We start from the raw sequence: 123,249 nt of genomic DNA, 5'->3' as shown, positions 1-123,249 counted from the left end.
AGTCTCAGGACAGACTGTACTGTCTGCTGTTAGGGAAGTCAGTGTCAGGACGGACTGTACTGTCTGCTGTTAGGGAAGTCAGTCTCAGGACGGACTGTACTGTCTGCTGGTTATTCCTGTCTGGGTGATACCAGCTCTTCTACTCCCCTCCAGTGTCCACTGCCTGGGACATCCCAGTTCATTTGAACTTTACTTCCCCCAACCATTTTGTTACTGTGTATTTTTTCTGAGATATGTCTTGTGGGGGACCAGTCCCCACCATTATTTACCCCAAGCACTCTTGAGGAATGAGGGATAAGAGACTTAGTTAGAAATAGAGGGAAGAGAAACAAGAGAGAAATGCAGGATAAAATCAAGTGAGCCTGGATTCTTATCCAAACAGGCCCAGAACTTTATTCCGATGGTCTATTTATAACAATGCCAAGGGGTGGAGCAAAAGACCTCCGCCTTGCTAGTTACAGTCACGTGTAGACCCTTAAAAACACCTGCACTCAGGCCCATGGTCCAGTCAACCTCTCTATGCAGACCCGCTGGGTAAAGCCACTAGGAAACCTGAAAATGGGCTCCCACAAGGTATGTGTGTTACCGTGCCTGTGGAGGACGAGGACAACTCTAGGGAGTCCATCTCAAGTGACTCGAGTTTGCCAAGCAACTGCTTTTACCCGCTGTGACACCTTGCTGGCTTTCCAACTTTAAAATGGTACTTTCTCCTAAATGTCTTCAACATAAACATTCTGAAAAGCTTATCACTTGGCTTCATCGCCATTACGTGTTGAAGTCTTCTTAGTAAACCAGTTCAGAGTTCCAAAAGAACCTCTAGAAAATTCACAATGAACTTGGGTCACCCATAATTGGGTTGAAAAGTACTTCTCCAACTTTTTCACTATGCAGCTGTGCCTGCATCAGCCAGTTGTTCATGGAACTGATTCGGCAGTGAGGGTTGGGGAAAGGAATGCTCCTGTCTGAGGAGGAAAAGAGGGGAGAGAGCACTGGTTAGAGTGAGGTGCCAGTGGCAGCAGTAACAACACCCCACAGGAACTTGGTAGAAGACTCTTGGGCCCTGTCTAGATAGACCAACATCAAGCTATCAGATCCTAACGCACGTGAAAACTCAAAGGGCTTGAATTAGCTGGAGTGTCTACTGAATTACAGACCACAGTCTGTACTTAGAAATCCAGTCAAGATTTTAGAAATAACTGGTTGAAAATACCTTCTCTAATGATCTCCCCTCACCCCAGGGGAACATCCCTACTTACTTGGACGTTTCTCCTCATGTATCATTTATGGGAATGTGTTATCACTTTATGAAGCTGGTGTTTAGTATTAGACTTGCTAATGAGCGATATCAGCACACTCCTGCTGCCTGTCAGTCCACACAGTTACAGTTTTGTGCAGCACAAAAGCTCAGCAGCTAACCTTCCATTGTCAGCAAACAAGCAAGGGGAGGGTCCAGAGGTGTCGTCAGTGTGGACGACAGAGGGCATTTTTTTTTTTCTTATGCAAAAGAGCAAAGAGAAAGATCAACCCAAACCAGAAGCTAACCTCTGCAGGGAGGAGCTACATGGGAAAGGCAACGCTGACAGCTGTCTTTGCTGACTCCAATTCCAGCATCATGAATGTGTCGTCTGCTCACCTCCACTTTGCAGGAGGGTACCTGCCATCTGACTCCAAGGACTGGAGGACCATCATTCCGGCTCTCTTGGTGGCTATGTGCCTGGTAGGCTCCGTGGGGAACCTATGTGTGATTGGCATCCTCCTTCACGGTGTTTGGAAAAGGAAGCCATCCATGATCCACTCCCTGATTCTGAATCTCAGCCTGGCTGACATCTCTCTCCTGCTCTTTTCTGCACCTGTCCGAGCCGCAGCATACTCCAGAGGTGTTTGGGATCTAGGCTGGTTTGTCTGCAAGTCCTCTGACTGGTTCATCCACATGTGCATGGCAGCCAAGAGTCTGACAACTGCTGTAGTTGCCAAAGTGTGCTTCCTGTATGCAAGTGACCCAGCCAAGCAAGTGAGTATCCACAACTGCACCATCTGGTCAGTGCTGGTGGCCATCTGGGTTATAGCCAGCCTGCTTCCCCTGCCAGAATGGTTCTTTAGCACCACCAGACATCATGGAGGCGTGGAAATGTGCCTCCTGGATGTGCCAGCTGTGGCCGAAGAATTCATGTCAGTGTTTGGTAAGCTCTACCCTCTCCTGGTGTTTTGCCTTCCTTTACTTCTAGCCAGCTTTTATTTCTGGCGAGCTTATGGCCAATGTAAAAAACGAGGTACGAAAACACAAAACCTTAGAAACCAGATCCGTTCCAAGCAACTCACAGTGATGCTGCTAAGCACTGCTATCACCTCTGCTCTTCTGTGGCTCCCCGAATGGGTAGCCTGGCTGTGGGTATGGCATCTGAAGGATGGAGGTCCACTGCCACCACAGGGTTTTATAGCCCTAGCTCAAGTCCTGATGTTTTCCATCTCTACAGCAAACCCTCTCATTTTTCTAGTGATGTCTGAAGAGTTCAAGGCAGGCTTGAAAGGTGTATGGAAATGGATGGTAACCAGAAAGCCTCTAAGTGCCTCAGAGGTTCAGGGGGCATCAGCTGGGAACACAGAGGCCCTTCCTGACAAGATTCCGTCTGCAGAGTCCCAAACATCCATTCAAGAGACAGACAGACACGGCTTTCCCAACTCGAGCAAAGAGAACACTGACAAGGCAGTGGCTCCCACCCTCCCTGACGTCCAGCAGTTCTGGCACGAGAGGGATGCTGTCCCTTCAGCACCAGACAATGACCCTACACCCTGGGAACATGAAGGCCAAGAGACAGAGAGCTATGATTAGTGGACTTAATTTTCAAAGAAAAAAATGTGACTATTGTATTTACTTGTACCGTTGCCTAGCCATATTGCTGATTTATAAATTACCATTAGAAACTGCAAAGATTTCTTTCTGCATTCTCCAACTATACAATCCGGTAAGCAGAATGGCATGAGGTGATTATGCTTCAGAATTCTCTTGTCTAAAGAACTCATTAGAAGTGTTATGTAATTATTGTGCTCACGGTAACATTTCCCCAGGGTAACCCCTAGACACACCCTGAACAGCACTGGCTGGAGTGGTTAGTTTATCACTGTTTCTTACTGCTGAACTGCTGGCCTCACGTCAGCAAGCTGTATTTCACCTAAGCATAGCTCAAAATCTATGTCTACTTTGGCTTTTGTAAAGTGTAAATCTGACTTGTAAATTCTCGTTTGCTAAGTACACGTTAATATACTTGATGAAAAATCCATATAATTTTCCTGAGCAAAATTTAAAAAATAATGAATACATCTTCTATTCTGGACTAATTTCAAACCATGGCTCTTTGGGGCCAAATTTAAATAAATTCAAGTCTTGCCTTACAGTATAAAAGCTGTTTCAATCCTTAAAAATCTACCTGAATTAAGTTTTGGATTGAAAGTCTGAGAATATTCGTAGCCTAACATGATATTCTATATCATAATGCAGAAAGTTTTCAAACAAATGTCCCTTCTCTTCCAAAACAGAGTATTCTACAAGCTTAAATCGATTCTCCTTGCTCTCTGTTCTCTAAGGCAGACTGTAAGTTGAAGCTGATACAGGTATTAACTACTGATTAACAGTTACAGGCACGCACAAAGGAGAGGGATGGGACTTTTCCTGTACCATCAAACTTGGAACACCCTGAACTTTCAAGATATCACAGGGCTGCTAGGATATAAAAACAATCAAGTGGAACAAAGTGTGGAATAGCACACATTGGGGGGGGGGAGAGGGAGAGGGAGAGGGAGAGAGAGAGAGAGAGAGAGAGGGAGAGGGAGAGGGAGAGGGAGAGGGAGAGGGAGAGGGAGAGGGAGAGAGAGAGAGGGAGAGAGAGAGAGAGAGCGCGCAAGCGAGCGCGAGCACAAGAGAGCGAGCACCCAGCAGACACTAACAGGAAATTTAGAAAAGAATAGAATGGTCACAAGGACAATGCAAAGCAATGGACAATATAAGAAGCTTCCGAGTTCCTAGATGTGGAAAATTTAGGTATAGCAGAATGCAGTACTGCCAATAATTGTACATTCCTCCCCTTTAAATATAAAAAGCATTATACACTCATGATTTTTAATTGCTTTGTTAATGGAACTTTGGGGTATTCTCCTGTTGGGGTACCTCTGAGAAGAAAAATGCCTCTAAAACAAGGAATGGAGGAGTTTGGAGACTAATCTGTACAGTACAAAGAACTGTTTTACTATAAAAGGTTGTTCAACACAGCAAGACAAAGCTGCCTTCCTTTTCACTTGTTTCAGTACAAACTGTATTTGAAATTCTCATATTCAAATAAATATTAGTTTAGCTGAAGAATCCAAACTGCTTTGTGAATCCAGTTACACGAGGGGTTGCCACTGACAGTGGAAAGCAGGAAGCAAGCTTGTTTTATAGACACAATATGTAGAGTGTAAGCTTCAAGTATATGACATCTCAACCGGTAAAGAAAGAAAAGCAATGTTTTACTTCTGACAGGTGTTAGAGACTTAAAGCCGTCTGTGTCTTGAATTAGCATTTCAAAACCACTCAGAACAAGAGAGCTTTATGAGGCAGCCTGAGGATGACAATGTCCCAGGTTTCTGAGTCAACTGCAGATAAAGTAACACCTTAAGCTATAGATAAAACAACATATAATTATAATGAATCATTCATTGAGAACATGAGTCCTGCTCTGATCTAAAACTCTGCAAGGGAAAAATTGACTTGTTCCTTCTAAGAACAGTCCACACAAAGCATTTATGCCCTAAGTAGGACACAGGAATGCCCGTCAAGACTTCTTTACTCTTTTCTACTGTGACAGATGGACGAATGTGCAGACACTACCACATGGAGCTCAGAATGAAGGCCTCAGGGAAGGCAGACATCTGTAATAGTTTTCCTTTTGGCAAGCATTTCAATTGCACTCCTAACAAAACTTAAAAAGCACATAGTAAGTTTGTAAATGTAAATTTCAAAAGAGGGGATACAAATCCTATCTGTTTACCAACTTCAGACCTTAGTCTTCAACAGGTTCCATAATTTCTATGACACTTAATGTACGGACATGAATGTTCTACAGAACACACGCACAGGTCAGTCACTCTTTCTAAGTGTTATTGCCAGCATGGCAGGTGGGACGATAAGCGTATCTTCTCATACATCTTATTTATGTGGCACTCTGGTACCGGCAACCTCTGAGAACAACATAGGATTTACAGAGAGAGAGCAAGAGAACGAGAGAGACAGAAAAGGAAAAGCCAGGAAAACTTAACTGAGCATCAAAGGTAAGTTCATGGTACATACATGACAGGTTGAAAGGAAACCCAAAAGGCACAACCCTTTGATATGTTAATGAGAAAGAAACAAGAAAACAAAAATGACAATATTCTCGCTATTAAGCAACAAGTAACATTAAAAGACTGAAAACATAGGCACACAAAGGAAAAAGGAAGAACAGGCTTTCTACAGAATTTCTTGTCTTTTATATTGGAAATACAATATTATAGTCAAGCCTTTAAAAACCATATACTATCCAAGATTCAGTTGTCTTAAATCGCATATGCTGCTTTCTTAAAAAACAAAAACAAAAAACAAACAAAAAAAAAACAGATTTAAGAGTTTTTATAAAATATATTGTGTAACAATAACCATTTACAATCCACATATATAAAAGGGTTGGTTTATTGTAGTTCAAATACATAAACTGAACATTCAAACATCTTAAAATTAAACTTTAGAAACAAAAGTTCAACATTCAAACAGGAGTAGTTTACAGGGAACATCCAGAAAGGTAATTTTGTTGTCTAATTCAGAATTTCGGTAAAGATCACTCAGTGGAGAGTAAAGTATGTTTAACCAGGACTCAATTCTGGCCACCATGTTAGTTATGAATGTGTTCAGACCTGAGAAGAAATTACTGAAGCAATCTTCTCCTGGGCTCCACACGACGTGGCCTCTACTCAGAGGGGGATCAAAGCACGGGAGCAAACACACAGCTAAGCTGCTCCTCAGAGACAAAGGATGGCCACTAGAATAGTCATCGTCTCCGCAAGAATTCAGTTCAGTGTTTTCTCTTTTACCCGCTTCAAAACGAAATGAAAACAAACCCCACCTTCAGTTTTCTTGGAGTCTGTGGTGTTTGCAAGCTCCACCCACACGCTCCTGTCTTGCTGAGTAACACTGCTAGTAAGAACACCACCAAGTACTGACTTCCACATCTCAGGAAAGGATGCTTTTTAGCTTCGAGATTTTAAATTTACTAGACAGCCTATATTTGAGTATGTACGTCAGTCATGCCACACAAAGAAAAGCATTAAATATTTTCAAAGTGTTCTGTTCAGAGACTGCTCACAATTGCTTCTCCTTCTGTTCATCAGGTGGTTTTGCAATAGGTTGACTAATGCACATATATGTAAAAACCTGAACTTTTGGCTCATGCAAGCGTTTTCAATTAACAGAGAGCCCGTGGAAGGGTATTTAGAATTATTTTGTTGATCGTCGAGTGGGCTCTGATGCTGTGGGAGGTGGTGGTGGACCCCGGCGATCCAGGTCATCAACATACGCCACGATCAGTTTCCTCCTCTCCTCTGGTACACAGTCCAGTACTAGATACCGTTTGTCATTCTGCAAAATCTTTTCTACATCTTTCAGGTGCTGATCAGATTCTTGGATTAGCTTTTTGGATCTGAAATAAGAAAAAAAGCACAAGAATTACTGACTGCTGTTCCCTGGTCTTTCAGAAATGAGCTGGAAATGTCCATCTAGTTCCTAATTGTGTTTCCACTTTTTAAAGAAAAATTTCACTGCAGCAGTCACCTTTGTAAATCGCCTCAGCAAAGACTCCAAGGAGTGAAAGGGCCTCAGAAGCTGAATTACCCGCCCACCCCTACTGGTGGTCCCTCCAGATCAGGGCTGAGGGTGGGTAGGTAAATCTTGCCCGTGCTGTACCTGTTCTGTGGATGAACAGAGGACTTCAGTCTGCGGGGCTGCCAATCCCAGCATCTTTCACAAGCTTTCACTTTCACATCTTTCACTAAATTAACTATAAAAATGTAGAAAGAAGTCTTACTTCACATCTAATTTAAAAGCCCAAGCTGATGCAAAACATTAAGGATCCTGCCGAAAAAATCCAAACGACAAAACACCTGAGAACCACACCCTCAGCACTAGCTATCCTCCCGTGCACACCCTTCATCAAGGTTGTCTTTAAAGAAGAAATGCTGGAGCGGGAAGGCACTGGCTCCCTGCACAGCACACGGACTGTAGGCAATACCACACTGTCTTCCTGATGGAAGGTTACTAGTGGTGATGGGCTGGGTGTGCTACACCAAAAACTTCTAAGGGTTCTGATTTTTCTTTTTTTTTTTTTTTTTAAAAAAAAAGTGTATCCAGCAAACAGCTTTCCTAAGGGGGAAAAATAATTTTTCTGCCTTAACAAGATGATTTCAGGCATCGACAATCTAATCACACTCAATAGTCCTCAGAGGAGGCAAAGATAGTTCATAGTGAAGGATTCATTTAAAGTCTCTTTGCGAATTACAATTCTTAAGAGTTGAGGGTCCTCAAAAAAAAAAAAAAAAAAAAAGCAGTGAAGTAAAAACAAAAGTATATTTAAAAAACTGGATGTAGACAACACAAAATACAAATTGACATCTGGGCCCTTTCTTTAAAAAAAATTAAAAAATAAAAAAATAAAACCAAAAAGGTACTGTGGTACAGCCTGTATCTGCCCTCGAGGAACGCTGGCGTCTTCTGACTCCTAAAATTCACAATGTCAACATGTGTGTGAGTGAAAAGTATGCTCTGGCCGTTAGAGTACAGGCTAGTGGACACGGCTGCCGGTGGGACACCCGACGGCACTCACCTGTAGGTTATAAATTTGGTCTCTTTCAACAGTGTCCTGAAGTCGGCTTTGGCAGTGATGTATTTGTCTCTGATGTACTCTTCAAACTCCCTTTGTTTTTTCTGCAGGGATGGGATAAAGTAAGATTAAAGGGAGAACCAGACAGACTCTAAAACAAACAACTTCTTTATTAAAGCAGTAACCTGTGAGTCCTGTAATAAGATTCAGAATTAAAAAAGCAAGGCAGGGTAGGGTTTTCTTTCTATACAACTTACTGTAGTATATAACCTGCAAAGTACATTTTTTTAAGGAGAAAAAAGTCACAAGAATGTGAAGCACATTCAGCTAAAATGAAATCTGTCTTCCTACATGTCCTTAGGAGGTAAGCACAAGAGAACCACGAGACTAAGGATCAAACAATCTTTTCCTATAGAGTATATTATCTTCACGCTCAAAGACAGTAATGCCACATAATGTATGGATATACAAAGCAAGGGAACACTCAGAACATACTGTGCATTTGGTTTTCTAATGAGGAAATTGTAATGAAAGTTCTATATTATCTATACAGACTCTGCTATCAATTCCTTCTAAGTAGTTAGGTAAATTGGGAACTGACAGTGGGTCTCCTCGCTATCAGTCTATCACTCTCACAGCCCTACATATTTTGTGGTTCACATCAAAAATGCAACTTACTAGAGTTTGAGAAATTTAGTCTTTGGGCTTCTCAATGTCAGACCAAGAGATCCCAAACAGTGGCAAGACAAGGACAGCCAAAGGACAGAATGGTGTTTTCCAGGAAACTATTTTTTGTATTATTCCCTGTATCAGACATTAGATGGGCTTGTTTCCTATACAGAGGCCAGTGTGCAAGAACTGGGCTCTGCTGTTAAAATCTCATGCATTGGGACACTCTGCTTCTGTAGAGGCTCCTCTACAAGAACTTAGGACCTCACACTGTTTGCCAGTGTGACTTAATAGGAAGGTCCTTCCATACCTTAGCACCAACTGCCAGCCCGATGTCCACCTAGCAGAAACTGGCTGTAGTTTCATTCAATTGGTAAGACCTTAAACACAAACTTAAGCTTTAGATTACCGCTTTCTTGTTAATGTATGGAACACAATTTTTAAAGACATGCACTTAAAAGCCAGTTGTGGTGGTGCACACTTTTAATCCCACAACTAGGAAGGCAGAGGCAGGTGGATTTCTATGAGTTTGAAGCCAGCCTGGTCTAAAAAGTGAATTACAAAGGAACTCTGTCTCAAAAAACAAATAAATAAATAAAATGTACTTAAAGTCCTGGTTTATATTTCATAATGTAATTCACCTAAAATCATGTTTGGTAACAATCAGTTTCGTATTTGGTCAAGCTACTAATGCCATGATTAGGCACCCATCAGCAATTATCAACTTCAGGGTGTGATAGTGCACATGTGCAGCCTTAGCACTCTATAGGCTAAGGCATGAGGTTTATCCAGAGGCCAATCTGAGCCATATCATTAGTCCCACGCAAACCCATGTGTCATAAGGGGATATCCCAAATCCTCTTACCCTGTCACTGGAGGAAAACTTAATGCACCGAGGATCTTCCTTGATTATTTTTTTCACTTCTTTCCATGTGGATGTTAAGGTAATCTTTGAAAAAAACAAGTGAAAAGAAAACATAACTACAATTCCCTTTTATTCCGAGAGTCAAACTCAGTCCATATGGTACATAATATACACACTGACCTGCAATCTCGGGTAATGCCCAAGCGTAACTGGACTAGATAGGGACAGGGAGCAGCTTTAATGCAATCTCTTTTTGCTGGCTTGCCACAGAGTTATTTTCATGGCCACACTTTCAAGGTGGCCTAAGACAATCACCTGCAAACCCTGTATTTACATGGGCAAACATCATAACTTCTGTAGAAACCATCACCAAAAAGAGCAGATAAATAGGAACAGAACCTAGATAACAAAGCGTACAAACTGCCAGATGAGGGGCTACAGCACCACACTGCAAATGGAGGGAAGGAAGAGAGCCCACTGGTAAGGTACAGCTAAGGGCATTCTAGTCACCAGAGAAGCAGCTACATATTTGGAAGCTGCAAAAAGAACTAATTCCTGACAAGTGAGAGCACAGTAACATGTTTAAGGGGGGGAAATCAGAAGAGAATGTTATAAAATCTAAGGATTCAAATAATGGGTCTGACCAAGACACTAAAAATTATGTCAGAATTTTCCATCATCAAATTATAAATGGAGATTCCAGAAAAGAAAGACAGGCCTCTCACCGCGGACGTTTCATCCAGAAGCTGCCTGAAGTGCTCCCTTTTCTTCTTGGTAAGTGCTTCGATGTGTTCATTGAAAAGCTTCTCTTTCTCCTCTCTTTCCAATAAGGACCCAGATTCCCAGCGGTGATCTTTCCGGAGGGTCCTCCTAGTATCAGACCACGATACATCGGAAGAGCGGACCTAAAAACAATGTGTATGTGTATTTGATGCGCCCACACACCCACATCCCACCAAGTAGACTTTGCAATATTTACACAGTAAGAAGTTCAAGCTGTAGTCAGGAATGATTAACTTCACCCAGGCTTTACAAAGGTAGTCACATTCAAAAACTAAAAACATTTCCTGAGGTAGTCGACCAGACTACCTCATAAATGAATCCTGTGTTAAAAGACCACTGTAAGTACAATGTTCAGTAAGTGAATTTCATCGGGAGATTAGCTTTCTATCAAGTTAACCAACAAATAAGCAATGTACATTGCCAATAGTTTAAGCAAGAAGCTTATGGTAATACCATTTTAGTTAAGAAGTCTCCTAAAACCTACTTTAGAACAGAAATCTTAATCCTGGTGATGAATTACATAATGAAATACTCAGGCTGAGGGGCAGGGGTGAGGAGCAGATCATCTTCCAGTCATGACCACTAAGAAGTTTATAAATAGTACTTTATGTTGCTAAATGTTATGTCAATTAAAAGAAAGAAATGTTAATTTTGCCTTCTTCTATCACTAAATATCTCCTCTCCAAAAAGTGGTACAATAAAGCTTGAGCTCGAATCTGGACTTATTAACCAATCTACTAGAAGCAACACTTCTAACCCACAGCAAAAGGTCAAAGTAATATATGGAAATTAGTGAGCATGAAAATGCACATTCACAAAATAGTAAGGGTATTTTTGCGTTATGATTATTAATAGATATAGAAAAAAACAACGAAATAAATTCCCTTTCATAACAAAAACTCTGAGCAGAGGCCAACAAGATGGTTCAATAGGTGAAGGCACTTGTTGCCAAGTTCAATGACCTGAGTCTAATCCCAGGACCCCACGTGGTAGAAGAAGAGAACAGACTCCTGGAAGTTGTCCTGAGGTCCACACGTACAGCATGACCGAAGGGCACACACATACATTTACAAAAATAAACGTAATAGACTGGATATAGGGGAATGTAATTCAATGCAATGAAGACTGTCCATAATGAGTCACAGCTAATCATCTCCAAGAGTGAGAAGTTGAACATTTTCCCTCTAAGACATGAGGTGTTAGGAATGTCCTCTCTTAGCCTTCATTCTCAAAACAGTATCTTTAGAAGGCAAGAGAAAAAAAGACATCACAACAGGAAGCAAGAGTTTAAAATGTCAAGAGTTGCTGATGACATGATCCTACATATAGAAAAATCTGAAGACTCCACCAAAACACTGTTAGAAACAATAAATTTAGTAAAGTTAAAAGGATACAAAAACCACCATACAAATGTCAGTAAGATTTCAAAGCAATTAAAATGTCAAGTGTGAGAAAAATCTCACATGGAACAGCATTAACAACACCCTCCCAAAAAAGAGTAGCATCAATTTAAGCAAAGAGCAAATTACTTGTATGCTAAAAACTATTAAACACTGACAAAAAAGAAAAACTGAAAGAAGTAGAAACGAGCTGGACGATACTCGGTGCCCACTGATTAGAGAAACAGTTCTTACATTCCTATGGAGCCAAGCTAATCTTGAGCACAAAACAAAGACAGAAGCACCACACACTCTGATTTCAAAATGTAATTATGATACTACAACTTTGGAAAAAAAAAAAAAACAGACAATAACAGAAATTGTCCCAGATCCAGGTGGTTCACCAACACCATCAATGGCACAGTACTAGTCAGAAATGACAGGAACCAGGAAGAACGAAAAGACAGAAAGAGAAGAAGGAAAGTATACAAATACAGAATGTCTTTAACATTTACCAAATGTCTAAATGTGTGTTGGCACTGGAACTACAACTAAGATGACAACTGTCACTTTTCAGAATGTGTATTTTCTATAGGACAAATGTAGTAAGTGTGACAGTGGTGTATGCTGAACACAAGGTGCTGTGGGTGGGGAGCGGCTTCTAGGAGAGGTCAGTGTGCACTCTTGGTTTTGAGACAGTGTTTCTCTGTGTGGCCCTAGCTGTCCTTGAACTCACAGAGATCTGCCTGCCTTTGTCCCCCAAGTACGGGGATTAAAGGCATGCGCTCTTCCACAGTGAGAAAGTGTGTCACAGCGGTGGGAAGGTGAAGGGCTGCCACAGACAGAACCGGTGGTCTGTCTGTCTACTTTAATCAAGGAGCAGAACTAGGTATGGTGCTGCCCCCCTGTCAAGGTAAGAGGATCAGTGCCTTAGACGAGCCTGGGCAACAAAGGAAAACCCTGTCTCGGAGCAAACAAACAAAGGAATTCAATTCTAAAACAAAATAAAAAACAACAAGAGTTGAATTTGACTGGCAGGCAACCACTGGGAGTATGGAGAGCCTTAACCTCCTTCAAGTAACCAGGAGAGACAAAATGAGGTTTGCTCTTCACAAAAATCACTGCCATTGCAACTAAAGCAAAAGACTCAGAGGAATGTCAGGAAGGAAAGAGACCTCAACCTACTAAGATGTCCAGATGCACAGCACAAAAATGCAGCAACAGAAGCAAGGAAGAGGAGAAGTGACGACAGCGGCAGCAGCAGAGTCCAGCTCATAGAGGAGACAGTGACTAAGAGGGATGACACAGCAGAGCAGCCCCAACATCCCTTGTTTCCCTACACACCTCAACAACTCTAGGGCTAAGGCAGAGGCCTTTCAACCAAGTCTCAGAGCTGTCTCTTGGGTCAGTACCCTTCACCATCTACGGTATACCTGATCATCACAATGATCCTGAACCAGTGGTTCTCAACCTGTGGGTTGTGACCCCTTTGGGAGTCACATATCAGATCAGAAATTTACATTATGATTTGTAACAGCAGCAAAATTACAGTTATGAAGTAGTAATGAAAATAATTGTATGGTTGGGAGTCACCACCACAAGAGAAACTGTATTAAAGGGTTGCAGCATTAGGAAGGTTGAGAACCATTGGCCCTAAACATCAAGAAAAAAATCCAATTATGCTCAGCACACTTTATTTCAATGGCAAGTATGTAAGAATTTAAAGATGGCTTTCACCAAAAACTATCTTAAAAATTAAATTTTGGAGTTAAGAATTTTCATTTTTAAAAACATCTAACTTGGAATTTCTTGTGTTTTCCTATGTCAGTAGTACTAATACCAAGAATTCAATTTTTAAGTGCTTCACAAGTAACAAACTATCTCATAATCAATTTACAGAACACTGGTAATAAAATGAACTTCCACGTCCAGTATTCAGAGAAAGGAAAGTACCATGTCAGACAGAAGAGCCTTGAAATTCTGGATTGCTTCTTCTCGTTTGTGCTGTTCTCTCTCTCGGTCAATTTCTTTAGTTTGCTCAGAACGTGCTTTCTGAACTTCTCTTTCCCGTTCTCGAAGGCTTGCCTCAATGCGGGCTTGCCTTTCCAGCTCCTTTTCCTTTTCAGAGTCTAAATTCTGTAAAAATAAAATAAAATAAAATTACATTATCCTCCTTACTAACCTCATTAAGATCTTTTCAGAAGTCGGGCAGTGGCAGCACACGCCTTTAATCCCAGCACTCTGGAGACAAAGGTAGGCGGATCTCTGAGTTCAAGGCCAGCTTGGTCTACAAAGCATGTCCCAAGACAGCCAGGGATACACAGAGAAACTCTGTGCCGGGGGGAGTGGGGGGGTGTACGGGCGGGATTTCTTTCCCATAAAATACCTTGCCAACAAAAGTGTTCAAAATGTAATTTTCCCTCAGAACATTTATAAACATGTCTTCCCAATCAACTGAGATTCGTAATTTCACCTTCCCTATCAACTATGAGAAAAATTCCACCCCAACATTGAAGCAACATCCACCCTTAAACAACATTAAGTAATACAATATTCAAAGGTTAACACCAGTGAGTCTAACAGTTAGTTACCTTAGCTATTTTTTCTATGTACTGTTTGAAAAGGTCTTCTCTCATTGAAGAACTATCCACCGCTTTGTACCGTGGGTCACTTTCTACTTTATCTTTTACTTTACTCCATCGAGACTGACTGTCCAAGTGATGATTGGATAACAGCTCAAAAAAATCCGATTTAATCTACATTTTAAAACAAGTGAAGGCAGAATGATACACTGTGAGAAACTCTCCATGTCGAAATAATTAACAACCCAACAATCTGTTTCTTACCTTAAACATGATCATAGTAATTTTTAAAAGTCACTTACTTGGAGGCCAATGAATCTTAGTGAAAGAGAAATTCCCCCATTATTAAAAAAGATAAAACTCAAGAAACATACAGACTATTTAAAATCTGCCAAATCCCCACCATCATATTTAAAACTACACTGACAACAAACAGTATTTAGGTTGCTTACAGCCTTTGAATTCAGGGCTGCTGTGTTTTCATATGGAACATCAACTTGAAATGAGCTGCACATAGTTTTAGCAAGATCCAGGATTATGAAGTGACAGCAAAATAATTTAATATGAAGATGGTAAGAATGATTCATTTTAAAAACTAGATGAATAATTTTCATTCATTAAAATTAAGAGAAAATCCAGAAATCACTGAACACAAATACCAAGTTTTTATGGCCTGCTTGCTATCAAATGCCTAAAATAAAAGGATTTTTAAAACTTCTATTTTAATATTTATTTATAATACATTATATAAACTGCATAAAGTAGTTACAGTTTTTAACGTGTGTGATACATGAACAAATATTATAAATAAACTCTTAAAATCTTTTCATTGTGGGCATTCCCACGACGAGCTTGCTAAAGCTGCTAAGCATGAAAAGTAGTTAATAAACGCCAAAAAATGAAATTTACCAGCAGCTTAACTCACAGCCCTTCTGTTTTCCATCCTTACCACAGCAAAAATGATTAAGCACTATACAGTACAAAAGTTAGAAAGCCAATTTTCTAACAGGGTTAACTCCATCGCCTGCACCTTCAAATGTGTACTTCTAAAGGATGAAGTCGTTCCAGTAAGCAGCAGTAAACAGAAGCTTGAGTACTGTTTTTTGCAAACAAAATGCATACACGTCAAGTAAAAGCAAACCAACTCTAAGGGCATGTTTTTTACAAAATGAAAAGCTGCACTGAAGCAAACCCTTATTATTCCTACCCTGCTACTGCTGCCAGTCTTACAAGGTTACAATTTTTTTAAGTCTAAGATTAACAAAAACATAACAGAGGAAAAGTGATAAAATTTTCATTAACCAAGTATTTCACAAAATGTGAACATACAATCTATTACATTAACCCTTATAAATTCTGATGGTCTGGTAATCTGTTTTGTATCTTTTAAATTAGCTCAATCTGTCTTTATTGTCTAGAGGATAAGGATTTTATAGAAGTCTTTATTTGGATTTATTTGATATCCTGTCTATTCAATGTTCTTCTGAGGACTCTAGGGGGAAACTAAAAATAATACATGTAAGGACCAGAACTGCAGGACGCTAAAACAATAACAGCACAACTAGGAAATCTGCTGATACCATGTGTACCAGTGATGTCAGCTGTTAAAACTAAATTGACTGACAGGCCACACAGAATCAAACTGCAATCTACCCATTTATTATAAAATAAAATTCTTAAGTTATCCCAAACATGTTTAGAAAATTAAGTTATTAAAAAAAACAATTTACATTCAGTGCACTCATGTACTATCAAATGATCAAATACATTATTCTAAAAGTCAAAAGTAGGGACTGGAGAAATGGCTCAGAAGTTAAGAGCACGGGCTGCTCTTCCAGAGGACCCGGGTTCAACTCCCAGCACTCACATGGCAGCTCACACCTTTCTGTAACCCTAGTTCCAGGGCTTCTGACACCCTCACACAGACATACATGCAGGCAAAACACCAATGGACATAAAATGAAAATTAAGAAGAAAAATTATATATTGAAAAACAAAAGTCCAGAGCAGCAATTCACTGATGTGATTCTAACAGATATAAGAAATATTCCTAATTTTTGTTTAGATGATTTTTTTTCTGCACATTTAAGAAGCATAATCATTTTAAGTCATCTGTAAAGTAATTCTATAAAATTTACTTTGAAGCCCAACATATCAAATAATCAGAGTTCTCCTAGTACTATCAAAAGCTGTTTCATCTAATAGTATTTTAACTAAAAGAGACTTCTTAACAATGAAACTTAGGATTACTTCCTAAATATTGTTAGCCTTTCTTAACAGCAGTAAGTAACCATAAGCAGTAATTCTGAAGGTCAGGAAGGAGGCTCCAGAGGCTCTTTCCCCCCATTACAGAGAACACTGAACACTCCGAGAGTGACTGTTTGGATGGCTCACACACCACTGGTGCCATCTCCCTACTGTTCTGTCTCCACAGTGGTGAGCTCTCTATTCCTGACACTGCGATCAAATGACATTTCAGACGCATTAATCTTTAATAGCTGACCTTTAATTCTGATAAGCAATAATTTATATGTAAGGTACATTTACTGAAAGATTAGAAACTTACTAAAATAATATTTTTATAGAATACAAAGATTAAGAAGTTCTTTGAAATTCAAATGTTAGCATCTATAAAGACTTCTGAAATCTTAACACGCTTTAGTTACCATGGAACTAAACCCAGTTCCAGGCTTACCAGATATCTTATTTAATAGAATTTAAAGCAATTCTAAATAGTTTACTGAGGTTTCTAAAATTAGGATTATGAAAATATATATGCATAATCTAGGTAAACCAACAATTGTGCAAATGAAAGGAAAACACGGATCCAACTGCTTATACCTACAAACAAGGTTGGGAAACAGTACACTTATTAGTCCTCACCCACCAAACAGGCCACTACAACTAGACCATCTTACCTTCTCCCCTCTGGTCTTCGAATCTTCTTTCTCTTTCTTCCTTGCCGCTGCCACAAATTCATTAAACAATGCTTCTCTATCTTTCATCTTTTCAATTGCTTTGAATCTTGAATCTTTAGCATGTTTGGCAGCAAATTCACTAAAAGTAGCTCTGTAAGAAAATGGTCAGCATGCTAACTTTAGTTGACTATTTGTTTCTAAAACAAGCATAAAAGGAATATACCGTTTTCTTAGCAGGAATGTGTGCCACAGACTTGTAGGTCCCGAATCTGAACAGTGACACACAGGAAGAAAAGGAAAGCAGTACTGACTGAAAAGGTGGTTAGTGGTTATATGCCAACCAACTAAGATTAGGGGATACAGTAAATAACTCATCCACTACCCAAGTGTGTAGCCATGGCTTGCTTCAAACACAATGGGATAGCTTATCTGACCGACTCTCCCTAAACTGAATGAAGTAGATAGGGCACCTGATTTAAAGCAGATGACAACAGGCAGAGTACCAGCAAGGTACCTGAAAGGAGAGAATTCAGGAGGTACACCCGACTGTAACTCATCTTCACACAACCTCCCAAGGTGCAGAGCTAGGTCACATGTAACATAGTGGCTACAAAAGTTTGGGCACTAAAAGAACACAGGAAGAACTCCTAGAGACAGGGGAATCCTGACTCCCCAGAAGACTCACTGTGGGGTAATTCCCAAAGGGGCCTCAAACACAACCCAACTGTGGAAAAGCGTAGCACAGCCTCCTCTATGCTATGTCATCACAGTAAGAGTGAAAAAGCATCCCACCACTTGTGAGGCAGAGGCAGGTGGAGCTTTGAGTTCAAGGCCAGTCTGGTCTACACAGCAAGTTCTAGGACAGGCAGGGCTGAAGAGATGGCTCAGCAGTTCAGAGCATATACTGCTCTTACGGAGGACCTGAGTTTGCTCACAACCACCTGTAATTCTACTTCCAGGGGATCCAACGCCCTTTATGATCTCTGCAGGTCACTGCACTCATTCATACCCTCACATAGACACATACACATAATTAAAAATAAAATCTAAAAAATAAAAAGCACAGAGTTAATAGAGATTCAAATATGCCAAAAGAATAGTATCAAGCAAGTCCATAAAAGATTTACAAGGGCGATAGCTCCATTTGCAAAGACCCACTCTAATAAGTCATAAAGTCAAGCCTCCAGGCAACACCCAGTCACTACACCGTTCACTTAGCAAATGGAAGATATAAGAGTCTAGAGTTTGTAAATATTCAAAATGCTAAATATTTAAAATATCACAGTATATACAAAGAATTACATATGTTACTTTGGGGGAAACAAACCCTAGATAGACATCCAGACATTGTTCTAAGAAGCAATGTTTTCAAGCTCTTATATTTACACTAGAAAATTAAATGAAAATAAATTCAAACAACTGAAAATTATCTTAATGAACAAATAAGAAATTTCAACAGAGTTGGCTTCAAACTCACACAGATTCACCTGCTTCTGACTCCAGAATACTGGGATTAAACATGCACACCCAGACCAGAAAAAAATATTTACAAAAAATTAAAACCATTAAGAAAGATTAACTGAGTATGTTTAACACTATAATGGACACACTAGAAAGATCATTTATGTGAAAGCTAGATCAGTCACTATTACCTAATCAAAGGATGACCCAGAGAACTGATTGGAGGTGGGAGCCAGGAACAGAATGCTAACACATGAACAGGGAGAAGAATCCAAAAGAGCAAAGAGTACATTGAGGGCACAAGATAACTAGCCAAAATTCCCCAAATTTGATTAAAAATACCAATTTGTAATTCTAAAAGTCTCAGTCAATCCTAGAAGGTCAACAAATACAAAGACAATAACTCTAGGCTAATGATGCAAGGTGTTTAAAAGAGATAAAGAGGCAGTTCCTATAAGCCAAGCAATGATGAAGTTCAGTTGGGGCTACCCACGTTTCTCGGGCTTAACAGAAGGGTGCTACTTTTCCGTGTTCTAGTTCTTTTTTTTTTTGGACGCTGGCCAGAATTGAAGTGGGCTTTGACTGGTCCTTCAGGCTTCCTTACTAGTCCTCTATAGTGTCTCCCTGTCATGCGCTACCTGTCTACTGAGCCTGCTCACATGGCATGGATCTTTTCATTCTCTTCTCCATTCTCCTCCTCCAGGCAGCTGCTGAGATTTACAGCTTTCCTGGCCTGGGATGTTTAAAGGGGAAAAAAAAAAAACTCCAATGAAACTATCCTCAAACGTCAAAAATAGGAAAAAGGTAGTTTTTCCATGAATACAAAGCATTATTTATAAAGCTTATACAATGCGATTCACCCCTACAATAAGACACTTTCGTATTTAAAGGAAAAATAAGGTTTATTTATCACTTTAACAATCATGTCAACACAAAACTAAAATATACTACCCTCTGTGTTAAGTAAGACAGCAAGTAGTCACAGTTAGCCATGAGCCATCCCTCTTGTTTATACTATTCTCAACAATGGCTGACTGAGTAAACCTCTGTCACCACCACCTAAGCTGCTTACGTTACTGTCCTTATCTAAAAAACAGTGATAACTTGATCACCTAAATCACTGTTGCACAGACACACTCGATTTCAGGGGAAAATGCATACTCAGATGTGACTGGAGTCAAACACATACCTGGGATTAAACTTTGCTTCTTCCATCATTTTTTTGAAATCTTCCTTGGCTTGCATTATTTTGTTTTTCTTTTCCCTGCGTTCTTCCTCTGCTCTGGTCTTGACATACTGATCAAACACCTATCACAAAAAAATATACCAATTTGATAACATAGTCTTTTTAATAGAAAATTACAAAACAATGTCTCCAAACTGTAATAGGAACCATATACTAAGTATAGCTAATTAACAGTAGATTATCTCCAGCAAGTCTCACTTTATCAAAATAGTGCACAAGTATATGACACTCCACTTAGCATTCCGGGACTAAACAGAAAAAGAGAAACAAAGAAAAGCCCTGTATTTCATAATTTTCTCCCAATGGTATAGTATGTATTTCAAACAGACATGCAAGCTACACCACAGTCCTCTGGAACTCGTTCTAGAAAAGTCAGCAACAAGAGTCCATAATTTAATTCTCCTTCAATACCTAAATCTACTCTATACTACTTCCCCTCCTTAGTACTATACAACCAAGAGAAGTTAACCGAAACTCCAATGTCTGGGTCTAAAGCTTTGTCTGAACAGTCATTCTCATTGCTTTACATATTGTCTGTGATGCTTCTACACTAAAATAACAGTTCAGAGTTGCAACTGGACCACAAAAGCTCACATATTATCCAACCCTTAAAAGCCTGCAGATCCCTGTTCTAAAAGGCTAGCTAAACAAGTGTCTCCCACCTTGAGGCAACATCATTTCTGAATGCAGCTACCAGAATAAGAACCACAGTCTCAGAACTGAGGCACAGTTCTCTCAGAAGTATGTGGTCTGACTCCCATCTCAATTAGCCTAATCTAAAGAATCCCTCACAGCATGCATGCCCTGGGGCTTGTCTTCCTGGAGGATTCTAGAGTCTGTCAATTGACCATCAGTGTTAACCCTAACCAGTGCATCTTTGCAGAAGTCCCAAACCATGGCAGCCCACCCGAATGTCAGACTGGTCTGCTGCTTCTCTCTTCACCGTGAGGCAAGAGTTCAAAGGCATCTGATTTAGGACTCTGTCAAGAAACAAAGTTCAAAAGGAAAGGAAAAAACACACAAAACTCAAGCAACTTATGAAACTAACTCTAGAAGAAAAACCTAAACAAAATCTTAGAAAAATTGATAAGGGAAAAAGCAAAATAGAACCGAACAGGTTAGCTGACAATGATGAGGGGGCAAAAAAATTCAAGAGAAAAGACCAGGAATTTAAGAATGAGGGCTGGGGATTAGAGGCCAGGGTTCAATATCCAATACAACAGAAGAAAAGGGAAGAAAAGGGAAAAAGTGCAAGGGAGAGACTGGGGATGAACGATGAACCCAGAACCCAGAGCCCAGAAAAATAAATTCTCTGCTCCAAAACAAAACCAAACCAATTTGGAGAACCTGCGGCTCAGAAGCTCCTGCCCCATACAGAGACCCTAGTACTGCTGTTTTGTTAAACTGCCTTCTAAATACTTATCTCTATACCCACAATTCACTCAAGCTTTCCAGCCCTCATCACAGAACCTTCTTTTTGCAGCCAATGGCTATTTATTAATAAATAATAATTTAACAGCTGGTCAAAGTGTAGAGAATGAGTAGGTCTAGAGTGCTCAATCCTAAATGAGACATCTGTATCACACTCCTCCCCACATGGCACAGAAAACACTGTGTAAGAGTGGAAGCAGAGGCTAGGACTGCCTGAAAAGACCTGTGTAGGATCAACCCAGTGCAAAGTCCAGCACAGAAGAGGAAGGACTACAGTAGTTCCATAAAGATGAAGATTGCTTAGCAATTAAGGACTGCCAAGTAGAAAGGCCCATCGTGTTGCCTGTGATCCAGTGAGTGGCATGCACCCATGCATATAGGCTGGCACTGAACTGGACTTGGTAGGTAGGCTATGGAAAGAGGACACAAGCTAGGAGGGCGCTGTGGCAGGGGAGGGTCTAGGGAGCTAGGGGTTGATATGGTCATAATACATTGCATACGTGTATGAAAATCTCAAAAAATAATAATAACAGCAACAACAAAAGTAATGGAAGAGAATTTCCCAGAACTCAAAGACATCAATTTCCATATTGCACAATGTAATATTCTACTCAAACATATCTCACTGGAACATCAGATCACAAAGGATTAAGAGAGGATCCTAGGGGAAAATCAAAAACATAATAGGTAACAATACAGCTTCAAAACTATCTCTGAGTGAGTGTTAAAAGCAAAGTAAAACCTTTAAGAAACAATACAAAGAAGGGCCCCAACAAGGCTTCCTCAAATATGTAAAACTCAGTAAGTTATCACCACCACCACCACCCCACTACTTTTTTAAGTTATAAAAGGGATGAAAGCAGCAAAACTAAGTACAACAAAAACCACCTGTGACTGGGCACAATGGAGGTGGAGGGAGCACAATTCTGAGAGCAGCCCAGACTACATGGAAAGATCCTATCTTAAAATGTAAGCACCATGGATGAGCTCTGTAGCAGAGCACTTGCTCAGCACATAGAACACCTTGGGCTTCATCCACAGTACTACACCAAACAAAATCACACAAAAATCTCATGATGGAGTCAACAGTTGACATCTCCCCAGCCCTAAAAGGATGAAGGAAACCTTCCAGATGATGGTGAGTTGTCGTCACTGAAGGTGACAGTTGTAGAACAGGTGAATTTAGAAAGCTGGGGATGTCTCACTTCAGCATCAGAGTGTCTATAAATGCACACCAGCATGTCTACATATGATGTTTCCTAAAATGCCTCTATCCAGGCCAGTCTACATAGCACCATCAACAAAACTGTACTGAAACTTCTAGATTACCTTACCCTGCCAGAGACAGACAACACCCCTTGTCACAGGAGAGCCTCCTTTCTCCTGCTATCTTCCTAATCACACAAGTATTATATGCTATATTAAAGGTAACTTCTTTCCTTAAAGCAGCAACATCAACTTAAACCTCTGTATCTCTGTCTGAGTGTCAGGATCACCACCATGACAGCCTCTATCAACTTTTTTTCCCTAAGGTACTAGAAAGAATTGTATATCCCCATAAATCCCCTCCTTTAAGACAGACCAGATCAATGTTATAAATGACTGAGATGGACATCATAGAAAATAAGGGTTCTCTTATGCTTACAAATCTTTCCTTATTCCTATCATGCTTTCTAATCCTTTTCTTTTAGTTTCAACTCAGAAATGCAACAGTTACAATGAGAGTAAGGTTTTAAAGCAAATCCTAGCTAAGTTCCTTTGATAAACATCAGCAAACATACAATAAAGGACTACACCACCTAGGTCTTTAAGGAAGTTTCTGGGATGCTGGTAATATTTCTTGATCTTAGTAATTTACATGCATACACGTTCATCTTGTAAATATTCACTCCTCATTTTTGCTTTACTGTGTGTATCTTTTTCTTGAGAAAATAAGTTTATGGGGCTGAAGGGTTGGCTCTATCAATAAAGTGCAAGCATGAGTACCCAAGTTCAGGTTCCCAGCACCTACAGAAAAGCCAGAAACAACGGTGTACATCTGTATCTCAGTACTGGTGGGAGGGAGGAGGCAGAGACAAAACGATCCATAAAATCTGCTGGCCAGCCAGTATAGTCAAACCAGTAAGCTTGAGGTTCAATAAGAGACTGCCAAAACTAAGGTGGACAGTGAGGAAGACACCCAACCATAACCTCTCATCTCCACTTGCACACACATGCACTCACACATGCACATCACACCTACAAAAACATGTACAAGTTTACTAAAACATGAGACTATCTAATTATCCTATCAATATGGCCTAGATGCACAATCCTAAATAATCATGCTGGTAATGTGATCATAACAGTCAGTCTTCTAAAACTCTAAATTACATACCTTAAAATAACAACTCATCCAAATGTTAGTAATTATCTATACCAGAGACTAAAATCCTGCACAGAAAGTCTATTCTGTGAAAAAATACTATTTTATAATTTGTCACAACATACAATAAAAACTTCTAACCCTTTAGGATACCTCTCATCTAAAACAAGATTAAAGAAGACAAATCATAAGTTAAAACATGTGGTTAGAACTGAAGGATGCAATTTTAGATTAAGACATTAACTGAAATTATATTTTTTAAGTGAAAGCACAAACTCAGATAGGAAATTATGATGTGAAGCAAATCAACTATTTGCTTTATCCTTTATTTTTTATTCACATGTAAATAAAACCAAGTACTTAAGATATATATTTATACTTGAATGCCAAATATGAATTTCTCTTTCCTCTCAGTTTTAAGAAGCTAATTTCTTTAGAAAGCATCGTCTCCACACATAGGCTCTGAAACAGTATTCTCACTGTTGCAGTACAACCCTAGGAAGGCCCTCAATCTCTACCAACATGGTAATGCTCCCAAAGTTGAAGAACAGTACTAACAGTTCTAAAACAGTACTTGGGTTTCGCTCAGACTGAAATTTTAACACTCAGTAACATAAAAATGTGCCATAAAATGTTAAGTCTTCTAGAGTTTTTATAACAGACATTGATCAAGACACCATACAGAGCAATGAACAAAACTGCTGCCCTTACAGAGGTTACATCCTGTAGGAGAGGGAACATAATAAACAATGTAATTTTATTTTATTTCCATTTATCTATTTGTATGGATATATGTGCATCTATCTGTCGAGTATGTGCGTGGGCATCTATACCACAGCCCATGTATGAAGTCAGAGAATAACCTGCAGGGACTTGTTTTCCTCTTTCATCATGTGGTTTTGCAGACCAGACTCCGGTCAGATGTGTCAGAGGTTCCTTTATATGCTGAGCCACCCTGCTAGATCAAATCCATTAATGTCAGATAATTAGCGCTACCAGTGCTATTCAAAAACTATACCAAAAAACACAAACGGTAAAGAGGGAATATTAACAGACTGACCAGGCAAAGGAAAAAACAAGCACCAAGCGTGCTGCCTTATTCAAGGACTGTTGATGTGGCTATAATACACAGAACTTAAAGACATACACAGGAGACCACATATAAAACATTCCACATCAAGAGTCTGTTTTATCTTAAATGAAATGGGATGCACTAGACAATTTTAAGACTAGCAACTTATATCTGATTTCTCTTAAACCTTAAATTACTCTGGCTACTGTGTAGAAAAACTTGACTACAAAAGAAATAGAATAAAAAGAATAAAAAAGAAAGGAAGAAAGGAGGCTACAAGATTAAGAGTTGCTCTTAGTGGCTTAGGTTAGGGCATTAGTGGGGAAAATGGGGCATGAGAGGATAGTTACAGAATGTTTTGGAGATAGATTCACTGAATAGAAACAGTGAAAGTAAAAATCCAAATTTATGGCTATAATCTTAGCACTTGGAAAGTAGGAACAGGAGCACCCAGTTCATGTTTTAGACTCTGGCTAAAAAAAAAAAAAAATCAAAAAGCCAAGATTGATTCACAGACTCTGATGGAGCTATTGTCTGAGATGAGGATGATGTGATCACATGTGAACAGTTTAAAAATAGTTTAAAGCAAATACTTCAAAACAAAGTAAAATAGCTACAAAGCTTAAAATACAGATGCAAATACACTTAGAAAACTATGTGTTTTATTCTAAGTATCAGAGCATGGACACTACAAATAATTCTTTCTTCATTAATGTTCACAAGTAGGTCTGCATACAAAATAACATAACTACGGAGAATTATTCCAACCATTACACTACAAATACTCAAAATAAATAGCACTGTTACCAAAAGAAACTTCACAACTCAAGTGTACTATGAAGATGTAATTCAAATACCATTTACAGAGACCACTGTCTGGATGGTTCAGATAATTTAATATTTATATATTAGAGCAAGAAGCAATTACCATGAGGTGTTACTGTCCCTGAATCATCATGAGAATGACAGTTAGCATTGACTACTTCCTTGAAGAGACCACCATTTCTCTACACTTAGGAGATAAGCACTTTAACACCTACATAAATGTTGACATGCGGGATGCACGAGATACAAACATGCCAACTACTACACCTCCCAGTATTTACACACTTACATAGACAAGTTGGCACCCTGGCTAAGAAGGCAATGAACATTGGTCATATCTACTGGGAATTAGAGATGGGTGTTTTTCTTTTTTTAAAATGTATTTTGCTATTTTCTACTCTAAATTTGCATCATTTGCACAAATTGATAAATGCATTAGAAAAACTTTTACAACCACTGTAGATATAACTTCATTAAGTATGAAGCACAAGGACATGTTCATATGAAGTAGCAAAAATTATCTTGTTTCTGAAGTGGAAGAGCCTCCACACTGACCCATAACTGACTAAGCACTAAGATGCAAAAGTATGTTGTGGAGTACTATTAAGAAAAAAACATACAGATGGTAGCTTCAACACTATGCTGTTGCCAAGTGTGCTGGTATGTGCACAAGAGAGCAGGGGCAGAAGGGCTGCAAGGCCAGTCAGTCTAGGAGCTTCTGTCTGAAAACTTAAACATTCAATTCAATTTAAGTAAGTAAGTTTTCACTGTTATATTTCCCTTTACCTGTTTTCTTTCTTTAGGATTGAGAAGCAAGTACCGAGGGTCAAATACTATCTTGTGCAACTCCTTCTCCCACGTTGAAAAAGCAGACACCTTTAAAATAAAAAGAAAGCATTGCTTCATAATTAAGATACTCTAATAGTAGAAAGGTCATAATTTTGCTTGAAATCTACAGGACATCTGTTTATAAAAGACATTAAAGCCATAGTGAAGTTTCCATCACTAATAAATGATAAGCAGTGGGAGGCTAGCAACAGCAAATTTCCACATTAATTGGCTCTGACCATTTCTTTGTTATAAAAGAAATAACACACACTTCATTGCTCATTAAAATAACCACTACTGTGTGACATTTTAAACTTAGTACATCAGAAAAGGCCTTGAAGATTTACATTTTGATTTCACACACTTAACTGCAATCTTATAAGCAATACTATGATTTAAAAATAGTTTACTTATTCAAACACATCTGTGAATACAACCAAAGTTTCTTTCTTATTTAGGCTTTCAATATCATAAAGTATCAGTTTCTTCACCAAAAGCCATTCTGAAGATATTAGAAGAATCATATATACCTTACCTATCCGAAGTACTCCGCAATTCTGTAATGTTAATACTCATACACGTTACCGAAATTATATGACCCCACAAAATGTTAAATGCTATTTCGTTAAGGACAGTAAAATGCCACTTAGTTTAACATGATATAAACCAAGGCAAAAGCCACTTCAAAAAATGTACAGTAATTTAACAGGTTCCCTTATCCTTCCCACCCCCATTTAATGAGCACTAACCTTAGATTTGACCTTTTAGCAAGACATATTTATATTACTTATATAAAACAGAAATATCTCCCCCAAAGATTGTTTTCTGACCCCTCTCTCTAGCAGCATGTCCTTGAACTGCTTCATTCGAGCCTCCAGAGGGACAATGGCCCTTTCTCGGGCAGCTTTAATTTCAGCTTCCATGGCAGCTTCTTTCTCTGAATCAATGTCTTTATTATCATCTCTCCTAGAAAAAAAATAAATAAGGTGATATTAATACAAATCTTACAAAGTTCTTAAAATCAGGGGAATGTTCAAGGCACTACTAAGCAGCATATTTTTGACAAAACAAATCATCCTGAGGATCTCAAATAAATTATATGGCATAACTTTCATTCTAATAATAATAAAATTACAATGCATTTCTATAACGTTATAATGGCTATACTGGTCAAAAAAAAATTAATGTTCTGTCTCTCTCTTACTCCAGTTGATTTATAAGATGAACTAAAAAGAAAAAAAGCCTTTCAGGCACTGCTTGCAAAACTATGTTAGAATTAAATAGAACAGAATATATTTTTAGTTCTTGATATGAAAAAGAAAAAATTAGCATTTCCCCAAATATTTTACTATTAAAATACATTAAAAATTTTTACTAAAGTCTTTGTAATTTCAAATATTTGTTTTAAGAATAAAATTAAAGTATGTTCTAACTTGGCCAAGTGCACAATATCTGACGTTTTTTATTACTCACTTTCTGGGTGTCAAGCTGAAACTTAAGGTGAAGGGCAGGTTGCAGAGAGCAACAAGGGCACAGGAGCAGTTAAGTGGTGGTGGGGGAGCAGTAGGAAGAAAAGAGAGGTTCACCAATGGCTTAACTTACTTGTTTATCCAAAAATGCACTTCGGGCTAAGGTCGGGCCTATTACTTGTGTGTACACAAGAAGACTGTAAACATGAAATCAGTTCACCTCTCAAAACATATGCACTATGAAAAAGGCCTATATTTGTATAACTAATCCAAAAAATAAAACCAATGTACTCAAACGTAATTGAACATATCTTCCTTCTTAAATATGATCCGCTAAGTATATAAAGCTAATAAAATTCATTTATATTCCCTACACAAGTTACTGCCAATTCAAAAGCATGCTATAGGTAGCCCAAGAGCTACAAAGACTAATGATGACAGGTAATTAGCAATTTGAGGATTAAGGAATGCCTCAGAAGAAATAGAAAATGCAATCCATGACCTACAGGAACTTAGCAAGATAGTCTGTGACCTAAAATATGCACAAAATAAACAGGTAAAGCAATTTGCCAAGCAATATACCTTCTTACTTTACTGAAGAACTATTTAAATAGTTAAAGAAGTTCAAAGACAGCAAAGAAATAAAATAAAAACCTTTACAGAATTATACTAAATGTCACAATACAAACTATCGCTATCTATCTCAATCAAGTAAATAAAAGGAAAACTAAGCCAGGAAAAACAGGCTTTTAGCTTTGTACCTAAATAGAGAAGCTCGGGCAATCCACATAAGGGACTTCTTTGACATTCTCCTGATAAAAGCAGTTAAAAACCTTACAGAGATGTCTATAAGAACAAACAATTAAAAACAACCTAAAAGTTTAACATCACAGAAATATCTAAAATTATGGTACATAAACAGAATGAATACAATCATTTACAATAATTAAGAAAACAAATGTTTTATTCTACAATTTTTAAAAAGAACATAAAATTAGATAACCACAACTAGTAAAAATACATTTGATTAAGGAATGAAAAGGTCAATCATGAAAATGAGAATAGCTGCCTCAGTTGCACATGATGGGAATTCTCTTTAACAAGACCTTAATGTAATGCTGTTGGCAATTAACAAACGTGATTTGAAAGGAACCACTCTTTATAGGAGTTGTTCTACTCATCTCCTTGCCACAATCAGGCTGTAGTCAATCTGTCTTTAAATCAGGACTATTATCAACCAGTCCCTAGTAATGACCTCAAAACTTCCTTATTTGCTGCAAAATAATAATCCCGTTTACATACACCCTCTACTCCAACTTTACTGCCCCCCAATAAAAGTAACATCACATTTTGCCCAGTTCTAAGAGGACTACCCACACCAATGAATGCTACAACCCTCTACCAATGTTTCTCATAGTATTTTCTAACTAATGACATTCCCCACCAGGGAATAATGACCAGTCTCTAGGAACAGGTAAATAAGCTAAGCACATATAAAGAGATGTCCACTTTTATGACATCCCTTGAATGGCATTTGTGTAGGCTGATATAAGAGAGAAATTTTATTTTTTAATAACATTTAGACCTACTAAAGCTTGTAGAAAATTAATCAATGAATTCCAAAATGTCAGCTAGTAATATCTATTTGTATAACCAAGTATTCTGAACTTTAACAACAGAAAGGATACCATCTCTACATTACAAAACAAAGCTAATTAATATCAGGCCCAAGAAGGCAATTATGACCACTGTTTCCTAATCACACAATACTACACATTACCTTCCAATCACAAACTGACCACCTCATCAACTCTATACTGTAAATGTACCTGGATATGCATAACTATGTATTACTTACTTCCGCTTTTTTGCTTTAATAGGCTCATCTTCATTCATTTCTTCCATTAATTCTTGTTCTTCTTTAACTGTAAGATAAAAATTAATTAAAAGACTGAAGAAACCTAAGCAGGCAACTACTGAACTTTCAGTCCCTGATTCTTCTGCTAATGACTATGAAAACATTCACATTAACGTATGGAAAAGCTGCCATTTACAGTTATTTCACTCACTTGCACTCATTGAGAACTGCCACTTTTGGATGGACAGCATTGTTGGAGCCGGGTGTCCTAGCAAAGACATTTCAAACACTGTTATTAACAGTTACACACACACATATATTCACAATGGGTAAAATATCTACCACTAAGCCAAGTAAGACAATTCTACACTTTATTTATCCTCCCTTCACAGTGAAGAATTCTTTTGATGTTTCCTGCCTGGCCCTTAACTTAAAAAATGTGCAAGTAAAACTTCCCAATTTTAACTTTACAAATAAATAAAACTCCTGATTCATAATTCATAGAACCTTTTTTGGATGCATACTATGAAACAAATGTGACTCAAATATAAAGAAAATGTTCCCACCCACCCCCCCAAAAAAATCACATATTTTCTTGGCATCATTCATTACTATAATTATAAATATCATCATCATGCCTATAAAGTAAATATTATTGAAGGTGAAAAAAACTGGCACCAGAGCACCAGCTAGGCAGTTACACCAATCTGCATAGAATTTCAAAGCACAAAATGCCAGGAAAAAAAATATATAATATATATATTATATATATATTACATTATAGTATGTTATATACATATATATATTCCATGTAAAGTTTTGACCACTTTAAAGACCTTATCAGGATTTATTACATTAGAAGCATTAAATGATTTATTTACCATGTTCCTACATTATTCATGAATAGGAGTTCCATAAAAACAAACTGAATAAAACACTCTGAATAAACATAAGGGCAATTAAGAAATATATAACAAAGAGTTATACATAAATGTCTGTACCCAATAGTCTGAAGTACTATTAGAACAGGAAATAAATTTCAAAAAATCTCTTAAGAGATAAGAATTTTGTTATTCAAGAAGTTATTATCTAGTTCAAATGATTGGGGGGGGGGAATATAACAGGGTCTTACTATGTATGTAGGGTTGACTAGTCTAGAACTAACTCTGCAGACCAGACTGGCCTGGATCTCAGAGATTCACCTGTCTCTGCCTCCCACATGCTGGAATTAAATGTGTGTGCCACCAAATCCCACAGGATTTTTTTCTTATATTTCTATAAAATAAAAATATTCTGCATACTTAGATTATTGCAAAATATATCCCTAGTAACAAAGGAGATGAAAAGTTCAATCTAAGCAGTGTTTCCATGGCATTACTAAACACTAAGCCAACAGCAACAACTCCAACATCTCAGACTAACTGAAAACGTAACAAAATTAAAAATGTTTTACAAAATAAAATCTTATCCAAATTCTTTACATTTTTCACATTTCTTATTGTATCAAACCAGAATAGCAGTCTACTTTAAAAAAATTATTCTAAATGGCCTTTAATACTTTCCACCAAAGAGTAAAAAGGGGTTAAATTCAGAGGATGAATTCCTAATTTAAAACCTACTTAGCTTCTTCATGTCTTCCAATCCTTTCTTATGAGGGGGCTCTTGAATAATTTTGTCAACATCTGCCCTTCCAATCAAATCATCAGGTCGGTCCCACATAGAAAGACGAGTGGTAGGATTGTAAAAGAAGACCCGCTCATCACCAGTCCAAACAACACACCTAAAAATGAATATAAAATATCATTTTCCTGTGGTATAAAAATGCACTGTGATGCACTTTTAATGTTAACTCTCGGGAGGCAAAAGGTCAGGCAAGTAGTAAGAAGAGGAAAGGTCCTAATTAATAATGGTTTTCATATGGTTTTCAGAATAAAAGAGCTGAATAGCTACAGAAATGCAAATCAATTTGTGGTCAGAGTTTAAAATGCTTAGGAACTAAATTCAGCACACCCAATCTGACAGCCCTAAATTTTAAACTATTTGGAAGTTCAAAGGCAAACTCTCTAGCTTACAAAGCAAACCATAGTACTCAATACCTTTTCTTAATAAACCAAAATTACATATCAAATATAAACATGATCTAATTATAGGTGATGTAAAATACAAGGGAAGGACTATACTAGAACCCCATAAACCACTGCAGTCCATTAATCCTGCTTTTACAATTAGAAAATTCAAGCCATAACAAAAAACAAGTGTATGAAAGGATTTATAAGTTTAACATTAAATATATAAAAGCACAGTGAGTCAAGACTGACAGAGACAACTATAAGGAAGTAGGTGACCATTTCTGCCCCTTTACAAGTTTTAGTCTGAGGATGGTTCCTATTGCAGCAGACAGCTAAAAGTCCAAACCAAAGTCTGGAAACCAGATCTTTCTGGCTAGACAATCAAAAACTGAAAGTTGTCAAGCTCAAAATAACCCAGACATTGAAATGAGAAAAAGATCCTATGTTGAAATAATCAAAGATTCCAAAGTAGCAACCAAGTTTCATATTTGGAATTAATGAAAAGATAGTTTTTCAGAGTAGGAATAGAAACAATTTAAAAGATAAACAGGAAATTTATTAACTGATACTGGGATTGGAGAGATGGGTCAGCAATTAAGAGCTCTTCAGAGTTACCTGGTTCAATTACCAGCACCGCATGGTAGTTCCCATTGTAACCCCTTTTCCATTGGATCCAATGCCCTCTTCTGGCCTCCCTGGGTACTACACACACGGTACATAGATATACATGAAGGCAAAACATCCACACACATAAAATACTTCTAAAGACTTATATAATGGACAGACATTTCTCAATTTACTCTATGAGGTATAAGCTCAGTAAACCCTATACAAAATAACTTCAAGAAAACCTAACCTAGACACAAAAGGACAGCTATAAATAAAATAATAAAATATAAAGGACAAAAAATCATGATAGCAACTAGGGATGGGGAAGAAGGATGACAAAACTTGTATGAGGCAACTTTTTTTCCTTAACCAAAGAGAGGCTAAGAGGTTTCAACCCAGAAGACCAGTCTGACAGAAATGTTCTCCAGGTCGAGAACTCAACAAAGCCTGCCTCTTTATCAATAAAGAAAATGGCAGGAAGGGTCAATATAAAAGACCATTTTCTTCTTATGTTCTTTGAAATTCTACCTGCCTGCTGGAATTTTAATGCACACAGCAGTTATGTCTAAGATAACTAAGACATAAGTCAGTGTGTACAAGTTTAAAGGGACTACCCAGCAGCAGGGTTCATATACACAATAGTACATTTATTTTAAACAGAATGTGGAAGTTACGTATGGGTATTATAATTCCTGAAGTAACAACTGATGACAAAAGAGATGTCCTCAAAAAGCCAATAAATTAAGCAGAATGCTAAAGAAATTTAAAAAATGGAAATTAAGAGAATAGAGGAAAAGGTCAGAAAAGACAAACAGTAAATAATCATATCCTAAATCCAACACTATTAAAACTTATATTAAAGTTGAAATATAAAAACATAAAACCAGCTGGGTGGTGGTAGCACACGCCTTTAATCCTAGTACAGAGGCAGGAGGACCTCTGAGTTTGAGACCAGCATGTGTTCCAGGATGGCCAGGGCTACACAAAGAAACCCTGTCTTGAAAAACCTAAGCAATAAACAAATAAAGTCGGTAGCTATATACACACACCCCATAATAAACAGAAAAATAGAGCTGATGTGGTGCTTTAAGCAGCACTCAGGCTGTTAAGTCTCAAACCCTGGGACAAATGGCTGAAGTGCCTATTTAACTTATCAAAGCAGACCTGCTGCCAGGTTCTCCCTGCGTACCTCAGTACCTACCTGTCAGAGTATAGCTGGCATACCCTTCCCTATATAATCCAACCATTCTGGTTACCTGGCTTTTCCGTCTACCCTTTACCCTCAGGGTTTCAAACTAACCACCTCCTCAGATCTACATCAGCTTTGGGCACCACTCAGATGCCAGCACAGCAAACAGATGCAGGGTATCTTTCTGGGCTGGGCAGTAAAGTGGAGAAATGTTGATCTCATAGGAAGGCAACACTGACTATTTCTGGGAGTGTCAGATGTTCCTGCCTGTAAAATACTATTTGATACATAAAAGCTTTAAACAGGTACTCTGGCAGCAAACTAGAGCCTGCTCCAGTCTAGGCCTACAGAACCAGAAGAGTGCACCAGAGAGCCAAGTGGGTATTTAACAGTCTATCTAGGCTGAAAGGAATCAGTATCCAGTACAACAACTGAAAGAAATACCAAATTTAGAAGAAATGTTACAAGTTGACTGAGGCATCATGAATAAATTAAATAATAAAAGCCCTTTAAGGATCAAAGTGCATGAAACCTCACACAGCTCAAGCTTCAGAATAAGACTTTCTAAGTTGATATTCTGGGTGGAATTAAGATGGTCTTTACTGTTCTTTAGCAATAGGAAGGCCAGAAAGGTGATATGTATGCACTGAGTAGCCCAAAGGGTTGGGGCTGGGAGTAGGACAGATGGCTGTTGGTGCTTATGGTGACAATAAGCAGTGGTTCTCAACCTCCCTAATGCTTTGACCCTTTAATCAATACCTCATGTTGTAGTGTCCCCCAACCATAAAATCATTTTTGTTGCTACTTTATAACTGTAATTTTGCTACTGTTATGAACTGTAATGTAAATATCTTGTGTTTTCTGATGGTCTTAGATAACTCCTGTGAAACGGTCATTCGATCATTAAACAGGGTCAAAACACATGTTAAAAACCTCTACCTTCAAGGATGCATTAGACTCCTAAGGAGTCTGGGCAGACTGTGGTCGTGGGGAGACCATAGGCCCAGAATGCTTAAATCCCTCACCCACTGTCTTGCTTTTAGATCTGCCCTTCTGAGGATATGATACTGAGAGGACCTCTTCAGATCCTCCCCATCCTCAAGACATACCCCCCTAAAAAAAAGTCACTACATAACTTGAAGGTCAATGAGAGGAGGGAAAAAACAACCCCACAGATATAAATCATAAGAAAAACACTTAAGGGCTTGGAGGGAGACTAGATCCAAACGTCTAGACATATAAATTACAGCTGTTCCAGAACAGGAAAAAGAAAGAAGCAATAATTACACAAAGTCTAAAAGAATGTAAAGTTATTCCAAGGACATGTCCACATGTAAACACGAAGCCCTGCTGTGGGATGATCCTGCTGTACACTGTGAATATATATTTCTCTCACTGGTTGGTAATAAAGCTGTTTTGGCCTATGGCAAGGCAAGATCCTTAAGGTTAGGCAGTACAACCAAACTGAGGACTAGGATGAAGAAGGGCAGAGTTGAAGCAGATGAGGGCCAGCCTCCTCCCAAGGAACAAGGTGGCAGAGCACCAGTTAAGCCATGAACCACATGGCAATAAATAGAATAAAAACGAGTTAATTTAAATGTAAGAGCTAGTTAGCAATAAGCCTGAGCCATCAGCCAAGCATTTATAATTAATATAAGCCTCAATGTGGTAATTTGGGAAGTGGCTGCTGGGTATTTGGGACCAGGAGGAAGAGACAAAAGGTTCCGTGCCTCTGTTTACAAAGCCCCAAACAGAGAATGAAGTGTGAGGTTGGTTACTAGTTTTATTATGAACACAGAGAAGTCAAACTTAGGAGCATGTGTATTAAATAGACTATTTTAGTAACTCTGATTTTATATCAGAAACATTTTGCATAATTATTGTTAAACAAGTTTATTTATTAAGTCAGTGAAATATATACATAGAAAAACCATACCTAGTGTCTTTAAAACACATTTTTACTACAAGCCTTACTGATAATCCCTACACATAAAAGTAACTAGAACCGTTTAAACTGCCTTAGCAATGACATTAGAGGTCGTGTTGGTATTAATAGTGTGACCTGTGTGAGAAAGGCAAATAGCAATTATGCTGCCATCATTGAGAAACAGCCATTTTCACAGCAAAAACAGAGGAACTCAGCAGTATGTGAGACAGATGATGCATTCAGAAAAATGGTGCTATAAATCTCAATGGCACAAAATGATATAAAGTCATATTGTACCTTTAAATGTGTATCTTCCACCTAAATCTACCACAGTATTTTTAAAATAAGAAGAATTCAAAAGCAGCACTATCCCTAGATTTAACATTTTGATCTATAAATGCCACTTCTCATAAAAATGAACTCCATCTCCTTGGGAAAATACCCAAGTCCCAAACCAGAAATATACAAAGACAAGCTTCAACATCTTGTCACAATAGAAAGAAACAGTAATATGAAAGAATCAAAACAAGATCAGGAGTTGAGTCTTATAAGAGCCAGAGATGAGACATCAGTAAAGATAATACCTCTACCAGACAGAAACATAAAGACATTTAAATCAACTATTCTGGGACTGTAAGTTCTTTCTAAAACACTCTGTCCCTTTAAGATACCAATGCTGATGAGGGTCTCTCTCCACAGATATTTCCATTAATAAAGTAAAAAGAGTTAATACAAGGACATATCACTGTCAACTCGTAATAATTTATAGGATCTGGTCTAGAGATTTGCCATCTCGCACTAAGGACATTGCCGGGCCACATAACTTCTGCAGGGAGATGTGCATTGAAGAGCATACCCACCACTCACCAATTACAATCTCCAAGGTGTAATGACCAAATTTGTCTCTAACATTGCAGTCATGCCTACTAGAGAGTAAAATTACTGCTGACTGAAAATCACTATCTAGACAAGAGTAACTGACCTGATCATCAGTAACAGCTACTCACATCACTCACAAACGAACGACTAGACGCATTAAGGAAACTATCTTACTCGAAAGAACTTCCATCTCATCACTCTCAAGATCTGTTTGCTATTTTGTGGGAAATGCAGAAAGTAAAGAATCTATTCAACATTACCTCACAGACATGGTTTTTAAACACAGATGCTGGGCAACTACTGGAAAAAAGGGGAGAGGGGAAAACAGCAAAGAGGAACAGGGACAAAGGCAACAAAAGTTAAGTTGGAAAGGACTCTGTGTATTCATACACAGCCTCAAGAACAAGTCCCTGTATGTAGTACACAGTGGGAATGGGTTAAATAAGCAACTAACAGGGGAAGGAAGAGACATTGATATGGCAGGGAAGAAAGGGAAAAACCAAGCCCAAGAAGAAAGAGTAGGGAGATTATTCCATAATTGGGTTAAAAGGCATAATTTTCCAGAGTTCTGTAATAATCCCATAGTGGGAGCCTATATATGCATATTTATATGTACATATAAATGAACTTAAAACATTAAATAATAAAAAGCAAGTTCAAGATTTCACAGTGGTTCAAATACACAACTACTTGATACCAGGGGATACCAATACCAGGGCAGGATCATGAAGGGAAGAAGGTATTTGTCTGGTAATTACGGAAAACTCTCATGGCAACAGAATTTTAGGTTTGCACACCCCAACTATAACAAACAAGAATCAAAATATTGAATAGTTCAAAAAACATATCTGACCTATACTTTTAAAAATCCTTTTTCTTCCTACAGAAGTCATTTAAATAATCAAGTATAATAAAAAAATACATAAAATTCATCAGTTAAGTACATACCACGGAGTGCCAGGAATCGGAGTAGTAGCTACTGGCTTTGCCTTCTGGGCAGCTTTTTCTTCTTCAGTCATCTCCTCTTCTTTGGGCTCCTAAGGGAAATAGTATTATATTTAACAAATAGGACAATACAAATGAAAAATAAACTGTCATTACAAATACCTCAAATGGAATTTCTGAGTAAAAATTTCTAAAAAGTTCAACATCCTTGCCCTAAATTAAGAGCTGAATCACACAAGAGCAGAAATCAGCAGCACCAACTGGCCCTATATCACAGACATGCTAGCCATGTGCTACAACAGAAATAACTAGAGAGAAAATAAGGAGACCTCTTCTTTTAACATGGTTTCTTACTTCTACTAACTTCTGTAGTACTGAAACATGGCTCTCATTGTCATCTTAAGAGAATAAAAGAAGCTCCCCAAACCATAACTCAGTGTTAAGTAAGGGACCACTCCACATTAAGTGGACAGTGGGGGGGGGGGATATGAAACGCATTCAACACTCCCCAATTAGTAAGTTGTACTTTTTTTTTTTTTTTTGGTTTTTCGAGACGGGGTTTCTTTGTGTAGCTTTGCGTCTTTCCTGGAACTCACTTGCTAGACCAGGCTGGCCTCAAACTCACAGAGATCCGCCTGCCTCTGCCTCCCGAGTGCTGGGATTAAAGGCGTGCGCCACCACCGCCCGGCTAAGTTGTACTTTTTTAACTTTAACATCAATCAGTCTGTAAGTCAAAATGCTGTAGCTTAGGTTCAACCTCTGGCTTAAGATCTTTCCTTTAATGGACCTCAGTTAAGTATAAAAAGGAAGTGGCTAGAGAGATAGCTCAGCTGTTAGGAATGTGTACTGCTCTTCTCCAGGACCTGAGTTCAGTTCCCAGATCAAGCAATTCATAACTGCCTGTAACTACAGCTCTGGGGATCTGATACCCTCTTCTGACCTCCAAGGGTACCCACATGTATATGCAATGAAAACAAACACATAGACACACACACACACTTTAAAATAAAACCTTAAAACAAAAATTACATTTAAAAAAATTAATGAAACTTTGAAAGGAAAAAACTCAGGTTGACCCTCAGTTTAGCATGCCTTGGCCCTTTTACCTCCTTGATCTCCTTTATAGGTTCTTCCTTAGGATCTTCCTCTTCTGTCTCCATTGGCAGTGGTTCCTCAGATGCCTCCTTAATTGGCTCTTTAATCTTCTCATCTAATTTTTCTGTTAAACAACTAAGACGATGTTATTCAACAGTTTTCTGTACTTTTGAAAAGAACTTGCACAGAGTAAGCAACTGAGATGCTCTATTTCTACATGTTATCCATAAACATAAAATGCCTTTCTTGGTCCTGTCTCTACCATAATCAGAAGTCTTCTAACCTTCTAACTTCCAAGGGAACATAGTCTCAGGTCATATCTATGGCCTGCAGCAACCATTCATAAAATACTGAACTATGCTGAGGAGAAGCAGGGACTCACACAACAGAGCATTATAAACCTGCCGCATACTCGATGCCAAGGACCTAAATTTTGTTGATCAGTGTTATCAGTCTCCATAAGGACAATATAATTACACGCCTTATAACAAAATGTGTAATATACACCAACATTTCAAAATTATTTTTTTAACTTAAAAAGTATGAGTTCCAAATAGTATTCTACTTACTACAGTTTATACTATGTCCTCAGTCACAAAACAACTATACCTTTTTCCTTCAGTTCTTGGGGCTTTTCCCATGTTGATTCTAGTGTTCTATTATTATAATAGTATGTCTTCCCATCTGCCGTTTTATATTCAGTCCACTCAGAAACTGCTGTTGCTCCAGCTAAGGTAGCAGGTGAAGCTGCAATAGCAACCTGGGGATGTATCATGGGTACTATAGGAGGGGCCATTCCTGGTAATACACCTAAAAAAAGAATAATAAAAAGTTAGACCCAAATATTAAATTATGATAGAAAATAAAAGCACGAGCTAAATCCTCCTAGTAAATACTAATAAATACTTAGAACAAGAATAGTATCTAAAAAGTGATATAAATATTGACTCCATTTCCTTGCTCTTTGACTCTAATGCCTAAATTCAACTGGATGTGGAAAATGGATCCAAGGTTTACCTTCACAGTCAAAAGTTTAGGTGTCCACTTACGACAATGTCTAAATACCATGATATACTAAGAACAGAAATACACTTTTTTAAGTTCTCAAATTCTAAAGAAATAACAATTCACTGAGTATAATTCCCAACACAAATTTCCTACTTCTAAAATTCTTAAAAGGGTCAGAATAAAAATTCTTAGTTTTAAAGTAAAATGAATTATCAACTCCAAATGATAAACCATATAAACTATCAGATTATCCTTTTCCTTAAAAAGGCAGACATCTATTTTTAAAAGACAAGCCACAATTTTTGTTTTTTTTATACTGCTAAATAAGCTGGTATTGTTTGAAATACTATTAAAATAAGGATACAAGAATCCGAATGGAAAACAAAGTCCTAGAGTCTAGGTAGTCTTACTTTAGTAACCTTAAAATGCAAATGTATGCTATATACAAATATCACACGCACATAGTCACTTGCATGCAAGCATAATCACATCATTTTACACATGGAAATGACATTTTATATTTAACTTAAAAACACATCAAAAATAAAATTAAATGTTATGAATATGAGAATGAAGTTGTTTACACTTATTACATAAATTAAGATATATAAAGTGATCTGACCTCATTTGCTTTTGTGAACCAAAGACGCTAATACTACAGGCAATTGGGAAATTAAGTGTTGGCCAAATATGATAACTGCATTTAAACTGCTCATTAAAAAGGAAAATATGTTTTAAGCTCCACTCACTAGGGCAAAAAATAAATAAAAGGATAAACAACAACATTCACTACCATGCCAACTTACAGACAAAACAAACTAAGATGGTTTTAAAATTACCGGTCTTGGTGGTAGCGACTGTCTTTACATACGGGCAGCTGACTATTTGCATCATTGCTACACCTGTAAAATGGATAAGCAAGCATTGGTTGGAAAGCTGCCATTGTATGTCGGCTACCACTGGGATTCAGGGAAAATAATTTACCACTACAATTTAGAATCTATTTCCAATGAGAAAGACCAAGAATGGAATAAAATAGTAGTTGACATTTTGTGGGAAGTGGTGCCAAATCCAATGATTCTACTTCTAAACTATAACACCAATTACCTACCAGCTCTCATATTTGAAGGAGTCTCAAAGTTTAAATTCGACAAAAGAAAACCCCTTTGTTACACATATGTAATAATTCTCATGTGGGATCTTCTCCCAGCAGACACCAGACCCAGCTGCGGTTGCTTACATGCCAGTAAAAGGCAGTGCACGCAGCACTGTGCTGACAAGGTACTTCTGCTATGCTGATACTCATCTGAAACTATAGGCTGGGGCTGAAGAATAGGGCACAACTATGCAAAAATAGAAAGGAAAAGACAAGGCAGAGGGGCAGGGAGAATAAGAAAAGAAGGCATAAAATGGATTCAAATATCCCACTGCAAATAATAGTGAAAACAAAAAAGCATAGATGGAGAGAGTAGCATTCAAACAGTGTCAAAACATCTGCTCAGCGGCCACTCCATGGAATGGCATGAATATGGAACACTGTGGAGGCAGGCCAAAACTACACTTCATCCCTTCAATGTTCTCAGTCACTGGCTGCTGGTAGCTGCAGACACCTCTATCCCTCAAGCTGACTAAAGGAGCACTTGTATTAAGGAACAGATATTACGTACAGTTTTGAGAGGAATGAAGACTCATCATGATGCATTAGAATGATGGTAAAAGAATGAAAAGAAAAGCTGGAAAACTGAGGAAATTCAAAAGTGAATGTGAATTTTAAAGTGCTTTAAAAGTAAAAGTCTGAAGAATATAGGGGAAATAATTTTTACTTTTTTGTACCCAGAAAAAAAAAACTCAGCTTAGTTTGGTATTGCAAATCTAAAAAATTGAAAATACTGTATTAAAAATAAACTTTCGCACTGAAGGGTGGGAAAAGAAGTCTCTCCTAATCCAGAAAGTAAAATCAAAACTCTGTTTTCAAATAATTTAAACCACACACACACACACACACACACACACACGCTCGCACGCACGCATACATACACGCACGTACATCCAGGCACACACACATCCATGTACCAAATTTTGAAGTGTCTTTAATTTCTTTACCATTTCACATAAAGAATATTAACACTAAACTTTCCACCAACTTTAAACCAAAATAAAAACCCTGAATTATCAAAGCATGCTGAGTGAAGAAAGCTGTATGTATAGCTTTTTTTCCCTAATGTTGAAACGAAGCAAAGAAAAATTCACTTCATTAAAGAAGTTACAGACTGTAAATTTAAGTTAATATAAATACTGCCATCTACAGGACAACCAAACATATTAAACCACCACTTCCCTTAGAATATATATACTTTATTCCAGTGTCTCTTCTTCTAAACTATCCTCCAGAATTTTTTTCACTATGTAACTGAAAACAAATCAAGTATCTTCATATTCAGACATAACTGCCAATGATCATCAACAGGGCCAGCTCTGGTTTTTCCACCTGTATTAGGAAGTTTCTTCTCAAGCTAAACAGATAAATCTAAAGCTTTCCCTGAAGATATCACAAGCATATTATGAATATTCACAAAATAGCCATGTATCTGAAATACTAACCTTCTTTAAAGGGGGGAGCTTTTGTCCAATTTTCCTACAAATTATGCTGTCCTCAAAATATGCTCTATTAGGAAATTAGAAAATTCCACTTAGCATTTTGGATAATTCTGATGTCAGCGACAGTAAATTTCTTAAAATTACAGGTAAGATTTCAGTTTTAGAAACATGCCTCTAATCCTCATCTGGTACCACCCTCAAATTCTACCTCTTATTCTTTTACTTCATCTAATTCTTCCACTATTTCCTTCATCTTGTTCATCTCACTTTTACTTAATCATCTTCATCACAACCAGACAATGTTATTTCAAAGAATTTCAAGCTGCAAAATAAATAATATACAAATAAATCCTTCCAATTCAGCCAGGCAGCAGTGGTGCACGCCTTTAATCCTAGTACTCAGGAAGCAGAGGCATGTGGATTTCTCTGAGTTCACAGCCAGGCTGTAAACAAAGTGAGTTTCAGGACAGCCTGGGCTATACAGAGAAACCCTGTCTCAAGGAAAAAAAAAAATCCTTCCAATTTACCTTAACTCAGAGTTGACATAAAGAAGGGGGGAAGATGGGATCTAATTGCACATAATGAAAAATCCAGGGAGGAGAAACTAAGCGCTTTGGTCATTTTCACTAAGACAACTTGTAGAACTTAAGAAAAGGGTAATGAGAAAAATAAATGAATACTGAATCAGAAATACCTTAGTACCAACAATATTACTATTACTTTCTATAAGACATCCTCCCAAGAGTCTTGGTATCTTGGACAACCCAACTGCAAGCCAGCTGGAGTTTTCTTGGGCTGGAAGTAGAACTCACGAGTATAGCTACAGCACTTGCCTAGCATGCACAAGTCCCTGAGTTCAATCCCCAGAAGTGTGCTCCCGCATATACACATACACACAACACACAGAGACAGAGAGATAGAGGTCAAGTTTTCTTCCAGTTAACCTACGAAATGTCATTAGCGGCTGCCATTTATTGTCTTTTATTGCCAAATTTCACAAGTACCATCTTGATTTTACTATCCTAAACATTTAGAAAATGAAATATGAAAATGAAGAATCTGACAGACTTCAACTTCCCACAAAAATTTTACTAGTATGTACCCTCTTGCCTTTTCTCTGCTCCAAGTAAGAACATTAGAACAAAGAGAACATCCTTTCAGAAGACAATGGTCTTTCAAAATATTTTTATAGCACCATCATACTTCTTCTCAGTCTGTTCTCTACAAATTAACAGCTCAGCATTTTCACATTCAAAACCTAGAACTGGCCTTGACACTGTCCTTAACCATAAAGGAGACCGCCATTTCAAGGTTTAAGACTAGGCAAGTGAACTCTAGGCTAGGACGGGCTACACAGCAAGACACTATCTCTCAATAATACTGTTTCTAAAAACAAAAAGAGGTTTTGACAAGTGTCAAACTATTCCCCATTTGTTACTTTCCTACAAAAATAAGATGCTGCTGGATGCTGTCACACATCTTTAATCCCAGCACTTGGGAGGCAGAGGCAGGCAGATCTCTGTGATTTTGAGGCCAGCCTGGTTTACATAGTGAGATCCAGGACAGCTGGGTCTACACAGAGAAACCCTGTCTCAAAAACAAAAATAAATAAATAATTATAATAATAATAAGCAGCAGAGGAAAGTACTCAGCTTATCTTAAACTTAACTCAAGAAAAAAGCAGTCCTTAGTAGTAAACAACTTCTGTTTTTCTTATTTTTAAGTGACTAGAGGTGTCACTGTCACATATAGGGCATTTACTTATTTAACACTACATTAATAATGTAGAAAAGGTTTTTTAATAGAATAAAAAAAACGATGAATTCCTAAACTTCTGGTACTTGTAAATGTTTCCTGTTGAAATGTAGTTGTAGCACACCTCTATTTTTACACAGAACCCTACAGAGTAAAATGGCAGTAGCTTCAGCAAAAGTATGAAAGTTAGAGACAGAAGCCAGGGTTCTCTTCATCCTCACCAAACTAGCCTTGTAAACTTGTCTACGCTATCAATATTTTCAGCTACAACAGATAAAGAATGGGTCAAGGATTAAATACATGCATTTGACAACAGCAAACGCACTCAAATTAGAATGCCCAACACTATTATGTAATCCCTAATGGAAGACTTATCCACGAGTTTTTTAACTCCTTCTCTAGTCTTCATAATTTCCTGTATAATAACACACACGAATTTGCCATAACAGACTCAAATAATGCATGTTCTACTTTACTTGACAAATGTTGCAAAGAAACCTTCTGATTTGTCTTACATCAACCAGTCTGTTCACACTTAAGAGTGACTCACATTTTCTTCCCAATACAACATAATTATTAAGAGCTTGGTACCTGGATCTGGAGGGTACCAGATCAATACCTAACCCTATCACTTAGCTAGGTGACAATGGACAAGTAATTTAACCTGACTGTGTACCTACCTCCTAAGATGGTTGCAAAACTTAGGACTGAATGCATACGATGTGTTAGAACAACACATGTGTACATTATTCAACCTGTGCTAGCTGTTACAGCTTGTAATTTATCAACTTCGTAGACTCAATCCCTTTAAAAATTACATTTAGAACATATTTAGAAACAAAATGATCTCATTCACTGAGGCTATTATACAAAATAAGTGTAATTTTAAGTGACTCTAATTTTAAGATATGTAAACAACAACAAAAAAGGACATTTACCAAAACTTAGAAAAAAAAATATTGCAGTTAGCCATGAATCTTTCAAAAACATTTCAAACAGGTGAGATTCAAGGCAAATTTCAAACGCAACAGACACATGAGAACAAACTGACAATGTGAAAACAGCTAGAAAAACAACTGTAATCTGTTGTTTACCTGGAAGTGGGATTGGCATGCCAGGAAGGGGGACACGGAATGGAGGCACCATTACTGGTGGAAAGGCAGGTATTGCCGCTGCTGGCTGAGGTACTGAATGAGGAACAGCAGGAGGTAACGTCTGTGGGTGCGGCTGGGGTACAGTTTGCACAGGTGTGGCTGTAGGAGCAGGAGTTGAAACACTAACTGTAGGCGTGGCAACTGAGACAGCAGAACTTGGGGTCTGGTCTTGTGTTGTGGGTGCTGATAAAAGAGAAAACAACATGTATCACTCCTTCATGAACCTTTCTACTGTACTCACCCGTCACTCAACTCATTCAGTATTTAAAGGCCCATTATCCCATATACTGGAGGAAATGTTTCACAAAAATCTATCTCCAAGAAGCTTGAAAATAGCTAAATGAAAGTTAAACAAAAACAAAAAATCAAAACTAAAACAAAATAAAATGAGGTAAATATACAGAAATGTAATCAGGACCCAGTTCATTCATAGATATAGGGAGTGTACAGAGAATTTTATATTGAGATAATAAACCTCAAAGAGTCAAGATTTCATCAAAGAAAGAGGAGCCCAAAGAGGAAATAAGCAAATGGTGAAAGAAACACGAGTAAAGGTAAAGGGTAGAGAGTAACAGAAAGTGTTCAGAATCACAGGTGAGCACTCAACTCATAAGACATGCGGCATACCAGCAAGCCTTGAGCAAGAGCCAGGAAGTCTGTACTTTGCTGGGTAGGGAAAGGGCACACTTATGCAGAGAAAATGGAGTAGGAAAACAGACACCACTGTATATACAGTGTCTTCTCACATTAGTGGCATAATTTCATAAATGTAAACAAAGGTTTCATGTGATGAATTAGATACAATGGAAAAAGAGGAAGGGAAATCAATTACATTACTAGAACTGTCTAAGCAAGAAAAAACAGAGAAAAAGAATATGCAAACAACTAATGTCGGGATATGAATGAATGGAACAGAAAACATTTCAGGTTTTTCTTTAATTATTTCAAAATTTAAGAAAATGTTTAAGTGCTTTCCATAGTATAACCAGGTGAATGTACAATTCAGGGTTATTTGGGTTCTGCTAACACATTTTTAACTATCTAAAATAAAACACTCCATCTCTAGAATTCACATTTAAAATAGAAATGATTAAAAAAAATTAAATCTATACTTCACATTATTAAGGTTTTAGCTCTTATTCAATGAAACATTTTAAAACTTTACCTAGTTCCAAATAAAATCCACTACGATAATTCACTGGATTTTCAGTGATTTCTTTTTTTAAAGAAAGGGAAAGTATCAAACTCTACCTGTATTAGACTAAGAATAAACTTGAAAAATTAGTAACAGTGCTTTCCCAATCTTTAAGTAACTTCATTTTTAAATAAAAGCACAGAGCTGAATACAAACCACCCAACTGTACTGTCCACCTGACAACACAAATCTGTCCATTACCATCTTCTACCTTCTACAAATTTTGAAAAACTCACTTAGGCTGGGAAGATGTGAGTAATTTCATACTTGTCAATGAGGAACTCACCTTGGCTAAATAGACAGCAGGGCCAAACAAGTATCTTCAGGGGCCCAGGAATGAATTGTTGGTCTAGCATAGACCTAGCCTTAGGGTACAGTATCATATTAATATAATTTATAACAGTGTGAAAAATACAAAGTACATGCAACATTTGCCCAGTCCCATAGATACACCATTCAGCAACTATAGACCACTATAATGTCTGAATGCTTATTAATTCTTCCCAAATTCCCTGAGAAGCTGACTTCATGATTAGTTTCCATAAACTTGCAAAAAATGAGCTTTGCTCAACTTCAAGTAAAATAAGTGGTTTGAATGTTTACTCCCATGTACCCAGATCTATACTGTAGTTTACAAAACTAAATGTTAAAGTATTACTGGTATTCATATTACTAAAATTATGGTTCAAAGCACCAATGCCAGGAAAATGAGTTTATAGGGACATAAAAGTTCAAGTAGAAAAGACTGCAATCAAGGAGATGGCAAAAAGTATTAACTCAACTCACTCCTCCTCTCCATAGCAGGGTATTTTGAAACTGCCTAGAGATAATGAATCTGAGGAAAAGGATAAAGGCAATTCCGGAATCAAAGAGGAACCTGGGAGAGTAACGCCAATCAATGAGCAAGTTCCTACAAGTTCCATGTGCTCAAATAACTCTACAGTTCTCCCTCTCAAGCCACACATGTGGGATTCTAACAAGAACAAGTACCATTTTACGGAAGTACAGAAGGAGAAATAGTGCGACTAGAATCACAGTACCAGACAGAACACTCAGACACACAACCTAAAAAACGGGTCTTCAAATGCAGCCAACAGAGTGTGACTCTTAGGTTTAGATTTTCAGGACGATTACAACAGGAAGGAGAGGGGCACTTACATACACGGAGCACACACAGGGCAACTGAAATACCTACAGAACCACATCCCTCAAAGCAAACCAAGTACCACCCTTCCCAAGCCATCAGAGAGACCTTAAGCAACAGGAGCCTCCACACAGTGCTACACTGCCTTTAATACCCTGCTCCCACTACCACCACCATGTACTCCATAAATCAATGGCAGGTTTCTGCCTTGGGCCCTCAAGCATAAAAGCCATAAGCTAAAGATCACAATATAGTTAGCACAACTTTCCTTCCATTTACATCTTACACTTGTAAAAGACCTACGTTTTCCTGTTTCATCTATTTCTCCCAGTTTGTCTAAAAAAACTAAATAATGTCTAAAAACTGTCTCCAGGATGGATTCAATCACCAGGGCTGGGGAGAAGTGGAGACACATATGCCTATACATATACCTTACTTCTTCAATCAGTAAGGTTAATTCTAATTTGAATCCATTATGATTACATATTTCAGTATTTCTTACACTACTGATTCCCAAGTTTTTGAAGCTACCAAGCAAAGTGTGGTTTTGTTTTTCTTTATTCATTGTTCAGACAGTAAACAATAGGAATACCAACCACCCCATAAAGAAAACCAGTCAGTGCAATGCATTAACAATGATCACATCAAGATCATTTCAATAATCTGGGCTCAGTCTGTTTGCAGTGATACCACCAACACACAGAATAACTATTTTAAAAAATCTGTCTTCAGCCCTTACATCTGATATGTATACATTCTCACTTTTCCTTTTTTAAAGTTCTAAGTCTTAGGATGTAACCATACACTTGGAAATTCTTTCCTTATTGTTTCTAAGCCAATCCCCACTGCATTGACGGATAACTTACTCCAGGGCCCACTATTTCTAAAAGAGGTTACAGAAAAAGTCCTAACAAAGTCTTCTGACTTCAACAACACCCAGACCCGCTACTTAAAGAACATTCCAGAACATCTGCCTGATTTTTAAAACTATCCATCCCCTGGGTTTAGTCTATTGACCAATATAAATTGTCCTACTTCAGAACTTCCCTGTCAATCCCATAAAATACATCAGTCCTCACCAGCTGACCTTAGTTCAAGCCTCAATTAGAAAACTGTAAAGTAAGGTCCAACACACTGAATTTTGTAAATCCCACAGCATTTGTCACTAGTGTCTGGTCAATTAAAATAACTACACTTCTACAGCTTAACTGCATGAACTACACTTGGGCAAATTTCTTCTACTCTTACAAGTGCCCAATTTTCTCTAACTCAGAAATTTTAATGTCAAAACGTATTTTAAATAATGTCAAGGGTAATGCCAGAAACTACCTTTTTAGACTACAGGATTTGGTTTTCACACCCCTAAATACCCACACACTAGGCCAGTACTCACTTGATACTGTCTGTGCAACCGAAGTAGCAGTTGTCGTGGTGGCTGTGGTAGAGGATGGGGTAGACGATGGTGTTGAAGTAGACACTGCAGGTGCTGGGCTACTGGTTGTAGGGGTGGGAGCGCCTACTGCTTGTGCTTGCACTTGTGCCTGGACCTGAGCCTGAGCCTGTGCCTGGGCTTGTGCCTGAGCCTGTGCCTGGGCCTGTGCCTGTGCCTGTGCCTGAGCCTGGGCTTGAGCCTGGGCTTGAGCCTGGGCTTGTGCCTGGGCCTGGGCCTGGGCCTGGGCCTGGGCTTGAGCCTGAGCCTGAGCCTGGGCTTGAGCTTGAGCCTGAGCCTGAGCCTGAGCCTGGGCCTGGGCCTGGGCCTGGGCCTGGGCCTGGGCTTGAACCTGCGCTTGGGCTGCAAGCATAGGTGTCAGTTCTGATTGCTGAATAACCTTTACTCCATCTGGCTTGGTCCACGCAGATTCACGTGTCCGAGCATTATAATAATAAACCTGCAAAGGAAGGAAAAAAAGTAGTAATCACAAAATCTGATACTAAAAAAATGTTATATTTTGTCTTAAAAGATAAAGTAGCTTTAGAGACGGTTACACAATATTATGAGTCTATGTTTCTATAAAACAGAAAAGGAAACTTAATGTAGTATTTTGCAAAGGAAGTTAACGAAGGCCTAAGACAAGAAAGCCTTGCTGACAAAATTGGCCTTTGGCTAGTGTGTGAGAACTGGACTTGAGAGTACTGCACCCCTCTTCCTAATAAGAATTGTGCACTGTGCCTAAAGTGTGTATGCAAACAATGCAGCTCATGCTGAAAGTCTGTTTTCCTTCTGGGAGTGTGGAATTTTAGTTTATGCTGAACTGGTGGTACTATATCATCTAATGAAAACCTCTAGGTTCAGGTGAGCTTGCTGCTAGAAAAACTTCTCATGTGTGGTCACCATTCTACTCTGAAGAAAATTAAGCATGTACAGTCTCATTCCTTAAGAGGACTTTGGGAAGCTCAGGTCTATTTTTCTTCCTATCTTGCCTCAGGCACCTCCTGTTAGTTTTGTATCCTTTCACTGTAGGCTAAGCTACGAGGTCAACTACACAATGATCCCTACTGATGATTCCCAAGCCTAAAGATGTTTTTGAGAATCTGTGACACATCATTGAAAATGCAAGCCTCCATGCAACCTTGTAACTACAGCAAAATCTAATGCAGCAAGCTCCTCTGGAGTCGTACCCTAATCCCTGTTTGAAGCTCAGTCTTAATGCATAGAGGTACCAGAATCTCAATGCATAGAGGTACCAGAATCTCAAATGCATAGAGGTACCAGAATCTCAAACTACCAAATTTTCACTACTTTGCCACCACAGAAATAAGTTGAGTATATTTTGTAATTTACCTTCCCATCTGGAGTTTTATTTTCTACCCATATCTCCTCAGTGGGAGGCAGTGCTGGAGCACCAGGAGCAGTCCCAGGAGGCATTCCTGGTGGGAACATCATACCCGGAGGAGGAGGCATAGCTCCCATGGGTGGAGGCATGAAAGGTGGTCTCTGTGAATGCACAACAACAGTTATGATCACTTATAAACGACCTTATTTCTTCCTTCAGGTTAGTAAGAGCTACAAAAGCAAACAGTTGTCCATTCAAATACATCTGGCTACTGCATGAGCAAAATTATTAATCTGTAATAAAAATATCAATAATATAAGAATATCAAATATAATAATAAGAATATCAAAATACTGACAAGAGCTAATTCTAGGTTATGCCATCATGAGTAAACTTTATGTTACATTGCATTTTTCATACACTGGGTTACTTTAAAAGAAAAAAGTTGACTTTTAAATATTCTGGGGATTTTTTTCATGTTTTTGTTTTTGTTGTGGTAGGGGTCAAACCCAGGGCCTTGTGAATGTTAGGTAAGTGTTCTATTCCTGAGCTACATCTCAAGCCCCTGTTTATATACCACGCTTATCCATGACCTAAACTCCTCCATAGTAGCCACTAACAATAAACATTATTTTACAAAATTATACAGCAATAACCCTTATTATTTACTTCAAGCAAAAATGTAGTTAAAAACATATTTTCCCATCCTATTTTTTATGCAGTAGTAATAAAACTCACTTTAAATGTCAATAAGTTTTGTGTGATATTTTGTTTGTGTTTTGACAAATAAAGCTTGCTTAGAGTCAGAAGGTGGAGCTAGCCACTAGTTAACCATAGAGGTTTGGAGGACTGTAGAGAGAGGGACAGGAAGTGGTAAGGCGGGGCTCAGATAGGATCTCAGCCCTTTTGTTTGGAGAAACTGGTGAGGTAGGAAGTGACTGTGGTTGCTCCCCTGCTTCTCTGATCTTTCAGGTTTTTACCCCTATATCTGACTCCTGGTTTTTATTGATAAGATTAATTAGATTTATGCTTCAAGTAAGTTTCACAAATACAGAAAACAATTATCCACTTCAGGCTTCATTTATTCTGGTCTGGTCTGGTCTGGGCACTGGTCTCAGCCCTTGCACAAGCCTCTCATCACACCTTTTAGTGGAAAGCTTAGAAATCAACCCAGCATATAGGACACCACTGCTGTGGATATCACTCTATATAAATAAAACATTGATGGCCAGTGACCAGGCAGGAAGTATAGGCGGGACAAGGAGAGAGGAGAATTGGGGAAACAGGAAGAAGGAGGGAGAGACACTGCAGCCACCACCAGGACAAGCAGCATGTAAAGACGCCGGTAAGCCACCATCCATGTGGCAAGTTATAGATTTATAGAAATGGATTAATTTAAGATATAAGAACAGTTAGCAAGAAGCCTGCCACGGCCATATAGTTTATAAGTAATATAAGCATCTGAGTGATTATTTTATACGTGGATTGTGGGACTGCGGGGCTTGTCCTCCAGCAACACACCACTCTTGTAAGTCAACAGAACCTGAAAATTCCTCCACCATCCTTTTTAGTGACTACTAACAAGATCCCACGCCAAGCTGTATCAGAAGCAAGAAAAGTTGCAGCTTCTTCTGATACGCAGGCCTGGTAACTTCAGCATAATGAAGGAGTCTTCAACTAAGTTTGCACTGTACATTAGTTTCAGAAGTAAAAATATAATGAATATTGGGGCTGCCATTTTGGGCAAAGATAAAAAGATGTTCTCTATAATTTGAATCTAATATAGAAATTAAATTACCAAAAGCACCTTAAGTTGGACAAGGGGACTGAGTTCCACTTTCCTGAAAGTGCTCCCCGCCCTACACCTGCTTTGAACTTGTTTCTGTTCCTTACATAGGCTCATGTCTTTCCAGCACCAACAGACTCCATTTACAAAAGTTCTACCCTAATGTCTCATGAACCCTCAGCTACAAATAATTCAGAGGATTTAATGTAAAGCAACACAATTATCACAGCATCTGAGACATGTCACCCACACTGAATCCTTACTAGAAGAGCACACTTATTGAGTACACACTGTAATTAATATTCAACTAATAGTTTTAATCAACTGCACTGATCAAATGTACACAGTAAATGTATAGTCACTAAGAAACTGGATTTTTGTAATCTTCAAGTAAATACAATACCACATCTCTTATAGATAAGCCTCCAGTTAAAACATGAGTTTAGCATATTTTATATGGTGGTGCATGTCAACAATCCCAGCACCCAGAGGCTGAAGCAGGAGAACTACTGCATGCTCAAGGCCAGTCTGGGATACACAGTGAATTCAAGTCCAGCTTATGCTAAACAGCAAGTCCCCATCAAATTAAAAAAAAAAAAAAAGAAAAAGAAAAAAAAAAACACATAATGTTTTTCTAATACCAAAAGATTTGGGAAAAGAAGAAAAAAAGTTAAATCCTATTATCATTCTCCAAATTCTACCCTAGGCATCATTTCTACAGTGGAAAACTACTCAATATTATACAGTATACATCTATTATATACTTGCTAACAATATAAACCATGAAAGAGAAATATAAATATTTGGAAGTCTTTTCCCACATTGAAGATGGTTACAGAAGAGAATTTGCCAAGTTACTGAGAGAAACACAAACTAGTCATTGAGGCAGGTGTGTCGGTAGGCTTCTGCCACCACCTACATCCCTCTTCTCCCTCCCATATTAAATAACTTAAGGAACAACAGCAACATGTGTCTCCTTAGCTGTCATTTTATTTCAGACTTGAATTTTTGCTGGATGAGGTGTCTCACACTTACAATCTCAGCACTGAAGAACTAAGGCAGGAGGATCACAGTAAATTCAAGGCCAGTCTGAGCTACAGAGTGAAAATTTGCCTTAAAAAAAAAAAAAAAAAAAAAAACCACCAGGAACTGAGTCAGTGGTTAATTATGTTTGCTCCTCTTCCAGGGAACCCAAATATGGTTCCCAGTATCCATGTCCAGCGGTTCACAACAGCTTAACTCCAGTATCAGGAGGGATCTGATGCCCTCTTCTGGCCCGTGCACGCATGTGCACACGCACATACACACATACACACATACACACACACACACACACACACACACACACACACACACACACACACACACAAAATTTGAAAATGAAATTGAATCTTTAAGGGCTGGAGAGATGGCTTGGTTTCCAGCATTCCAACTCTAGATTCAGGGTATGGGGTACCCTGGGCCTCAGTGGGTATCTGGCAAACGTACACATACATGTAGGCAAAACTCATATACATAAAACAAAGAAAAATCTAAACAAAAATAAACAGAGACAAGTTTTTAAGGCAAAAACTTATATATAAAATTGATACTAATGCCAACTAAGCAATGGCAACCTCTTACCTGGAGGTGTGGTGGGCCCATGGGTGGAGGTATTCCTCCTGGGGGAGGCATTGGTGGCATATTAGGATCGAAAGGAGGCCGTCCAAAGGGGGGTCTGGGTGGTGGTGGAGGGCCTCTCATCATGCCAAAAGGAGGAGGAGGTCTCATGAGAGGTGGCGGGCCTCGCATCACTGCATTTGGTGGGGGAGCTGGGCCTCGGAACCGCAAGGCCTGCTGCTGAGCCATCCTGTGTGGAAGAACAGTGAACAGGTTCTCAAAATTGCAAAAGTAGCTACTCACAACTGAATTATAGCAATTTTTAAAGGGCCCAAGTGCAAGCAAGAGTTGGAAAGCCATTATTTTTGCAATCACATGGTAAAAATGAGATGAGAATGAAGATGAGGGCAGATATTTAGATGATTTTAAAATATCTTCCCACAATAGTACATATAGTCACAAAGTAGAATGAAAACCACAATCAGAAAATTAAGCAATACCAGGTTGTCATAATTAATGTTGTCTAAGGGCATGACTGAGAGGCATACCCCACATAGTGCAACCAAGAGTATACAACCTCAGTCTAATAACGAATACATAATGTTGCTGGGCAATGAGAAGACTCAACAGGTAAAGGCACTTACCGCCAAGCCACAAGGTAGGAGAGAACCAAGTCACCCAAGTTACCCTCTGGCACGCGCACGCACATACACACACATACACATACACATACACACACACACACAGACACTTTTTAAAAAGAATGTTCCAGACGGGGGTTGCTCAGAAATATCAGTGGTATACAGACAAGGTTAAAGAAAGCTGAAAAAACCATCTGTGGACTAGGCTTCACATACCAAACAGAAGCAGTACTACATAAGGTGGCAGGATCTGTCAGAGAAGGATCAACTTCAGACACTGATTCCTAGGCTACTTCTGTAGTCACAGAAAATAGACACAAATGTATTTAGCGGGAAATGTTCCAAGTATCTTAATCATAAGCAGTTCAGAGTTAAAAAGAGCATGCATACATGCAAATAAAGCAAGAGGGAAAATACCAAGTGTTCCATCTTCATTTCTTTCATTTTTTAAAGTTTGAAATACTTTTTTATGTTTTTGTTTTTTGAAACATGGTGTCTCTACAGAGCCTTGGCTGTCCTGGAACTCACTATAAAGACTAGAATGGCCTCAAACTCAAAATCTGTCTCTGCTTCCTGAGTGCTGAGATTAAAAGCACACATGCCCTAAGTTTTTAAAAGAGGATGGAGGGCTGGTGAGATGGCTGAACAGGTAAAGGTACTTGCCATCAAGCCTGATGACCCGGAGTTTGATCCCTGGGATCTACATAACAGACCTAAATTCCTGTAAGTTGTCCTGATTTTCATGTATACACCAAGGCACACACAAAAATATTCCGTAAAAAGAATTTTTGTATTAGAAGAGAGTGGTCACAGCCCAAGACACTTCAAATATTGTGCACCTCCCCTTCAATGCGCCCTCCCCCGCAAGCTCTAACCAAATATCTTAGTGTATTCTTTCCATGGCATTTGAGTAAATAACGAATGTAATAAATAACAGCATTAGCCAGGCGGTAGTGGCTCCCACCTTTAATCCCAGCTTGGGAGGCAGAGGCAGATGGATCTCTATGAGCTGAAGGCCAGCTTGGTCTACAGAGTGAGATCCAGGATAGCCAGGGCTACACAACACAGTGAAACCCTGTCTCAAAAAATAAATAAACAAACAGACAAACAAGCAATAGTATTATTTACCTTTGCCCAGGTGATTAATGTGTGTGTGTGTGTGTGTGTGTGTGTGTGTGTGTGTGTGTGTGTGTGTTTATCCCTAAAAGTGCAGACTACATGCCAGGGAAATGCTCTTTTCAAATATTATTTAGTAACATTTCTATGAGATTATGAGGTGAACACCATTGTTAATCCCATTTTACAGGTAAGGAACGAGGGAACACAAAACTGAAATACTGTATCCAGTCCAAGGCCTCACAGCTTGCTTGTTAGTGGTAAAGCAAGAATTACAACGCCAGTGTCCTGTAAGCCCTTTCTTTCAAAGGAATTTTGTTCACTCATTTCTCCAGCACACTGTCAAGTCTAGACATAGTAGGCCCATTAAATACTCATGAGGGGTTGGCGAGATGGCTCAGCAGTTAGGAGCACTGGCTGCTCTGAGAGGACCTGGATTCAATTCCCAGCACCGACATGGCAGCTCACCAGTCTGTAACTCCAGTTCCAGGGGATCCGACACCCATACACAGACATAAATGCAGACAAAACACCAATGCACATAAAATAAAAATAAATAATTATTAAAAATACTTATGTGGCTGGACATAGTGGCACATGCCTTTAAATCCCAGCATTGGGAGGCAGAGGTAGGTGGATCTCTGTGAGCTATGAGGCCAGTCTGATCTACACAGTAAGTTCCAGGACAGCCAAGGATACATAGAAAAACCTTGTCTCAAAAACAAAAACAAAACAAAAAACCTACTCATATAAACCAACGCATGTATACCTTGGTGATACTGTACGAAAGCTACCATACAAGGGCAAGACACAGAGCCTACAATAATTATTTTTATTACAGCCAGACATGGTGGTTAATGCCTGCAATCCTAGCTATTCAAAGACAGAGGAAAGCTGGGAATAATGATAAACACCTTTAATCCCAGCATTTAGGAGGCAGAGGTAGGGTTATCTTTGTGAGTTCAAGGCCAGCCTGATCTACAGATTGAGTTCCAGGACAGCCAGGGCTATGTAGAGAAACCTTGTCTCAAAAAACACCAAAAAGAACTACATAGTGAAACTGTCTCAGAGGGGGGAAAAAGAAAGACAGAGGCAGGAGGGTCATGAGGCCATTCTAAGCAACCCAAAAGATTCTTATCTCTAAATAAATAACTTAAAAAAAAAAAAACCCTATTATGAGCGTGGTGGTGGCGGCGGCGGCGGCGGCGGCGGCGGCGGCGGCGGCGGCGGCGGCGCACGCCTTTAATCCCAGCACTCGGGAGGCAGAGGCAGGCGGATCTCTGAGAGTTTGAGGCCAGCCTGGTCTACAGAGCGAGATCCAGGAAAGGCGCAAAGCTACACAGAGAAACCCTGTCTCGAAAAACAAACAAACAAACAAATAAATAAATAAACACCCTATTATTAAACTTCAACTTGCCGAAGTCAATTACAGCACCTACCCAGACCTTCTTACATAAACTAAGAATGTACATTACACACGATTCAAATTTCCATACTCAAAAAAACTAGATTAATAATAATATTCTTTCTTTCTTTGGGGAGAGGGGTTGGCTTTTTCTATTTGGTTGAGCACACCTTTAATCCCAGAACTCAGGAGGCAGAGGCAGGTGGATCTCTGTGAGTTCCAGGACAACTAGAGCTATTACACAGAGAAACTCTCGTCTCAACAAACAAAAAGAAAAGAATGTACCTTAATATTAGGTATCCTTTTTGTCAGTTTTTCCTTTTCCAAAAAAAAAAAAAAAAAAAAAAAATCAACGGTTTTTTTTTTTTTTTGGAATCCATACCTCCTACTTCTAACTTCAAGTCAAGCACTTAGCCTCTAGAACCACGAAGCTATACCTGCTCTGTTCTTCATCAGGTTAGCTACATACATTCCCAAGTCTGAATTTCCTACCATGTAAAGAATATAGACTTCAAATAAAAGCTACCTCAGTTCTGTTCAATGAGATAATCCCTGTCACACAATTTAAGGTAATAGCCAACATACAGTAAATTGTATTATCACTTCCAATTACTCCCAATACCTCATAGAGCTTTGCCTATATAAGGCATTTAGTTAATTTTCCAGATTTCTTCTTAAAGTCTGCCACTAATTTCCTGCTGCCAGTTATATGTAGAGCATGTCCTGAGATCTTTATCTACACAACTTCAACAATTCCTCACCAAAATAAACAGATAAAGCACCTGGAACAGCAACGATCAGAAATGCTTGTGAAGTACTAGCTACTAAGGACTGTTACTACATTAGCATTAGTGTTCCATGCTATTAAAATTACTGTTATTAATATTAATGTCGGGTGTTATTACCAGGCCGTTATCTGGATGTTGTGGACAGCTCAGTCTCCAGTATTTCTGCTCTTCAAATATATCACCTGCATTATGTTGAAGCCTGTGCTTACCGTTTCCACTGCTTGGCATGTTCTTCCCACCCCGTTCTATGACTGTCCACTCTTCATTATTCAGACGCAGTCCAAATGTCACCTCAACCTGCTCCCCACCTCTAGGGTCTCACAGCCCCTCTCTGGACCTTTACCCAACTGAGTTTTCAAGTACAGCAAATTCGATAAAGCACTCTATCACTTATTTTTACCCATCACTGTACAGCTTTTAATATATTGACACTATGTATTACTGTTTAATAACGATTATGAACCCTGAACACTTCCTATTTACCAGGACAGTTACATGGGCATTTTCTGTACTCTCTTAATTCTTACAACAACCTAAGATGAGTTTAATGTCATTTTTACAAAGGAAAAATAGCTTGTTAAGGAAGCTAGTTTATAGTAATGCCAGAATATTCTCATTCCTGTTTTCACCAGCAAAGAAATTCAGGTTTCAAGTACCTTGTCCTATGTATAAGTAGTAAACAAAGCCCCCTGGAGAAAAAAAAAAGCCCTAGGGTAAGAGATCTATACACAAATCAGTCCGAAAGTTACTTTCAGGGCCCTCAGCCAGAAAATGACAAATGGATCTCTGAATTTCACAGCGGTTGCAAGCGACTTGAGATCCCACAACTTCCAACATTTTGGGGGAAGTCTACATGCATGAAGAAAAATTGTCTTTAATTTTCTTCAAAAGAACATCCTGGAAATACAAATATATTTTTCTAGAAGTAACCTACCCAGATAAGCAAACTCCTCAGAGAAAATACTTTAGTTGAATGGGCACGAAACTAAAGATGTTACCTTCTTACATATAGGAGGCAAATTATGGAAACAATGAATCAGCTGGGACCCAGGTTTTAGTTCCAACCCAGCCAACTAGCTCCATATGTTTCACACCTGTAGGCTGATCCTCATTTGATGGAGTTAGTTTCCTTTCAAATTTAGACCAACCTCAATTAAATGGAAGGTCTTTGGGGACAAAGGGCTTTCCCCTTTATTGCCAGGACCTAGGCCAGAAACTGTCACAGATTGCATAAGTGTAGTAGGATAAGGTGACCATATCTCAATATTGGTTTATTACCACATATCTACTAAACATCGCATTTCTGACTCTATGAAGCATGTATGACATGCAAATACAAAACAAAGCTCAGTTTCTGCCATCAAAGCAGCCAGTTTATCATAAATTGAGAGCAACGCTAAACCTTCTACAATGTGCTGCAAAGAAACTAGACAGAGTCACATGTAATAGAGGCTGGCCTGAAATTTACCACCCTCAACTTCCTGAATGCGGGATTAACAAGCGTTTGCCACCACACACAGCTCCACAAGCAACCTCTAAGCCAAGAAGCGAAGGGACCGAATACTTGCAGCAGGTCCTCTAATTAAAGCCTTATTAGGATCAGTTTTGCAATAATGTCTAGAGTCTAGACAATCAGTAATAAGTCTACAGGGCTACTTGCTGTGAAGTTGAAGACACTCTCCAAAAACGCTCCGCTAAGACCCTGAGTCTAGCTAAAGTAACCTCTTGAGACCAGAATCAAAAATATTTTTTATCACTAGCACTGGAAGATCCTGAAAATGCACCCCAGCCATTCATCACACACGTATGGGGGTGAAAGGATTCAAGATTCATCTCAGAAATAAGACAAAACCCTGTTCCTGCCAGAGAGGGAATTTTCGTGTGTGACATTCTGAACCCGAAAGCCGTTATTTTCTTCTATGCAAGGCTAGTCTCCATTTCCTTAGAAAATTTCATCCCTTACTCTAGAAAACACGAATCCTCAACATCGACACCGCTGTTTTCCTTTTAAACGCCGAAAACGGCACATTTCAGAATGGGCACTGAGTAGCTGAGATGGCATTTTCCCTTCCAAGGGGATTTAAAAAAAAAAAAAATGTACATACACAAAACGTAAGTCACCTCTTTTTCTCTTCAAAAGCCACCTACAAAGAGATGGCATTTCCCGGTCACTCCGAACAAACTTTAATCACAAATTGCAGGGGCACTGGCTGAGTGAGGAGGTTCCAGAGGGAAGAAAGGTCACTCACTGCCTCGGTAGGGCTAAGGCGTGGGTGAGAAGAGAGCGAGGTCGCAGGCTAGGGACCCGGACACATCAAATCACTTCCTGGATTCACAATTCCAACCTCGACTCGTTCCACCGCCCCAACCCCTCGGAGCCGTCCCCTCGACCACTGAGCGGAGGGGGGGGACGGACGGGGACGAGGACGAGGGACCGGGCCTGGCACCGCCTTTTCGGCCTGCGAACGGAGCCCTGCAACTCGTCCTAAAACCCGGGTGGAGGATCCGGGATGGAGAGAGAGCGAGAGCGAGAGCCTTTTAAAACCGCAGCCTCCGCGGCCCCCAGCAAACGGTCGGGGCTGCGAACCTTGACAAAAGAAACGGAATCGCGAACGAGGGCCGGCGTGAAAGCGAGAGAAGCCGGGGAAGGTGGGGCGGGAGGCCGGGGCGGCGCGAGGCCGCGGGCGGCGTGGACGAGGCCACAGCGGGTCCGCCAGTGCCGGCCGAGCGGCGGCGGCGGGGAGCGGCGGAGGGGAGCGGGCGGCGGCGGCGGGGAGCGGCCAGCCGAGCCCGCCGGGGTAGGCCGGGAGCGGAGGCGCGCCGCCCAGGCCTGCGGGCCCCGCGAAGGACGCGGGTGCGCCCCGCCGCGCGCAGGAGGCCGCAGGCCGGCCCCGGCCCCGGTTCTCATTCAAGCCGCCTTCCCTTCCCCCTTTCGCCAGCCCCACGCGGTCCGGCCCCGGACCGCCGCGACGCCTGTCCCCCCCACCATCCCCTCGGGCCCCCCCCCGCAGCCTGCCCCAGCCACTGGGACGCCAGCGCGCCCAGAGGTGCGGGAAGGCGGCGCCCTTTACCTCAGCTCCCCCGGGTTGAAGCGCTCGCCTTCCCCTCCGTCCCCGCCACGCTCCGCCATTACAGACAGTCGCGTTCATCCACCCGCCGACCCGGCGTTGCCGATTGGTCGGGAGAATCGTCAATCCCCCGCACAGGAGGCGGGACTAGCCGAGATCGATAAGATGATTGGCGAAGCTCGCCATCAATCTTGACGTTAGGGACGGCATTTGTTCTACTATTGGGCAAAGGGCCCGCCGACTTTGAAAGCGGTATGGAGACGGTCAGTTGATTGGCCGCTGGTAGGCTTCATGGGAAATGAGACATTGGCAAGGAGGAACAGGTGGCGCCCTCTTGCGGGAAGAAAATCTAGGTCCTCCCAAGTTCCGCCCAGCCTAACGTAGCCACGTGTCGGCGCAGCTTGCAGGAGCCAGATGTGGAGCCATATTGGCCACTAATAGCTCAGGCCGGGATCTTGGGCGTTATATGAGCCAATCGAAATCGACCTGGGTCGCACCCAAACCAATTATCAGGTTGCAAGGGAAAGCGGTATTTCCTTGCAGTTAACAAGAGGCGTTAAGTCACTATGCTGTGTGTGCTTGTTCTGAAATGATTACAAGCATGCCTTCCAGTTCACCTAATCAACAGCAGGCTGAATGTTATATAATTTACTGCATGAAAATAAGTAGATTGGAGAAGGGAGGTCTCTGCAATTTACAGCTTTTACAATCTCAAAATAAAGCTGTCTAAATTAGCACAGCCTGATACCAGAAGTAATTATAAATATGCTATATTTTTAACTTTAAAAAGGAGGGGGGCAGGGATTTCAATGGAATAGTGAAAATGACCACAGTCATTACTGAACTCAAATTAATGATTAAATTTTACACAGACAGTGCTATGTACTATTCTAAACACTGGTCATGTATTGTTTCTTTCAGACTTTGAAATCCACTAACAGGTAAGTACAGATAGGCACAATTTATAGGTGAGATTGAGGCACAGATGTTAAATTAGTTGCTAAATATAGCCAGCTAGTAAATGGTAGGTCTTGGCCTTAGGCCCACGGCTGTGGTGATATTGTATCCCCCAATATATTGTGCACCCTAATAAACTTATCTAGGGTCAGAGACAGGACAGCCACTTGATCGACATAGAGGCCAGAAAATGGTGGCACACACACCTTTAATCCTATCACTTGGGAGGCAGAGATCCATCCAGATCTCTGTGAGTTCGGGACCACACTGGAAACAGCCAGGTACGGTGACACACACCTTTAATCCCAGGAAGTGATGGCAGGAAGCAGAAAGGTATATAAGGCATGAGGACCCGGAACTAGAGGCTTTTAACCTTTAGGCTTTTAGCAGCAGTTCAGCTGAGATCCATTCAGATGAGGACTCAGAGGCTTCCAGTTTGAGGAAACAGGATGGACTGAGAAGTTGGCCAGTTGAGGTTAGCTGTGGCTGGTTCTGTCTCTCTGACCATCCAGCATTTCACCCCAATATCTGGTTCCGGTTTGTTTGTTTGTTTTGTTTTGTTTTATTAATAAGACCTTTTAAGATTCTTGTTACATATGGCAGTGTGACATTGAAGTCCCATTGTGGTCCAAAGCGATTCTACCAACTAAAAAACTTGTACACGAATGGCCATTGTCGCATTATTCATAATGCTAAAAGAGGAGGTTAACATCCCTCAGCTGGTAAATGGCTTTAAAATGGGATATAGCCACATGATAAAATATTTTTCAACCTTGAAACAGCTACAAAAATGGATAGACCTTGAAAGCAGTATATTAAGTTAAGGAAACCAGACACAAAAGACCACTGCTGTATTGCAATACAATCCCCTTTTTTAAAAAAAAATATTTATTTTTTATTATGTATACAGTGTTCTGTTTGCATGTATGCCCACAGGACAGAAGAGGGCACCAGACCTCATTACAAATGGTTGTGAGCCATCATGTGGTTGCTGGGAATTGAACTCAGGACCTCTGGAAGAGCAGCCAGTGCTCTTAACCTCTGAGCCATCTCTCCAGCCCTACAATCCCCTTTTAAATATCAGCATATATCTTCAAGTCCTGGTCACCTGTTCTGAAAAATAATACTAATATAAATACCTCGCACCACCAGGAGGTGGCGGCACACACCTTTGATCCCAGTACTCAGGAGACAGAGGCAGGTGGATCTCTGTGAGTTCAAGCTCAGCTAGGACTGTTATACAGAGAAACCCTGTCTTGGATGAAAACAAACCAAAAAAAAAAAAAAACCCTCACTTTATACTAATCCATTACACTGAAAAATAATCCCAAATAGAGACCATTGGCATATATAAAAGATAAACCGTTGGTTTAAAGAAACTTTTAAAAGGAGGCAAAAATTTTAATATCTGATAATTTTCATTATTTATATTAGAACTTTTTAACTCATTTACTTTTATTTTATGTGAATTGATTTTGCCAGCAGGTAAGTCTATATGAGAGCGTCAGATCTTGGAGTTACAGACAGTTGTGAGCTGCATGTGGGCTCTGGGATTTGAACCCTAGTCCTCTGGAAGAGTAGTCAATACCCTTAGCTGCTGAGCCATCTCTCCAGCCCCCTACATCTAGACTTTTAAAAATTATAGATAATATTGTGCTTTTTAAATATTTATTCAGCTCTAATTAAGTGCCTATATGTAGCTGTATATAAGTATGTGCACATGAACATACATGCCATCTGGAGTCCGGATATATCAAATCTCCCAGAGTGTAGTTACAAGCAGTAGTGAGCCATCCCACATGGGTATTAGGAACTTCATGAATTCAGGTCCTATGCAAGACAGGATGTGTTCTTAATTGCTGAGCCATCTCCCTATCCCTATATCATCTATTTTCATAGATTAAATACATATACAGGTGGGGCCAGTGAGATAGTTTAGCAGGTAAATACTCTTGCTGCAAAGCCTGAATATGATCCTGCGGTAGTTTGAATGAAAATGGCCCACAGGCTCATATCCTTGAATGCCTAGTCCCCAGTTGATGCATAGCCATATGGCTGTCCGGGGCACAACTTATACATCAGTTCCTCCAGTAAACCCTCTCCAGAGAGAAAAATCTGGCCTGATGCCGCAGTTAGCTGGCTTCTCCTTGTCAAATTCTCTTGCAACACCCTACATGTCTTTCTGACATTCCAGCAACATGTTACTATGGTGTCCCATTGAACATTATTTGTGTGACATTTTCATATTTTTCTCTTAGTTTTTCCTGTGAACTTATCTTACTGTTTTTAGGGCTGAATAATTTTGAAGCAAATTACAGACATCCCAACATACCCCAGTATGTGCTGGCTACTTATGCCAACTTGACACAAGCTAGAGCCATCAGAGAGAAGGGAGCCTCAAGTGAGAAAATGCCTCCATGAGATCAGGTTGTAGACAAGCCTGTAAAGCATTTTCTTAGTGATTGATGGGGAAGGGTTCAGCCCATGGTGGATGGCACCACGCCTGGGCAGGTGGTCCTGACTTCCATAAGAAAGTAGGTTGAGCAAGCCATGGAGCACAAGCCAGGAAGCAGCACTCTTCCATGGCCTGCACACATCAGCTCCTGCCTCCTGGTTCCTGCCCTGTTTGAGTTCTTGCTCTGACTTCCTTTATTTTTTTTTGTTGTTGTTGTTTTGTTTTTGTTTTTTGTTTTTGTTTTTGTTTTGTTTTTCGAGACAGGGTTTCTCTGTGTAGCTTTGCGCCTTTCCTGGATCTCACTCTGTAGCCCAGGCTGGCCTCGAACTCTCAGAGACCCGCCTGCCTCTGCCTCCTGAGTGCTGGGATTAAAGGCGTGCGCCACCACCGCCCGGCCTCTGACTTCCTTTAATAACGAACAGTTATGTGGAAGTGGAAATGTAAAACTCTTTCCTCCCCAAATTGCTTTTGGTCACGGTGACCTAAGATACTCTCCTAAATATTTCAGTAGAAATCCCTGCAAAAACGCTCATTGTTTTCATTGTGTGGTAGTGGTGCATACCTTTAATCCCAGCACTCCAAGAGGCAGAGTCAGGCAGATCTCTGAGTCTGAGGCTAACCTTGTCTAGAGAGTGAGTTCTAGGATAGCCAAGGCTACACAGAGAAAACACAAAACACAAAGAAAACAGAAAACAATAGGTGACGGACACCTGCTAAAAGACCAGGCTGCCTACGGACCTTCTCTACTCTCTGTTCCCCAAGACCTAATCCACTAGCACTACAACAGAATCGCCCTCCTCTTCCCTCCCTTTTCCTGGGTCGCAGCTCCCAGCTCCAGCAGACACCCCTTGCTCAACCACAAACCCCAGCTGCCAGAAGACCAGGTATACAGCCCATGGACCTTCTCTCCTCTCTCTGTTCCCCCAGACCCAATCCTTGGGGTCCTCCCTAGCGCTGCAACAGAACACCAGTTGCACCCTACATTCCCTCCTGTCCATGCCTCCTGTGGATCCCACAGACCACCATCTCCCCTTCCCCTCCCCCTCCCCCCCCCAGCCTCCAACATCAGCAAGTGCTCCCCATGGACACACCAGCTGAGGAGGCCTGTAAAGCGGGCAACACAAAGCCAACACACTCTTTAATAATAACAGAAACATTATTAGTTAAGGTTCTCTAGAGTCACAAGAACTATGGAATGAATCTCTCTCTCTCTCTCTCTCTCTCTCTCTCTCTCTCTCTCTCTCTCATGTGTGTGTGTAAAAAGAGGGAATTTACTAGAATGACTTACAGGCTGCAGTCCAGCTGATCCAGCAATGGCTAGCTGTGAACAGAAAGTCCAAGAATCTAGTAGTTTCTCAGTCCCCCAAGGCTGGGCGTCTCAGTGGTCTTCTGTGTATGCTGGAATGCTGAAGAAGTAGGCTCCAGGGCCAGCAAAGGAATAGATGTGCTAGCAAAGTGAAAGCAAGCAGGCGAAGAACAATCTACCTGCTTCCATTGTCTGTATATATAGGCTTCCAGCAGAAGGTGTGGCCCAGATTAAAGGTGTGTCTTCCTGCTTCTAGATCTGGATCAATGATTATCTTCCTACTCAAAGGTCCAGACCAGAAGTGGATTCACCCACTTAAAAGAAAACAAAACAAAACAAAAAAATCTCTCACAGGTGTACCCTCCATTTCTGGATTCCATTACAGATGTAGTCAAGTTGACAACCAAGGATAGCCATTACAGAAACCAAGGAACAAAATACCCACCCAACAAAGACAAACCAAGAAATCAACACCTAGACCTATAATCACCCCAAAACCAGATTCCTAGACACCAGCATAAGAACATAATCAATAAAAACAGGCAGGGCAATATGTCTCTACTAGAGCGACCCTATCTTACCACAGCAGGCCCCAAATCAATATTCATATAAGAAACACTTAAACATCAAGAATAGGCATTACCTCAGGGTAAAGTGTTGGAAAAAGATATCCAAGCAAATGGACATAAGAAGCAAGCTGGTCTGGTCATGACATCTGACTTGAATATCTAAGAAAATATACTTCAAACCAATCAATCAAAAGAGATGGGGAAGGATACTACACACTCAAAGGAAAAATCCACCAAGATGACATTTCAATTCATAACATCTGTGCCCCAAACAGGGCACCCACTTTTGCAAATGAAACACTACTAGAGCTTAAGTCACATATTGACCCACACATACTGATAGTGGGAGACTTCAATACCCCACTCTCACAATGGATAGATCATCCAGACAAAAACTACACAGAGAAATGCTGGAGCAAATTTGTATCATAACCAAGTGGACCTAACAGATATTAGAGCATTTCACCCAAACCCAAAAGAATATACCTTCTCACCATCTCATGGAACTTTCTCCAAAATTGACCACATTCTCAGACACAAAGCAAGCCTCAACAGATACAAGAAATAACTCCCTGCATCTTATCAGACCGGATTAAAGCTAGATTTCAACAACAACAGAAACAACAGAAAGCCTACAAACTCATGGAAACTGAACAACTCTCAACTGAATGGGAAAAAAGTGGGTCAAGACAGAAATAAAGACATTAAAGACTTTCTAGAATTCAATGGAAATAAGTACACAACATACCTGAACTTACAGGACACAATGAAAGTGGTGCTAAGAAGAAAGTTCTTAGCACTAAGTGCCTACCTAAAAAAAATGAGAGAGATTAACAGCAATTTAACAGCATCCCTGGAAGCTCTAAAACAGAAAAGAAGTAAGCATACACAAGAGGAGTAGACAGCAGGAAATAATCAAATGGAGAGCTGAAATCAATGAAATAGAAACAAGGAGAACAATACAAAAATTAAAGAAGCAAAGAGTTGTTTTTTTGAGAAAATCAACAAGATAGACAAACCCTTATTCAAACTAATCAAAAGACAGAGAGAGAATAGCCAAATTAACAAAATCAGAAATTAAAAGGGGACATAACAACAGACATTGAGGAAATTCAGAGAATCGTAAGGACGCACTTTAAAACACTGTACTCTACCATATTGGAAAAGCTAAAAGAAATGGATAGTTTTCTAGATACATACCACCTACCAAAATTAAATCAAGATCAGACAATTTAAATAGACCTATAACCCCCAATGAAATAGAAGCAGTTATTAAGTCTCAAAAAAATAAAAATAAAAATAAAATAAAAGCAGCCCAGGACCAGAGAGTTTTAGCACAGAATTCTACCAGACTTTCAAAGAAGATGTAATACCAACACTTCTTAAATTATTCCACATAATAGAAACAGAAAGGGCTAGAGAGATGGCTCAGAGGTTAAGAGCACTATCTGCTCTTCCAGAGGTCATGAGTTCAATTCCCAGCAACCACATGGTGGCTCACAACCATCTATAATGAGGTTTGGTGCCCTCTTCTGGCTTGCAGGCATACATGCAAGTAGAATACTGTATATATAATAAATAAATAAATCTTTTAAAAAATAGAAACAGAAATAACATTGTCCAATTCATCTTGTAAGGACACATTTACCCTGCTACCCAAACCACATAAATGCTCAACAAAGAAAGATAATTACAGACCAATTTCTGTTATGAACATAGATGCAAAAATAATAATAAAATACTTGCAAACTGAATCCAAGAATGCATCAAAAAGATCATCCACCATGATCAACCAGCTTTCATCCCAGAGATGCAGGGATGGTTGTGGTGATATACAGTGCACCCTAATAAAATTTGCAAGATCAGAGAATAGAACAGCCACTAGATTAAACATAGAGGCCAAGCATTGGTGGCACACATCTTTAACCCTAGTACTTGGGAGGCAGAGCTCTGTCTGGATCTCTGTGAGTTCAAGGCCACCCTGGACTACATAAAATTGACTGAGTGGCTTGTTGCTTTCTTCCTCCAATCTTTCAGCATTTACCCCAATATCTGGCACCAGGACTTTTATTAAAAGAGATTTTAAGATTTGAGCACATCTGGCACCCAACGTTTTAACATTCAAGTTACAGATGGTTCAACATATGAAAACCAGTAAATGTAATCCACCATATAATTAAACTGAAAGAAAAAAACCACATGATCATCTCATCAGATGCCAAAAAAAAGTTTGACAAAATCCAGTATCCCTTCATTATAAAAGTCTTGGAGAGATCAGAGATATAAGGGATATACCTAAACATAATAAGGGAAGTTTACAACAAGCCAATACCAAATCAAATGGAGAGAAACTCAAAGCAAGCCCAATAAAACCAGGAACAAGACAAGGCTGTCCACTCTCTCCATATCTATTCAATATAGTACTTGAAGTTTTAGCTAGAGCAATCAGAAAACTGAAGGAGATCAAGGGGATACAAATCAGAAAGGAAGAAGTCTAAGCATCATTATTTGTAGATAATATGATAATATATATAAATGACTAAAAATTCCACCAGGAACTCCTACAGCTGATAAATACTTTTAGCAAAGTGACTGGATACAAAATTAACTCAAAAACATCAGTAGTCCTCCTATATGCAAATGACAAATGGACTGAGAAAGAACTCAGGGAAAGAACACCCTTTACAATAGCCTCAATTCCAGGCACGCACATGGCAGGTCACTGCTGTTTGTAACTCTAATTCCAGAGGATCTAACACCCTCACACAGACTTACATGCAGACAAAACACCAATGCACATAAAATAAATTTTAAAAGTAATTTTTTAAAAAAGTAAATAAAGATCTAATTCTACCTCTTTGTCAATTTTCAAAACGAAATGATGGTTTGAAAACCATGTGAATTATACTCAATTAGTTTTGTAATTTCCTTTTCCTTTAAGTACTAGTATAAACACGGTTGTTTTCAGTAATTAATGGGTTTTATTCAATTGTAATCAATCGTTTTGATGCTCAAACCTCTCTACATTATCCAATTACTCTCATAATAATTATATGCAATATCACTGCCATGCCCTTCTACTTACCTTTGATGAAACTAAGACAGGGTTAAATTAAGCAACTGAGAACTAAGTACATAAGAAGGTCAGCGACTTAGGTCACTCAGAAATAACTCCAATCACCAGTTGGATACAGACTCAGAGAGTAGGGGGCATGTTCATGTTTTTTAAAGTCCTGTTTCCCTTGAATGTAGCTCAGTATAAGACAACAAAGTTCAATGAGTAAATTAATAATAGTTTCTAGTTGACACAACAATCACTCAGTGGTTCTCAACCTTCCTACTGATGCAGCCCTTAAATACAGTTCCTCATGCTGTCGTGACCCCAACCATGAAATTACTTCATCGCTACTTCATGACTGTAATTTTGCTACTGTTATGAATCTTAAAGTGGACATCTGATATGCAACTCCAAAGAGTCTTGACCCACAGGTTGAGAACCACTGACTTAGATGCAAAAACATAATCAGTGAATTAGCTTAAAATACTCAAGGAGGGAGCAGGAAGGATGAGGAGAGAGATGTGAGGAGGGAGAGATAGATGGCAAAAATGCAGCTGCCTATAGTGGATGATTTTTATTACACTTATTATTTTACACTTGGACAGTATACCATGGCCTGCATATGGAAACCAGAGGACAGTTTGCCAGGAGTTGGTTCCCTCCTCTTCACCATGTGGGTCCTGGAGACAGAACTCGGGTCATTTTGGGCTTGACGACCAGCATCTTGACCTGCTGAGCCATCTTACCAGCCCATCATAGATGAGTCTTTTTTTTTTAATTATTTATTTTTAGTCCATGTGCCTTTAGTGTTTTTGTCTGCATGTATCTCTGTATGAGGGTGTCAGATCCCCTGGAACTGCAATTACAGACAGTTGTGAGCTGCCATGTGGGTGCTAGGAATTGAACCCAGGTCCTCTGGAAGAGCAACTGGTGCTCTCAACCACTGAGCCTTCTCCCCAGCCCATGGATGATTCTTAAAGCCAGGCAATGAGAGTTTATGATACAATACTTGCTGCCATTTGATACTTGAAGTTTCCCATCAATAAACAATCACAAATCCATTAAAACACAAAGAGTTGAACGAAAGTATTTAAACTGATACACAGCAAAATATATCTGCAAATATTGCTCATCTACTAATAAAGATAAATCACCATAGAAACCATCCCAACACAAGCTAAGGTAGATAAGGAATAGGTGTGTCATTAAGATGACAAAAAATTAACATTAAAGACAGCATCTTCAATGTTGTCTTAGTTAGGGTTACTAGAGCTATAATGAAACACCATGACCAAAGAAATTTGGAGAGAAGGGTGTAGCATGAATCTTAAAAGGTCTTATTAATAAAAACAAACCCAGAGCCAGGTATTGGGGTGAACGATGAATGATCAGAGAAACAGAACAAGCCACATCCAACCTCACTTCACCAATTCCTCAGCTCATCTTGTTTCCTCAGACTGAAAGCCTCTGAGTCTTCATCCAAATGGATGTCAGCTGAACCGCTGCTAAAAGCTAAAAGCTTAAAAAAGGCTCTTGTTCCTGATCACCGCCTTATATATCTTTCTGCTTCCTGCCATCATTTCCTGGGATTAAAGGCATGTGTCACCATGCCTGACTGTTTCCAGTGAGGCTTTGAACTCAGAGATCCAGATGGATCTCTGCCTCTAGAATGCTAGTATTAAAGACGTGTGCTACCACTGCCTAAACCTATGTTTAAATAGTGGCTGTGCTGTTTTCTGATCCCCAGATAAGTTTATTGGGGTACACAATATATCAACCACAGAAGGGTTTATTTGGCTTACACTTCCATATCACAGTTCATCTTTGAAGGAAGCTAGGATAGGAATTAAAACAGGTCAGGAACCTGGAGGCAGGAACTGATGCAGAGGCCATGGAGGGGTGCTGCTTATTGGCTTGCTCAACATGGCTTGCTCAGCCTGCTTTCTTATAGAACACAGGCCTAGGGCCTCCTCCATCAATCACTAATTAAGGAAATGCCCTACAGGCTTGCACACAGCTCTTTCTTATCGAGATATTTTCTTTCTTCTTTTGTATAATTTTTTTATTTAATTTTATTTTATGTACATTGGCTTGAGGGTTTCAGATCCCCTGGAACTGGAGTTACAGACAGTTGTGAGCAGCCATGTGGGTACTGGAAATTGAACCCTGCTTCTCTAGAAGAGCAGCCACTGTTCTTAACCACTGAGCCATCTCTCCAGCCCTAAGGCATTTTCTTAATTGAGATTCCCTTCTCTCGGATACCTTTAGCTTATTAGTTGACACAAAACTATCCAGCACAAATATGGTGTTAGAAAACTGGATATCTACATGCAGAAGAGTGGAACTTGATCCTTTTCTCTCACCCTGAACACAAATCAATCCCAAATGGATCAAAGAACTCAACAATAGACCTGAAGTTCTGAAACAACCTCTAGGGGAAAAAGTAAGGAATACATTTGAGGATGTAGGCTCAGGTGAGGACTTTCTGAATAGAACTCTGGGTTCCCAGGAAACCCAACCACCAACCATCAAGTGGGACTTAATGAAAGCGACAGCCCCTGAGCTGCAAAGGAAGCCTAACAGACTGCAGAGGCAGCCTACAGAAAGAGGGGAAAAGCTTTGCTAGATACACATCTGACAGGGCGTTAGTTTCCAAAACATACAAGGAACTCAAAAGAGCGGAGCACCTTAAATACAAAGAACCCAGTTAAAAATTTGGCTGGGGAACTAAGCAGACTTCTCAGAAGAAGAAATGCAGATAGCTAAGAAATATCTTTAAAATTGTTCACCATCCTTAGCCATAAGGGAAAGGCAAATTAAAACTACTTTGAGATTTCATTTTGCCCATCCAAACTAGCTAAGACAACAAATGCTGTTAGGATGTGGGGAACTGGGAACCCACATGCACTGTAAGCGGGAGTAAAAAAAATGGTTCAACCACTATGGAAATCAGTGTGGGAGTTCCTTGGAAAACTAGAAATATATCTACCATATGACCCAACTATACCACCCCAGGAGATATACCCAAAGGATTCCATTCTCGACTACGAAGACATATGCTCATCCATATTCATAGCTGCACTATTCACTGTAGCTGGATGAGGAGGTGTGAATAACATAGGTTTATATATTTAAATACTTAGGGACTGGCACTATTTGCAAGGAATAGAAGGTGTGGTCTTGTTTGAGGAAGTGTGTCACTGAAAGTAGACTTTGAGGTTTTTAAAAGCCCAAGCCAGACCCAGTGTGGCTCTCTCTTTCTGCTGCTTGCTGATCCAAATGTACGGCTCTCAGCTACCATGTCTGCCTGCATGCCACCTTGCTCCCTACCTATCCTCCCAGGAGGATAATGGACTAAAACTTCTGAAACTGTAAGCCAGCCCCAATTAAATGCTTCCTTTAGAAGAGTTGCCATTGTCATGGTGTCTCTTCACAGCAATAGAATATGGACTAAGACACTGGGACATGGAAAGAGGCTACATGTCCACCAACCTGACATGAATAATGAAAATGTGATACTAGATACGATGGAATGTTATTCAGCTGTAAAGAAAAATTAAACTTATAGTTAAATGGACAGAGCTGGAAAGCATGATCCTGTGTGGAGTAACCCCTACCCCAAAAGACAAACGTTTAGACTATTTATATCTTTGTTTTGACCTTGGAGTATCCATAATATCCAGGATCTAGAAGGGTGGGTTGGTGGGAAGAGGAAATAAGATCTTACAGGACTGGGTAAAAGACAAAGGTGGTATGAATGGAGGAAAGGGAATGATGCAGAGAGGCATTTAAGAGGGGAGACGAATGGGAGGGATGAGAGACGGACTGACTAAACACATATAAAAATCTTTTCTTTTTCCAACTAGAGTTACCCTACACAGGGGATATGCTCCTCCTACTCCAGTGGTTGCCAGATTAAAAGCCCAGTACCTTATGTGGGATACTTCCCCTTGAGTTGTTGATTAGAGGTATCCCAGAGACCTCCCCCCCAACACAAAAAATACAGACTTTTGCTTTTGCTATGGGGTGCCCACCAGAACTTAATGGTAAAACATTATTGCTAATGAAACCATACATGTTGGTCACGGGACATGGAGAAATCAAGTTGGTGCTGACCAGAACACTGTTAACTGGTTCAAACAACAGACAATGGCTGGTGAATTTATGAAGTGGTGGGCCCTCAAGATGATTTCATAGACCACCTGAGATCTGTGAGCCACAGATTATATTGTTATAATACATTAGATTATATTGCTGGAGAATGACTTGGGTCATAGATTATATTGCTGGAGAATGAATGTGTGTTTCCATAATTATTTTTCTTAGTAGGATACCATATGATTATTTAGGTTTCCAGCTACTAAATCAAATGGCAAACACATTCTGTAAACAGAGTTTGTGGTTTTCCTGGAATAATTAACCACACATTTACAATCTCTTGGCTTATTAACAATAGATAGCTATACTCAAGTCCATTGTGTATTCATTTTGCTAGTTTACTCTCAGAAACATTGAATTTGTCTAGACTAATTAATAACACATTTGTAGTCTGGTAGTTTATTAACATTTTATCAAATCCACCATGTAAAGTCAGTACTTCCACTGTCCTTCTGATGTCCTAAGGAAAGAAGGTTGACCCACTGCCTCTCTTTCTCTTCTATAAAACCCACAGGATCTTCTTTCACCCTTTATTCTACTTCTAAAATAACACGGTTAAAATTTTATTTGTTTCTCAAGATTAGCAGCAACAAAGTCTTCTAAATATCACATAAAGATAATATTCAAGATTGTATTATAATACAATTATTTCATTTACTACGTTTCCTCTATAATTTCCTCAAAGAACCACCCTGAGAAGCTACAAAAATACTCGACCGAAGAGCTGAATGAGTTCTGCAGGATCACCTTGTCCACTGTAGCTCAACAAATAAGGAAATGGGGCCTGTGAGAATTCATCTGGGGTTATGGGAGACAAAGCACAGCCCCAGGTGTCATTCTTTAGGAGCTGACCACCTCATTTGTGACACAGGATCTCCCCTAGTCTCGGAACTTGCCAAGAGGGTTAGGCTGGTTAGCCATCATGCCCGGGGATCTACCTGTCCATCCACTTCCCAGTGCTGGGATTATGAGCCCAGATCACCACACCCAGCTTTTGTTACATGAGTTCTGAGGAATTGAGCACCAGGTCCTCAAGCTTGAAAGGCAACTTTATCAACAGAGCTGTCCCCCTGACCCAAGAGTTCAACTTGTTGTTTTTTTCTTTTCAGACTAATTCACTTTATTTTTCTGGTATAAAAGCCCTATGTGGTGACCAAAGGTCTGGGTCCTCTGAACTTAGACTGTAGTGTGGGTTTTCACAAGATGGTTAGTGATTTTCCAATAAGGAGACTTGGTAAATATTGACTCTTTCCATGGGTTGGAGCGGGGGGGGGGGGGGGGGGGAGTAGCTGTAGGTCTTGGAGATAGTATCAAAGGTGGCCTTGTCATAGTTGCCAAGGTGGCAGTGAAGTCCCATTCATCAATACTGGCCAGCAGCAGCAGCCTCTTGGGCACAGGAACAGAGACGATGCCAGTGCCTCTGTGGGGAGGGATGAGTCACATCAGCACAGAGCCACACTGGCCTGTCACTGTCACCTTGCATGAACAGTTGTGGGGCTTGCCAATCTAGCTCCCCTAGTAGACTCTCCATGCAGGGATGATGACAGTGGACCACTTAACACCAAGATCAACCCGACCGTTATAGTCCCCAAAACTGACAAAAACCTTGAACCTGGTCTGCTGGTCAGCCAAGTCTGGCTCTGCACTGGCATGGTCTTTAAAACCTCAACTTTGAGGGATGCTCCCAGGAAAAAAGTCAATAATCTTGGATTCCTTGAATGGCAAGGAGGAAGGTAGATCTCCCGATCTCCTTCAGAGACTTGATCTTCATGTCCTTGACCAGGTGGCCCAGCTTGGTGATGGGGATCTTTGTCTTCAGCTTTGCCTCCACAAGCCTTGTGGCCTCAACCACAGCCATGGCTGTAGCCACAACTGACTGCAGCCTCTAAGACCACAGCCCATTCTTCTGTAGATGCCGGTGTCAATCTCCATTTGGTGTTTTCCCAAAGAATGAGTTGAACTTTCTAAGGACCACATACCCAGCTAGTGGCAGTTTAGAAGGAACCAGAACCCAGATCTTTGCAACATTGTGTTCCTCAACTGAATTAGACTGGAAGCTCCATTACAATTATTTCTTAGAGTTTATCAAGTTCCATACCTGTACTGTGTCATCAGGAGCCACACCAGGCTCAGGACATGGCGTGAAATGAGAATTGCTTATTGTTACAGAATTAACTCACCATTTCACAGGTTTTCTGAACTCTTCTCCATAAATCAAATCTGTTATCAGGTGTTCCAAATTTGTAGTCAGAAGATACCCATTCATCTGTCAATTTGTCAAACATTTAATGTACTGTTGATTTTGTCACTAAATATCATGCTTGCTAAAGACAATGAGTCCATGAAGCACACAATCTAACAGGAGACAAAGAAACCACAAATTGGCCAAGACTAAAGACTAGTATCACTGTGTGGTTAGCATATACAAGTATCTTACATGAATTTCCTCATTTAACTCTTCATGGCCAAGACTGAAGACTAGTATTCACTGTAGTTAGCATATACAAGTATCTTACATGAATTTCCTCATTTAACTCTTGACAACAATGCATGATAACTACTTGTAACCATTTCACAGATGAGGAAAATGAGGCTTGGGTAGTTTAACCATAACTCGGCTTGATATAATCAGGCAATCCCATACTATGTTTTTCTCTGGATCCCCACTGACACTACAAAGACACACAGACTGTCCGGAGAGAGCTCTTATTATGGAAAGTGACAGGACAAACAAAGATAACTAAAGAATACATTAGAGACATCATTTTGGATAAATCTTAGGAACATAACAATGTCACTAAGGCTGGAGCACTGATGTACAGGGGTCAAGGGGAGGGGCCTAGAGAGGTGGATAGAGTTGTACTTTATTCTGAGTGTTCGGGCATTAGTATTTAAGGATTTCAGGGTCAGGTGACAGATCAGATGTGCTTCTTGGAGCACAGTGAGAATGGAGATTTACAGCAGAGCAAACTCACAGTTAGAGCACTGGTACAAAGCTGTTGAAACAGACCTGGATGAGACACGCCCCCCCCCCCCCCCGACTGGCGACAAGGATGGAAATGATTTAGGAGTTATTTTGAAGTTAGATTCTGTAGCACGAATTTTAAATGGCCTTATTAAATAAAAAAAAAAAAAGAAAACCCTGGAAGCCAGGTATTGGGGTGAATTCTGAAAGATCAGAGAAGCAGAACACGCCACAGCTAACCTCAACTGGCCAACTTCTCAGTCCATCCTGTTTCCTCAAACTGGAAGCTTCTGAGTCCTCATCTGAATGGATCTCAGCTGAACTGCTGCTAAAAGCCTAAAGGTTAAAAGCCTCTAGTTCTGGGTCCTCATGCCTTATATACCTTTCTGGTTCCTGCCATCACTTTGTGGGATTAAAGGCGTGTGTCTTTCCCAAGCAAGGCATGAGATCTCAAGTGCTGAGATTAAAGGTGTGTGCCACCATGCCTGGCTCTGTTTCCAGTGTGGCCTTGAACTCACAGAGATCCAGATGGATCTCTGCCTCTGGAATGCTAGGATTAAGGGTGTGTGCCATCACTGTCTGGCCTCTGTGTCTAATCTAGTGTCTGTTCTGTTCTCTGACCCCAGATAAGTTTTATTAGGGTACATAATATGTTGGGGGACACAATATATCACCACAAGATTCAATAAAACAAGGCGGTGGGTTGGATGGCTCAGCAGTTAAGAGCACTGGCTGTTCTTTGAGGGGACTTTGGTTTGATTCCTAGCACCCAAATGCCAGTTTGCAACCATCTCTAACTCCACTCCAACACCCCCTTCTGGCTGGTCTGGAACCACAAATGTGGCGCACAGACATACATACAGGCAAAATTATCATACACAAAATAAAAAATAACATAAAAATGAAGGGAATTTGTAAAAAGAAATCTCAATATGTAGAGTTAACTTATTCACTGTACAGACCAAGAACAGTTGTGTTCTATGTAGACTTCCACTTTAGACTGTTTCACACTGAGTCACAACCCAACCCCCACTCATGGACTCTCCTTTCCCCCCACTAATGGATTCTCCTTTCCCCCCACTCATGGACTCTCCTTTCACTGGCCCTATCTGCTTTTTAGAACAAAACAGAAAGGAACGAATGTGGAAACAAAATGATTTACCCACAGCCCAAGCCTATCAGCACATGCAAACTCCATGACCTCTGAAGAAGAAGTTTCCAGAACTGCCATGAATGACCACAAGTCATTTTGTACAGGAGAACTGTCAAGCAAAGCTATCGTAGTGAAATATAAAGAAGTGGAGTGCTTACCTGCCATGTTGGATACCCTAGGTTCAATCCCCAGTAGCACCTACAAAACAAAACAAAGGCACGACAATTTGGAATGTGGTACAGTTTTGGTGGACTGCTTAGCTAGCATGTGTGAGGCTCTGGGTTTGGTTCCCAGCATCATATAAATCCAGTGTACCTATAATTCCAGCCCTCAGGAGGTGGAGGCAGGAGGATCAGATCTTCAAGGTCAGCTTCAGCTGCACAGTGAGTTTGAGGCCAGTCTGGGCAGCAAGAGACCCTGTCTCAAATACACACACACACACACACACACACACACACACACACACACACACTTGTGTCAAAGCAAGACGGTATTGTTGAAATTCCCTAAGTGAAGTGGGATTATTCACTTATTTGATATGTTTCATTCCCTTGCTGATCGGTACCAGTCTTACAGGAAGAGATGAAGGAGCCTGTTTTAATGAGAAATACCAAGAAACAAAAGACACTGGAGGCGCAGATGATAAGAGTGCCAACAGGGACTAGCTTAGGTATTGGGCGCCAACTGGTGAACAGGGCAGGGCTCAGCAATAGGCAATGTGCCCTCCTTGTCAGCACCAGGCTAAGTCCCCAAAAGGAGGCATCTGACTATGTTACAGTTGGTGCAGGAGAGCAAGGCAGAGGCCAGAGATGTTTGGACCCAGAGGATGTTCTATGAAGCAGTATCAAGAACTACACAAAGCAAAGTACACAAACAGTTGCAGCCTCCCTACCCCCACCCCGTCCCAACCTGCCCAGGTCTGAATCCTAGATCTGCCTCTTTCCATGTGATTTGGAGCAATGTATTGCTAGTGTTAACACATCTTAAAAAAAAATTATGGAAATAACTGTGTCTTTACAAAGAGTTGCTATGAAGGTTAAATGAATGTAAACTCATTTGGGGAATTTAGAGCAAGCTCATAGTAAGTCCTAATAAACATCAACAATTGGCATTACTATAAATGCTATTTTTTTTCCCAAGACAGTGTTTCTCTGTGTAGCCCTGACTGCCCTGGAACTTACTCTGTAGACCAGGCTGGCCTTGAACTCAGAGATTCCCCCTGTCTCTGCCTCCCAGAATGCTGGGATTTAAAGGTGTGTGCTACCACTGCCTGGCTATAAATGCCAATTTTAATTCTTCTTTTCTCTGCTTTTGATGTCTTTTTTTTTTCCTGTTGTTTTGGGAAAGGGTCTGACTGTGTGAACCTTCTCGTCTCAACCCCGTGAAAGCTGGGATTAGGATTACACATATGGCCCATCGTAGCAGGAAAGGCAACAGGAACATGAGGCTGGCCACATTGCATCTGCAATCAAATGTCATAGGACAGGCAGGAAGGATGGCTCAGCACGTAAATGTGTTTGCTGACCTGAGCTTATCCCCTGGAACCCACAGAAAAACTTTGATGTGGTAGTATCCGTAATCCTCATACTCCTACAGTGAGATGGGAGGTAGAGGTAGGAGAATTGGCTGGAAGCTCACCAGGCCAGCTAGCCTGGAGTATGCAGTGACCCACCAGAGATAAGAGAGACTCTTCCTCAACAAAAAAAAAGATGGGGAAAATTAACTTCTAAACATTGTCCTCTGGCCTCCACATGTACACCATGGCGTGTAAGCACTCATGAACTAAACAGAGACTCAGAATAAGAAAGAGAAACAGTGCAATCCATGGATACTAGATTTCAGCTGACTCTGCATCATCTGTGTCCAGGCTCCCTTTGCCCAGGGAACATTCCCATCCACAGACAAGATGGCTCCTACCACATCAATTGATGTAATCAGGATAACCCTCCACAAGCATGCCCAAAGGCCCATCTTTCCAGGTGAATCTAAATTCAGTCAAGTTGACAATTAACACTAGCCATCATGGGGGGACATCTTCTTCTTTATCTCTCCATGCCTGAGTCTGAGTCTGTTTTTCTAGCCCTCCCTGTGGCACAGAATGCCCTCAAATGTTTCACAGCTTAGCTAAGAAATAGATATAAACTATTAGTCTGTGGCCCCATTCGTAATGGATATTGCTGGCAAAGCTAACTAACATGAATTAAAGCTTAAAGTGACTATGATTGCATTCAGTTAAATGTAGTATTGATTAAAGGGGAAAAAAAAACTGACTTCAGATCAAATAAATTTACCCTGGAAAGTTCCATCTGATGTAGATCACAGTCCTCAAAGGAACTTCATGCCAGAGACAACTCAAATTGATTGATTCTGATCTAGACAGAACTCTTGGGTGATTAAGTTTATACTCTAAAATTTAAAGGGGAGGATTTGGGAATGTAGTTCCATGGCAGAGAGCCTGTTCAAGGGGGCAAGGCCCATGGTTTGATCCCAAGCATGACGAAGAACTGAATGAAGAACTGCTTGTGTCAGAGACAACTTTAGTAGCTGAGGGGATAGAGCAGCCATCTTAGCCACTTTAAATGGTTTTTTTGAAATAGGTTCTTTGTGTAACCCAGGCTGTCTTGGAATTTGCTCTGTAGACCAGGCTGGCCTCACACTCAAAAGATCCATCTACCTCTGCCTCCCAAGTGCTAGGATTAAAGGCATGCACCACCATGGCCCAACAATTTTGGGTAGTTTTAAGTTGATAATCAGTACTAACCATTACAGGAGCACTTGGGTGTAATCTAAGTACTTGGGAGGCTGAGGCAAGAGGCCCATGATTTAGGGGCAGCCTGAGTTGTATAACAAGACTACCTCAAAACAAAAGAAGACAGAAAATCCAACAACAACAACAAAGCAAAACAAACAAAAAGAAAAATTCAATCCATAATTTTTATTTACTTTTTTTTGAGACAGGGTTTTTCTGTGTAGCCTTGGCTGTCCTGGAACTCGATTTGTACAACAGGCCTCGAGCTCACAGAGATCTGCCTGCCTCTGCCTCCCAGAGTGCTGAGATTAAAGGGCCGTGCCGCCGCCACCACCATTATGCTCAATCCATAATTTTTAATAGCAAAAATGTTTAAACTTAAGATATAAAATTGATCTGTACATGTATATATTAAGGTTTATTATTTATTAAGTTTCTTGATATTTACCAGAGTTATTTGTGTTTACATTTAAAATAGTCTATGAACATTTAGAAATGTTGGTACAATTTTGATTCATTGTCAATTTATTACTAGGGTGCAGAGGACTGGGTTCAGGATTGGGGTGTAGATCAGATTGGGGGGTGCATGTGCACAGAAGAGATGTTAGGGGGAGACAAAGGACAGTGTCCTCACTGAGCACACTGCAGAGCATCCCCATGCTATCAGAAACCCTGTTGCTTATCATGGCTGACGCATCAAACTGAACAATGTACAAACTTCAGAAAGAATTCCAGCACTCGCTAGCTGTGACACCCTGAAGAAGTCACCATTTCCCCAAGCTTCAGTTCCCTCTTCTGAACATGGGGATTGCAGTGGTGCTCACCTCCTGTGGTTATGGTAAAGACCACAGAGAGGAGGAGATGGCCCCGACAGGCATGCCTGGCATGTGGTCAGCCTCAGTGTAGATAGGAGCTATGGCAGCTCTAACTCTATGCAAGCTCATTAAGTTGCATGGGCTTTGTGCCTGGTTAATTCTGGTGTGTGATGCTTTTGTTTATTTGCAAGTTTTTTTTTTAAATAATAAAGTTTATTTTTAAAATAGCCACTATTCTATGCAATTGTTCTACTCCCCCCTCCTGTCTGTCTGTCTGTCTGTCTGTCTGTCTGTCTCTCTCTCTCTCTCTCTCTCTCTCTCTCTGTGTGTGTGTGTGTGTGTGTGTGTGTGTGTGTGTGTGTACTTCTAGAAGTTACTCACATAGCTGACTGCTAGTTCCTTTGGAGTAGGATCTTCATATCACATTTCTTTGCCCCCTGTACTGGTTCCAGGGCCCCAACACAATGCCGTGCTTAACATCAGATCCTACTGATTTTTAGTCGGCGGTTGCATGCAAAGGGAAAGTGAAGTAAAAAGGGGGAGAAGAAAGAGGCTGCAGGCCAGGGCCGTTAGACATGTGGGGAGCATCAAAAGCCAACTGGACAGATGGTTAGCAGGGGAGCAGAGAAAGGCAGAGAGAACACCTGGGCTCCCTACTAATTAGCTGACAGGTGGGTCAAGGATCGGAAAAGATAGGACACTGCATGGTGCTTATTCCCCAGAATCTGAGGCTGCCTGAGGCAGAGTTTGTTACTCCCTTTTCTCCTCCTCACAGCCGAGTTAGAACAAGTTCCAAATATGTCCCACTTCACCTTGAAGCAGCCCTGAGCAGAAGGGAAGCGTTGCTGACAGGTTTGATAACTGGGCCTTTCACAAAAGACTCCAAGCCACTTTGACCTCGGCTAGCTCTCCGCTTCCTCCAGTTATATCTCCCTGCAGCTAAAACGCAACTTGGAAAGACAGCTCGGTGCCCTTGCAGTCGCTGTGGCTTCCTCAAGCCGTGACACGCTTTCTCTTTTATGAGCCTGTGGGGCTATAATTCTCCTCGCTTGACGTTTATGGCACCTTCATGTTAGCAAGAGGCTTCATGGCCATTTTTATGACAACTGCCTTGCTGAACTCTGCTGGGGTTAATATCCCAGGCTGATCAGAAGGACAGAGCAAGGTGCCCACACCAGTGGTGGTGGCCCACGGGCCCCAGAGGAGGCAGGAACAGGTCTGCAGATTCCACTGCTTCCCAAACACGCCAGAGCTGACCCATTGCCCTGTACAGCCTGAGCAACTGTGTCTAGCTGTCCTCCATATCCAACCCACCAGTGGGTCCGGAAGCCGAGACCCCAAAGGTGCCCCTAAACCTTCCGTTTTGTCACCCTGCCGCCTACCCTGCTCCCAACACTGCCCACGTCATCTTCTGCCACCGCCAGTCATCAGATCCACCCAGGGGACAGTTGTCACCTCAACGTTTACTTACCGAATGTAACTTTCTGACATTCGGGGGGAAATTGTCATGGATATCCTGTAACATACGGCGTGTGTGTGTGTGTGTGTGTGTGTGTGTGTGTGTGTGTACATGCTCACTCAAGGGGACAACTTCAGTTGCCATTCTTCAGGCACTGAAAACCTTGTCTTTTGAGGTAGGATGTCTCATTGGCCTGTAGCTTGCCAAGGAGGCGAAACTGCCTGATCAGCAGAGATCCACCTGTCTTCATCTTCCCAGCACTGGGATTACCAGCATGTAGCGCTATGCTTCTCAAAGACAGGTTCTGGGGAATCCAACATGGTTCTCATGCTCACAAAGTAAGCACGTGACTGACCAAGCTACCTCCCTAGAGCACAGGTAGGAGTCTTTTACAAGCAAAATCAGGCTGGGGAAATGGCTCACTTGGTAAAGCGCTTACTGTACAGGTGCAGGGACTTGAACTCGGATCCTTGGCATGCGTGTAAAGCAATGAGTGGGTGGTGCAATCCCAGGGCTGAGGAGATGAGGAGCAGACTCCTGAGGCTTGCAGGCCAACCTGTCTAGCCTAACTGTGAGCTCTCCAGGATCAGTGAGAGACCCTGTCTCAAAACATGAAGTGCTCTTCACTGCTGAGGTATCTCTCCAGGTATCTATACTCTTCATCTGTGCAAGAGAGTGTCTCAGAGTCAAACGTTTATATATACTTTCACTTGCACTTAAATTCCCTGTCTTTGCACTGGGCAGTGGTGGCACACGCCTTCAATCACAGCAGTGGGGGGCAGAGCCAGGCGGATCTGTGTGTTCAAGGCCAGCCTGGTCTACAGAGTGAGATCCAGGAAAGGCATCAAAACTATACAGAGAAACCCTGTCTCAAAAACCAACCAATCAACCAAACAACATAAAGTAGACAGCCACTGAGAAAGAAATCCAATGTTAACCTCTGGTCTCCACATGAATACATACAAACATACACAGCACACACCATTTTTTTTATTGAAAATATAGCAGCCATTTGAAAGCTACTTCTGAATAAAAGAAATTTATCCAGAATAAAATCCATGTCCCTTTGTAGGTGGTGGATCTTCCGTGATGGCTGACACCCCTGCACAAGTCTCCCTAGTCTTTCTTTCTCATTACCCTCGGCTCCTGTTCTGATTTCAGGGACCACTATGTTCCTTTCTGTCTCTGGAATCTCCATGCACTTCTCTAACTCCTGGAAGGCTCTTGAGCCAGGTGCAGAACACACAGCTTTAAGCTACCCTTCATCCCTTTCCGCAGATCTATCTTGAGCAGCCTTCTTTCCACTACAGAGCACTCTAAACACCCCTAAGACATCTCCCACCCACCTCCCGGGCTAGAATACAAGCTCTATTGGAAGAGAGACCTCGTGCACATTTTCAGTCCTGTGCACCATGCTCCCCCATCACACAGTACAAGGCAGAAAAGCCAGCCCATCAAACCACCTGCAACCTTCATTTTACTCAGTAGAGGGCAACAAAGACCCTGAATTCTCTAAATTTTGGCATTGCTCTCAAAACTTTTCTAAATTGTTGAATTTTGCTCTTTGTCAAAAGAGCAAGCTTGAGTTCATCGGGAATTTAAGGACCATATTTACCCATACAGAACCTTTTCCTTCCCTCATCCACAGAGGGTTCTTCACGCTGAACCACTTACAAAGCATTTCTGTTTGTTTGTTTTTAAGATTCCAAGCTGCCAACGTACCCTTAAGAAACAAAGGCAGGTGTTATATAGCCTAAGCCAAAAAGAAGCCCCAAAGCCTGAAGTCTTTGTGCCTGTACCTGCCTGCCTAACAAGGCAGGAGTGGGGGGGAGATGCTTACTTCACAGTCCGCAGCTGTCTGGGATTTAGGGATCTACAGCTCTCCCTTATGGCCCGTGGGAGGAGCAGGTACCAGCCAGGCTGCTGCGGTTTGCACTTCAGTACCAATAAGAGCAAGCTGTGTGCCTGCATCTGTCCCCACTTCTTCCACCTTCTCTCTCTCTCTCTTTTTTTTTTAACATCTTCAACTCCCGACCCCTCAGGGCAAGAACTTCAAGGTCTAAGTCTCCTGCCTTTGTGGGCTGCCAGGGCACTTTTACTGAATTCATACTAAACCCGGGTCATCAGACATAGAATGTCTGCACTCCTACCACGGTGCCTTTGTTTCCCCTCTGCTAGCACATCCTTTGATTCTTACTATGGGTTGGACATAGGTCAGTGTCCTCCCGGCGGAAGTGCTACATTTGACTGAAACAGTCTGTATAATCAAAAGGAGCATAAGGGACTAGGCCTGCTAGTTCAGGCCTATAATCTCAGCTCCTTGAGAGCTGATGCAGGAGGATCAATGCCTGCTTGAGCTACAGAGCCAGTTCAAGGCCCAAAACTGGACAACTTAGTGAGATCCTGTTTCAAAATAAAAAGTTCAAAAAGGGCTCGGGGTGTAGCTTAGCGTCAGGGCACTTGCCCACTATGCACAAGGCACCAGGTTCAATCCCCAGTACAGCAGATAAAGAGTGGGCTGTGGGGATTGTCAACATGAGCATTGCTGATGTTTTGGGCTAGGTCATTCTTTCTCACATAACAATATGGGAGAATTCTAAATTGTTTATGACATCCCTGGTCTCCACCAACAGTGTCTAGGTAAAGGTTTCTGTTGCTGTGATGAAACACCATGACCAAAAGCAAGTTGGGGGAGGGAAGGGTTTATTTGGCTTATACTTCCACATCATAGTTCATCATCCAAGAAAGTCAGGACAGGAACTCAAACAGGGCAGGATCCTGGAGGCAGGAGCTGATGCAGAAGCTATAGAGGGCGGCTGCTTAAGTGGCTTGCTCTCCATGGCTTACTCAGCCTGCTTTCTTATAGAACCCAGGACCACCAGCCCAGGGGTGGAACCACCCACGGTAGGTTGGACCCTCCCTCATCAATCATTAATTAAGAAAATGCCCTACAGCAGGATCTTATGGAGGCATTTTCTCAATGGAGGTTCCCGCCTATCTGATGACTCTAGCTTGTATCAGGTTGACATAAAACTAGCCAGGACTGACAGGCTGTAATAACCATAATGTCTCCAGATGCGATGGACAGGCTGCAATAACCACAGTGTCTCCAGATGCTGCCAACTATCTGCTGGAAGAAATCTCTCCCCCAACCCTCTGAACTGCTACTTTAAGGAGATGGTGGTAGAGCATTCAGGGGTACTGTTGCAGCCTGGCAGCAAGGACCCTTACGTCTAGTTTTGCTCTCCTAGCTCCACATGTATCTGTTGTCACTTGAAGCCTCTGGACTTGGTGGACTGGACACCTGACCTGACCTCACCTCTCGGTTTCTCTCCCCTGGGAATCTGAAACTCAGATCAAGGAACAAACCAACCACCACATGGGTCCCTAGTGGAGGTCAAAACTTTGATGCAAATTCAGAAGATGTGGGGGGTGGTGCTGGGGGGTGATAACACAGAGACATGGAAACAGAGCCGCCCTCATGCAGTGATAAGAATAAGAAATAGGCTTAGGTTGCCGGGCAGTGGTGGCGCACGCCTTTAATCCCAGCACTTGGGAGGCAGAGCCAGGCGGATCTCTGTGAGTTCGAGGCCAGCCTGGACTACCAAGTGAGTTCCAGGAAAAGGCGCAAAGCTACACAGAGAAACCCTGTCTCGAAAAAGCAAAAAAAAAAAAAAAGAATAAGAAATAGGCAAGAGGCACAAAGTAGGCACCTAGTGTGAGTTCCACCTGCCCCCAATACCTCCCAAAGCACAACTACACTTCAGCCTTTGGTGGCTTAAGGCATCCCTGTACATTTATAACTATGGCCTCTTTTGTGAGAAGGTGGTACTTTTAATATTTCCTACTACTGGCCAATGTGGGGTTCTGCTTGGTACATTCTATGTGGCTTGGAACTGAAATTGTAAGCTGAAAGTATCAGGGTCCTGGTAACTGATAGAGCCCGTTCTTGGCTTTAACCTGGCCTGGCCTTGTCATAATCTCTTATCAGCTCAAAGCCAGCTTACCTGCTAGCAGCAATGGTCGTTTGGGCTTCTTCCCATAGAGTCCTGTGCAGTTGAGTCTGGTCAGCTCAGATACAAAACATGACTGGCTGCTCACCCAACAACCATTCCTGTGGGAGCCCGTTCTGGGCTTCCTCGTGGCTTTACCCAGCAGGTCCGCATAGAGGATGATCAGGACCACGGGCCTGAGTGCAGGTGTCTGAGATGGTCTGCACTTGGCTGTGCTGGGGGAGGAGGTCTTTTGCTCCACCCCCTTGGCATCTCTATAAAAACCCTGGGCCAGAGACAGTCGGGGCCCGTTGGAATAGGTTCCAGGCCCTCTCGAGGCTATCCTTTATTTTCTATCTGTTTATCTCCGCAAGAGTCTCAGCTATAAATCCTTCTATCTAATATTTCCTGCTGCTCGCACTCAAGAAAACTCGGGGAAGCTGTGGGGGTGGTGGGTAAACGCCCCACACATTCCTCGTTAGTTTTATTCTGGTGACCATTCCCAGGTGGTGAGGGATGACTGAACTGTGTGGACGATGAGGTGTGAGAGAAATCTTAGGGGGATGGGGCTTATGGGGAAGAATCTCATCCTTGATACAGGAGGACACACCTAAGAGGTTTCTAACTGGCGCCCTTGCTATCTGCTTTGGGCATGCCGTGTGAGGACATGATACACAAAGGTGTGGAAGCATCTTGCAACAGAGGTAAAGCTGAGAGGAATACAGAAAAGGTGACAGAGGAAGGCTATGTATCCCAGAGCTGGTGAATGAACAATCCAGGAGCCATTTACCTCTGCACTTCTATTACATGAGGTGTCTTTACAGTTTAAGGTGTCTCGTTACTTGAAGCCCAGATGATCCTGACCAGTGCAGGTCAGCTCATCTTTTCAGGCCAGGTCACTTAGGTCCTAGGATAGACTCTAGCTGGCGGGTCTGAAAATAGAAGAAATTAGAGACTCCATGAAGTTTCAGTCCAAAGTGCTTCTGCACATATCTCCTAAGAAACAAGGACATTCTTTTATAGGACTGAATTATTATTGTTGTGGCTATTACTATTGTTATTGCTGTTATAGATTTAACATTTATTATGCTATCATCTAATACAAAAATCTTAAAACCCCAATTTTTAGGCTGGTGAGTTCGCTCGGTCAATAATGTGCTGTCTTGTGAGTGCAAGGATATAAGCTTGATCCTCAGAACCCACATAAAGAGCCAGGGGTGGTGACACAGTCTTGTAACTTCAGCACAAGGGAGGAAGAGACGGATCCCTGGGACTCACTGCCCAGCCAGCCTAACTTAATGGGCAAGCACCAAGCCAATGAGAGACACTGTCTTAAAAATAAGGTGGATTGTTCTCTGAAGAGTAAAACCCGAGGCTGTTCTTTGGTACAAATGTTCTTTGGTACAAATGTACAAACGCATTCACATACATGAGAGTATACATGCTTATACACAAAGGGGCTTAGGCGGGTAACTTACTGGAGCTCAATAGAAAAACAGCTTGATGCGCATCATGTAAGTCTTGGCAGCTTCCTGAAGGTAGGGGATGATGAAGAAGTAGTCATGCCTTTTGAGCTAGGGTCAGCACTGGAGGTCTACAAGCTGCTGTGGAAAGAAAAGGAAGGAGAGTCTTCAGAGAAAAGAGTAGCAGAAGCCCAGAGTGTTAGGGCAAGCATGTTCAGTTAGCACGTGGGTGGATATCCAAAGAAGAGATAGAAAGCGGGAAACGGAAGTTATGCTTTGAGTCAGAACTCAGAAGAGCCCCCAGTGCCTCCAGATCTTAGTGGTGTGGGTCTGGGAGCAGCTGCGAGTCCTTTTCAGTCTGTTCCTTCTGATGGTTGGGATGCCTTCTGGTTTGCTTTGTTTCTTTTAACTTTTATTTGTTTTAAAACATTCTCTGCTGTCTATTCCTTTTCCTGTTTCTTCTCTTTGAGTCTTCACTTCTAAAATGATTAATATCGACTTTAATTGTGAGTCTTACCCTCTGAGGTTTCTAATTCTGACTCAGTCTTTTCTTCCCTAATGTTGTTTTGCTAGAATTTTAGATCATCTTCAAAAAGTAAGCTACATCTTTCACTGTCTTTGTAAATATTTTTTTCGGTATGTTTTCATTGTTGGAATGCTCTTCTGCCCAGTGCTTGCTTTTCTTCTTATATCAAGTTATTTGAGGGTTCTTTTGTCATTTTTGTACAAACTTCAATTTTCCTTTATGTTGAAAGATGGGTCAGAATAACTTTTCTTGCATCCCAACTCTATCACTTCTTCTTCTGGGTCCTTATAAGAACTTTACAGCCTGTGGCTCTTCCCTTTAACTGGGGTCTTCTACTTCCCACCATACTGCCCAATGGGTTCCCCTTTTAGAATTTTCTCTCTACACAAAATCTACCTTTGGTGTGAGACTTTTGACTGTAAAGGAGCCTTCTAGTTTTAGAAGGTCACAGAGTCAAGACTGCCTCTCCTTCAGACCTTCCCTTCGGCACACCCACATGCTGTGGGATGTTCTCCATGCTGTGAATGTATTGTTATGATTGATTGAGAAATAAAACACTGATTGGCCAGTAGCCAGGCAGGAAGTATAGATGGGACTAGCAGAGAGGAGAACTGGGGGAATAGGAAGGCAGAGTCAGAGAGATGTGGCCAGCCACCTTGAGGAGAAGCATGATGTAAGATACCGGTAAGACAGCCACGAGTCACATGGCAAGGTATAGATCTATGGAAATGGGTTAATTTAAGATATAAGAACAGGGGACTGGAGAGATGGCTCAGAGGTCATGAGCACTGACTGCTCTTCCAGAGGTCCTGAGTTCAATTCCCAGCAACCACATGGTGGCTCACACCCATCTGTAATGAAATCTGGTACCCTCTTCTGACCTGCAGTCATACATGCTGTATACATAATAATAAATAAATCTTAAAAAAAAGATATAAGAACAGATAGCAAGAAGCCTGTCACGGGCATACAGTTTATAAGTAATATAAGTCTCTGTATGTTTACTTGGGGGATGCTAGTGGAAGAGATTTGCCCCAATTGCAGGCAGGTCGGGACACAGGAAAACTCCAGTTACACCCATGTATCCATTGCATCCACTGTGGTGTTCAACTGTGTTCCCAAACTGGCCTCCACTGCTGTTCAGTGATGACCCATTCCCACGACTGAGTTCTGTCTTAGCTGCCACGTGCCTCATTGTTCTCGTCTGTGTACACTGATACAATGTACATCTTTCATTATCTTTGTTGGCTTTCAAGGGCCTGTTCAGATTTGGGGTTCAGGAGATGTCTAATTCACTGAGATAACTTTAAGTAATTGACACTGGGCTAAGGATTTTGCTATTTAATCTGTCTTTTAAAAATATGTTTATTCTATTTTATGTGTATGAGTGTTTTGGCTGCATGTACATATGTGCACCACATGCATGCCTGGTATCCACAGAAGTCAGATGTTAGATTACCTGGAACTGGAGTTATAGATGGTTGTGAGCCACCAACCATGTGGGTGTTTAGAATGGAACCTGGGTCCTCTGGAAGAGCAACAAGTGTTAACCACTGAGCTGTCTCCCCAGCTCCTAATCTGTCCTTTTTTATAGGACAAGAGGATTTAGAAGGACTTACAAGCCTTGTTGCTACTGTTACCATATTCCTATATTTTCTCCATTGACTTATTTGTTAATTCATTGTCTAAACACTAATTTTGAGCCCTGAATTGGAGCATTTATGCTTCCTCAGATTCTCTTAGCGCCATTAACTTTCAGAATCTAGCTGATTCTTTGACCTCAGCTACCATCGTAATTAAGTCATTTAGGCCCATATTATACGGTCATCTGAACTGACCATCCATTTCCAGGACCCTCCTTCCAACTGCCTTTGTGTGCCCCAATACATAGCCTATGTTTTACATGCTATTACACAATATGATAATCTGTAACATTGTATAATAAATGTTGTTAGATGGAAAAGACTATATGTAGCAAGTCTTTTTCTGTCCCACCAGCCAGCTCCCAAATAATGAAAGCTGAACCTATAGCTTAGGCTTGTTTGTAACTAGTTCTTACAACTTAAATTAACCCATTTATATTTATATCCATCTATGTTCTATCATGTGGCATTACCTCTCTTCCATCTTGTACCTCTTGTTTCCTCTTCATGTCTCCTGGTTTCTCCTGCATGCCTAGATTCCTCCTCCTTTCTCTCTCTGCCCTGAAGTCCCACCTATACTTCCTGCCTAGCTATTAGCCATTCAGCTTCTTATTACACCAATTGCAGCAATACATTTTCACATAATTTACAACTATCCCACAACAACTATACGTTATAATATAGCCACGATACAAGCTACAACTTATGACTTGGTTGATAATGAGTTTTTTTAGGTATAGCATTAAAAAGTTTGAGCAAATATATACAGCTGTATACTCACCAACATAACCAATATGTAGAAAATTCGCAGCATTGCAAAAAGATACCTGTGGCATTTTCTAGTCAATGTGCCTCCCGACCTCCAACAAGCACTAATCTAACCATCTCACTTCCTTTTTCCTCACTGTTACATGAACAGAATCATGTGACACAGTAACCCTTTGTATCAGGCATCTTCCACCCAGCATTAGTGACTCAGCCACGTTGTAACACTTATAGTGTGTTACTGTTTTGTTTGGTGCCACTGCATTATCTCACTGCAAGGTTGTACCACAGCTTGTGCATGTGGTCACCTGTGAGGGGGCCTATGGATTGCTTCCAGAGTTTAGAGACTGTGAATAAATCTGTGATGAACATCTGTGTACAGATTTTTTCCAAAGGCATAAATTTTCATTTTTCTTCCTTCAGTAAACATCTAGGAATGATTTGTCGGGTCATGTGTTAAATGTTTGCTTAACTCCATAAGCAAGTACCAAGCTGTTTCCAAAGAGGCCATGGCATTTCATACTCCAACTACTTAAAAGATTATTTTTATTAATCTTGAAGATTTAACAAGTATAGGAGACAGAGCCAGGCAGATCTCTTATGAGTTCAAGGCCAGCCTGGTCTACAGAGCGAGATCCAAGACAGTCACCAAAACTACCTTTAGAAACCCTGTCTTGAAAAAACAAAACAAAACAAACAAACAAACAAACAAAAAGATTTAACAAGTATAACATGAATCCATTTTTAGTATTTAAATAAGTTAAGAAATACAAAATGTATAAAACTCCCATTATCCTTTCTTTAACCCCTTTCTACTCCTTAAGTGGGACTGCATGATTTTTTAAAATGTATTTACAAATTTGTTCCTATATTCAAAGGACCCTTGAGGCCTTCACTGAGTTCTATTCTCAACTACAGTGTACGGTATAGGGGCAAGTCTATGGCACTGGGGTCAGCCAATCCTGAATGTTCATCCTGGATTGACTTTCTAGTTCCAAAGCCACAAAGCAACAACATGTATAAATACACACACACACACACACACACACACACACACACACACACACATGTGTGTGTGTGTATACATATATATACCCAATCTTTTTTTGTTGGTGGTGGTGTTTTTGAGACAGGGCTTCACTGTATAACAGCCTTGGCTGTCCTGGAACTCTCTTTGTAGACCAGGATGGCCTTGAATGCCTGGCTATATCCCCAATCTTAATTATGTTTATATGGATTACATGTGTAAGCATATACATATACATATATATATAATCATAAGATATTTATCTATGTCTAATAATGTATAACATGCATAAAATATTTACATATGTAAATATATTTGGGTTTCCATGTAACATTTCTTGTCAATCTGAATTTATAAATATGTTGCCAGATAAAATTAATACATTTAAATATTCACCTGCCTTGGTTATCATAGAGACCACCCTAATGTAAAGTTTTCATCTATAACTTAATTGTTCAGAAAATTTTTCAGAAGATGAAAATATGAGTAAGAACTAAGCAATTTTATGGCAGATATATTTAGTTAATTTCTAATATTTATAAATGCATCGACCAAAGCATGTATGAGTATAAACACAGAGAGCAAGTTAGTTGCACAGAATGTTTTTATATGAGTTTTACAATGACAAACTTGAATAAAAATGTCAACCAAGAAGAAATGATTGCAATCTTATGGATAGAAAGTGAACAAAATTTTAGTAACAACATGGAAAGTGTTACAAAATGTATTACTTGGGAAAGAAGCTCATCAAAGCCTTTATATAGTAATCTTCCTTGCCTGTTTAAAAAGATACATAAATCCCAGTGTGGTGGTGCATGCTTTTAATCCCAGCACTCAGGAGGCAGAGGTGGGTGGAATTCTGAATTTGCTGCTAGTCTGGTCTACAAAGCAAGTTCCAAGACAGCCAGGGTTACACAGAGAAAGCCTGTCTCGCAAAAGCTAAATCATCATCATCAAAATAAAAAATACGTAAAATAATATGTTCATGTTAGTATTTTTTCTAGAAAACAAACATTAAAATGTTTATATCATAATTCATTTGAATACTTGTGGGTTGAACATCTTTCTACTCCCCATATGGTGGTTGCCTTGTGGAGGGTGTTGGATTTTGTACTGAGCTTGGGGCATCCTTTAGACCTGGACAAGAGGCTCCACCCCAAATGTTCTGCGTAGAGTCCTGCATCACAAACTCACAATGGCAGGCAAGTTTGCTAAAGAGCACGTGGTGCCCACTGCATGGTGCAGCCATGGCCCTCAACATGCACCGCCTCAAATGCTCCTCTTGCCTTCTTCCTTTTTCTTTCTTGCCGTCTGTCCTGGAAGCAGAAGGTGACTTTCTCCAAATGTCATCAAGACTGTGGCTTGTGCTTCTGCCAATACCATGGAAGGACAGACCTAAGTAGGAGAATTTGAGCTGTGGCAGCATTTAGGCAAGAGAAAAGGCAAATTAATTAACCTGTCAAATCCTTCCTCTCAGATGTCATGAATGCTATAGATTCCTGCATAATAAAGTATTGTTTCCCAGGGGTGATGAACATCCACGTTCTTGCTTCCAATCTGTGGGCCTATAAGTACTCGCAGATTAGTGTAGTGTCTGCAACAGCTGTCCATGGTGGCCAAAGAACACTTGCAATATTAAATAGCATTTATTCTTAGTTTTTACAAGTAGTATAGACATAGAATGCTGGAAGCGTGAAGCAAAGCTGTCTTAGTTTGCTTTCTATTGCTGTGATAAACACTATGACCAAAGCATCTTGGGGGAGGTCAGAGTTTATTTATTTCACCTTATAATTTGTAGTCCATTGAGAAGGGAAGTCGGGGCAGGAACTCAAGGCAGGAACCTGAAGGCCGAAACTGAAGCAGAGGACATGGGGGAATGATGCTTATCAGCTTGCTCTTCATGGATGGCTCAACCTGCTTTCTTATACCACCCAGGACCACCTTCTCAGAGATGGCACTGCCCACAGTGGCCTGGGTCCTCCCATATAAACCATTAACCAATAAAATGCCCCACAGGGTTGCCTACTGGTCAACCTGGTAGAGGCATGTGGTGATTTGAGTAATAATGGCTCCCATAAGCTCATAGGCTTGAATTCCTATTCTACAGATAGCAGACTGTTTGGGAAGGATGAGGAAGTGTAGCCTTGGAGGGAAGTGAGTCACTGGTAGGCGTAGGATCTGAGGTTTCAAAAGCCAGCCCATTTCCAGTTAGTGTTCTCTCTGTGTGTCTCTCTTTGTCTCTGTCTCTCTGTCTCTGTCTCTCCCTCTCTTTACCTCTTGTGGTGGTGTCTCAAGAATTAAGCTCTCAGCTACATCTCCAGCTCCATGCCTGCCTGGTGCCATGCTCCCCACCATGATGGTCATGGATTCACCCTCTGAAATTGTAAATCCCAATAAACTCTTCCTTCTATAACAGTGGTTCTCAACCTTCCTAAGGTTGTGGCCCTTTAATACAGTTCCTCATGTGTGGTGACCCCCCCATCACCACCACAAAATCATTTTGTTGCTATGTCATAACTATAATTTTGCTACTGTTATGAATCATAATGTAAATATCTGATACGCAGGATATCTGATATGCAACCCTAAAGGGGTTACAAGCCACAAGTTGAGAACCACTGTTCTTTAAGTTGCTTTGGTCATGATATCTTAGCACAGCAATAGAAAAGTAACTAATACAGAAATGAGAAGTGGGCATTGTCTCAGCTGAGGTTCCCTCTTTCCAAATGACACTATCTTGTGTCAAGTTGACAAAAAAAACTAACAAGGGCAATGACGTGACCTTTTTTTATTTGCAACTGATGTGTTTTGAACATAACAATTGTAAATAATTTATATTTATAAAAACATTTAGTAAAAGTTTACTTAGAAGTAAATAATTACTTTTATTTAAAATTTTTAATTTGTGTAAACATTCATTAATTACTGTTTTTAAATGTTGCTACTATGTACTAATTGATAATTTTAGATGATTTAGAAGAAAGATAAGGTTGAGGTTCTAATTTATGAAAATACTTTTAATTTTCTGATGTTTCAATATCTACTTCAAATACATTTTTGGTGTGGTATACTCAGGCTTGAAGCCCTGTGAGTGTGATGTTTTAATTTTGTGTGTGTGTGTGTGTGTGTGTGTGTGTGTGTGTGTGTGTGTGTGTGTGTGTGTGTAGTTGCATACACCATGATGCTTAGAAGCCCGAGGAGGATGTTAGGTATCCCGCTCTATCACTCTCTTTATTCTCTTGAGACAAGGTTCTTACTGAGTCTGGAACTTGGCCACAAGCCCCAAGGATTCCTCTATCTCCGCCTTGCATAGTTCTGTGTTATAGTCTCATGCACGCTCACACCCACCTTTTTGTGTATTTGCTGGGATTTAAGCTGAGGTCTTCAGGCTTTTGTGGCCAGCACTATTACCCACTCAGCCGTCTCCCCCACCCCACTTTTATTTTCTTGTAGCATTGAGAATGGAAACAAAATGAGACTGGGACAGAATTACAAACCCAGAAAGTGGAGCTCAGAAGAATCGGGGCAGAGAAGAAGAAAACTGAGCATGCTCAGAAAGTTATCTCCTGCTGTTATATTGGAGACCGTGACAGAAAGCCACCTTCTCCCGAGCACAGCCTAAGTAAAACACACAAGGAAGCCTTACAATTTAATGAAGATTCAGTCACTAAGTGAAGTAATTAAAAGAAGAACAAATCCATAGGCCAGATGAATCCCCCTTCACCTTATATTCTTTACTTATGAATGTTTTTCTTCCTGATCCAAACAAGATAATAAAAAGGTTATTTTTCAGATCTAACTCATAATTCAGAAGGAGCAGATTAAAGATGGATCCACTTCCTGAAGATAAAGTGCAGGAAAACTGGTGACTATGGAGAGGAAGAGAAAGGCTCTCAATCTTTATAAATTCTCCTTGTAAGGAGAGCCTGGAGAAGCATGCTCAAGCCTTCTGAGGAGAACCTGGAAACATGTTTGCTCAAGCCTTCTGAACTCAGGAGCACCTTTCCAAGGGAACAAGCTGATTCAAGTCATTGATTACTGATTTCTCATTGTATAAACTGGCAAAAAAAAAAAGTTTAGCATTGCATATCATGGTGAAATATTTTCAAAAGGAGAAATTGTAGAAACTGTCTTATCATCTAAAATGGGAAGACAAAGCATGTGCTGTTATTGCTACACAAGCCTCCGTCTACCTTCACAATCATTTTCCCGCACGGATGGTGTTCATAGCCAGAAACATGCAGGGTTTTAATTAAAAGATCAGAAAATGTTAGTTGCACTAAAAAAGAGGCAAGGGACAAATACTAGGACTGAAAAGAAGTCTGAAATAACAGCAAACAATCAGCGGCATTCAACAAGGAAATGAATGCAGAGATGGGCATTTCTGCCTGGCAATAACAGCCCTACAAAAACAGCATTGGCTATCCACACTTAGTCCAGCTTTGTGTGATACCAACAGCACAATATTCACAGAAGACAATGAAAATTATCTAGTTTCTTAGTTAAAAAAAAAAAAAGTAACACAAACTTCATGCCAAAATGTAGAAGCATTCGAGAGTCATAAAAACTTGCCAGGTGGTGGTGGCACACGCCTTTAACACACAGCACTAGGGAGGCAGAGCCAGGTGGATCTCTGTGAGTTCGAGGCCAGCCTGGTCTACAGAGTGAGTTCCAGGACAGGCAACACAGAGAAACCCTGTCTCGAGAAAAGAAAAAAAAAAAAGAGAGAGAGAGAAAGAAAGAAAGAAAGAAAGAAAGAAAGAAAGAAAGAAAGAAAGAAAGAAAGAAAGAAAGAAAGAAAGAAAAGAAAAAGAAAAAATTGTAGAAAATAACAGTTTAAAGATTTTATTTTTAATTGTGTGTGTGTGTGTGTGTGTGTGTGTGTGTGTGTGTGTGTGTGTATGTGTGCATATGTGTATGGGTGCCCTGCAGCTGGAGTTACAGCTGGTTGTGAGCTGCCAGTGTGGGTATGGGTGCTGAGAAATGAACCCACATCCCTCTAATAAAAATAAAATTGTCTTCCTTAAGAAACTTTTAAAAAATTATTTAATTACTGGATACATAACACACTAATTGTAATTTAATGAAGTACTGAGAAGTAATTTATACATGTATATCTTGTGCCAACAGATTAAACACACATATCTCTTCAAAAATGTATCACTCCTTTACGACAGAAACATTCAGAATCTATTCTTCTAGTTCTTTGTTTGTTTTGTCTTATTTTGTTTTTCAAGGCAGGGTTTCCCTGTGAAGCTCTGGCTGTCCTGGAACTCACTCTGTAGTCCAGGCTGGCCTCGAACTCTCCATTCTTCTACCTAGAGTCACCCTCCTGTGCAGCTGCATGTTACTGATGCTGCTTTGTAAAAAGGTTTATTTTTATATGTGTGTTTTTCATGCATATGTATCTGTGCATCATGTGTGTGCTTTGTGTCTGCAGAGACCAGATGAGGGGCATCAGATCCCCTGGAACTGGAGACACTGATGGATGACAGTTGCCATGGAGTGTTGGGAAATGAACTGGGGTCTCCTAGAAGAGGAACCACTGCTCTTAACTGCTGAACCATCTCCCTAGCCCTTCCCTCAGCTTCTTATTCATATCCAAATGCAACATAATACTCATGAGATCATAGTTACTCCCCACCCCTACTTATTATTTTTCACCTCTGGTAACTGACATTCTTGTCCATGTCTGTAAGACCATCTTTTTTTTTTTTTTTTGTTTGTTTGTTTGTTTGTTTCTGGTTTCTCTGTGTAAACCTGGATATCTTGAGACTCACTCTGTAGACCAGGCTGGCCTCAAACTCAGAGATCTGCCTGTTTCTGCCTCCCAAGTGTTAGGATTAATGGTGTGTGCCACCATTGCCCAGCCATTTTTTTTTAAGATTCCAAGTTCATACACAACTTATCTTTGTATGTCTGATTTATTTCACATTCTGAGTTTCTCCCATGTTGTTACAAATGACAGGATTTCATTCTTTTTAGGGCAGAATAGTATTGGATTATTGTACATGTGTATACATATATATGTACATTTCTTTATCCATCCATCCATTGTAGATACTTAGGTTATTTCCATTTCTTGGGTGCTGTGGTAGTGTTAAAACAGACATGGAAGTGAAGACATCCCTTTGAACATGCTGACTTGATTTCCTTTGGATACATACCTAGGACTGGGAAGGATATGATAGCTCTACTATTGATTTTCTGAGGAAATCTCATGCTGTTTTCCATAGTGGGTGTGCTACTTTGCTCTTCCATCAAATAACTGTTGTAGATCAAAGAACAAACTCCAATAAGAGGTATTTGGATCAATATAAAACATATTAATAGTTTTTTGTTTTGATTTTTTTCAATAAAAACCCAGCCTTGAAGATCGTTAAAAGAACTTAATTTTTATTGGAAACATATATTCTTCCCTTAAAAAAATGAGAATGGTAATGTGAGAGATTTGTATGATGAAATTATGATCATATTTTTATGATTATATTCTGCCCAAACTCACCATATTATTTGTCTTAGGGTTTCTATTGCTGTGAAGAAACTCCATGACCATGCCAATTCTTATAAAGAAAAACATTTAATTGGAGCTAGCTTAAAGTTCAGAAGTTTAGTCCATTATTATTATGTAGAAATGCATGGCAGCATAGAGGCAGACACGGTGCTGGAGAAGAAGCTGAAAATACTACATCTTGATTTGAAGGCAACAGGAAGTGATCTGTGTGCCACATTGAGCATAGCTGGAGCAAAGCAGACCTCAAAGTCCACCGCCACAATGACACACTTCCTCCAACAAGGCCACACCCACTCCAACAAAGCCACGCCTCCTCATAGTGCCACTCCCTTTGGAGGCCATTTTCTTTCAAGCCACCACACTATTAACTGTGATTTGTGAAACCTGTGGTTGATTTCTGAATGTAAACTCTGCCGAAGTAACTGCACCAACAATCACAGTTGCTTTTGACTTGAAATCAGGTTTTCTCCACATTGAATTTAATTTTAAAAATAAGAGTACACTGCCCTAGGCAAGATTGTCTAATTTGGCATCCCTTCCTTAAAAATTATTTGTGTAAAATTCTTGAGGAGAACATAAATGGTGGTTTTGTTAAAATTGACCTGAAAAGTAATTGTAATGAAACAAATGTATAAGCAGTATTACAATGTATGAAATTCTGAATGCCTTTGTTGTTACTCAGCCCAGCTACTGAACTTTAATAAGGGTGTAAGACATTGAAGACCAATCCACTCTAAAAGTTGCTAGGAGGGGCCAGAGAGATGCCTCAAGGGATAGAGGTGCCTGCCTCCACCCATGACGACCTGAATTTGACCCCCAGGATCCCACATGATGGAAGGAGAAGCCCAATATCTGAAAGTTGCCCTCTGACCTCCACATAGGACTATGGCAAGCACTCCCTTACCCCCACCCATGTGATGGCAAACACACACGCAACAAATAAATAAATAAAGTGAACTTTTAAAAATTTGCTAATATTCAGTCATTCTAACAATCTGCAATGCCAGTCATGGTGATACATGTCTTTGGGAGACAGAGACATGTGGATCTCTGAGTTCCTGGCCAGCCAGGCCAGCCAGGAATACACAGTGAAACTAAATCTCAAAAAACAAGTAAAAACAAATCTGTCCCTGCTGGGTGCAGTGGTACATGTCTGGAAATCCTGGCACTCAGGAGGTTGACTCAGGAGAATGAAGAGTTCAAGGCCAGCTGAAGCTGTTAGAGAATCATGCCCTCAAAATGGAAAAACAAAACAAAACAAAAAAACAGTTAATTGTTCTTAAGTTTGCTTTACAAGTAGAAGGAGGGTGGAATGTATCTTATAACATTTAATAGTTTGTTAGCTTATTTATAACTCTTGATTATTTTGACGTTAAGTTCCTTGTTCATATATTTGCACTAGACCTACAGCTTTGCATGTACTAGTTTTTATAACTAGTGTTAATAAGAAGTGATATTTAAGTGCCAATAACTGGCTAGGCTGTGAGTCAGGTTCTTTTTTGTTTTGTTTCATTTTTTGGTTTTGTTTGTTTGTTTGTTTGTTTGTTTGTTTTTTTCAAGACAGGGTTTCTCTTCGTGACAGTTCTGGCTGCCCTGGAATTCACTTTGTAGACCAGGCTGGCCTTGAACTCACAGAGATCCACCTGCCTCTGCCTCCCATGTGCTGGGATTAAAGGTGTGCGTCACCACCACCTGGCTGAGTCAGGTCGTTTTTAGACAGCAGCGTACAGCATGTCTGGTAACACTTCTCATAGCACAGCCATGGGATCAATATTCTTGTACCTGGAGAAACTGATGCATAGAAGGATTAAGTTACTTTCCTAAACGTGGTCAGTGTTGCATCAAATGAATAATAATTTACCCTGAGGGCTGGAGAAATGGCTCAGAGGTTAAGAGCACTGGCTGCTCTTCCAGAGGTCCTGAGTTCAATTCCCAGCAACCACATGGTGGCTCACAACCATCTGTAATGAGATCTGGTGCCCTCTTCTGGCATGTAGACAGAACACTGTATACATAATAAATAAATAAATCTTAAAAAAAAAAATTATATGTTTGCAGCCGGGCGGTGGTGGTGCATGCCTTTAATCCCAGCACTCGGGAGGCAGAGGCAGGCGGATCTCTGTGAGTTCGAGGCCAGCCTGGGCTACCAAGTGAGTTCCAGGAAAGGCGCAAAGCTACACAGAGAAACCCTGTCTCGAAAAACCAATAATAATAATAATAATAATAATAATAATAATAATAATAATAATTTACCCTGAATGGGGACTATGTGTGAAGGACTAAGAGGACAGGGAGTGAGCTTCATAAATGCAGGGTGTCTCTTCTGGTCAGACATCTATCCAACCTAACCTGCCCCAGTTCCACAATTTCACATTAGTGTCTTTGGCTTCAGAGCCCTCTTAGCCTCTAAAAAACAAACCACTGAAATAAAAGTACACACACAAGGTATATGTACTATGATGGCTCACACCTCTAATCACAACACTCATGAGGCTGAGGCAGGAGGATGCTGAATTCCAGGCTACGGCTGTTATAGCAAGTTCCAGACCAGCTTAGGCTATACAGCAAGACATTATTTCAGTGCACACACACACAACACACACACACACACACACACACACACACACACACACACACACACACACCCCTGCACCTCTGTGTATGCACACACATGGCCAAAAGAAGATGGCAATATCAAGCCAGCATACTTCTCAACATTTCTACCTCCAAAGTAACCCATCAGACCAGGAGGAAGCTCTCAGTCTTCAGGAGTCAGAGGGCTAACACTAGAGACCCTTATCAGTTCAAGTCTTGGGTCTCCTAAAAATCAGACATAAAAAATTTGCTCCACACTCTATATTCTTAATATGAAAAAGTTAGGTTTAGGGCTGGAGAGATGGCTCGGAGGTAAGAGCACTGACTGCTCTTCCAGAGGTCCTGAGTTCAATTCCCAGCACCCACATGGTGGCTCACAACCGTCTGTAATGAGATCTGGTGCCCTCTTCTGGCCTGCAGTTACATATGCTGTATACATAATAAATAAAATAAATCTTTATAAAAAAAGAAAAGAAGAGAAAAGAAAAGAAAAAGTTAGGTTTAAAACAAAAATGACACTCCAGCAGAATCTTGGTCCTTGTCATGGAGTACAATAGCCTTGTCACAACATCTGGATTTGTGCTTTGAAAGGTGGAGCCTTAATCTGCCCTGTGACCCTCAGCTAAGGGCATGGAAAGGAAGGACATCATGAGAAGGGAGCTAAGAAAGGCAAGATGAGGAAAAGTATGAAGATGACAGGAAACTTGGATTCACTTCTTCCCCAATTCACTGAGGATCTGTCTTGTTCATATGTGGTTTGACTCAACTTTCTCAATTATTTGATTCTAACACAGTCTGCAGACTCTCACGGGAGATGCACGGGGTGGGGTGGATGGGTGGGGGCTAGCCATGGCATGATGGACTTCCAGGAAGAAGTGACATCTAGGTGGAGGCTTACAGATTGTGTGGGAGTTTGCTCAGGTTCACCTGGAAAAAAAAAAAAAGCCCCCGCATTTAAGATTAAAACCAGCTTCAGCTGCCTTTCATTCACCCACTTCACTTGTCCATTAGCTAAGTGTTTAGGAACAAATGTGTTGATTTTTTTTTTTTTTTTTTTGGTTTTTCGAGACAGGGTTTCTCTGTGTAGCTTTGTGTCTTTCCTGGAACTCACTCTGTAGACCGGGCTGGCCTCGAACTCACAGAGATCCACCTGGCTCTGCCTCCCGAGTGCTGGGATTAAAGGCGTGTGCCACCACCGTCCGGCTACGTGTTGATTTTTATAGGGTCAACCATGTCCCTAGAGACAGAGAGTGAACCATGGTCTGTCCGGTTGTCCAAAACCTGTATCAGATATGAGAACCAGACTGCAGATTTACCATGCAGGTCCTAACTCACTTTATAACAAATATCCATAGCTGATTAACCATGGGGAAGATGGGGGGGTGGGGGAAATGTGTCATGCTGCATTTGCTCCTGGGCTATGAACACAAAGAAAAGAATGAGGCTACAGGGAAAGGCAAGCTCCTCCGTACAGTAGTGGTTGTAGTCCTCACAGTACAGACAGCAGGGCCAATAATCCAGTCCACAAAATTGCCAGTGGAAAGAAAGAAAAAAAAAAACACCCAAGCCTTTGAAGTAGTTAATGAATCCACTCTTTTTAACTTACTCCGGTCTCATCGCTGAGAGCTGTGTGCAGTTGCTCCTGGGCAGAAGTTTCACTAATGCAGCGATGTTGACTGGCCACGGCATCAAATATTCATCAAGTCACAGATGGGAATCTACAAAGAGTTTGCAGAGAGGTTTCGTGTCTCCCTTCGGTTCTAGGGGAAGCATGTCAGCACTGCAAAATGCAAGGCCACAAGCACACTTTTAAGGTGATGAGGAGGGTTGCTGACCCATTTAAACAGGTTAAATGGGGCCGATTTAAAGGCATCGCTTTCTCCTTAAAGTAAAAGTGTACACTTTCAGCATAGACATTTTAGAAAACACCCTTGCAAGAAAAGAAGAAAACAGAACTCACCCTTCACCTAGCACCAAGTTCTACCGCATACTGTATCGTCTTTCAAATAAAAATCAAGTCACACTATGTTGAGTATTTTTTACTTGTTTCTTTTTCTGGCTTTTCTGTGCTTTTCTCACTTAACAATACACTCTCTTTTTTATTTTTATTTCACTTATGGTGTGGTGTGTGTGTGTGTGTGTGTGTGTGTGTGTGTGTGTGTGTGAGAGAGAGAGAGAGAGAGAGAGAGAGAGAGAGAGAGAGAGAGAAAGAGAACCTGCCTGTAGAGATCAAAGGACAACTTTCAGAACTCAGTTCTCTGACTACTGTGAGTGACAGGGAGTGAACTCAAGTCCGTCAGTGTCATGGCACAGTCAGAAGAATGACAGATGATGAACCAAGCCTTGAGGAACTGTGAGGGAGGCTCCAGAAAAAAGGCAGAGGGCCTCTTACCTGAGGTGCATTTGCCTCTTGGATTGTTCTTGGACATGCTTTCATGCCCCCTGAGTTAAACGTTTACATTCAGTTTACAGGACACGTTTATTCCTGTTGGATGTCAGAATGTAGCTATAGAACCCAGTCTGGTGAAAGGATATGCTGAGTGCTGTCCTCAGTGTACCCCGAATCTGGACACGGCCTTCGGCCTTGCTTTGCTTTCATGCTTTCTGGGGTAGGATCTATAGTATGTACAAGGTCATTGTGTTAAAATTGGTCTGTCCCGAGAAAGTTCTGAGAAAGGGATGCCCTGTTAATATTTAGTATGTGCTTACTGACATTTATTTACATGTTCTTCTGAGCTAAATAAACCTCTTTTGGATCATTGCTTTCTTTGTTTCATTTATGTATGAAAGTACACTGACTGATGTGAAGTGGTTTACAGTGTTAGACCATAGCTGGCCCCATTCTTTAAGGTCCTCAAATCCCAGGTCTTGGAGACAGATCTGCATACGTTGGTGAACAGTCAGGCTTACGTGAAGATGGGTCATGGTGCACTTGCAAGAAAAAATGATGTCTAAATGGAGGCTTAAAGATTGGGTGGGAGTTTGCTTAGGTTTGTCTGGGAAACAAAACCTATTGGTTTAGTTTTGTTGTTGTTGTTGTTTGTTGTTTTTTGAGACAGGGTTTCTCTGTGTAGTTTTGGTACCTGTCCTGGATCTCGCTCTGTAGACCAGGCTGGCCTCAAACACACAGAGATCCACCTGGCTCTGCCTCCCGAGAGCTGGAATTAAAGGCATGTGCCACCACCGCCTGGCTTGAAACTGCTTTTAATAATAAATAAATGGCTACCCGATGAGCCAGCCGGCTGACCTTAACAATACATTTTTTCTAGATAAGGAATATTTTATTTGGTTACTTTCACAACATCTTAATGGGAGACTCAATATAATTTTGGCATTTAACCAAAAATTCAATGAACAAGATGCACCCCATTAACTCTTTTATATATTTGGTAATAATTACATAATTTCCCCCTCCCCTTTAACAATATATTTTTACAGATTTGGTAATATTGAGTATTTTTCTACAACACATTTTATATGTATTCTCTCTCTCTCTCTCTCTCTCTCTCTCTCTCTCTCTCTCTCTCTCTCTCTCTCTCTCCTCCCCCCTCCCCCTTCTCTCTTTCTCTGGTTTTTCCAGACTGGGTTTCTCTGTGTAGCCCTGACTGTCCTGGAACTTATTCTACAGACCAGGCTATCCTTGAACTCAGAGATCCTCCTGCCTCTGCCTCCCAAGTGCTGGGATTCAAGGCGTGCACCATGACCACCTGGCTAGACTTGCTGTCTTGCATGAAAAGGTTACACACAGTTTGCATAGCCAATCCCTTGGTGTTGGATGTTTCAGCTATATCTAGCTTCCCTGCATACTTAGTGGCATTTCTAATTGGCATCCTTATAACTATCATTTATTCCAGTGTTCAGTGTGTAGAGTATAAGAGGAGGAGTGGAGTTGTCATTCTGATGAGCTGTCATCAGCTCCCTTATGTCAAAAGAGATAGGCTGCGAAGTCATTGAAAGCCATGTCACTGCTGTAGGAGACTAAGGGTTGCAGGTTGGTGTGTCTGTTCTCATAACGGCCTCTCTGTAACTTGAACGGTTTTCCTCTTTAATTTAACAGCTATCTTGTTTCACTGATCTCCCATCTATTTAGTTACACTGGAGAGGAAGAAGGATCCCTTTAATGGTAAACAGCACTGCCTGAGCTCATGAGGATTTATGGCTTGCTGCTTTGCATTGTTAGTGACCACAATTCTAATGTGGGCTCTATCAATATCTCTTTCCTCTAGCAATAGAATGTGAGCTGTTTCCTGCAATTGAAGTCTCCTGGAACAGAGGTTCAATGATATATGGAATAAAGCACAGAAGAGGGCATTGGGAAGGCAAGGTCGCTGGCTTTTAGGTTTGCCAAATAGATGACAATCATCTATCACCATCAACGAGTCACTGAAGTCACTGTAACATACATGAACTCACACAAAAGAACAAAAACATGAAAATATAGTTATGTGATAGGGAATAGCCTTACCTAAGGAATAATGGTTGGCAGCCTTGCATACTCTATAGTCTTCCTTTTCACATAGAATTGGGAAACATCAAGTGGTTTGGCAGGAATCCCTGGACCCTTACTTGAAGACCAGAGTCTTGGAACATTGTAACTATGTCTGTCCAGACAGGATCTGAGCCAATTCTCTTCTTCCCTAGACAAAAAAGAAATAAGAACATTCCTACATGTTCCCTTCCAGGCTTCTATTCCTGTTGGTCAATGAGTTGTTTCCAGACTGCCGTGGGTACCATTTTTCACAATTTGTGCATACCCACAAGTCACCTACAATATCAATGAGTTAGGATTTGATGTGCATGTGTGGAGAGGGTGTTGTTTGTTGGTTTGGTTTGGTTGCAGGGTCAGGGGTCAAGCCGATATAGCCTTGCACATAGAAGGAAGTACTCTGCCCATGAACTATATCCCTAGTCTTGGCTTTTGTTTGCAATCAACATTTCTTAAACTTCAACAAATAAATTAATTCAAAAGAAACAATGTCGGAAAATAAATGGACCACCAATATGCTTGTCATAAATGAATGAAAAGAATTATATTCGCTTCTAGCCCTTGATTTATGCTTGCCGTGGGTCCAGAGCCTGAGACCTGTGCTTTCTTGGTTTTTAAAAATCAGAAAGAGGGACCAACATTAGCAGGGAAAACTGTTACAAATTCACGCTGGTGGATGCAGGATGTAGGCTAGTAGTAGTGTTCTTGCCTGCTGTGGGAAAGGCCCAGAGTCCACTCCCCAGAGCTGAGAAAGAAAAGAAAAGATCAAGTAGAAGTGGAACTTTGTCCTTGACAGAACCAGTGTTTCAGGGGGCCTTAAAGAGAAAAGGTTTCTTAACACTCATGTTATCATATGCTGGTGGGGGAGGGGGCCCCACAGTTTGGAAACAAGAAAGGAGGGACAACAACCAGGCTTGGTTCCAGCCCTGCCGGCCACTCACTGACTGTAAGTCCTCAGGCAAGTCACTTTACTAAAAAACAAACAAACAACCCAGCAACAAACAAAACAAGCTGCTAAGCAGATAGTAATAATTCTAACAGAGATATTGTATGTGGAGTTGGGAAATGAGAACATGAACATATCTAGCATTTTTTTTTTAAATATCTAAAATGGAAAGTGGGAAGGCACTGGGTCTGGAACCCTGTGATAATTTTGCCAGCTCGAGGCAAAGAGCTTGTTTGAAAGGGTGCCATCAGAGGCGATTGTGGTAGGCAACAGGAGAGGAATGGGGTCTTAGAGTTGTCTCAGCAAGCCCTGCTCCTGGCTCTCTCCTGTGTTGAAGCCCATGCAAGTTGGACTTGCTGTATTTTCAAGTAAAGCATTTTTGCATACAGAGTCTTCCCCTTTCTTGACATTTACAGTCGCACCTGCACTTATATGAAGCTGCAATTGGAACTAATTCAGCTCCACAGAGTGTGTATCAGGCACCTTGCTGGACCCGAGTGATACTACATGCAATAAGCTCCTGCGGAAACTTCAGTCTGTGCGGGAAGGCACATCCTCAGACAAGCCGGAGAGAGGGAAGGCTTAATCAGAGACAACGGAGCAGGAAAGAGCGCCCAGGACTCCTGGAGGTTCTCCATATTCTTCAGGACTGTATTCATCACCTTGACTCAGCAGGGTTCCATGGGGATGTCTCAAGCATTAGGAAGCATCAGCCATGCTTGGGACTGGTACTCAGGGAGTGTTTCTTGCAGTATTAAGCCAAGCTTCTCTCATGCCCTCGGCTCCTTTCCAGGGCAAATATTATCACTCCCATTGTTGAAATGAAGGCTCTTCTACTAAGATGCTCTGTAAGCGCGCTCAGCTAGTGGTAGGATACAAACTCAAATGTAAGATGTGTGGCTCCAAAGGCCATGCACTTCATGGCTAGGCCATTCCCTGGTATTTGTTGAGTGCTGGCTATCGCCATACTGGGTTCTCCTTGATAGTTGTAAAAGGAAAAAAAAAAAAAAAACCAGCATCCCCAGCATGCCTTATTTTAAAAGGATTTGTGATAGAGCCCTTTCACATTCTATGTGTGGAAAATAGTAATCAACTTGGGAAATACTTTGAAAATTACACCTGGGTCTGAGGAGATGGTTCAGTGGGTAAGCTGCTTGCTGAGCAAGCCTGAGGACCTAAATCCAGATGCCAACATCTGTATAAAAACCTGAGCACCCACAATCTCAGGGCTGGGGAGGCAGAGATGGGGGCACTCCTTGCTTGGGCTCGCTGGCCAGACAGTCTATAGGAGAACAGTGTACTCCAAGTTCAGCGAGAGACTCTATCTCGAAAATAAAATGACTAGCAATTTTAAGGAGACCCAACCAACAATGACTTTTCGCTTCCATAACATTGGCACATATAACACATATGTATGTGCACCTGCACACACATGGGCAAATGCAGAGAGAGAGAGAGAGAGAGAGAGAGAGAGAGAGAGAGAGAGAGAGAGAGAGTAAAAACTCACCAAAGTGTACCTGTGTGTGTGCACACACCCTTGCTCAGAAATCCACTCTCTAATCTGACATATCCCCTCAGGGCAGGTCTTTGAGAGATGGCGTGGGCAGATGCAGGATGAAGTCTAGAAGAATCTCCTGGGCTCCAAGATCAGGGCTGCCTGTGGTTGAAAGAGGCCCAGCAAGATCTCTGACTGACATCGGTCAGTGGATTTTGTCTTTGCTTCCAGCAGAGTACATTGGGATTTCTGAGACTTTCATCATTGCTGATGGAGGTGCCCGAGGCAGCCCACACCCCAGGCACACTGGCCACCTTGGCAGATTTCCCTTTAAGCTTCGTGTTGGCTTGTCAGCCTCATTGTGGCAGGCAAGTTAAACAAACAATCTGTTAGATTCCCAGCCCCTCTGGACACTGTGACTTTTATTTAAGGGATTGTTTCTGATTTTTACGTTTTCAATCACACTCTGATTATTTTCTTTCCAGAGGAGAAAGGGTGCCTCTTTCAGCTTGAGTAAGAAGTGTATTATATGGATGTGGACATGTAGTCTGGACGCTGGTTATGAATATTCATAGGCTCTCTTAGATACATCACATCAAATCTGTGTGCCGGCCTAAGTATTTCACTCTAAAATCAAAGCTGAATGAGATGCTCTTAAATCATCATTCGGTTTTTATTATAAATGAATATATTTATGTTCAACTTGTATTCCAATTAGATGGAATTCACAAATACATAATTAGATAACTTGCTTTCTTCCCTTAGTGGTATTTCTTACAGATCATTATATGATCATTTAATTTTGAGTCTTTTGAAACAGATATAGATAGACATGTTGGATTTCACAGCACATTACTGCCTGCTCCATTTCAAAATGGCCACTTTAGATTTCTCAACAACCAAAAATGGCTTTGTTTTTCTTTCTTGGTTCTTTTTTGATCTTTCATCAGGAAAATTGGGATTTCACCATCTGTTTAATTGTATTTGTTCAACAACGTTGGAATTCATTTTTGCTCTAATAAAATTCTATTTTTATTGTTTGTCACAAGGAACTGAGAAGAGCAAACAGCAGCCACCATCCTTTGTCCTGTATGCTCTGTCCCGCATACAGACTCAGGACAGAGAAGGCAGAGGTCATTGTCCTCTTACTGTACATAGGAGGAAACAAACGCAGAAAGTCCAGGAACATCTGATGAAAAAGAAAGGGAACGCCGTCATCAGCTGAACATGCAGGTTAACCTTAGCCACACTGAACCTTCCTCCAACCCACAAAAAAACACACCACGCCCCTTGTAGGGAACAGACACTGCTCTAAACACTGGAGAGATGGGGAGCAGCAGGCAGGCAAAGCCTCTGCTCCCAGGAAGCGTGCGGTCTGCTCAGCCTCCCTATCAGTCCTAAATGACAAACCTGGCGGTCCAGTGATTGGCACGGGAGGGTGTGGGCATGTGGGCATGCCTAGGTCCCCTTGCTAGTTTGAAACTAGTATGGGAAGTTCTTGGCTTTCGGTTGGGCTTTATTTCGTGGACTAGTATGGCAACTGGATTGTTTTTAGTCCTTAATAAATACTTGTCAGCTGTTGTTTGTTGGTTGACTGTTTTGTTTCGCTGGGTTCTCTGTTTTTTTTTTGTTTTTGTTTTTTTTGTTGTTGTTCTTGTTTTTTGTTGTTTTTTTTTTTTTTCCATTTAGGTCTCCGTAAGAGGAAAAGTGAAGTTGCTTTGGATGAATAATAACACCTCATTTACACCTCCCTTTTAAAGGTGTCCCAGGGGCAAGAGATGGCTCTGAGGGTAAAAAGAGTTTGCCAAACAAGCCTGACCACCTACATTCTATCCCAGAACCCACAGTCAAGAACAGTCGGGAGTTGTTCTCTGATCTCCACACGCATGCCGTTAGGACACATGTGCACTTCTACACACACACACACACACACACACACATGCACACACACATACATTAATTAAAAAATAGTTTCCCAGGTAGAGCCTGGCTTGGTACAGCAGACTATAATCCCAGCTACCTGGGAGACTGAGATAGAAGAGTCAAAAGTTCAAAATCTGTGCTACAATGACACCCAGGTCGGCCCACATAATTTAGTGAGACCCTGTCTCAAAATAAAACGTGGGAAAAGTGGACTGGTGCTATAGTTCAGTGGAAGAGTACTTGAGTACTTGCCTGGCATGTTCAAGGCCCTGAGTTTGATTCCTAGTACCAGGCCAAAAAAAAAAAAGGTTCTGGTTTGACCTGAATTTGCCCTCCTTCATTCATGCATGTGCCAGATACAATTCTGAAGCTGGTTCAGAAGAGCCTGCCATTTCACACTGCACACAACATTCTATCCTTTTTTTTTTTTTTTTTAAACCTGGACCAAGGACTAGGGAAAGACCCATTATCATCTGTTCCCACTTCTGGAGGCTGCCACTCAGGAAGTTAGACTGTGGCAGCCCAGATGGATTCCCAGTTTCCACTCTTTCCTGCCTGAGGAGTCAGGCACCTATAATCCTAGCATTCAAGAGGCAGAAAGATGGTCGGTTCTAGGCCAGCCTGTGCTACAAAAAGCAAACAAACAAAAGCTGGACAGAGACTCTGGGGAAAACGGCTCAGTTGGTAGAGTGCTTGCCACACAAACATAAGGACCCAAGTTCAGATCCCCAGCACCCATGTACAAAGCCAAGCCTGGCAATGTCTATAATCCCAGCACCGGAGAAGCAGAAACAGATGAATTGCCAAAGCTCTCTGTCCAGCCAGCCTAGACAAATGGATGAGCCCCAGGTTCAGGGAAAGATTGTCTCAAAAACTAAAACAGCAATTGAGGAAGCTGTTCCGTGTGACCTCTGGCCTCCACATGCAAGCACGCACATGTGCACGTACACAGGAACATGAATACACCTGTATACCACAACACACATACATACACACACACACACACACACACACACACACACACACACACACACACACACCAATCCATCCACCAGCAGGGGAGATTTGCAAAAGCGAGTCGCTCGCTTCTCTGGGCTGCTGCCAGACCCACAGCGCCTGCCTCTGATCAGCAAAAGCAGGGTTATGATTCAGAGCACCAGCCCAGCCCACCACTCTCCGCCTTTGCCAAAGCAGCTTCTTCAGCTTCCAACACTCATCAGGAAACCAAAAAAAAAAAAAAAATGCTTTTCCCTGTCATGATGGCTTCGGTCCTCCCCAAGCTATGGGACCTGTCTCTCTTCCATTGGGTTCTTTCATCTTCATTCACATTTCTTTCTTTCGGGGTCTCTTCAATAATTGATGAGGTTCTGTGTGCTGCAGTTACGGCATCTGTACCACCAACCAGGATGGAGTGGATGGAAAGAGGAAGCCAGCACTGTGGTAGTCCCTCGTCAGCTTCAATCCGTTCCCTCTCCCTCTCCCCTCCTCCAATTCCAAAAACCATGGGTTTTCACCAACAGGCTTGGTTTCCCAGTCTCAGAAGCTGAGATGTGGATTCCTGGGCATGGGATTGACGGAGGAAAAGCCCTCTGAGAAGACCTGTATTGAGGATTGGAGATGGAGGCAGAGAAGGAAATAGAATAGGAAAGGGGATGGATCTGGACAAAGACCAAAGACAGGGTTTAGGAAAAGTATCACCCAGGCCTAGGCCTACCGGGAACTCTGCAGGCTTACTGCAATCTCAGAGATTGTCCAGCCCAGCTAATGGAGCTGGGATTATGTCCTCTGACATCAACCTGGTGCCACACATTGTTCATGGGTTGACTTCCCAGGCATCCTTCGCCAAGAAGCTTCCTTCAACCGAAGACAAATCCTTTCAAGAAAGGAACAATATATGAGAGTGAGTAAGCCATCAACATCTACCGCAGCTAGGGGGTGGGACCTGAAGTCATACTTTGTGATGGAGTGATTAGGCAGCTGTATCCAGGCGACAGAGATCACACAGTAGCCTCCCCACCTCCTTTCCTCGCCTTTTCCTTTAATAGATCTTCATTATTAAACTGGTCTTTGTTGAGTTTAGGGTCTAAGTGATGAGTAGGCATATAAACGAATGAACACAAAACACTTCCAGGTTATGGTCATTGCTCTGAAGGAAATAGAGTGCTGTACAGGAGGCAAGCTGACGAGAAAAGAGGCATCTATTCTAAGTTAGGCCTTCAAGAAAAACTGCCCTGAACAGATGACTTTTACGACACTGCCTTCAGTGAAGAGATGAGAGGATCCAGATGTAAGAATGCAGAAAGGAGCCAGGTGGTGGTGGCACACACCTATAATCCCAGCCCTTGGGAGGCAGAGGCAGGCAGATCTCTGTGAGTTCAAAGCCAGCCTGGTCCACAAAGCAAGTTTCAGGACAGCCTGAGCTGTTACATAGAGAAAACCTTTCTTTATGACTTCTCTAATTCTGCTTCTGGCTCTGTTATTGCTAAACTGAAGTATATCAACCCAATATGTTTTTTTGCACTTAAGAACTCACCCTGAGAAAGGCTCGAGACTACACAGAGGTCCTGGACACCCAATATAGTCACCACCATGCTAATAAAGACTTTCTATTTCATCTAAACTCATACAACATCACCTCAGTTTGGGAATTAAGATGCTCAATCACCATGTAATAAAAAAAATCTATCTGCTATTACTTGAAATGTTGTGAGGTATCCACCAGAGAATACCACTCAGACACGGGCTCAAGCCAATAGAAAGTCTTTATTAGCATGGTGGTGACTATATTGGGTGTCCAGGACCTCTGTGTAGTCTCGAGCCTTTCTCAGGGTGAGTTCTTAAGTGCAAAAAACATATTGGGTTGATACACCTCAGTTTAGCAAGAACAGAGCCAGAAGCAGAACTAGAGAAGTCATAAAGAAAGGTTAATACATAGTGTGGAATATTAGTTTAAGATGCATTTCATTTGTTTATGCTACAGAATATTTGTTTAATGATGAAAATATGTATTGCATTTTTTATGTTGCATTTGTTTAACTCTGTAAAGTTGTGTTACTTTGTCTGCCTAAAACACAAAGAGCTAATGGCCAATAGCTAGGCAGGAGAAAGGATAGGCAGGGCTGGCAGGCAGAGAGAATAAATAGGAGGAGAAGTCTGGAAGAAAGGAAGATGAAGGAGCTGGAAAAGAAGGGGCCAGTCACCCAGCCACACAGCCAGCCATGCAGTAAGATGGAAAGAAAAGATCTACAGAAATAGAGAAAGGTAAAAGCCCAGAGGCAAAACATAGCTAAAGAGAAACAGGATAATTTAAGTTAGAAAACCTGGCTAGTAACAAGCCAAGCTAAGGCCAGGCATTCATAAGTAAGAATAAGTCTCCATGTATTTATTTGGGAGCTGGTTAGTAGGCCCCCAAAGATTAAAAACAAACAAAAAACAACTACAAACACACATAAGGAATTTCCCAGAACTATGGATTTAATGAATGAAGTCTCCTTGTTCTTATTTTGGGAGGTGTTGCAGTCTATGTGCTGGGTTTCAAGGCCCAGATGGTACTTCCATCATGGCGTCAGTTGTGCGAAGGTCTAGATGCCTATTAAGGTCTCGGGGCTTGGGAGGGGAGTGCTGTAACAAAATGTTCATCCTCTCTTCTCTGCCTTTAGACCTGGAGCTAAAGAGTGGGATGTCTACACTGCCTTAAATAGTGCTCATTCTTCAGGCAAATCCTTAACTCTTCAGAGGAAGGCAAGTCTCAGGGGCAGCAGCAACGTTCTTACTTCCCGTGATCTGGACTGGGCATAAACACAAAGACGGTTCTTTTTCTTTGACTCTCATGAGTTCCTTGGAGACGGTCACAGCATAGGGTGCTGGCTTCAGTTTCCTTGTCGCAGGTTAGGTGCATTCCAATTCCAGCTGACTGCTCTCGGCTCTGCCCACAGCCTCCCATGCATCTTAGATCCCATTTCCAGTTTCCTTCCAGTGGGGTCCTCTTGCTTTAGGATGGTCCCACAGGGCAACATCTCAGTCAGCCCACTCTGCCTTGCTCTTGCATGTGGACCACATCTAGCCATGAGGCACTCTCCTGCAATGTTTGTTCTGATGAACTCCAGGGTAGCAATCATTTCCCAAGTCCCAGCTCAGAGGCCTCTCCAGCTAGGCTCTCACTCCTTTGCTGTCCAGAAATAGCTCCCAATGTTTGTGGTAGGCCACTTACACAGACTCATTTGCAGCTCTTTGAGGGATCTCCTTGGAGTCATTTTCCTTAGGATTGAGATAAACTGCAGCCTGCATGCTTCCCTTTGGTGTGAAGAAATCCTCTTCAAAAACCCTTTGATTTTCAACCCATGGCTCTTCTAAAATGCTCTGGAGGTAAGTGAGGGGTTTCTCAGCCATCCACGCTAAAAGTGTTTGCACTTTACTCTAGTGCCTCCTGTTAGAGCATGTGTCTGCCAAAATTCCCCTTTTAATGTCCTGTTAGACTCAGAACTCAGTGAATGAGCTAATGACTCATTCTCCCTGGGGGCCAGTGGGAAGGCGCCCTTAAACAACCATTACCAGCTCTTGGGTCTTGTCCTGACCTCAGCCCAATTTCTCCAGGTGACCTTGAGGCAGCTCTTTCGCTGCCCTGGGTCTCAGCATCCCCTCCCAGTGAACTGAAAACCAGATCTCTGTTCTGGGCCCTCTCTCTGGGGAAGTATTATGAGGAATAATCAGGCAATGCCTAGAAAGTGCTTTAAGTACTTCGGGGAAAGACGTTGGCTAAATACCAAATGATAATAATAACACCGTCATCATCCTCCACGTTATTATTCATGGTTGAGAGGAGAGAGCAATTGCTGATGGTGTCTTAGCTCCGTGGGAAGGAGGACATCAGGCCCCAGAATGTTCTATCAATAAGTCAAGACCAATAAATACTGAGCACTGTAGGGGAAGTTACCCAGACATAAAGGCTGGATGTACGTGCCCATTTGTATTTGAAATGACAGCAACCGACTCTGTTTCTCGTTTTTTATTTTTATAGCTAGTATCAGAGCTGCTAGGATTGAGGGGGAAGTGTATCCCTTTTCTAGGGGATGAGGGGTAAAGAGATTGTTTTTTACATCTTGGGATTTTCTACCTTCCACCCTCTTCTTAGTGTATCTCTTTTCTACACTCCCGATGGTCCCTCCCTCTACTCTCCATCTCACTCACTTTCCACGTCACAGTTCTGATCAGCAGAGGAGACAAGCTGTCAGTCTCAGGGGAGACAAGAAGTCGAAGGTTAGGGAGTTGAACCCTGGGGAGAACCAGGGAGCTTATGAAAGAGAAAGAAGGCCCTTCCTCCTCTGATGTTCCAACCCAAACTCTCATTCACTTACCATCAAAAGAGAACCCCATCTCATTGGCTGCCACACTAGGATCCAGAGATCAGTGGGTAAACAATAGAGAGGTCCTTTAAGATCCTGCAAAGTCTTTCTTGGAAGACAAGTGGCCCAGCACAACCTAGTGAACAGAGAGCCCTTTACTCTATGGGGGCAAAACGTACCCCGCCCCCATACTCCACACAAGCAGTGTTTATCAGGAATTCATGAGACCCACCCCCCAGCTGTGCGTGCACACAAGTGCATATCTCCATGCGGCAGGGCTGTGGGCTTCCAAGTCAAGACAAGGTTGCTGTCCAAACCCTCGACTTCAATTTCTCTGAGCCTGTTCCTTTACATGCAAACTGAGAATAAAAACAACAGCTCCCTAAACTTTCCAGAGATGCTGTGGAGGACGAAGATGAGGAGCACAGTGGTGAACTGCAAGGTTATTCTTCTGGAAGTTACGAGCTGCTGAGACGATGCCCACTTCGAGTCAAACATTTTGCTGGGTGAATGAGTCTCTGAGCTTCAGCTGGAGATCTGAGCCCTAAGCAGAGCTTCCTGGGCAGGCCAGGGTTTGCTGTTTCTCTGTTATAGGATTCAATGGGTATTGAGGGAATACGAGGTCAGCTTTGTGACCATTATTATTATTGTTGTTGTTGTTGCTGCTGCTGCTGCTGTTAGAGAAAAGGTTTCTCTGTGCAGCCCTGGCTGACCTGGATCTCACTCTGTAGACCAGACTGGCCTGGAACTCAGATCTGCCTGCCTCTGCCTCCCGAGCGCTAGGACTAAAGGTGTATCCCAACCTCCCAGTTACCTTTTTTATTTTCAAGTTTTGTATACATACTCTTTTCCAGTTATAAAAGTAACATCCTTTTATAAATGTCCTTACAAAAAAAAATTCAGACAATGAAGAAAGATAAAATTTGGGGCCTTCCCTATATATATATAGCATGGAGGTCCCTAGGATGACTGTGGCTTATAATAAATTCTGGTTTTACTCAATTATTGAAAAAAAAATAGCCAAATGAATGGAAACACATGAACTATGAACCAAAGGCTGAGGGGCCCCCAGCTGGATCAGGCCCTCTGAATAGGTGAGACAGTTGATTGGCTTGATCAGTTTGGGAGGCAACTAGGCAGTGGGACCAACCTGGAGCTTATGCAGGGACACTTGGCTCAGGCTGGGAGGAAAGGACTGGACCTGCCTGGACTGAGTCTACCAGGTTGATCGCAGTCCTCGGGGGAGGATTTGCCCTGGAGGAGGTGGGAATGGGGGGTAGGCTGGGGGTAAAGGGAGGGGGTGGGAGGGGGGAGAATAGGGGAACCCGTGGCTGATATGTAGAACTGAATGGTATTGTAAAATAAAATAAAATAAAATGCACAAATTAAAAAAAGGGGGGGGCTTCCAAATTATTTGATGTGCATTTGAACACACATTCCCTGTCTCCAGTGTTGTTTTTAAATACAGTATTTTAGAGCCTACCTTTCAGAGATAAAAATATACATGGGCCAGCTTTCCACCTTCCCTTGTTTTTTGTTAAAATACTCTCTGGCTGGGCCTGGAGGTCTCCTTTTGAGATGCCGCATCCCCCGATACCTTTCACAACATGCTTTAGGGTCTCTTTGATGGGTCACAGTCATTCCCAGTGGCCACTAAAGGACAAGAAACTTCCCCCGCTCAAAGAACCCCAGACTATACATCTCCAAACCCCACTTGCTGAGTTCGGAGACATTGACATCTTGTCATTTCTCCCCTCTTTTTAAAATTTCAAGCTGAAGTTTGATGTGGAATTTAAAATGTTGCCAGGGGCTGCCTGCAGGGCCCTCAGGCTAAAACAGTGGCAGCATCTGCCAGGGGAGACCCACAGGTCCTTCTTCGGACCATGGCAACATACATCTGGCATCTGAGCCCAGGGAAGAAGGGAAAGATGTGCACATGAGGGAAATTCAAGGACCAGTATTTTTTTTAAAAGGAGACGAAGAAGGCCCCCTCGGCAAGTGTTGTCCATTTTATTTGGGTTTTATTACTAAATGCCCATAGGACGCTCTGTGCTCCGATTTTTCCGAAAGGGTAGAGGAAAGCAGCAAGTTGTGGGCAAAATGCCAGAACTCATTAAATGTCCAGGGACCCAGGATGAGTGATGGGAAGTGGGCAAGTGTAGAGCTGATCGACAAATTTCTCTCATGCAGTTTCAGAGTTTTGCCATGAGAATCAGAAGAGAAGAGGCATGTGGGTGTGCTCTGGAAACAGGCAGGGCCTCAACAGCCAGAGTCCCAAATTCTCTCTCTCTCTCTCTCTCTCTCTCTCTCTCTCTCTCTCTCTCTCTCTCTCTCTCTCTCTCTCTCTCTCTGTGTGTGTGTATGTATATGTGTGAGGCTGTGTGTGTGTGTGTGTGTGTGTATGGATGTATATGTGTGAGGCTGTGTGTGTGTGTGTGTGTGTGTGTGTGTGTGTGTGTGTGTGTGTGTGTTTGTGTAGAGCATTTGTGTGAGAATATGCACCCATAGAGACCAGAGGTCAACACACATGTGGGTGCTGGGAACTGAACCCAGGTCCTCTGGAAGAGCAGCCAGTGCTCTTAGCTGCTGAGCCATCTTTCTAGCCCCAAAACTATTCTTCCAAGCTACTCCCATTCTGTCTTTCCCCCTCAGTGAACACCATTTCTCAGCTGCCATCTGCCTTGGTTTTTGAGACAGGGTTTCTCACTGGGACCTGGGACTTGTCAATTTCACATGGTTAGGTGGTCAGCGAGCCCTAGGGATCTGGCTGTCCCCAGAACCATCATGTCCAGCTTTTTTATGTGAGCTCTAGGGATCAAACACAAATTAACATGCTTGCATGGCAAGCGCTTTACCAACTGAGCCGTCTCCCCAGCCCCTCACTGTGTTCTCCTTTCCACACGAGACAGGAAGGACTCATGGAGTGGGAGACAGATCAGATAGCTGATAGACAGGAGAGTGCAGCTGACTTGCTTTTCACGGTAGAACTGTGAGTTTCTCCTGCCCTCTGTGCCGTGTGCATGCCTTGCCTTTGACAGGTATTTGTGTTTCTTAGCTCAAAGGAATCTCTGGCCCTGGTACACCTTCTTTGGGAAAATGACTCCTCACTGAGGATGTCCTTTCCTTACCCTCAAATCATGCTAAAGCCTCCAAAATCTTCCCTGAAGAGCAATAACAGTCATGTTCTTTCCTACGAACACTGTTTAATTATTGAGCGAGGTAGGGTGCTGGAGACTGAACCCAGGACCTCACAGGTGCTAAGGACATGCTCTACTACTAAGCTACAATCCTCATCTTAATTACTATTACTGTATGATTCGATTTGTTAGGTATTTTCTGACTGTACTAATAGAAGTTTGATGGCCTCAGATGGTGTACACTGCTTCCAATTAACAAGACTGGCTTTTGCACAGACTTTGTGACAGTTACTATATTGTTTATATGATAGTCATTATATATAAATGAGACTAGGCATACTATACTTATGGGCGTATCATTTGAGCACATTCTCCATTCTAGCTGTGCTGCCTTACACATTCTCCATCTTTAATCAATAGTGTAAGAAAAACTGTTTTTATTTAAATGTTATTTCTGTTACTACTGTCCTTGGAGAGAACCGAGTACTGAACACTTAACATGACTCACAGGTACACTGACGGGGGAAAGACAGAATGGAAGTAGTTTGGAAGAATAGTTGTGGGGCTGGAGAGATGGCTCAGCAGTTAAGAGCACTGTCTGCTCTTCCAGAGGACCCGGCTTCAATTCCCAGTACCTACATGACAGCTCACAACTGTCTGTAGCTCCTATTCCAGGGAATTTGATACCCTCACATACACGCAGGCAAAACACCAATGTACATAAAATCCAAATAAATAAATTAAAATAAAAAAGAACAGCTGTGCCACAACCAGTGCAGCTGGGTCCTGGAAACCTGACTTGGGGAGATTAAGAAAGACATAAGTAACATAAAGCAAGGATCAGGTTCGCTGTGCACTCGCATGAAATGTTGAACCACCTCTGACAAGGAAGCTGTGATTGGTACTTTTTCCATGTACTGTTTTTTAGCTAAAATGCCATTGTTTGTCAGTATCCAAACTTCCCCCGAGCCTACCTTGAGGGAGGCATTGCTGTTCCCATGCGTCTGAGGCACTGAAGTTCTCCACATGTCTGTGTTCACGCCATGAAAGCTCATTTGTACAGGGGGTACACTCACTCCCGAAGTAGTTTTTGTCAGACCCTAAAAATATTGTTGAGCAAATTCGCACAGTTCTTAGAAGAGAGGCTTTTCTAGTTAGCCTCTGAGTGAGGCTTTATCCTGTTGCCTGACTTCATTTTGCTGCCCTTAATTTCACGCCTTTCTTGCCATATGCTGTCATCCACAGAGGAAGCCTGGGCATCCCCTGAATGCCTGTGATTTAGTCCTTTTCTAGGTTGAAAGGTGTTCCTAGTGGTGACTGTGGTGAATTATGAATGCTGGGGGAATTACGTAAGACGTAAGTGTACCTATGACTTGCTCATTCTATTTTCTTTCTTCCAAGACATGACTATTAAGTGTCTGCTTGTGTCAAGCACTCTTCTAGAACAGTTATTTTCAACTGAGAACGACTTGCATTCACAGGGGACATTGAACAAAGTCTAAAAACATTTTTTTTTTTTTGCCATCACAACTAAAGGATGTAGTGGATATCCGTTCTATCCTTGACCTTGAAGCACCGCCCCTAGAGATGTAACAGGTAACTGTCCTACTTACCTATGACCTTGAAGTACCTGCCCCTGGGGTGTGGTCTCGGGGACACCCTTAAGACCTGAGAGGTAGGTGTGTCTCTCTCTTCTCTACCTCGTGGGCTTGGATACAGAGACAGACTTAGGTGGAAGAACAGTGTGGGACTGTACCTCGGCCTTCCAGGACCCTACGATAAATCTCCTGTAGTGTAGAGAGTCTTCCTTCCTAATAAATCCCTTTACCCCTTAAGCTGACTCCGTGGATTTTTCATAATAAAGGAATGTCACTGAAAATGGGTCTTTTGGTTCTGGATGACACCAAACATCCTACAATGCACACAGAGCAGACTCCACCACAAAGAATTATGCAGCCCAGAGGTCATTAGGGCCAAAGATGAGAAAGCCTATTCTAGATGTTTAGAGAAATTGCATTCCAAATACACAAATACCCCAGCTGTTGTAGAATAGAAACGTTATAAGAAATCAAAGGTAGACTGTGACAATAATGAGTGAATTAGACAGTAGTAGATGCTCTTCTTTTAAATGGCAAAGTTGAGTAATGTAGGAAGAAGAGGAAAAAAAAACTTGTCATGGAGAATATTAGAGAGGATGGCCAGAGGTGAGTGGGAAAGATTTGAGCAAAGATCTGAGGTAAATGAGAAGAGTAGGCAAATAGATATCTGAGGGAAGAACAGCTCAAGCAGAGAGAACAGATGCAACCAAGACTCTAAAGGCAGAACAGGCTGGAAGCATCCCAAAAGAGCAAGGAGGCCAGAGTATGCGATGGGCGAGCCAGGACAGAGGAGGATGGAAACAGAGAGCAAGCGGCCCTCTAGATCATGTGGGATCAGATGGGCTACAGGAAAGACTTCAGTTTCTAAAGCTACGTGTGCCCCTACATGCCTGTAATCTCAGCACTTGGCAGGCAGAAGGATTCTAAGTTTTGGGACAATCACATGGGGGGAGACACTATCTCTGAAAGAAAAAAAAAACTTTAGCATGTACCTTTCAAGTACTATCTTGAGCATACATGTGGCACAAGCTGACTTACACAGTTTTAGCTGCTTTGCTGAGAGCAGGCTGAAGAGGGGCAGGGCAGAATCAGGAGACGCTAGCAGGGGGTGAGGAGAAGTGGGTAGACATGTTTGAAGGGAAAAAATCTAACAGGGTTTGTGATGACTAAAGTCTGATGTTAGAGTTCTGGATCTGAGCAGCTAGAGTGATAGACCTTACAAGATATCAAGATGGTCTCCCATCTGGGCGGTGGTGGCGCACGCCTTTAATCCCAGCACTCGGGAGGGAGAGGCAGGTGGATCTCTGTGAGTTCGAGGCCAGCCTGGTCTACAGAGCGAGATCCAGGAAAGGCACAAAGCTACACAGAAAAACCCTGTCTTGAAAAAACAAAAACAAAAACAAAACAAGCAAACAAACAAACAAAAAAAAGACATCAAGATGGGGAGGATGGCTGATCCAAGGTGGCTTTAGTGAGAAAGAGCAGGACTTGAGCCTTTGACCTATGTTGTGTCTGTTAGAACTCTGAATGGAGTTGTGGCGTCAGCGGTCAGCTATACACACCCTGAGTTCAGGAGCGAGAGGTCTGCTGTGAAGTTGTGTGAGTGGACAGTACTTAGGAGAAAAGCGTTGAGATGACCAACAGATTCCACGTAGCAGGAGCAGGGAGCCAAGGGCAAGCCCCGGATGCTGCACCCGGCACCCCTTGGAAAGAAAGGGAGGAACCGGCAGGAGACGGTGAAGGAAGACCCGGTGCCATAGGAGAGAAATAAGAAAATATACCAGCACAGGTAAACTGAGGGCTGGGATAGGTGGTCCACACCTTTAATCCTAATACCTGGGAGGCAGAAGTGGGCGGATCTCTGTGAGTTCAAGGCCAGCCTGCTCTACACACTGAGTTATAGGCCCTCCAGGACTACGTAATGAGACCATGTCTCAGAGGGAAAAAAAAAAAAAAAAAACCAACACAGGGCTAGAGAGATGGCTCCGCTCTTGAAAAGGACCTGGGTTCAGTTCCCAACACCCACGTGTTGGCTCACAATCAACTCCAGTTGCTAGGGGTCTCCTGCTCTCTTCTGACCTCCCTGGTCACTAAGTACACACATGATACACATACACATATGCAGGTAAAACACTCATACACATAAATTCTTAGAAAGTGTTAAAGACAGACACTATGATTGCCTGGCGGCATAAGGGACCACTGGCATTCCAGTCATCCTTTTAAAATGAGACCTGCCAGTGGGGGTGTGGGAGTTTGCCCTGCACTATCAGCTGCAGGGGCCCAGCTCAGGGTAGGTGAGATTAAGCTGAGCCACAGCCCTCGCGTTCCTGGAGTGGGACAAAATGAAGGAAGAGCCAAATATTTGAACACATATGCAAAGGGATGGTTATAACGAGTGTCCAAACTGGTCATCTTTTTGTGATGTGCATTTTTACCATCCAGATGTGCTCATGCACGAGGGGATCAGAAGCATGCTGCTGAGTCAGCCACATTGCCAACTCGGCAAAGTTTGCATGGATTCATAGGACCAACACAGGTCTACAGACTTCTCCCCGTCTCTTTTCCTGCCTACTTTCCTCACATGTTAAGAGTCTCACATTTTATGTCTCCAAGAGATGTCATGACTCTCCAAAAAAAGGCTTCCTAATATTTACTAGCCAAAACACAAAAATGCTTCACAAATAGCTTAATCAAATTTCCCCTGCTCCTATTTGAATATTTCCTCTTCCTATTCATGATAGGAACAAAGAACGATTTGCCAAGTTCTTAATATTCTTTCATGTTACTGACTAATATGAATCCAATAAATATGCTAACACTTCACTGGCAGATATACAACAGTGAGCAAGCATGTTCTTTTTTCTCCCTTCTTTTACAGGCATGTGGCTACATATGTGTGATTCCAATGTGTTATGATAAAGGCGGTGCTTGAATCTCATGTGAACATAGAAGGGGGTTCTCACAGGAGTGAGGAAAAGGAAAGCTCATGAACAATTTCAGAAAAAGAAGAGATAGGAGATGAGGAGGTGTTTGGTTAAAAAAAAAAAAAAAAAAGTGTTCCTGGCCATGGGAAAGCCTGCTAGAGAGAGAGAGAGAGTAAGGTATGAGAGAAAGTCATATTGTTTGGAGCACAGGAGACAGAGAACCACATGGAACTGCAAAGACCAGTAAGGGCATGTTAGGAAGGTTCAGTCAGTCTAAGAATGTGGGTTTCACTCCAAGGGCACCAGCGCCATCAGTTTGTGCCTTGCAAGGTTCACTCTGGCTGCCTAGTGTGGGTAAAGCGTCAGAAGAAGGTGACACATTGGGTGTGGGGGCAGGGCTGGTGTAGTGGGTAACTGTTCTATGTCCTTGAAACACCACCCCTAGAGATGCAGCAGGTGACCATCCCACCTACCTATGACATTGAAGTACCTGCCCCTGGGACATGGCCCGGGGCTACCCTTAAGACCTGAGACTCGTGTAGGCCACTCTCTTTGATCCCTTGTGGGACTTGGATACTGAGACAGTCTCAGGCGGAAGAACAGCATGGGAACATGCATCATCTTTCCTGTACCCTGCGACAATCCCTCTGTTCTGTCTTGTGAGTTTTCCTTTCCTAATAAATCCCTTTGCCCTTTAAGCAAACTCTGTGGATTTCTCACTTTGGGGAGGGAGGTTGAAAAATGAGCTAAAAGGTTGGTGTAGTCACTGGGGTAAGACAATAGTGTCCTGAACTAATCATTGGCAGCAGAGATAAGTGGATGGTCTCAGAGATGGTTGGGAGTAGTTGAATGGA

At 41.2% G+C, this 123,249-nt stretch overlaps 2 protein-coding genes across 18 annotated transcripts; one reads left to right on the top strand and one right to left on the bottom strand.

The window, feature by feature from the left end:
• Window positions 1-1,561: 1,561 nt before the first annotated feature.
• Gpr151 (G protein-coupled receptor 151) lies at window positions 1,562-3,164 on the top strand. The gene has a single exon (XM_015996444.3). The coding sequence runs from the start codon at window positions 1,562-1,564 to the stop codon at window positions 2,828-2,830; it is 1,269 nt and encodes a 422-aa protein (XP_015851930.3). The 3' UTR covers window positions 2,831-3,164.
• A 2,458-nt stretch (window positions 3,165-5,622) lies between these two features.
• On the bottom strand, window positions 5,623-60,483 carry Tcerg1 (transcription elongation regulator 1). Of its 17 annotated transcripts, none has more exons than XR_013046065.1 (24): window positions 60,376-60,483; window positions 53,379-53,604; window positions 49,978-50,130; window positions 48,589-49,084; window positions 44,797-45,039; window positions 40,189-40,251; window positions 38,951-39,151; window positions 38,353-38,465; window positions 37,250-37,338; window positions 31,248-31,408; window positions 29,840-29,896; window positions 29,629-29,695; window positions 28,532-28,582; window positions 27,132-27,267; window positions 26,260-26,349; window positions 19,724-19,842; window positions 17,074-17,224; window positions 14,165-14,329; window positions 13,527-13,709; window positions 10,137-10,316; window positions 9,412-9,495; window positions 7,881-7,981; window positions 6,965-7,132; window positions 5,623-6,701 (listed from the first exon to the last, which is right to left on the bottom strand). XR_013046065.1 is itself a non-coding variant. In XM_076555122.1 (24 exons), the coding sequence occupies exons 3-24, from the start codon at window positions 53,601-53,603 to the stop codon at window positions 6,500-6,502; spliced, it is 3,330 nt and encodes a 1,109-aa protein (XP_076411237.1). In that variant the 5' UTR covers window position 53,604; window positions 54,212-54,290; window positions 59,426-59,543; the 3' UTR covers window positions 5,623-6,499. The 17 variants fall into 17 exon arrangements, 10 of the variants coding, with proteins under 10 accessions (XP_076411237.1, XP_042120244.2, XP_076411241.1 ...); XR_006065936.2 differs by having other exon boundaries at window positions 6,965-7,058; XR_013046068.1 differs by lacking the exons at window positions 28,532-28,582; window positions 60,376-60,483 and adding exons at window positions 54,212-54,290; window positions 59,426-59,763.
• Between the last annotated feature and the right edge of the window lie 62,766 nt (window positions 60,484-123,249).

Source organism: Peromyscus maniculatus, chromosome 19, assembly GCF_049852395.1.
Source record: "Peromyscus maniculatus bairdii isolate BWxNUB_F1_BW_parent chromosome 19, HU_Pman_BW_mat_3.1, whole genome shotgun sequence".
NCBI lineage: Eukaryota > Metazoa > Chordata > Mammalia > Rodentia > Cricetidae > Peromyscus > Peromyscus maniculatus.
The sequence above is the reverse complement of the archived record's forward strand: the minus strand, read 5'-3'. Positions and strand labels throughout refer to the sequence as shown.

What these genes read in the sequence shown, in the direction of transcription:
- Gpr151 (XM_015996444.3), top strand. Translation starts at nt 1,562, where the DNA reads ATGGGAAAGGCAACGCTGACAGCTGTCTTTGCTGACTCCAATTCCAGC.
- Tcerg1 (XM_042264310.2), bottom strand. Translation starts at nt 60,434, where the DNA reads ATGGCGGAGCGTGGCGGGGACGGAGGGGAAGGCGAGCGCTTCAACCCG. An exon ending in ATAAAACTCCAGATGGGAAG is followed by an intron (nt 49,085 to 49,977) that starts GTAAATTACAAA and finishes CTTCCTTTGCAG; the next exon opens with GTTTATTATTATAATGCTCG. An exon ending in CGAAGACCAGAGGGGAGAAG is followed by an intron (nt 14,330 to 17,073) that starts GTAAGATGGTCT and finishes TTTAAAATGTAG; the next exon opens with ATTAAATCGGATTTTTTTGA.